This window comes from Xenopus tropicalis, chromosome 7, assembly GCF_000004195.4.
Source record: "Xenopus tropicalis strain Nigerian chromosome 7, UCB_Xtro_10.0, whole genome shotgun sequence".
In the NCBI taxonomy this organism is placed as follows: domain Eukaryota; kingdom Metazoa; phylum Chordata; class Amphibia; order Anura; family Pipidae; genus Xenopus; species Xenopus tropicalis.
The window spans coordinates 110,629,610-110,773,788 of NC_030683.2; the positions used below are offsets into that span (position 1 = coordinate 110,629,610).

General features: G+C 42.2%; 3 protein-coding genes across 4 annotated transcripts in view; 1 reads left to right on the forward strand and 2 right to left on the reverse strand.

The window, feature by feature from the left end:
• The first annotated feature begins 19,531 nt into the window (after positions 1–19,531).
• prr12 (proline rich 12) lies at positions 19,532–81,748 on the forward strand. 2 transcript variants are annotated; one of them, XM_018095841.2, is made up of 15 exons: positions 19,532–20,082; positions 60,598–60,710; positions 61,210–61,371; positions 62,255–65,895; positions 66,267–66,462; positions 66,688–66,792; positions 67,243–67,559; positions 68,098–68,214; positions 68,656–68,789; positions 69,111–70,699; positions 71,128–71,253; positions 72,890–72,987; positions 74,724–74,852; positions 76,712–76,807; positions 78,950–81,748. In XM_018095841.2, exons 1-15 carry the CDS (start codon positions 19,997–19,999, stop codon positions 79,088–79,090), a joined length of 7,050 nt encoding a protein of 2,349 aa, XP_017951330.1. In that variant the 5' UTR covers positions 19,532–19,996; the 3' UTR covers positions 79,091–81,748. The 2 variants fall into 2 exon arrangements, with proteins under 2 accessions (XP_017951330.1, XP_017951329.1); XM_018095840.2 differs by having other exon boundaries at positions 66,267–66,792.
• Positions 81,749–94,986: 13,238 nt separating this feature from the next.
• Positions 94,987–122,424, reverse strand: rras (RAS related). Its single transcript, NM_001114248.1, has 6 exons — positions 122,280–122,424; positions 103,638–103,725; positions 100,834–100,936; positions 100,059–100,167; positions 98,181–98,299; positions 94,987–95,473 (listed from the first exon to the last, which is right to left on the reverse strand). The coding sequence occupies exons 1-6, from the start codon at positions 122,382–122,384 to the stop codon at positions 95,386–95,388; spliced, it is 612 nt and encodes a 203-aa protein (NP_001107720.1). The 5' UTR covers positions 122,385–122,424; the 3' UTR covers positions 94,987–95,385.
• A 17,676-nt stretch (positions 122,425–140,100) lies between these two features.
• Positions 140,101–144,179, reverse strand: part of kcnj11 (potassium inwardly rectifying channel subfamily J member 11) — a 4,995-nt gene continuing 916 nt past the window's right edge. The window contains exon 2 of the mRNA XM_004916278.4: positions 140,101–141,962. Within this exon, the coding sequence (XP_004916335.1) occupies positions 140,726–141,910 (1,185 nt within the window). The 5' untranslated portion in view covers positions 141,911–141,962 and the 3' untranslated portion in view covers positions 140,101–140,725. The remainder of the gene's footprint in view (positions 141,963–144,179) is intronic.

Consider the following 144,179-nt stretch of genomic DNA (forward strand, 5'->3'; position numbering starts at 1 on the left):
CTCTTTCCAATTTGCAAGTAAAAACGTGCTATATGATTGTTGGGGGGGGTCACTGACCCCAGCAAACAAAAAAACTTTTACCCCATGTGGCTACAGTTTTGCTGTTCCAGTGGCCATAGACCGATTCAGCAGCTTATATGCCTGCATATGGGGCCCTCCAACAGGCTTTCCCCACCTATATCTGGGCAAAATCCGCCAGATGTCGAACCGACAGGCTTAATTTTTCTGTTGGATCGAGGGCCACATCGGCTTATCCCCTTCACTGTAAAGTGGTCGTTTGTCCCTAGAGCACAATAACGCCCACCAAGGTGGCCATGTTTGGCAAGTCATTTGGCAACTTTGCCAAACAAGCAAATCATACCGTGTATGGCCAACTTTACTGTTACTTTGTATGACATCTTTTTCTATTTGGGCCCTCTTCTATACGGACTCCAATCTGTCATCAAAACCACTGCTGTTACTAAGTTAAATAGGACCCTATCAACCACAGAACTGCTGTAATGCCAAACCGTAATGGTTTTGTGTTGAATTTGGTCTGAGGATGAAGACAGATAGAGCTCTCTACGTATGTTTTAGCAGAGGCAATTCTCAGTATTGTCTATGGCAGGGGATTTTCTGATGTTTAGTAGCCATGACAAGTAGCTGCCAGGGGAAGCCTTCCCTGAGTATAAGGGCAGGTGTATCTCTCTGATAGGAATCATTCGGTTTTCTCAGTTGGACGCAGGTGCCAACATGCTGCAATCTGCTTTGGCTGCTTCCCAGAATCCGTATTTTCCTACAGAAGGAGAAGCTGCCATTAGAGCTGGGAGTGCTTGAAGGTTCCACTTCTCCTTGGCACGTTCTGTGCAGTGATGGGGAAAGAACAGCGTCTCCACTCCCAGCACTCCCTGCTGCCTCAGCCTGCTCTCACTGCTCCTCGTCTGCCAAGCGCAGTAGGGCTGCAGTTTGGATGGGAGGGTTTTTTCCCCAGTCTGACTCTGTCTGCATCTTTATTTTTCTGGTTCATTTCTCTGGGTGGTGTGATTTCTTTGAGGTTTTGTCTGACAAGCAAAACATTTATTTTACGGCTGCTGGAAGTCCAAAATTTCTAAGAAATAATAACTGAAATATACTGGTTGGGAGAGGAAGTAGCTTGGTGCTTAAAGGGAACTCCACCAAAAAACAGTTTTTGCCTAATGGAAAAACAAATGTAATTCTAAGCAACTTTCCAGTATACCTTCATTACAAATGTCCAGCGCCTTTAAAGTAATTTAAAAAAAATAATTCCTGTCTGTTCTCTGGTTCTGACTTTTGAAACAAGGTAGCAGAAGCAGCCGATTTTGCGTTGCTTTGAAAAAGTTGCTTAGAATTACATTTTCTTATGCAATAGAGTTTGTTTGGTGGAGACCCCCTTTAAAGGGCAAATAAGACTTTCCATGCAAATTTTTAATAACAGTGTGCGTTTTGTTTTATCATGTTTTCAGAAGATGCAGAAGGGTCTGGGGCAAAACACCATATGTGCAGTCCAATTATTTAAACTACAACTCCACAAACGCTACAAAATCCTCTGCCAGTGGGTGCTTGAAGCTGTAGTTTAACTGTATCTGCAGCTTGTACAGCCCTGATATATATCTTCAGTCTGTAACAGAGTTTATTTACGTTCCACCTAATGCAGGGGACAGGATTATTATCCGAATGTCCCCCAAAATGCAATGTTTGCCATTGGCCTAGTAGCCCATAGCAGCAAATTCCTTGTTTGATTTTAAAAAGGTGACCAGTTAATTATACCCACTGATTGGTTGGCGTGGGTAATAAGCCGTAGTGCCAGGTCCTGGTTGATTTGGGCTTTCTCTGTGCACCAATGTAAACTCCATTTAGGGTTGTCACCTTTGCTGGTGGCTAACCCCAACCAAAGGGGACGGGGATGATGCTGGGGGGCAGGGTCGGACTGGGCCGCCAGGACACCGGGAAAATACTTGGTGGGCCCCAGTGGCCCAGACCCGACCCTATTGCTACTTCCTCTGGCCTCCAATGTCCTACCCTGACGCATTTCACATACACGCGTTCAGGGGAGGATGTTGGACAGGGGCCCCTGCAGGGGGGGGGGGGTTAAGGGATGCTCGGCGGCAGAGGCCCCTGCGGGGAATGTGGCTGGAGGAGGCATGTTGGGGGTTGCGGGTCCCCTGGGGTGGCAGCCTTGGTGGGCCCTACACCCCCCAGTCCAACCCTGGCTGGGGGTGCACATAATGACACTGGTGGGCAGGAATGATGATGTTAGTTGGCGTTATGACACCAGAATAGGGTTATTGCATCACTTAGATGCAATTGGCTGGAATTCTATCCTGTTTTATCAATGTTTCAAACCAGACAGCCCTTTGAAAAACTGGGATGTCCAGTTCAAAACCAGTCGGATAGCAACCCTATCTCTATCTATTTTCTGCCTCATTAGTAACTCCAGTCCTTTAATTAAAGGTATGGGATATATTATACAGAAACCTGTTATCCAGGAAGCTCTGAAATTTAGAAAAAAAACCCAGTTCCTTATTGTTAACTGATTTTTTTTCTTCCTGTAAAAATAAGTAATTGTCTATACTTGATACTAAGCTCATATTAATATACTAATGTTATTATAAAAAAAATCATGGTATGTTTAAATGTTTTTCATTTATTGATCAGATTCTTGTTGGGTTTCACAAAGCCTAAAAACATACAGACAGCTGAGACCCAAACAGCCATAAATAAAACCCTAAATCCATTCTATGTTCTGCTTATAATTACTCCTGTGCAAGAATAATAGTAATAAAATAGTGCAAATATATCATGTTAAGTTCAAAGGGACCATGAATTCCTTATGGGTAATGAAGGATGATGAATAATAAGGTTGCAGTTCCATAGAATCCTAAATTATGTGCCCAAATGAATCTAAACATGGTAGTTGGGGTAGCTTCCTCCACAGAGGCTAAGGGGCATATTTATTACAGTATTCACCGGTCATGTTGCCCATAGCAATTAATCAGATTTTTGCTATTGTTTTCTAACATGTAGGTGACCGTTAAATTATAATTGCTGATTGGTTGCTATGGACAACATCACCGGTGATGCTGGCTTACACACTATAATAAATATGCCACTTAGTACAGAAATACATTTGAGTTACACTGCCATCTAATGATCACCACTAGTATTGCATGCCCAGGAATTCAGGACTCTGGTCAAATGAGGAGCATTGTTGTAGGCTGGTACAGAAAAATCTTATGCTGGTGGATGTTGGTTCTTTCATATTCCAGTCTTATCTGCTGCCTGACACATGCTGAATATAGATGTCCCATGGACATTCATCTAACATTGTTATTATTTCGTACCTTTACTGTACAAGCCTTTACTTCAAATTGGCTATAAGGGGTTTATATATTGACAGACGGGCAGGAATATCCTACTGACAAAGAAAAGCATAAGGCCATGAATGCTGGGAATTGTATTTCAACAAGAAAGGGTCTCTCAGACGCTCTTTTTTAACTCTTGCTGGCTCCTGTAATATCTTCCATTTCATAGGGTTTTCTGGAATTTTTGTGTTAAAAGCATTTATTTACATATAAGGGCCCCCTGTTCATGTGGCGCACTGCGTAGCTGCAGAAGGTGCCCACCCCAGCCTGGTCTAAACAAATCACCAGAAATCTAATTATTTACACATGACATATGCAAGGGTATAATCATTCATTAGTAGTTTCACTAAATCCATGTTTTGTGAATGTGAATTAAGAGTGAAACGTTTTCATTTATAGTCAGGTGATGCAATTTTTTTTTCAATTTTGAAAAATGCAAATCAGGATTTTGGCTCAGGTCAGAAGTGCCCACATCCATATAGTATCATCCTATTATACCAAGATTCCTAAATCAAAAGTTTTATGGCTACGACCCCTAATCCTTTCTTGCCTGGTTCATTTATGCCCAGAGACTCCCTTGATCCTGCCTTTTCCCTGCTCAGTGGAATCAGGTCATTTTGGTGGTTCAGCCTTTGGCGTGACGCACTCCTCCTCAAGCACCGTGCCCTGTTCCCAGGGTTACATGATTGAGAGATGTGCTGCAGCATGTATATAAATCCTTATCTGCCAGCATGATACTGCCACCCTCTGCCCTTGCGTGGTATAGAGACATTTGTCTTTCATCCGTGCAGAATCTCATGGCTTTGTACATCTGATGGAGAGGGACCTAGCCTTCATTTTTACTAGAAGGTCACTGTTTATGTTGATAATGTAAAACACAACCCTGGTGCTTTAGAAATCATTGTAATGCAAACCTGAAACAGAACAACATTTTTTTCTTTAAGCTAACAGTGATGACATTAGCCAATCCTGTCTGTTATACACTGATTTATTATACAGGACACAAGTGAGCTTGTTACATACAAAGACTCAGGTCAGTGTCAAGGTAAGGTGACCTAGGGCAAGTAACTTGGCATCTTCATGTCCAAGCATACCAAATAGTTCCAGAGATGATGCTGGTGAGTTGCTAAAGCTGGCCATACATTAACAGATTCCCTCATGTGGCAAAATAGGCAAACAAGTGGATCTTTCCCTCATCTGTCCACCTAGAGGTGGAACAACGGAGGTACAGGTATGGGATCCCTTATCCAGAAACCCGTTATCCAGAAAGCTCCCAATTACAGAAAGGCCGTCTCCCATAGACTCAATTTTAATAAAATAATTGAGAATTTTAAAACAGATTTTCTTTTTCTCTGTAGTAATAAAACAGTATCTTGTAATTGATCCCAACTAAGATATAAATATTCCTTATTGGATGCAAAACAATCATATTGGGTTTAATTAATGTTTTATTGATTTTTTTAGTAGACTTAAGGTATAGAGATCCAAATTACAGAAAGACCCCTTATCCGGAATACCCTTGGCCCCGAGCATTCTGGATAACGGGTCCTATACCTGTATAGACGATCCAGGCGAGAAATGCATAAACTAGCCAATGTGGTCATCACACCAATAAGATTTTTAAACCTGTCTAATCGATATCTGGCTGACATTAAGCTGCTGACTCAGACTAAAGGAGCTAAAATCTGTCGGTGTATGGCCACCTTAAAATTTAGAACCCTCATTGATCATCTGCCACATAGGAGAAAAATCCTGTAAGCATCCCCAAACCCTAGCTGAGTGGGGTCTGGGAGAGGTCTCAGCTTTACTGAAATGAAATAAATAGAAACCTGTTTATTAGTCCCTTTCCCAATAGCAGTTTTTGCTCACCACTACCACCAAATTCTCATGGTATTCCCACTATATATATAGATTGTAAGCTCTACGGGGCAGGGACCTCCTTCATCTTGTGTTCTGACTCTTATTGCAACTGTACCTTGTATTTATTTGTATTTATTGTTGTACTTTGTATTTATCCATTATATTTAACCCCCCCTGTCTGTATTAATGAATCCTACTGTACAGCGCTGCGTACATAAGTAGCGCTTTATAAATAAATATATACATACATACATACATACTATTAGACAGTGTTGTACTATATCCTGGCTGCCTCGAGACAGGCCGCTGTAGGGAGGCTTGCAGCAGTGCCAGGAGTATCCAGGCATAGTGCAATCAGCTACAACTATGTTGTATACATGGAAACACAAACAGATGTGTGGGAATGCAGAAAGTCTAATGAAAGCCAATGTAAGCAACTTACATTTAAGATCAAGGGGAAAACGTGTAAAATGGCAATCTGTCAAATTATCGTAATGTTAGTGGGCACCAAACAATCACACATCTATAGACATCCCACATCGCTCAGAAAATCAATTGAGCAGGTTTGAGAATTTTTGTTGTTAGCAATATAATTTGCCCAATTGTTTGCAAGACCAAGCATGTAGTTTTCCCAGCTTCAACTAGGCGATATCACTTACCTACGATAACTAAAAGATCTTTTAAAAATCTTAACGTGTATGGCCAGCTTTAGTCTCTCTATGTCTTGGCCTTTAAAAGTGCTACAAGCCTCAGAGATGTTACACAGAACATGTGTAAGAGGACAACAAATCTGGTTTTAGGAATTCCTGTCTAGTGACCTTTCTTATTGCCTTTAGCCTACTATGAAGCTGTGCTGTCAGCAGCTCCAAGGGACATGCCCTCACTAAGCCTTTATCAGCTGCAGACAAATAGCTGGCATTTCTACCTCCCTGTGACTTCAGATGGGGGTGGGGATGGGATACTCTATTGTCTGAGCCAAAGTGACATTAATAAAATATATATTTATCATTCTAAAGTTATTGTAGCGTATTTTGATGGGCAATACCCCTTGTTGCTAGGTAAGATTACCCATTTTTACACAAATGACTGACTTCTTGTTTTAAATGCAGCGATCCTATAGAAACCCTGTGAAAATCTGTTTTTTGGCATCTTTTTTAATGCAGAATTGGGTTGCCACCTGGCCCGTATTTTTCCGACCTAGCTGGTAAAACACCTGGCAAGGCTGAGGCCAATATTACAAATTTAGCAGCAATGTAGTTGCTTGTAAATTTCTAATAACCTTAATTTATTTTATATGGCTCCCATTTTCTCTCAAATTAAATTTAAACTCTTAAACAGTGACACTCAAGGCACTAAAATCTCAGCTCTCCGAAGTAAACAAACTCCTCCATAATTCAACGTGATATCACACCGACATGACAAATAAAACCGAACCTTCTGATTATGATGTTTAAGAAATCCAAAAGTGCTACACTTATTGAAGTTCTGCAAAGTAGTAGAACACAGTTCCATCATAGAGTACAGAACTCAACAGTGTTGGACTGGGGCATTCAGGGCCCACCAGGGCTGCCACCTTAGGGGCCCCCCACCCCAGTTGTGAACTTTTCCACCAGCCTCCACCCCCTCAGCTTGCACCTTCTACTTCCTTCTTGTGACCTCAAATAGGGGTGCAGTGGAGAGCTCAAAGTTTCTGGTGGGGAGCAGCCAGGGTTGGAACTAGGGGGTCAGCGGGGCCCACCAGGTTTTTTCCTGGTTTTCCACCAGCCCAGTCCATCACTGGATGTCAAAGTTGGAACAAGGAGCTTTGACACCCAAGGCAAGGGTAGCAATCCCTGTACCCCCCTCCCCTGTGGTTGCAGTGGAATGTGGCAGCTAATCACAGCTCCACTCTCACACAGAGAAAAATGAACTGCAGTTTTTGGGGTTCTATTATAACAATACAAAATTCAACTTTTAAAGGCACGCATTTCAGTTTTTAGTGGCAATAGTGCCATGGCAAATACTTGCTATATATATCCCCTTATGTTCCTGAACATAAAGCCTAGGCAATTTCTGGGTCACAGAGCTTAGTCCACTTCTATATTGTAGTATTCTGCCCAGTTCTTAAATATTTCCAAACACTGTCAGTGCCATGTCATCCCTATGACTTTTAACTAGAATATTTGTTTCATGACTTTGACCTGTGCATCCTAGAAAGCACTCTGCTTTCCTTGTATCTCTGTATGATATGATAATGGTATCAGTTACTAAGAGAGGTTGGAGGGTAGAGGATTCTCATGACTGTAACTATTTGTATCAGGCTATTTTTAATCTGCAATTATGTTGCCAAAACTGTTGCGCTTCTGTTTTTTGTGTTTTCTATGTTTGCTATAACCAAATGCAAGGGTGGGTATTTGGTTCCATTAATGCCCTCCCCATAACAGTCATATATTGCCATACATAGACACAATGGCATCAGTTGATAGGAACAACCAATATATGTATCTAAATAGAATATACTAAAGGGGGGGTTGTAACACCGTATCTGCATATAAATGAGTCATTGGTACTTTAAACCAGGGCTGCCAATGCAATGTGGCCCTCCAAAGGATTTTCATAGCCCCCAGTCTGCTTAAGGGCTCCAAAGACTTTATGAGTAATAATTGCCCCGCTGCATATAATCAGCTGGACAGCACTGCTCTAAACGATATGCCTAATCCCACAGCCAGCATATAATACATCCAAAATAGTGCCGTGAGCATTATAATTTAGCAGCAAAGCCCACAGAAGATATTGCTTTGAACATTATATGTGACTGGAATTAATAGGTACCTGAGAGGCAATCCAAAATAGCTCTCTCTATCCCCCTCACTGTAGATAAAAAAAAAGTCAGGCACTATCAGTAGCATAACCAGGGGACAGGGGGACCTGGACAACAGGGTCTGCATCTTTATAGATTTAAGAAATTCCCCTTCCCCAGCTGCTCTTTTATCTACCCTGATGTGAGTGACCGGGGAGTTAGGGATGTAAGTGGAAGGCAGGTGACGAGAGGGTTAGAAAGGGGCTACTGTGTGAGCTGGGCACCTCCAAAACAGCTTTTTTTACTGGGGTGCCCAGCATGCTGTTGTTACACCACTGGGCATTATATAGCCCAGTAATACATTAAATAGAATACATACTGTTATGGAGCATAAGCAACTACTCAGACTACAAATGTAACCTGTACAATTTAAAGAAATGTGTACAGATACATTATTTAAGTATTCACACAGTTGTTTTATGGTTACAGCCTGCCCAGTCACCCCCAGTGATATCCTCTATTTATGCCAGCTATCCTGAATTCCCTTATTTCCAGTTAGGTTATTTCTACTTAGACTGCCCTACATAATGTTAAACTACTGTTTCCAGTAAATCTCAATCCAGACATGTACCTTATTAGTAGATTAGCTCTATTGGGCAGGGCTCTTTTCACCTCTTGTATCACTTATTGATTGCTTTATATGTTACTCTATATGTCCAATTTATGAAACCCACTTATTGTACAGCCCTACGGAATATGTTGGTGCTTTATAAATAAATGTTAATAATTATAATAGTGGAAATCAAAACCAGCCCCAAACCCCCCAACCCAACAAAAAGTAGTATCATTTTTTGAGCCCATGAGTAAAGAGAGCTCACTGAGGGATGGAGTTGCCATTAAATAGTTTGTGGGACACAATAACTCTTTGTTGTATTTCTACTGGAGTCCTGTGTCATGTGCTGGCAACAATTTGCCTTCTCACTGAGGTTCTGCTAGTGGCTAATTATTCAGGCTACCTAATGGCCACACCACCCCTGGCTACAAATGACCTGGCCCTTCCAGTTGCTAAAACATGTGCACAAATCATGAAGCTGAAAGGGAAGCACATATAGGCACGTACCATACAGGTTGCTTAGTTGCTATGAAAAATGTTCTATGAAAAGAAAGCTAAATTTAGTGAAGGGGGGCATTTTTTACAGGACAGTCCAATACGTGCTCTAACTGACCCATAATCTGTTAGGCCTGGCTACACACCCAATATCTGCCCACTTACATCATCATCCCTATCCCCTATGTCACAGCCAATATCCAGGCTTTTTTCGGAATGTGACAACTACAGGGCCCCCTATAGCTTATGCCCCCCCCCCAGCCACCAATCATATCATTTACATACAAACATAATTTGCCTTTTCTTCCCTTTCCCTGACATGTGTTGGCAATAAGGATCAATAAAAATTTTCTTTAAAAAAAAATTGTCACTAACCCCCAACTCAGGAAATTATTAATTCTGCAGTACAGAAAGAAATTAAAGAAATATATATATATATATATATACCAAATCAAACACAACCAGCACCAAGGGTCTTGTGGTTCAAACAAATATTAGTGTATTATAATTGCATGTACAACCAACGTTTCGGTCCCTTTTGGGAAAAAGGTCCGAAAACGTTGGTTGTACATGCAATTATAATACACTAATATTTGTTTGAACCACAAGACCCTTGGTGCTGGTTGTGTTTGATTTGGTATCTATTTGGTATTCCGTGCACAGGGGCAGCTACATTGTAGCAACTTTCGGAGTGTGGTGCTGTCGTGTGGACTTTTATATATATATATATATATTTGATTTCTTGCGTTTAAGCTGCATTGCCTCGGGAATGTATATAAGGGCCTGTTCTGCTTGCATAGCTTTCCCCCACACTGGGACAGGCCAGAGCAGGCACTTACTAAGGCCACAGGCTGTGCATGGTCTCTCCCAAAGCCACAGGGGTCAGCGCTAATCCTCCTGAAAATGGAATGAGGGCGTAGCCGAGAGGGGGCCAAAATGCAGCTTTTCTAACATCTCTGTGCTTCCCAATTCCCAGCCAAATGTTAGGGGTTTTAGCAGCCTTCCTTTTTAGTAGAGTAAGACTGTAAATCTTGAAAACCTGTAGCAAATGTACTACTTTAAAACAATACTCATGTCAGAAAAAAATGTATTACCCATGAAAACAAGAAGAAAAATGAATAATGTAATAATTCTAAATTGATTGGATTCACATTTTGGTTTTGCACTCTCAGAATGTCTTTTTTGCCAGTAAAACATAAGCCCTGTTTTGATTTATGGCAGATTTTAGATATTGATGTGTCCTGAAAGACAAGCTTTTTAGGAGACACATTATTCCCACTGCTACTATAGGCACCATCTCTCCCTACTATACCTGCTATCCCACAGCCACAGTCCCTTCCCAGAGGCTATTATCCCTGCACTGCTACTATAGGCACCATCTCTCCCTACTATACCTGCTATCCCACAGCCACAGTCCCTTCCCAGAGGCTATTATCCCCCCACTGCTACTATAGGCACCATCTCTCCCTACTATACCTGCTATCCCACAGCCACAGTCCCTTCCCAGAGGCTATTATCCCTGCACTGCTACTATAGGCACCATCTCTTCCTACTATACCTGCTATCCCACAGCCCCAGTCCCTTCCCAGAGGCTATTATCCCCCCACTGCTACTATAGGCACCATCTCTCCCTACTATACCTGCTATCCCACAGCCACAGTCCCTTCCCAGAGGCTATTATCCCACTGCTACTATAGGCACCATCTCTCCCTACTATACCTGCTATCCCACAGCCACAGTCCCTTCCCAGAGACTATTATCCCACTGCTACTATAGGCACCATCTCTCCCTACTATACCTGCTATCCCACAGCCCCAGTCCCTTCCCAGAGGCTATTATCCCACTGCTACTATAGGCACCATCTCTCCCTACTGTACCTGCTATCCCACAGCCACAGTCCCTTCCAAGAGGCTATTATCCCACTGCTACTATAGGCACCATCTCTCCCTACTATACCTGCTATCCCACAGCCACAGTCCCTTCCCAGAGGCTATTATCCCCACTGCTACTATAGGCACCATCTCTCCCTACTATACCTGCTATCCCACAGCCACAGTCCCTTCCCAGAGGCTATTATCCCACTGCTACTATAGGCACCATCTCTCCCTACTATACCTGCTATCCCACAGCCCCAGTCCCTTCCCAGAGGCTATTATCCCCCACTGTTACTATAGGCACCATCTCTCCCTACTATACCTGCTATCCCACAGCCACAGTCCCTTCCCAGAGGCTATTATCCCACTGCTACTATAGGCACCATCTCTCCCTACTATACCTGCTATCCCACAGTCACAGACCAAGAGATCATACTGCTTTCAGTCACATGATCCGGGTCTTTGAGGGTTGGATAAAAGGATTGTAGGAATAAGTCTCTGCCCTTTGCCACAATGGCCCCAGAAGCTCTTCTCAGAGGTTGAATAAGGTTATTGGGGGAAAGGAAGTTAATCCATTAATGGTTTTAACTCACATAATAATAAATTGCTTGGAGATAAGAATTGTTGTACTGAGCCTCTTAGTCTGTAACAGGACCTTTTCAGGACACCTGCCAGTGTGTGAGAGTAGTCAACATGAATGCAGTTGTTTGTATCTACAAACCAAGAGACAAGGCAAAGCTGCCCCAATTAACTGCAGAATTCCCATGATTCCTATGTTACCTAGAATTTTTGAAGACTGAATGTGTCAGAAATGCAACCATCAGTGAGACTAACCACAGACACATGGCCTACTGGAAAAACAGGCAAAAAACTGCATTTGAGAACTTTTATTCTCATAGAATTTACTAAGAGGCTGTCAATTATTCATTTTTTTTGTATCCCCTACTGTAAATTATAAGGATATTGAAGGTTCCCAAGGGGTTTGATGACTTTTAGTATAATACAAAGTATGGGTACCATGTTTATTTATTTAATGACTTGCCCTGGGTGGTACGCCCTGCCAACAGAATGGGGCCCCAATGAAACAAAAATTTCAGATGCTACTCCCCACCCCATTTGTGAGTAGTTAGTAATATGTTCATAACGTATACTGTATAGAGCAATGTAGCTTAGCAACACTTTCAGTGCAAATACAGATACTATTAAACCAATTGATATATATGTATATATTTTAGGGGGGAATATACCGGTATGTGTGTTCATATACTGTATATATATATATATATATCTCCCCTTCCAAGCAACTCTCTTCCTGTGCCAGAGCCATAGCTTGTTTCTGTTTGCCAGGCCTGGCTGTGACAGATAAGATCTAAAGCAGATAATTGACTGACACCAGTTCTTTCCCGTCCTCTCTCGTCTGAGCGACACCGAACTGCCTTTCCGCAGGCTCCGTGCATTGCAAAGTGAATTTCACTCATCCCAGATCCAGATAGGTTTCCATTACAATTGCCACTTAAAGGAGAAGGAAAGGCATTTTGGTATTTTATTGGCAATAGATAAGTCACAACAGTGCAAGCTAGAATGCTATATTTATTCTGCAGAATGCTTTACAATACCTGAGTAAACAGCCCTAAAGGCACCCCCTGTTTGTTTAAGATAGCAGCTGCCATTTTAGATTGGTCTGACTTCACTTTCCTGCCTGCACACTGCTCCTGGAACAACACCAAGCTCAAATTACACAGCAGATAAGGGAGGGGAAGAGAGATGGTTGAATGTGAGGTGGAGAAGGGAGGGGGAGAGAGGAGCAAACTGAGCAGACTCGTGCCGTGCCCTGAAGGATTTTTCTGACAGGAGAAAGTCTGACACAGAAGATCATGTATACAGAATAAAAGGTAAGAAATGTGTTTTTTTTTCCTCTGAGGAATCAGAGCAACAGTTCTGTGAGTGTTTATGGCTATATTTAAATAGAACTTTCTGATAAAGCTTACTTAGTTTTTACCTTTCCTTCTCCTTTAAAGGTGAAATATCAGTATGAGTAAGAGCTGCTGTATTGTAAAACTGTTCTCCGTGAACGTCAATAAAGCAGCATCATCTAGTGGAAGTAAACAGAATATTTGGCACTTTTATAATCTAGAGAAAATGGGGCTCATTTATTAGCATACAGGTACTAAACGGCTCTAGCACGAATGCCCAACACCACTATTGGATCTTTGCCTCTTGATTCCCTAATATTTTGTAGATAATTGGTTGCTATAGGTATCCTCATTCAATTTACCACCTAGGTTAATTAATGAATACTAATGTTCCTTTTAAGGTGGGCACTATGGTAGCATCATTTAGTAGCCTCACCATGCAGACACTATAGACCAAGCTTAAGGTCTATGGCACACAGGGTGCCTTTTAACTTAAAGGTGTCAGTCTTTAATACATGTTTAAAAAGGAGGTGGGCAGTGTATGTTGTACTCCCAGAAAGACCAACAATTAATTTAGTGCAAATAATGGGCATAATAACACAGTACAGGCAGTGATACAGTACAAACTCTAAGCCAAGGAACTGAATGCAGGAGGTAGGTGGGTGCATATTCTCCTCACACAGACCAGCAATTCATACAGTGAGGGAAATGGAACGTGTCCTTATCAACATCAATCATCAGCAATACAATTCAAGAAATGGTCTCTGTGCATATTAACCCCCAAACTATATTTCCTGCTCTGCCTGGGGGCAAATATTTAACATAAAGCTATGTATATGTTTTGTTAAAGCTAATGTCACACCAGCCATTGTGATCCCTGGGGGGGAAGCAAGGCACAAACACGCTTATGGCTGAGTATCACAAGATAATATGGGAAGGGGCTGCTGGCAGTTCCAGGCTCTTTCATCACCATGGTTTTCTCAGGGAGAGGGCTGGGGGAGATCAAAACACCTACTGTGATAACACCCAGAGTGTGGGGAGCTGTGGAACATTGTCTGTATGATGCTTATTGCATTTTTTTGTGCTTTTTTTGGCCCAAATAAAAATAAGCATAATGTGAAATGCAGACAAAGGTCCATCATATATCAATATGAGACAGCATTCCTTGCCTGTGTATAAAAGGCAGCGCACAGGAGAGCTTGGGCTAGCTTGGGACTTATCAAAGAACACATTGTGTGTGTCTGTGCCTGTGGTGGGGTGCAGGGTGGGTTTTGGATATTTTAATGGTTACTGACGGAAATGAAAGATTCAGGAATCTTATCTGATGGAATTATTAAGCTCTAAACCCATGTGGGGGTCTGGGGATTGTGGAATCCTTTCCAGCAGTGAGGTGTGCAGCCAAATGGAACCTGCTGTCTGTTAGCTGCCATGGTTCCTTAGCTATGTATCATGGCCATCTCTGTAGCTTCCAATAGTAATCTAAATATTAAAGGTGAGGTTCACACTTATTGTTTTCAAACTGTACTTCATAAATGCATATTTTTCACTCACTTTCTATTTTTTTTTTATATATAATTTTTTAAAAATTTCCAGTTTAAAATTAAATTGGTTTTGTTCAACCCCACAAGCCTGGTATTCTGATGCTGGGCGTCTAAAGGTGGCTATACACAGGCCAATTTTGGCTCCTTTAGACCTTGTTGGCAACGTATTTCCCTAGGAGTGGGGCCCTCCCATGGGCCTGCCCAACTGATATTTGGCCCCAAATCGATGATATTTGGCCCTTGTGTGCCCTGCCGACCCAGTCCCACTCCCCTCTCGCTCTCTGACCCAGGTGCTCCTCCCTCATCCCCCCATTGTGGCCGCAAATAAGAGCAATGCAGTGCGCAGGGGCAAGCAGGGTGGAGGTTTGCGACACTTCATTCTGACCCTGGGCTGACTGCAAACAGGGCTGAGCACTGAGCATATTGTACACAGTGGTATAACTATAAAGAAAGCATAATCTGTGATCACAGGGGGGTGGGGGGTCCTGAGGACAGGGGAGGTCTGGACCACAGGATCTGCTTACTTTTTAGTCTTTTTTTTTTACATCCCCCTCCCAAACCACTCTCACCCAGGCATGAGTGGCCAGGGAGCAGGGGACGCAAGTGGGCAGGCGAGTGGGGTTGGAGCTGCTGTGCACAAAGGAAGGGGGGGGGGCACAGTGTGCTGTTGTTACAACACTTATTGTACATATATTGTACACATTGCTCCACAGGGCACAGGAAGGGTTGGCTTGGCCCAATCCGTTTAAAACTTTGCTGAGGTGACTGTTTATCATGGGTACATGAACAAGATCAGATTGGCCTACCAATTTCTCTAAGCTCCAGAGGGCCCACCCCTATTTCCTCTGTATTCCTACTTGTAGCAATACCTATGTCCAATAGCTGTGAGTTTGGGCCCAGGTTTACAGGTTCTTTGGTGGGCCCCTAGGGACCCACTCTGACACTGTACATGAGGCAGGCCTGTCTATCTGAAAGGATACATATCATAACCACATATTTTCAGGGGCACAAGGCTGTGACATATTGTGCATAAGGGTATATTTCACTGTAGTTTCACTGTAGTTTCCTGCAAGAACTACCCAACGTTCTGTTTTAGTGCTTCTGTCGTTCTAAATACATTCCCACAAACCGCTCAAATCACTGTATTGAGGCCTGGACACTTGTGCCTATTAATGATCCCAGGCACACAAACCAGTGGGAAGATGCTCTCATCTCCCCGGGTCTCAGACCAGTGATACAACATGCAGAACTGTGTTGTGATTCTATTGATTAATCCTAATCGTATTCCTCGCCGAATGCCAGATTTAGTCATTACATGCATGCAGTGTCTGGTTACGAGCTATATGCAGACATTAAATAATGTATTTGTGTTCTAGCACAGACATGGCTAGACATCCACATAAATACCACGTTTCCCTCGCCCAGACACAACTGGGATCTCCGACTCCCTCTGCTCCCCAAGCCCAATTCTCTCCTATTCTCCCTGAGGTTATTAACACTGTGTGTGCAAGGTGCAGACTTTAATATTAGTAACACGCTGGCCTGTTCTATGTATTTGTGTATATACACATGTATGCACAATCACTATTTGCTAACAAATCCTTAGCTATTAGATTTATGTTACTAGAGATAATTCCAATTTTTTCAGCAAATTAATCTACACCATGTAATTCAGCTTAGGGTACCTGAAGAAGGGTCTAAATGTTGGGCATATAACTGCCTCCAGCAGTACTGGTGTTTGTACTGTTATCTTATGCACAGGCCACTTAACAGTTTTGTAATAGGAGAACCCCTGCATAATGTACCTCCTGTATATATTACACACATTTATCTCCTGTATACAGTGGTATAACCATGGGGATCTGGGCTCCCCCATGAAAACTTCCCCTACAGATATCACCCACAGTTTTATGTGTGCACAGGTCACCCTTTTCCCCCTACCCCACCAGGCCTGTACTCCCCTGCATAACACATGGGGTTCTTTTACAAAGTGGCATAACTATATGCAGCTAGGCCCCCCCACAAAAAATGTGCTTTCTCCTACCTGGGCAGCTGGTGGAGTTTCTTTCACAAGGAGAAAACCCCGTAGTCCAGGCCCCCCTAACAATCATGGGGCTGCTTCCTCTACCACTGCCTGTATAAATATATCCAACATATCTTGTACAGTATATGGTACATAAATATTTCTATCCTGTATATATTACACACACAATAACATATTTATTACACACACACATTTATCCTGTAAACAGGTATATATCCTGGGGCATAACTATAGAGGAAGCAGGGAGGCCCATGAGTTCAGAGGGTCCAGTGAGGCCCTAATTAATGAGCAATCTCAATATATTGTAGTAGAAAAAGTCAGCTTTCCAATATTTTCCAATTAAATTTGCTGTGGGGCCCAGTAACATCTAGTTACACCACACACATTATATATATATATATATATATATATATATATATATATATATATATATATATATATATATATATATATATATATATATATATATATATATACTGCTTGTATTTTGGGCTCCTCAATTCCAGGCCCCATAGGCTGCTCACAAGCAGTGAGTTTAGGGATTTTCCTGCCACAGTACAAGTGATTAAATGGCCAGTCAGGGAATTCATAAGCCAGGTGCACTGTGCAAATATTTCTCCAGACCAGTAACCCATAGCAACCAGTCAGAATTTGGCTTTCATTAAAATGACTGAAGTTGGCCAACTGGAGCTCCTTGCTGATTGGTTGCTATGGGATACTATAAAGATGTAAAATCACATGAATGTTTCTGAACTGCCCTTTTAGTTACATGAATGGCCAGGCTCTCAAATATTTTACTTTTATTATTTATAGTGCCCCGCCCCCACTGAAAAAATAAAAGGCCAGACTACACATCTAATGTTGGACAATGCTTTCCTGACAGTAAACATCATTTCAATGATTGTGAGACTCACCAGCTTATTATTCTGCACTTGTTTGGCAGATCTTTCCTGGTAAGTTTGAGAAATAAATATAGTAATTTGGTTACTGTGCACACAGCAAGCAGATACAGCAAGCAGTATGGCAGCACTGGTATACATTCATAAAAACAATGTGCAAATAAATACAAGGGCCATTTACAAACTGGAAGGCAGGTTGCAAAGTGTCTCCTACACGTCACTGAGACTCTTTGGCCCCAACCTTTTGAGCTAATTAAAAACCACAGTACACATGGAACATATGGAGAGTAAAATATACTCACACAGCACAACAGCATCAAAAGTTCCTAGCCTAGAAAGGGTTAAACCTCAAATCACTTGACCTTTCCCCATGCTGTATCAAGTTTACCTATATTATTTTCAAAATAAAAAAAGAAAATGTGTTATGAGGCAGGCATCCTTGCCCACACATTGCAGCATCTGTATTGATGGGCTCCTGGGGAGGGGGGAAGCGTGGAATGTAAGGAGCCTGGGGGGTTTCTGTCTGATATATGGGGATAAATACATTTTCTCCCCAGATGTTTTGGAAAAGGTGTCTCTAAATGGATTTTGGTGTGGGGGCATATGAGCTTCAAGCTAGATGGCTAATAACTCTAGGGCTGGAAGCAATGGAGCAACTATAGAGGAAGCAGACCCGTAGGGTCATAGGGGGGCCTGAATCACAGGGTTTTCTTTCTCTATGGCCACTGAAAGATAGTGTGCCCTGTGCAGGCAGACATGGTCACGCACTCACTTGCGGCAAATCATTACACCACTGGACAAAGGGGTAGGCCAAGTAGGCACATACCTAGGGTGCAACAGTGGGGGGAGGGGGGGTTAGCCCTGTGCATTTGCAAGCAGGTGGGTTTGTTGCTGAAGTTTTTAAACTGGGGGGCATTATTTGGGGTTGGTTAGATAATGAGTGTGGGGGGGGGACTTGCTTTGGGCACACTTATGTATTGGACCAGCACTGCATAACTCTATGCAAAACCCATTCACAGACTCAAATAAAACAGTGCCCCCTGTTGCAGTGACGGATGTGCCATTACTGGTGCAGATGCATAAGGTACAGGTTTTAAGCTAATGGCACACAGGGTGCTTTGTCCCCTTTTGCCATCTGGCACAAACCAATGATGGTCAGAGATGTACAACACACCCATGTTCACCTTTAATGGAAAGTGCCCCAGCTAATGCCAACATGCCACCTGTTACCTGTCAGCCAGGGCACTCTCTATGAAACAAATTAGGAGCAGTGACAAGTGGACAGGGACATTTTGACTGCTGCTGGTCGTCAAAATGCTCCATGTGTAGTAGGCCTTAGAGTCCAGCTGAGATTCTAAAGTGTATTCCAAAAAACCAACATATTTCTGCCCTGTGTTCTTCCAGCCCTGAAGCTCAGGGGTGTTGGGAGTCCAAATACAACTTAAATGCTTTGTGTTGGACAATACAGAAATAAAGTATTACTGTCACCATCATGCCCTACTGCTGCCATCTTGTTCTGCCCACTATCAGGCCCAGACTGGCAATTTGTGGGCTGCTGTAAGGTGCCATAGACTGTCACTATTTATTAGGTTGGTGGGGGCTGTTTAGGCATCTGTGTACTTAAAATCCCAGGGCCTATATTGACTTCCAGTCCAGGCCTGCCCATTCTCCCCATTCCTACTGGACAGCCCATGCTCTCCCCCCAAGTGTCTGCCAGTCTGACCTTGCCAGCCATGAATTAGGAATACCACCTGGCTGCTAATTTAACATCAAAATTAAAACTTGATGCCAATGTTATTAATAAGAAACAAAGCTAAAAGTACGGCGAATTTAAAAAAAAAAAAAAAGTACCCCTCCCTTTTCTAAGTGTGTGGCCCTAAATTGGCACCCTCTGTACATATAATCTGGAGACAACACATGGCTATAAATTAAAGAATAATATACATATAGTGTATACAGTGAAAAGCATGATGCTGGCGTAGTCCTGTAGTGCAATGCTGAGCAGCAGGGCAGCACATGTGTGTGTTAGTGTGTGTCTAGGTTTGCAGCCTGTGTGTGTGTGTATGTGTAGCTTTTGAGCCTGTGTCTGTTCCTGGTGAGAATGTATGTGGTGGTTCAGATGTAGTGTAATTTTAGCCTGTCTCAGCCCCCTCCTCCTCCTCCTCTTCCTCCTCCTCTGTGTGGTAGCAGGAGGGGAGTCTCTGCCTCTGTCTGCCTTTCTCTCTTTCTCTCTCTCCTGCCTTCCTCCCCTCCCCCTTTGTACAGTTCACTGAAATGTATGCTGGGAAGCTGAAATAGACACATAGAGAGGGTTGCAAAAATGGCTGCACCATGAAAAAAAAACCAAAATACATTTGCAATCCGGAGAAAGAAGGGCTTCTCACCGAGCCTTCCAGGAGCCTGAGCAGCTAGTCGACGGGGTCTGCAAGAGGGGGGGCCCTTAGGAACCGTATTCGACTTTATTTTCCCTTTTTATTTCATTATTTTATTATTTTTTTCTACTGCTGGGTCAGAGGAGAAAGAGGAGAGGAAGAGAAAAGGGAGCAGGGGCAATTAGCCTGGCACTGGGGAGACGCAGCGGAGGGATACAAATCCACAGAAAGAACAAAGAAATTAATGGATAGAAATTATCCGACCGCTGGTTTTGGAGATCCACTGGGGGCTGGCACAGGATGGAGCTACGAAAGGTCGGCAAAGGCAAGGTAAGCCGTGCAGCCAACCTGACGGGATAGTGTGTATCGGAGTGGGGCCATGTAGCGCTGCGCCGGAGTGTTGCAATGTATCACAGGGCGCTAGCAGTACTGGGGCTGGGGGCAGCTTTGTGCTACTGCTTCATGTTGCATGCATGGCTTGCACTCTGCACAGATTTGGCCCTGGCTCCCATGGAAGGGGGAAGCAGGAGGGAATGAGCTAGGAGAAGGCTAATTACTCTGCCTTGCACCCCTTTACTGCTTTCTATTGGCATGTGTTGGGGTGCACCATATCCCCCCCACCACCACCCCCAGACATTCCAGGCTCAAACAAGAAGCGCCCTCCCGCATCAAATTCCTTGATGGTTGCAAGAGGAGAGGGAGGGAAGAAAAAAAAAAAAAAGAATGAATCCAGCCCTGTCTGCTCCAGGCCTGCAGTCTGCAGCAGGGAGCACGTTGCAAGCTGAAGGGATTTCCTTCCATTTTGCTTTCTTCTTCCAGCTTCTGGGGGAAAGGCAAGGGCTTGGCTCCTAATGACATTTCTGGGGTGCAGGGTGCTTGATATTTTAATTTCCATAAAGTGCAGTGTATTCTGCTACTGATAATTAGCCCCTATTGTTTCTTATTAATCCTACATTTCTTTTTAAGACTGATATGGAAGATACCATGAAGAGGGGGGCATTTTAGGGGACTGCTGCTGCTTTGGGCACTGCCAGAGTGATAACTTGGGTTAGTGATTTGCACCAGTCAGGTTTGTTTATTTTTGCATATTCAGTGCAAAAGGCCTGGTGCTGAGGGGGTGGAACCCAGTGACCATGCCCCCTTTTTGCCATAACTAAATATTTCATTCCATTCAGAACACCATGTGTTTTATTTACTTTTTTTTTTTAATCCATTATTCTGTATTCATTAGCAAGCAGTCCATCTTGGATCTAACAGGCAAAACCTGCCCATGTTCCGGCTGCTGGGGGCTGGTTGGATGCTGTTCTGCAGGAGGGAGAAAGATGGGAGGCAGCAATAGGGGAAAAAAAAAAAAGATTGCAGTAGAGGCATTAGCAGTATTATATTGTAACTATAAAACCACAGTATCCAAGCCTGGGGTGTTTATTGTATTTAGATTGTTATGGAAGGGGAGGAATTGAATTTTCTAAAATTATCAATGAATAGGAAATCTCCGTGCTTGTGGCTGGGTGAAGAACTCACTTTCTTGCTCATTACCCAGCTGCGGGGTTATAGCGGCCTAATCTGCACGGGGGCAATCAACAAGCAGGGAGCACCGAGCTACTGAATATGCAGAGGCTGAACTGCTGTTCCTGAAGTGGATCTGTGGAATATTAAATGATTGCACGATGTTTCCCTAATGCAATTTCATCTGATTGGGGGGGGGTTCTTTGACATGTCTTGGGTTTTATGCAAACTCTCATTTAGTATTCAAATATTATAATGCTGGGTTCACTTTGATTACAGGGCTGTTTGGTGTAGAGGTATTTATATAGCAAGTTAATAGCCCTCTTATTCACTGCACTTGGATTAATGCATTTGAACATCGGCCCAATTCAATTCCTATAGCATAAATCCCACCGGCAACCCTTCGGCTCTTGTTGCCAACATTACCCATTGTACCATGCCGCTGTTGCACAATACTGGGAGTTGTAGTTTGATTGCCCATATTTACACCTTAAATCCTTGTGCTGCATGGCTAATTAGCAATTTAGATGCATGCTGCAGACTGGGCTAATTTTAATGTAGCCATGCTATGTGCATAATGAACAGATAGTTAGGGAATTATTTGGGAAAATTTTGTGTGGCTAATTTTGTTTGGGAATTTAGGTATGCGTTGCATGCTGCCCAGAAATCAGAATAGTCTGCAGCATGCATATTAATTATTTGCTAATTAATTATTCCAATTTTTTTTTTGTAAACTGGTGAAGAGTCCACACTATAATGGTTATGTTGTACATAGGGCCATACAGCAATGCTTTTAAATCTTAAACATACTAATGCTGACCCCCTCGCCCTATTAAAGCTGTAGACAAAAAAAATGCAAATGGGAAATGGCCAATTAGCAACTCATTTATTTGTGTACTGATAGACCTCACAGAAAGCATTGCAGCCTGCAGCATGCATGCCAATGAACTACTAATTAGCCATGTAGGATGTGGATTTGAGTTTTGTGTGCTCTGTGAGGTGGGGGGACATGTGCAGTTGCTTCTGGTACCCATGAACTGGAGGTTATTTGTTATATGGAGGACAGAAGAGATATTGTTGCGGGGCAGAAAGGTGATAGGGCTCTGCAGCTAAGCCAATGCGCTCCTGTGTGTGTGGAGAACATAGTGGGTCTGCATAGCTCAGCAGCTGAATAAATCAGGTGTCCCACCTGTGTCCCCCACTAGGTGATGCTGAGCTACAACCTCCAGAAATTCCCAACAGCCTTGTCATGTCAGTGGGTGCCGGGGGGCTGCAGTTGGGACACGTCTAAGACATTAATAAGAATTAAACTGAGTAACTCATCAATGGCAGTTTTTAGCCAGAGAGGATCATATGATCATGGGAACCTACAGAGCCCTAAAACCAATCCTAGCCACTAAGCAAATAGTAAACATTCAGGCTTAATGTAAAGAACTGGAAGAACAAAATCACTTGTCCTTTAATCTGTGGGAGGGCCTAGGCCTGATATCACAGCCTCTATCAAGATAAGGAAATTTTAATGGAGTGCCTGTCCCTTACAGTGCAGTGACGTGGGTGATTGGCCCACAAAAGTACAAAATGTTACAAAAGACAAAACACTTGTAATAAACTGAAAGCAACAAAATTACCTGATTTGCTCTGTGTGCCAATTGCCTTAAAAAGATATGCACTTTCCTGTTACATCAACCCTAGGGCACAGGAATTGGTTTCCATGCTAAAAATGTGCATAATCAGCAGCCATTGGTGCCTACAAGTATTGCATGTAGATGGGAGTATTGGGGCAAAAGGGCACCAGTTCTTTTTCAGGTGGGAGTCCCCCATGCCTAGGCTGTCCTCTTCACCGGAGACCCACAGGAAGAAATGGAAGACTTCTTTGTAGGTGACTTCTCACCTCCTTCCAGGTTCCCTAGGCTGTACATTTATACCAAAATCAAGTAAAGCCCTTACAATATTATGCTATTATGTACATAACCAATGTTTGGTTCCTTGTGTACATCAGCTAAACGTAGGATCTTGCTACCCACTGCTACCTGCTGGAGATTGGTATCTCCTCATCTAAGCCCAAGGCCAAACACTTCCTACAACTTTGGTTCCTGCTTGTGGCTAGTGGAATATGAACAGGCAGTTATAGTACAGGTATGGGATCCCTTATCCGGGAAACCCATTATCTAGAAAGCTCTGAATTACGGAAATCCCTTCTCCCATAGACTCCATTTTAATCAAATAATTCAGAGATTTGCTTTTTCTCTGTAGTAATAAAACTGTACCTTGTATTTGACCCCAACTAAGATATAAATAATCCTTATTGGATGCAAAACAATCCTATTGGGTTTAATTTCATATTTTATTGATTTTTTTTTTAGTAGACTTAAGGTATGGAGATCCAAATTACAGAGACCCCTTTTCCGGAATGCCCTTGGTCCAGAGCATTTTGGATAAAGGGTCCTATACCTGTTCAGATACCTGACACATAGCTAGGGTGAGTAGTGGGATTGGCAGCCTTGCATTTAGTCTTCATAAAGAAGTAGCATCAAGAAGTCTCCATCTCTGTGCCATGGAGAGAGTTATGCAAGGGATTTATTAATTTAGTAAAGTACATTAAAACTATAAGGGCAAGTCATATCCATAGATTCACCCTCTGACTTCTGCCCCCCTGTTTTTGTGACAGTCTCCCCTAATGGCCTATTTGAATGAACCTATGGGCCTTGTTCTCCCAAGAGGCAGCACTGCTGAGAGCCGCATTTATAGAGAGATCATATCCAGCGCGGTTATTACAGGATTTAGTTGATAATCATTTTATCTCTTGCTGAGATTTGGCTTCAACCTTCAGTTCACCCAGAGAGACAACCTCACTGGGCTTTAGTTTTGTTTTGGCCAGCCTTGCCCAGTTTATGACGAGCTTTTTTTAAAACTGACCAACTGCACAGAAGTGTTTCTGTGATTTTTATTATCAGAATACATTTATGCACTGTAGCCTACCTAATTGAGTGATTATGGTATGTATGCCAGTTAAACATGTTATACATGGAAGGTGTATGGTGCAAAGACCCAGCGCAAGCGGCCCTTATTTTCATCTATGGGAGTTGTAGTTCAGCTATAACTGGAGGGCCTTTATAATAGCAACATCTCTAAGTATGTGTGCCTGTGCATTCTGCTCAGCTGCCCCTACTTTCATTTCCGCCCTCAGCCTAGAGAGAGAGGAAGAAGAGGTGTTTTGGCAGAAGTGCAGTTTGGGCGGTTCACCCTAGAGGCGAGGGGGTGAGATTTATAACCATGCCAAACCTACAGCAGTCATCCACTTGTGAGCAAGTGTGTGCAGCGAGCTAGTGAGGCCCTTCCTGCTTCCCAGAGGAAGAGGCTTGCCTTGTGCTTCTGCATAGACGTTTAGTAAGGTCAGGAAGGGCTCAGAGCAATCACACTGGGGAGGCCTGACTTGCTCCTGCCCACACCTCGCTCTCTCTCTCCCACTGCGCTCTTAATAATCACCATTGCCATATGTTCTACACAGATTACAGCAGGATATTGTGTAAATGCATTTTCCCATTTCTCTCCTAGAACTTGTGCATACCCCTAAAGCTGTCCTGTACTGTGCTTCTTAAAGGGCATATAAACCCCAAAAGTTTTTAATATACATTTATTGCTACTTTTTCCAACAGTTTTAAATTAATTTGTAAAAGTAATGGCAACTGAAAGCTGTATATCTGTCTGTCCCTAGTTATTCTTTGCCCTGCTGGTTCTGATATTTCACACAATGTGCCAGAAGCCAGCTGATTAAGAGGAAACTTCGGGCGACTGCGGAAGATCTCAGCGACGTGTATGCCATCCCACCGGTGATTTACATTCTAGCCGGTGGGATGGCATTGCGGGGAAATTAGTCGCCTGCAACAATGGAGATTTGTTGCGGCGCGACTAATCTCCCCGTGTGTCACTGCCCTTAAGGGTCAAGACACACAGAGCTACTAGTAGCAGCTACTTTTTCATGGCTACTAAATGCCAGAAAATACCCTGCCATAGACAATACTGAGAATTGCCTCTCCTAAAACACACGTAGAGACAATTTTCAGTAAATGATCAGCATTGTCTACTTTAGTAGCCATAACAAGTAGCTGCTAGTAGCTCTGTGTGTCTTTACCGTAATAATGATATTTACTTTAAACCCATTGAAAATGTGTAATGAATGTACCTTGAAAAGTTGCTTAGAATTAAATTTTCATATTCTATTTGGGGGTTTACGTCCACTTAAAAATGTAATGCTTTATAAAGGAACCGTGGATTTAAAGCTTGAAGTTTGGGGTAACCTAATACTCTATACATGATGGGAGTAGTAGTTCTCAATGGGGGTGTCAGCTCCTGACTTTTGCTATTGTTGGCTACATTTGGACAAACCCAGACAGCGAAGCAGCTAAAGGAATGTCGCAGGTTAATATCAGGGAGAAAAGACTCATTAATATGCCTGGCCATTGGCAAGCTGGGCCACCATCAGAAAGCAGAAACTCGTTTCTTCCCATTGTAAACTAAGGGGATAAGCCTTGCTTCTGATTGGTTGTTGTCATCCAGATTGTAGGAATCAAACCAGAAAGGCTAAACCGTTTGTAAATGTTTATCTGTCTAGCACTAGGGCATGCTATAGTTTATATATACTCAGTTTGAGTGACAAAATCTTGTGTGATAAGATTAAAATGGGCACCACTGGTGGGTGAAGGGCTAGGTAACCTTCTCATGTATTCCTGTTAATTCTTATGTATTTCAGTAGGACAGTACATTAGAAGGGTGTATACATCAAACATATGGATTGAATACAAATACCGACCAATACAGAAGGGAAAAGGCGCCTGCTCAATAGAGCTTACAATCTAAAAAGTAGAAATGCAATATATTATATTTGCTTTGTCTCTTTAAATATGGCCATCATTATATTTAGAAGGAATCACTAATGCCCCTCCGCTGAGCAGGTCACGTCCTTACGAGTTCTCCTGTCTCTGCTGCACCAGAGCCCCAGCTTGCTTGCCAACTAGAGAATAGCAGCGCGGTTCCGATTACCAGCTGTTGCCTTTCTGATTGGTTCAGAGTGCTGGCAGTCGCAGCAAAACCCCTCCAAGCTGGACATGGGCAGAATCCTGAGCAGCCTGCGGCTCGGCAATGACAGATATGCTGGCTCTGCATCCTGAGCAACAATAATAGTCCTGTTGGGGGGCGGCTGGTGTAGGCAGGTGCAGTCACCCCAGGGTCCAGTCTCTGCAGTGGTGCGCTACATTGGGGAGTAAAGAAACTCAGTTGCCCCCTGAGATTAATCTGTCTTAGAAATAGATAACAGCTATAAGAAACTGTGAGATAATGTGTATAGTGAGACAAGTGTATGTTGCAAAAACTACAACTCCCAGCATCCACTGACAGCCAGAATTCTGGGTGGGATTGGGTAACAACAGTTAAGGCTGCCCCATATTGGATAGTCCTGCTTCATATACATAACGGCCCTCAGAGAAGCCCCCACCATTACCAATGATAACGCTGATAGTGCTTATGTATGAATGAGCCAGGGAATCCTCTTGGAGGAGAAGTGGAACGTTCCTTGATTTATAAATCTATATATTGACAAAGAAAGCGCAGGAGCGAAACATACAGAATGTCTGTATTAAAGGTTACGCACATGTTACCCATAATTCATTTTGCTGGGAGGTTACTGACACCGCATTCATCACTGCAAAGGCAATTTTAAAACAGCTTGTGAGCGAGCACTGTGCCAGCAGCTTGTTGCCTTCAGACACACACACATAGATACACACATAGATACACACTGGGGTTGCCACCTTTCCTCATGAGCTTTACCAGCCTGCGGTCCAGGGAGGCTGGCAGTGACATCACAGAGGAGGGATATGGGCGGAGTGTGGGCGGACCGGGGGTGTGGTGTGGGCGGAGCATTGCCAGGAGAGGGGCTGCTTACAGAAGTTCTCAGCACAAATAGTAAGAATTTTAGGGGGTGGGGGTAAACGAGGAAGATAACAAATTTACCGGCAATTAAATTGGCAGTAATTTTATAATACTGGCCCTAGCTGGTAATTTGCCTACATTGGGGAAATACCGGCCAGGGTGCAACCCTAATACACACACACACATATAAACTTCAGTAAATGGACATACAGCATTGCTTTCCTGCAGAGCCCTGTGCCTCCGGGTAACACATAATTAGGCATTTAATAAGGCATTAAAGGGAAAGTTTACCTTAAATTGAACTTGAAGGGCTATGGCATATTGTGAGACATTTTGCCCTGTATTTGTGTTTTCAGCTGGGGCAAAAGTGGCGGCCCCAACACCGGCAAATCATCTTGCCTGCAATATCACTAGGGGCTGATTAATCGACCTGTGAATAAACATGCAAGGCATTGTGGGGAAACGGAATCTTGGCTTGCTGGTTTTAGCCACATTGTTTCAAAATTCAGAACCAGCAGTGCAGAAAATAACAAGGGTCAGACAGATACTTTGTAATGAATGTATATTGGAGAGTTTTTTAAAGTTAGCTTGGGAACAAGTCAGACTTAAAGGAAGATTCAAAACTTAAGAATAAAGACCAGCTACAAAGATGCTGGAAATGCACAGAAGATTTTTGCTTAATTGGTTACATGTCTGTATGGGAAAGTAAATCAGGGCTACAGGGTACAGCACCCAGAGCTCTTGGCTGTTGGGGAACTATGGGAGTTGTAGTTTGGTAGCTGGTTGCTCATCTGCGGACAATGGGACATCCTATAAATGGGCTTATTGTTATGTGCAGAGAAGAAATGTCATCTCATCCGTTCCAAGAGCTAAACAGTCATTCATAGCAATGAACTCAGCGGATAGAGGCAAGAATGTAGAACTAACGTGTGTCAGGGCCTTTCTACCCCATCAGATGTTAGCCATATGTTGTAATGGTTTATCCCTTCCAGATCCTTTCTCCATGCCCTTGCTATCAGTGCCGCCTCTCGGTTAGTTGGCATGGCTCGGAGCTAGGCCTCTTGCCATGCCTGTGCCTTTAAGCATGTGCTTTCAATCAGGGGTGGGCACCTTGTGGCTCTTTAAATGTGGCAGAACAATTGACTTAACCCTGTCTTAACCTGCAATACTTAATGCAGAGAATGAGTGCCTTGCCATCCTCTCTTTTACTAACATGTCTGTATGGTCCCTGGTGCCCCTTGGAATGGGTAATTGGTAAATAACAGAAACTCAGAAACAACGGGCAATCTGTTCACTAAACATTTGATAGGCTGCCACAGGTTACGAAACTTGCTACAAACCTTTAGACTTTTAATACATGATTGTTCCTACTAGGGCAAATTAAAGCCTTAAAAAGCTGAATTTCACAGACAAGAGTATTACAAAATGTAGAGCCCTATTGTAGGAAATCAATAGTGTTTCTCTACTTGATGTTCTGCTGAACAGTCCCCCTCAAGGCTGATGCAGAATTGGAGTGGGCTAGGGAAACAGATTTTCTGGTGGGCTATTAGGAAATTATATATCATCCCCCATCAGTCCCTGTCCCAGTAGAGCTTACAATCTAAGGACCGTATCACATTCACACACATTAGGGTCAGTTTTATCAAGAGCTAATTAAAATTAATTTTTAATTAGCTAGTAATGTGGGGGGTTCTGTAATATAGATGGAGATTACTTCTAGTTTTAATAAGTGAGGCCTGCATATAGGTCTCATTCTTAATGAGAAATAAAAGAAAAGGGAAACTTGTCCCCGCAAGCAGAACTGAGCGCTCTGTAATTGAAACTGACTGTATTTATTGTAGTAGAAGGGAAGCTTCTGTGTGAGTTCAAGTGGGAGGATTTACTGTGTTAATGGGAATTGTTAAACTATTTCCCATGTCGTCTTTATAAGCAGTTTTTTCCCTTTCATTATATTTATCCCTCCCCAGTGCGTGAGTACAGTACAGAATATATGAAGAACTGGGGGCATGTATAACGAATGCAGGTTACTGGGCTGCTCTGCCTGCTGTCTGCATTCTCTAGAAGCTCTCCCACTTGATCTGGTAATCCCACTCCACAGTATTTCCCTATGCTTATAGGCTGGACCAAAGGCAGCTGTGATTGGGGGGTGGCTAAGGGCCCTGCTTGCAAGCGTACTGCTTAGTTAGAAGGGCCCTCCTGCCCAGCTGTTAGTTCACCCCACTCACCTGGACTCACTGGGAATGGGCCCTGCCCAAATTTGAATGGGCTCCTGATTGGCCCATGCACCAAACTATTAACTATTTGGGAATCAGCCTGGGTGTGGCTAGCTTTAGTAGTGAATAGGTGCGGCAGCTCTGCGTTAAATCAGTGTCTGCATCTCGGCTGCTGAAACAAGAGCATGAAACGGTTAAATATTTGGAAAGGCTGAATAATGCAGAACACTGGCAGATTAACCTGTCAGATACATCTCTTGCATTGCCCCAGGCTGTCCAATGAAGAAGCGGAGCACTGGATAACTCATATATAAAACCACATATTTATTTCCATCAGTTAAAAACAGAGCAGAGCATCCTCACCTCATGGCTTAACGCGTTTCGTGGTCAAAACACCACTTCATCAGAAGCCCCTTCTGATGAAGTGGTGTTTTGACCACGAAACGCGTTAAGCCATGAGGTGAGGATGCTCTGCTCTGTTTTTAACTGATGGAAATAAATATGTGGTTTTATATATGAGTTATCCAGTGCTCCGCTTCTTCATTGATTTGCTTTGGATATTTTGGCCTTATCGGGGGCGGCACGAAGCGTGGCAGCACGGAAAAGTACTTACAGTTGGCTATCCTGGTGAGTGCTCCCCCCCCTTTTACTTATCTGCATTGCCCCAGGCTGTGATTGGCTGTTCCACCTGTCATTCAGTGTGTGGACTGGAGCTGTATCCCTTACTGATGAAAACATGGTAAAATCTAGTTGTTTTATGTTTTAAAGGGGTTGTTCACCCTTGAGTTAACTTTTAGGGGCTGATTTACTAACCCACGAATCCGACCCGAATTGGAAAAGTTCCGACTTGAAAACGAATATTTTGCGACTTTTTCGTATGTTTTGCGATTTTTTCGGATTCTGTACGAATTTTTCGGATCCAATACGATTTTTGCGTAAAAACGCGAGTTTTTCGTATCCATTACGAAAGTTGCGTAAAAAGTTGCGCATTTTGCGTAGCGTTAAAACTTACGTGAAAAATGCGCAACTTTTCGCGTAAGTTTTAACGCTACGCAAAATGCGCAACTTTTTACGCAACTTTCGTAATGGATAGGAAAACTCGCGTTTTTACGCAAAAATCGTATTGGATCCGAAAAATTCGTAAAGAATCCGAAAAAATCGCAAAACATACGAAAAAATCGCAAAGTACCGATCATTACGAAAAAAACGCAATCGGACTCCATTCGACCCGTTCGTGGGTAAGTAAATCAGCCCCTTAGTGTGATGTAGAGAGTAATATTCTGAGACAATTTGCAATTGGTCTTCATTTTTTTTATTTGTAGTTTTTTAGTTTTCAGTTCATGAGCTCTCCAGTTTGGGATTTCAGCAGGTATTTGGTTGCTAGGGTCCTTTACCTTAGCATCCAGAGAGTGGTTTGGGTGAGAGAATGGTATATGAATAGTAGAGGGCCTGAATAGAAAAGAATAAAACTGAAGCCTCACAGAGCTGTAGTTTTTTTGTTTTCTGGGGTCAGTGACCCCTATTTAAAAACTGCAAAGAGTTTCAAGAAGAAGGCAAACCATTCAAAAACTATAACAAATAAATAAAGGAGACCAAATGAAAAGTTGCTTAGAATAGGTCAGTCTATAACAAACTAAAAGGTAGTTTAAGGGCTCTGGCACACGGGGGAGATTAGTCGCCCGCGATTAACTCCCTGTTCGCGGGCGACTAATCTCCCCCGTGTGCCAGAGCCCTAAAGGTGAACCACCCCTTTAACACGATGATGCTAATTCTTTCCATTTGTTTTAACGTTATTTGTAAATGTCGGTTCCTCCCAGCTGGTTCTGAACGTTGAAAGAAAATAGCAGACGTTATCTCTCCCGCAATCCAAAATTTTTTTTTTTATTCGAATCCCTATTTGTTCAGTAGACTGTCTCCTTAACAGATGACAGATGAGATAACCATCTATTCTTCTGAAGAGTTATTTCCACAGGAAGCGAAGGCACCTCCGTTAAGGTGGAAGCCGTTAAGTCTTTGGATGTTGTGCAGAATGGTACTCTCATCTGTTGTCAGCTTGTTTGTTGTCAGTTTATTTACTTGGGTGGGTTGTTAGTGTGCAGTCTTACTGCCCCGGAGTTGCTTTCATTGTATAATGCTTTCATAATACACAGAAAAGCAGAAAGTTAAAATGGCATTGGACCTTAAATTTTGATCTTCTGTATGGGTCAGTCACACAGACACACTGAACGTTTACTTATTCTCATTTTATTTCCCTAGCTGGCTAAAATAATCTACTGTTTGTCTCCCATTTACCTCCTGTTTTGTTCTAATCTTATTCAGGGCCGTTGGACAAAAAAATGGACAAAAGGGGCATTTGCCCAGGGCCCACCAGGATTGGGGGGTCCACCACCAAATCTTTCAACTGCTGTAACTTGCCTGAAGCATCCCTTATTAAAATGAGGGGTCTGACAGGTATGGGAACTATTATCCAGAATGCTCGGGACCTGGGGTTTTCCGGATAAAGAATCTTTCCATAATTTGGATCTCCATAACTTAAGTCTGCTAAAAATCATTTAAATATTAATTAAACCCAATAGGATTGTTTTGCTTCCAATAAGGATTAATTATATCTTAGTTGGGATCAAGTACAAGGTACTGTTTTATTATTACAGGGAAAAAGGAAATCATTTTTAAAAATTAGCATTATTTGCTTATAATGGAGTCTATGGGAGATGGCCTTTCCAGAATTCGGAACTTTCTGGATAACGGGTTTCCGGATAAGGGGTCCCATACCTGTAGTTGGAATAGTTCGACATAATCTTCTATTAGAGTAAATGTTCCTTAAGGATTTTTTTTTTTTTTAAATAAAATGCTGATATTTATACATTAACCATTTGCAAAACTCTTGGTCCAGGGCAGCGTGCTACTTCACTAACTATAGGCTATTTGTTTATATCCTGCCTTAATAGATTCCAGTTCTACTGCTTGAGGGTAGTCCTTTCACTAATGTCTTGAGACACCTATGGGGGCCCGCCAATGAGATCAGCATAGGGATTTCCCTGTACTAAGTGTGATTTAGCAGATACTGTCCCCCAAGGTGCTCATAGTCTGTACAGATAAAGATACTGTAAATGTGTGCCAGCATTGGTATCCCCTGTATTGAGCACAATGCTGGGAAATCTGAGCGTTTTCTTACTCACGGCTGCAGCCTTGGTCGCTATCAGGATCAATATTAAGTAAAATATATTTTTAAACCAGCAATTATTTTTAACATACATATAATTTTGTGCATTGCAGTTACACCATGCCTTTTTATTGGGTCTTTTGGGTCTTGCTTCACTGCCTGCACCTGCCTAAAACACCCTAATTATGCATGTAGTGCCTGGTAAAGCCTGTTTTCTCTAAACCAGGTATCCGTAAGCTTCATCCCTTCAGATATTAAGAGCTGCCACTTCTAGCAGCCACTGGCTGTAAAACTAACTGCTTTATTGTGTTAGTGGGTGCTGCCATGCTGTTTGTGAGCAGTAGAAATGTTGTCCTTGAGCCCTAATGCACCAGAGCCCCTCTAAAGGCAAAGTAAAAAATACTGTTGTATTAAAGCTAACTGTGGGTTGTCAAATCATTTTTAGCCTAAATTCAAATCCAATTTCATATGTTTTTTGTTGGCTGTATAATGAGGGTGGTTTTAAAAGACATTGGGAGTTATGTAATAAAAGGTACAAAGTTTGCTCAGGAGCAGTAACCCATTGCAGCCAATCAGAAGATAGAATTTGCTGGTCATCTGTTTAAAAGCTAACTTAGTGCCTCTTATTACATATGGGGGATTGTATATCCCCATTAAAGGTATAATTGGGAAGCCAATATAGTGAGACAAGCAGTGGAGTGCCACCTTCAGATACCCCAGAGACCTACAATTCCCAGCAGGCCTGGCCTGGCAATCTTTGGACTCGGGCTGCTGTAAGATGCCATAGACAGTCACTATTTTTTGGGCTGGTGGGGGGCTGTTTGGGCTTCTGTGTACTCGACATACCAGGGCCTTTTTTGAACCCCAGTCCAGGCTTTTTTCCAGAACCCCATTTTCTCTGTTGCCGTGTTTTCAATTGACTGACCCCAGCCTGGTTGTGGGCTCTATTCATATACACAGGTTGCATGGCTAAAACTCCATAGGCTCCTTGCTGAGCCATAGCATTTAGTGCAGCAGGTGAAGGCACTGTGGACAGACGCTGGCCATGAATCATCCTGACTTCTGGGCACAGGAGACTTCACCCTAAATGATCTGTGATGCAGAGAGTAGCGCAGTGTGTCTGTATACGAGGGGCTGGAGGAGATTTATGTAGGTTGGAGCCCCTTCCAAGCGCAGTGTGCATGAATAAAGGGAGAATCCAACAAATGCACAGAGAAGCTACAGGGGATATGTCTTGTTTCTTTCTGCTTTGCTCTATAATTAGTCTCCCTGGTTATTTATACAATGCTGCATGCATGGCCAAAACTGTGTTGTAATCCTTAGATTGCTAGATAAGAATTCTGTTTTTGTCAAGATTTTGTTTAATGGAAATGTGTATATCATTAAATATTTGTGTTCCTTTGCATATTGTATAAAAAGGGGTCTTAGACTTTATAAATTTTCATTTTCAAATGGTATATATTATTGATTTCTTCCTGTTTTTTTTTATTTACCGTTTTTCTAAAATTTGGGTTTTAAAAATAGTAATTGGTTTCCTTTTCCTTTCTAAACAGTGAAATTGCTACATTAGTCGATGCATTTCTTAGTATCAGCGTCGGCAAAGTCCCCTCAAGTCATGTATGAAAGAGTAACAGTTAGTAGAGCGCTGGGAGCATGCTCAGTAGGGCCTGGAGCTGCTGGTGTGGAGCAGTGGATCAGATTGGGACAGTTGCTTTACTGTGTTATTACTGGGAAGAAAAGCCGGGGGGGGGGTGGAATGAATATAAATTTACTTTAATTTATGGAACAGCTTTGACACAGAATAGTCTTACTTTTTAAGAGATGAGACATTAAATGAAGGTTTTTTTTATTTTCCCATAGATATTAACAACACATATGACCCTATATTTTTCCATCACATATTAAACATTTCTTATAAAAAAAAAAGGTGCAGTTGGTTTATCTTTCATCAATTGTTTTTGTTTTAATCCCTAAGCTACATATAATACATATGCCATAGGACTGTTGTACAAGCCTGCAGGTACACCAGCCCTGTGGAATAGAATAAGCAACCCAGTCAATATAATGTTGTATGTATATACATATGTTGACTGAATTCCTCTTTGCATTGCTGCTTTGTTAGTTGTTAGAATCAAATTTTTGTTACTTGGAAAAATGTGGCCCTAAGTTTCATCGGGGCCTAGCACCTGACCAAGGCTGGGCCTTCCGTTATTACACTGTCCTCTCTAAAAGACTACATTGTGCGGAAAGTAAGGGGATGAGGAGCAAATAATAGAAAATGAAGAAGAAAGAATAACACCTATAGCTGGAAAGAAATGGGGGGGGGAGGGGGGAGAGTATATATAATTAAAGAATTTGGAAATAGATAAGGGAAGTGAAGAAGAAAGGAAATAATGGAAGGGAAGAATTAGAGGATGGAGAAAGGGGATCAAAGGGAGAGTGAGAGGGATACAGTTTGCATAAGGGCGGTTGGAAGGTTTTGGGTAGTTTTACCTTATGGTATTCTAAGGCAAGGGATTACCCTGGCATTACTGAATGGGTTAAACAAATCCATAATTGGTGAGCATAATGTTATTTTAATATTTTAACAGTAGGTTCCTTTGTAAGCCAAGGAAAGTATGAAACAGCCATGTAATGCAGTATTTTACTTGGTGGGTATCATTTCCCTTGCTGAATTGGTTCTGATTATTTATTAACAGTGCTGTTTAAGTGGTGGCACAATGGTACATGTCTGACTCGCAGTGCTCGAGTCTTGGGTTCATTTCTGGCCAGGGAGCTCCATGTATGGAGTTTGTATGTTTTTGGTATGTTTCTAGGCTACTGAGTAAATAGATACTAGAGTGTGTATATAGCAAACTAAACTAGGGCATTGGTCATGGGACTTGTTAAACACTCTCTGTAAAGTGCCATGTAATATGTCAGTGCTCTATAAATAAGGGATAATAAGTGGCTTTCTGTGTGTGAGAACCCCAGGGCCATGTCAGGAAATGCTGGGCAGAAGGGCAAGAGTTCATTGGCACTATTTGTGTGTCTGGCCGGACACAATATGATGTAATTCGGTTGGCCCAAATATGGAAGCCGACTGTACTGATATGATAAGTAGCCAGACGGGTGTAGAGGCCCAGGGATAAAGAGCCATCATTTTGCCAAGTCTGCTCCATTGGAAGTGAAGATAACTGCTGATAACTGAGTGCAATAAACCACTTCTGGATGTAGATATATGTTGGTTTTATTCCTGTGCTTGCCAATATCCATAGAGAAATCTTCAGTGTGGCCCTATTGTCCTGACTTCAAGTCGATATAGTAACTGACTTCAGTCTGCATTCAGTGCCTTTATATTATCAGACACAACACAGTGTGACTGGCAAATACGGATAAAGTTAAATCCAACACTTGGGACTGACGTGACTTTGCCACTGGGTCCAAGAAACACAGTATAGCCCTTACCTAACTTTGTAGTGTGTGTCAGCAATTCCACGGTTTGGTATCGGCCATCACCAGATACAAGCCACACGCTTACCTGCAATTCATGTCCCCAGAGCGATTTCAGATTTGGAAAATTTTTGTTTGTTCTGTTTGAGGCTGGAATATAGTTTGTTTTCCAGTTCTGATGCTTTTTCAGCAGTTTGTTGATGAAATCTGCTATAGAAGAAATCAAAACCATGTCTGCTCCAAGCTCTGTACACACACTGACATTGAAGCCCTGCCAGGCTCCCTGGCATGTGGGTGAGGACATGTAGGTTGTGCAAAGGAACTCTTTACACAAATAAGCTTGTGTGTTTGTTTGTTTGTTTGCTTGTGTGTATGTGTGCCTGTTTGTGTGGCCAATAGGTGTGTGCAAAATAATTTGCAATTTACAAGGGACAGACAGATACTGCCTTCAGTAGCAGTAACATTCACAAATTTTAACTGTAATGCCAAACCTTGGGCATAGGGGAATTCTTGTATGGAGTCACTCAGATGTGTGTGTGTACCAAGCACAAAGCCACAGGGAAAGCAGAAGGTCGGTTGTCCATTTGTGGCATACATTGCTGGAAATGGAAACACCAATGGTCTTCACCAGTGTCCAAGTTGGTGGAGTTTGGGCTGAAAATGCACACTTGAGTGTTTTTGGGGTAAGTACACCCAATGTGCACACTGACATTTGGTTGCCATTGATGATGGTGCTTTAAGACAGGGTAATTAAGATCACAAAGTGGTGTGTGGATTTATAGACAGTGGGGAAATGCGCCTGCTCTAGGAATGCTTGGCACTTCTTTCCAAAGCTCCCCTAAAAAATTAGCTTTATAAATACAACATTTACTGCACACTGACTTTGACACCATTTATGGACATAAAATACTTTATACAGCTATATTGTGGGTTTCTTTTTTGTGTAAGAGAATGCTCTTTGCTAAATATTCTGCATAATAGAGCTGTGCAATGGGCAGGATGTGGCCCTCAGGTATGTTTATGGCCTCCTGGCTATGGGATGCATAGAGTGCTGTGCTTGACGCACGCACGCACACACACACACACATATATATAATATATATATATATATATATATATAAACTGTCCCTGATGAAAGTTCCAGATAGGAACTGAAACGTCGGACTGAATAAAGCCTCACATTTATTTATCTAAACCTCTGTGATTCTTCTTGAAAAACATCCTGCGTGTGCTGTCATTCCAACCCTGTGTATCTACGCTTTCAGCACTGGCACCCAGGTATTATCTTGCTCTTATGGTGTGCAGCTTTCCAGCAACTCGTTTCTATATATAAATATATAATATATATAAATATATAATATATATGTGTGTGTGTGTGTATATGTATAGGACCCGTTATCCAGAATGCTCGGGACCAAGGGTATTCCGGATAAGGGGTCTTTCCGTAATTTGGATCGCCATACCTTAAGTCTACTAAAAAAAATCAATAAAACATTATTAAAAACCAATAGGATTGTTTTGCCTCCAATAAGGATTAATTATATCTTAGTTGGGATCAATTACAAGGTACTGTTTTATTATTACAGAGAAAAAGGAAATCAGTTTTAATATTCTGAATTATTTGATTAAAATGGAGTTTATGGGTTTCCGGATAAGGGATCCTATACCTGTATGTATGTATATGTGTATGTTATATATGTATATATATATATGTATAATTTTTTTTTTATATATATAATGTTCCCCATTAACATGTAGTATGTCAGCCAAATGAGCCACTACATAGGCCAAGATGGTTGCTATAATATTATATATTAATGTTGCTTATCCAGTAACCCTTCACCTAGTGATGATAGACCTACGACCAACAATGACCCATTTTAGATATATTCAGACTATTACAATATAGCAGAGTCCAGCTGACCTACAATGATGAAGTATACAAGGTATTGTGGGAAACTGAGTTTTGGCTGAAGAAGAATGGATTTCTGATGTATGTTTCATCAGTCAGAACCAGCAGTGATTGCAATAAATAGGGAGTGACAGACATGTACTGCATTCAACAACCACCATGGCATTTTCAATGTGACTGCCTGCTGAACAACAACTTCCAGAATCCCTTAATTGGGATGGTGTTGGGGGCTGAAGTCAAGCAACATCTGGAGAACACAGTTTTTTGTGGCCAGGTGAAATAACAAGGCAATACATTTTAAACCTATTTTGCATTTCATTTTCTGTCTGTCACTACCCCCACCCAACCCCTCCTCTCTCCCTGTCCAGCCTCCCAGTGCACTCTGGGCCTGGCCATCAGCCTGCTCTGGAGCAAAGGAAATAATACAAAACCCCATTGACAAGGAAAGGAATTTGATCCCTGGATAATTTAAAGAGGAAGGCCAGCAACTTGTCCTGTGTTCTAATGAGAGAGGCCAGACAAGCCTGCCTGTAATCATCAGAATGCAAGTGAATTTCTCTGGAAAGCCCACCCCCCCTGGCATATGCATAGTGCACTCTCCCAGGCAGAGAAGCCTGTTGGACTGGACCCTCCCATTTAGCTGAAGGGGAAATGCTTGGTCCAAAACCAGCAACACTGGGCTTTTATTGTCAGACAGATTGTTCTTTGTGCGCCATAAACTGGTCGTGGGATTAGGGCAAGACTAAAGGGAAGACACCTTTGTACATTGGAGCTGGTGTTGCTTCTTTAATTAGGGAATGGTCCAGGATTTGGCACAAAAGCCAATTCTACCACCTGCTTCAGATGCTGAACTGCAACTTCTTGGTTGTTTTGTTCTGGAGAGTTTCATGACAACCAATATGGCAGCTTCATATTTCATTTATCTGTTGCAAGAGGAATCTCTTCTTTCCGTTTCTGAGAGGCGAGTCCCAATTTAGCATGGAAGGGCCCCATATTGTTCATCCTTGGCTTAAAGGAGCGTTCACAATTTCCTAGTCTGATACATTAGTTCAGCTGCAGCTTCAGTCCCTACTGAGCATGCTCCCCACACTAAAGCAACTGCTGCAATTTGATACCTTAGTTGCTGGCATGTCTCTGCTGCTGCTACTGCTGATTAATGTAGCAATGAATGAGTCAGATCTTTGCTGGTTCAGAAATCCCTGACCTGGATCACCCAGTGTTTAAAAAAAGGAAAGAAAACAAAACTGACATTGTTAAAACCTAAATGAGAATAAAAAGTAAAAAAAAAAAAAAAAAAAAAAAGAAAGGAAATAGAAATTAGCTAATAAAACAACCAGAAGACTGTAATAAATGCGGCAGAATTTGCCTAGGTCTAGACCACTAGCAATCGGATGTTCTTTAATAGCTTACAAGGAAATGCTATCTGTTGGTTTCTAGACCAGTAGTACCTTTTATTAACCCCCCCAAGTCTAACTGCTCCAAACTAAATAAAGGTGATAATTTGCTTCAGATTACAAACATGCACCCTGATACTGTGTAACATCAAGACAAAAGGTTACAGCCCTGCAGCACCAGATGCACCACCGAAGGAGCCTTTTCTTTCTTCTCAGGGACTTGTCTGTGGGCCAGATACAGGTTGGGGCTGCGAGGGGGGCTCCTTAGTCCTGCTCAAGCAGAGAAGATGGATGGAGTTGCTTAATGAAAATTCCTTGCAGTGCCATATATCTCTATCCACAAATCTCTGCTTATGCATCTGGCCTAGGGCAAAAGGGCACTCCATTCCTCTGCAGATATTTGTGCCCCAGATCATTTGTTCTGCTGATAGCCGTGCAGCTAGCCACGTACAAGTCACCCATTCTTCTTCTGGTTAATGGAGGTGCTGCGGTTATTGTTCTTTGTTGTTGTTGCTCAGTGGAGAAATGACCGCTGCATCCCCTGTGAGTATCCTACGACTGGTGGTCACATACAGGAATAACCTCTCTTCAGATTTAGTTGGTAACTGCTATGTTGCATTCTTCCTACCTCCTCCTGCTGCTCAGTGAACCCTATTATTATTATTAACATTTATTTATAAAGTGCCAACATATTCCGCAGCTCTGTGGGTTTCATACATTGGACATACAGAGTAATATATAAAGCAATCAATAACTGATACGAAAGGTGAAGAGAGCCCTGCCCAAAAGAGCTTACAATCTACCCTAAGTACCTGCAGGGCCCACAGATGATTGTAGGATGGTTCTGGGCCTGACTTTCCTGCTAGAACTGCAGTTTGTATGTGCATTCCATGAGTTAGCAACAACACTTGCCTGCTGCCAGAGCACTGGGCTGCTCCCAATTATCCCTTCTGACGGGGCGATGAGAGATCCTTAATACACTTTCCCCAGGAACATATGGCTGCAATGCCCAATTATGCATGTGTGTCTTCCCCCAACAATATGCCTAGTGTTCCCTCCCTGCCCTTCTGCTAGACACATCGATCCCGCTTTAGGGAAAATGGCTGAGGCTTGAACTGGGAAAGGTCAGCAGATCTCCTGAGCCTGCATCGCTGTGTAAATATGGATTAAATCATTAGGAGAGATGATATCCAACTTCAGGTTTCACACAGGAGCAGCAATGTGCTAATGCATGAAAGGGGAGTCTGATTCAGGCTTGTTCTGAGGGGGGTGCACCCAACAGTTAATTCATATTGTGTGCAGGTATAGGATCCCTTATCTGGAAACCTGTTATCCAGAAAGTTCTGAATTACCGAATTTCCCATAGACTCCATGATAAGCAAATAATTCTAATTTTTAAAAATGATTTCCTTTTCCTCTGTAATAATAAAACAGTACTTTGTACTTGATCCCAACTAAGATATAATTACCCCTTATTGGGGGCAGAACAGCCCTATTGGGTTTATTTAATGATTCCTTTTTCTCTGTAATAATAAAACAGTACCTGTACTTGATCCCAACTAAGATATAATTACCCCTTAGGGCTCTGGCACACGGGGAGATTAGTCGCCCGCGGCAAAACTCCCTGTTCGCGGGCGACTAATCTCCCCGAGTTGCCTAAGATATAATTCATCCTTATAGGAGACAAAACAATCCTATTGGGTTTATTCAATATTTAAATGATTTTTAGCAGACTTATGGTATGGAGATCCAAATAACGGAAAGATCCCTTATCCAGAAAAACCCAGGTCCTGAGCATTCTGGATAACAGGTCCCATACCTGTACTTCATTCCATTAGGCAGAAGAGCTGGCAATTAGCATGGGGCTGCATTGGCATGAGCATGTTGAAGCAGCTTTTCTGCCAGCTGTGTCCCTTTAGGTGATTTCTTTAAACAATTAAACCAATAATGAATGTCTTTAAATTCTTGCCAATTAGGCTTGTGGCTGAATTAGGGATGCACCAAATCCACTATTTTAGGATTTGGTCGAATCCTTCATGAAAGATTTGGCCCAATACTGAACCAAATCTGAATTCTAATTTGCACATGCAAATAATGGTTAAAGAGAACCACGTGCAAAACTTCCCTGTTTATGTGACAAAAAGGATTCAGATTCAGTTTGGCCAGACACATAGATTTGGCCGAATCCAAATCCTGCAGAAAAAGGTAGAATCTTGGTGAATCACAACCCAAATCCTGGATTCGGTGTATCCCTAAGCTGAATATCCATATTTAATATCATTGTACGGTACCGCTGCACTTACAAGGTCAGTGCCACAAGCTACAGAGAAAGAGGGAACCCCCGGCTGGGGTATGTTTGCCACGTGGGGGTGAGACAGAGGGGGGAGTGGATACCCGTATGTCTGTAGAACAGATTCACTATTTAAATACTAACCATTACCCTCTACAACGATGATGATCCTATAAAGGATATCTGTGTGCCCTTATCCATCCTTACATAACTGCTGATCCTTTGCTTTAGTGCACCAGCTGCCATCATATTGGTGCCTTTTTTCTACATGAGAGGTATAGGTTATTTGTATGTAGAAGGGTCCATTGTCACTTATTCATGACTGTAGTCCCTAGATACAAAGTACATGTGTATATATAAAAAATATATTCCATATAATATTAATTCTTATAAAAGCATACTGTTTGTTCTGACCTTGCAACCATTTTATTGTGGCTAATGGCATGTCATAACATTTATCTATTTACTGGTTCCCGCTGAAAAACATAGACGTGTGTGTATGTGTGCCTATTGGTAATACCAAGCAAGCAGTTCTGATAATGCCCACGTTTCACTGCCATATGCAGAGCCAGTGTTGGACTGGCCCACCAGGGTAGCCCTCCTTATCCAATCTTAATCATGCCAATTTCTTATTTTTTCTAGCAATGATAATAAATAGAGAGGGGTACAGACAATATAAAGGGAATGTAGCTGAATGAATAGCCCCTATGGGCTAATGCTTTCTGGTGATCCCCGGGCACCTCGGTCCGATTCTGGGCAGAACTTTTTATTGGATGAAAGTGACTGGTGCTTTATCGTCAATGGTTCTCCTTTGACGTTGGGGCTGGGAAGTGTAGGGAGGGGTAGGAGGGGCCTGGTCACGCCGGGACCCCTTGGAAGTTTTTTCAGCATGGGGGCCCGGCGCAGTTAAGCCGCTGGAGCAGGGACTGATGTGAATGATGTATAAGCAAGGCGGCTACATATTTAACGTTTGAACTTGATAAATGTACATGAATATTATTAATAATGACATTGGTACAACTGCTCCTCACTTGTTCTGCATGGATTCTAGTGATGGTGCAGAGAACGTTCCCTGCCTGTATTTCCCTGTGCTGAATTACAGAGAGGAAGGATGCGTCGCACTGCTCTGGGCCTATATATTTACATAAACAACATGCTCTTATCCCCCCTCCTGTTATATCACAGAATGTGGCAGACTGTGAAATGCTCCTGATTATGAGAGGTGGCTGCGAGGTGGAAGGATTCCGCACAATAATCCCTGATTATTTCTGTAAATAAGTACATCTAAAAATAAAAAAGCCTGCAGCAATGTGGGTGAAAGTTGTGGGAGTCGTCGGGATATTGCTTTTCTAACCATGTGCCAGACGCTTGCTTACTCACAGCCATTGTGCTGTTCTGCTTCCGTGCCTTACATCTATGCTAAAGGATCAGTCATCAAGCAAAGAAACTCCCAGTTACCCGCTGACTTCCAGATGTTGCTGGACTACAACCCCCATCAACCCCTTACTGCTTGTGGCCAGTCTTCACATAATGTACTCCACTGTCACTACTACCACTTCATTTTGCCCAGACTGCTGGGTGTTGTGGTGCACAACAGGTGCATAATTGGGATTTTTGCCTCTAGAAATATCACTGATAACATAGATCAGTGCTGCCCAACTTCTGTGGTATTGAGGGCTGGAATTTTTCTGACGTACATGGTGGAGGGCCGATAATGGCCGATCTTATTTGCCCTATGTACAGTGGCTTAACATTAGGCAGCCAACCCACCACATAGGGGCAGGAGAGCCCCACACACCACCAAAACCCCTAATATAATATAACTGTCACTGTGGTCTGTTCCTTCATAAACTATGAATAAATACCATTTTTATATATTGAAATCCAGCTGCAAAAACAGTTCTCTTTCTGCATCATTTGAAATCCTGGCAGGGGAGGAGAGACTAAAACACTGATGTTACAAATTGTAACAACTTCTCCAAAATTTACAGACAGCATGTAGGAACTACATAACCCACAATGCATTGCACTGTGATGTTCCCTTCCTTTTTGACATGTGTCGTGTGTGTGGGAATTGTGGGTTTGGAGGATACAGGCTTAGGGAGCTGTTCCAAACTATATTATTACATTAAAAATCACAAAAAGGCTGAATATGTTTTAATTGATGTATATTGCATAGTTGATTGAAATTATATTTTCTTTTCAAAAAGCTTAAGATGCATTTGGGTGGAGTTCATCTTTAAATACAACATTTTCTAAATGTAATATATATTTTTTTAGAAAAAAATTATCTATATTATATTGCTGCCCTCCTGCACTGCCTGCTATATACACTTCTGCACCAGGCTTACAGTGGGGAGGTCAGATTGAAATCACAGGGACCCGTGGTTCAGGATCCCTTGATTTGTTCTCTCTGTATTTACCTGCAGGGATAACATAACTTATAGCAGGCAAGACTCTCTGTGTTTGTTTTATATAAATCATTCACCTAAAGGCTGCCTGCTCCATTCCGACTCCATCTCTTACACTGGCACCACTGGGGAACAGAGCGGGCAGCCTTTAGGTGAATGATTTATATAAAACAAACACAGAGAGTCTTTCCTGCTATAAGTTATGTTATCCCTGCAGGAAAACACATAGTTAAGGGTTGCTTAAGCAGTGTTCTTGGGAAGAGGAATGTTTTACACTGCTCCATGTGCATCGGGGCACTTTTCAGTAAGTAAAATTACTAGCATTAACAGGCGGAAGGGGCATTTGTCTGCCATTAACCAATGCAATTTTTTGGTAGTTCAACTTTAAGTAAACTTTTAGAATGTTATCGAATGTCCTATTCATAGCAATTTTGCAATTAGCCTTTATTATTTATAGTATTTGAATTATTTTGCCTTCCTCTTCTACATCTTTTTAGCTTTCAAATTGGTAGATCCCAGCAGGCCAAAAATCATTGTCCTGTGAGCTTTATTTTATTATTGTTACTTTTGTTATTTATCTACCAATTCAGTCCCTCTACAATACTTTGTCCAGTCTCTTAGTTAAGCCACTGCCTGGTTGCTTGGGAAAATAAGACCCTAACAACCAGGTGCTGAAATACCATACTGGAGAGCTGCTAAATCCTCTTTAAAGGAGATAGCTCATTTCTTAATGTTTGTATTTGTGACTCGATCATCAGGTTAAGGCCAATGCCTTGGCTTTCTAAGCTTCACTGGGGCAGGGACTGATGTGCATGTATAGTCTCTGTGCTGCAGCATATCTCAGCACTATATAAATAATGAATGATAATCCCTCTGGAACAGGGGGTCACCGACCACTTCTTTGCTACTCTAATGTTGGGTTTTCTTGACTCATCTTGATTTGGTGCCACCCAAATCAGCAGCAGAGTAGTGACGAGGTGGTCAGTGGCCCCCATGATCTAGAGCAGTGGTCCCCAACTTTTTGCACCACGGACTGGTTTGCCGAATTCTTTATATGTGCGGCACGTTGAATCATGCTTTTAAATGCGCGGCGCATTGATTTGCGCCTTCATATGTGCGACGCCTCGTGTAACCGCATGTTCACAGTGCCCGGGAAACGAGGCGGCCGGCTTGAAAGCAGCCCACGGGCCGGCACTGGGCCGTGGCCTGGCAGTTGGGGATCCCTGATCTAGAGGAGAGGGGTTCCTAGGGTCCACCACAGAACCTGGCATTAAGAGCCCACTGTCACAGCAATTAGATGTGGGCATGGATTCCTGTAAAAGGCATCATATACACCTAACGTGTAAATAAGAAAGGGCTATGGGAATTGTTCTTGGCTTGGGCCTACCAGGAGATATCTGGTACTCTGCCAGGCCAATCCAACACTGGGAATGTGTGGGGGCATATTAGGTTACTAGAGAGAGGTCACTGGGCAACATCACCTGCATTAGTTCTGTTCACCCATAACCGCTCGCTGATCTGTACACAGTCATTCTATTCTATAGCTTTGCTTCACTTAAAGGTACATGGATTATACACCTCAGATTGCACTATAATATTTTTGGCAGACTATAGGCTTTCCAAAGGCTGCTGAAGAGCAGCACTGACAATATCATATACACTGTGTATATATCTCTTTCAGTCACATACATTAACTTTAATGGAACCTTGAGTTTAGGTATGAAGCAGCAGTGTGTGCAGCATATACCCCTGCTGCTTGTGCCATGGTGTAGATAGAAGCGCATAAAGTTGAAAAAACAAAATGAAAATATAGTGCAGATCAATAAAAGAATCAAAACCAAAAAGGAACGTGTATATTAAATCAAACACCAATGCTAGGTAAGGTGACCCCAAATTAGATGTTAAATCTGCTCACCAGATCAACTTAGTAAGAAGCATATAGGTAAGTCCGAGCCTTACCTATATGCTTCTTACTAAGTTGATCTGGTGAGCAGATATAACATCTAATTTGGGGTCACCTTACCTAGCATTGGTGTTTGATTTAATATACACGTTCCTTTTTGGTTTTGATTCTTTTATTTTATTGATCTGCACTATATTTTCATTTTGTTTTTTCAACTTTATGCGCTTCTATCTACACCATGGCACATATATTTTGAGGCTCATCTAAAGGGGAGCTGACATCAGGAGGAAGCCGCACGCTATTTTCACCATTTTGAAGATTTTATATACACGGATTTGGACATTAAGAAGCGCTGGGTTTAGGAGTGATCACTCCTTAAATACTATACTCCTGCTTCTTGTTTGTATTTATCTGGGGGTAACCCCGAATGGAAGTGCTGGTAGGCCAGTTATTAATAGGATGCCAGCAGAAATGTTTGTTTCTGGATGTAAACAATGTTATATTGGATAAAAGCAGTGACAGTCTGATCCCAGGATATTTACTTTGGAGGATAGGAAGGTGCCACTTGTGCTTTTATGGGTGAGCGTATTTCCCACTATTGGCATCGATGTGACGGCCTCTCCTACCTTAATGACACCAAAGGGACAGGAGTTGTTATGCTGTGTCGCAGCAGTTGCAGACTTATGACTGGCAACTATAGCGCCCTTTGCTCAGAGGGATATGTAATAATAAAATCAGACTTTGTATTTTTAGAATTTATCTTTTACTTTCATTTGCTTTGTGGGTTTCCCATTGTCACATTATTACCCTTTAGTGGGTGCTGAACCCTCACTTAGGACCCAATTCAATAGAAATGGGGGATCCACATTGAAGTAGGGATGCGTTTATTTTAAGCCTTCTTGTTTTCCCTGGACACTTGGGACCAGGCAAGGCTGGTTTTCTGAGCTCGTTTGGCAGTCCAGTAGGATGGCGAGAAGAGTTGTGTGTTCCGACTGGTTTTGGCACTTTACAAGAAATGTGTAGGGTGAGCGTGTGGAAGGGCAAAGCGGACATAAGGATAGAGCTACTAGTTGCATTAGTAAATAGTTTAGACTCAGCATGGCTCCTAGAGCAGACTATAAAACACAGTCATGATTTTTATGGTGTACTTTTTATTTCTAAATTACACTGTTTAATTAGCAAATAACTTCTACCATTTAAAATTTTATTCTTGAACCAACAAATGTATTTTATAGCTGTAGTATTGGTGTGTAGGCGCCATCTCAGTGCATTGTGTCTGAGTCTGAGCTTTCAGAAGGAGCCAGCGCTACACATTAGAACTGCTTTCAGGTAACTGAGCACAGCACAGCCAAGTCACATGGCTGTGGTACCCTGGGAAATGAAGAATATGGCTAGCCCCATGTGAAATTTCAAAATTACATATAAAAATACTGTTTGTGCTTTTAAAAAAACAGATTTCAATGCAGGATTCTGCATTTAAAAAACAAAACAAAAAAATACACATATTTTCCTATGACAGTATTCCTTTAAAAGCAGTGACTGTTTTAGTTTGCAAATATCAACTGATTAAATCATACCTTGGCCTTGTGCAGCCCTATGGTGAGACGTGGTACGCACAGTGTGCTTGGCTGTTAATTATGAGGGGGTCACTAACACCTCTGAGGTGTCTGTAATATCCTCTAGCTAATTACTATAGTGCAAGTTGCACCTCTTGATAAATATGTTCATAATTGGATTCCTGTGATGAATATATTGATAATTGAGCTTGTGATTCCTTGCTGGCCGACAGAGAATGGCCTCCCTGTATTTATCTCTATTTTCAGTCAATAGTTGGAATCCTCGCCTAGCAACTTCCTTTGTTTCATGCTTTTATAGTTTAACCGCTTATGGGGCCAAGCAGTGGGAAATGGAACCTCAGCCTGGTCAAGGGCAGAATGTAATTATTATTTATAATAAATAACTAGCCTTTATTTATATAGTGCTGATGCATTTATGTAGAGCCAATTAACCTGCCTATATGTGCGTGAGAGGAGACCCAGGTACTGGTTATATACATACAAATACCTTGTAGATAGTGTTGGGATTGATTTGAACCTAGGGCTGCTGCAACTTGAGGCTGCTTTGCAGTGCTGGGGTTCTAAGTTCAATTCCTACCATGGCTCTATTTGCTTGTAGTTTATATATTCTCCACGTCTATGTGGGTTTCTTCCGGATACTCTGAAATTGCCCATGTCTGTGCTACTATCCATTCACTTGAATTGCAAGCACCATCCATATGGCACTAGTACAGGTATAGGACCCGTTATCCAGAATGCTCGGGACCAAGGGTATTCCGGATAAGGGGTCTTTCTGTAATTTGGAACTCCATACCTTAAGCCTACTAAAAAATCAATAAAACATTAATTTAACCCAATAGGATTGTTTTGCATCCAATAAGGATTATTTATATCTTAGTTGGGATCAATTACAAGGTACTGTTTTATTTCTTCAGAGAAAAAGGAAATCAATTTTAAAATTCTGAATTATTTGATTAAAATGGAGTCTATGGGAGACAGGCTTTCCGTAATTCCAAGCTTTCTGGATAACGGGTTTCCGGATAAGGGATCCCATACCTGTACTGTCACTCAGTTGGGTATTGTGCAGGACTATGGAAGGTGGCCTGGTTTGTATAGGTGGCAAAGTAGAATTTGATCAACTGCACACTTTCTAATGGCAAGGATTTGTGTCATTTCCACTAGTAGGCCATTGCAATATCATAGGAAACTGCTTGGGGAGAGATATAGCCACACTTGCAAGGTGCAACCTGTTGGCCCTGCAGATGTTGAATTACAATCCTGTGAGTTGTAGTTTAGGCACTTTATATGCTTCAGACTCCCAAACCCTGATGTAAATAAAGGAATAAACAAAGGTATTAGAAGAGTGTATATAAAACATTCCCATTTTGCTTCTCTTGATATGGAAGATCAAATGATCTGCCCTGAATCGGTTCTCCCTGGGGTAATCCATTAATGCGTAGTTTCTCTGAGGCTACGATACCAGCCACAGAGAACAGCCATTCAGACGCCATAAATCAGGGGCATGGTTCCCAGGTCTGCATTGTTTCAGTTGGCTTTTAGGCTGGCTTTCACCAGTCCTTTGTATGAAGCCCTTTTGTTCTGTACGACAGAGCACAGTGCCACCCCATAATACAGCTGAAAAACTGGGGGTGTCTCTGCCAGCCATTGCTGTGACAAGCTGGGCTCACTAGGGACTCATAGTGGGTTGTCATGCAGTTTTTTTTAAAGTGCTACTCCTCTATTCAAGCTTTAAAAGTTGTTTGTAAATAATTGCACAGTTAAGGTGGCCATACAAGGGCAGATTTAAGCTTTACTACCCATGTATGGGACCCCCCATATCCCTACCTGACCAATAGCTGGCTGAAAATTGGGCAGATTTGATTTTTTTCGGGGACCACATTGGATCGGACCACACTCCTATCTCCGTCAACTCTTCGGCAAGTGGAAAAACGCTTGGCGAAAATTCAGCCCTATGCCTGCTACTTGTGCCTGCACCCGAATGAATGGAATACGCTTGGGTGCAGGCACATGTAGCCCATATACGCATGAAAACGCAAGACTTTACATTCTCTCCCGTTTTCATGCGTATATCGGCTACATGTGCCATCTCCCATAGACTCCATTATATGCAAATAATTCTAATTTTTAAAAAGGATTTCCCTTTTCTCTGTAATAATTAGGGATGCACCGAAACCCGGATTCGGGCCGAATCCAGCCTTTTTTTGATGGATTCTGTTTCGGCCGAATCCACGTCCCCGGGCTGAACCGGGTCCTAATTAGCATAAATTAGCATATGCTAATTAGCGTTTGGACAGGGTTAAAATTTAGGGGGAAAATTTCTTTAGCCTAGCGCTGCACGCACAACAACTTTTAACCCTTCCTGATCCTGCTAATTAGGGTTCGGATTTGGTTCGAGATTCAGCAGAACCCATCAGGGGGGGTTCGGCAGAACCCAAAAAAGTGGGTTCGGTGCATCCCTAGTAATAATAAAACAGTACCTGTACTTGATCCCAACTAAGATATAATTAATCCTTATTGGGGGCAGAACAGTCCTATTGGGTTTATTCCATATTTAAATGGTTTTAAGCAGACGTAAATTGTGGAGATCCAAATTACAGAGATCCCTTATCCGGAAACCCCAGGTCCTGAGTATTCTGGATAACAGGTTCCATACCTTTATTGGAAAGGTGCTTAGAATGGCATTATCACTTTGGGTGGGTGCTCCGTATAATATGGAAAGAGCAGGGGGCTGGAGAAGAACCTTTTTAAAAGCAATTCTTTCAAACCCAGCTCACCTGCTATGGGTTCTAAAATGGAATTTAGGCCACACTGTTTGCTATTGGCAGATACAGAGGTGTGTCAGTCTGACTGGCGGCACATACATCTGTCACGAATGTCTGTGCCCTGTACCCCCATCAGACGCAACAGAGTGAGGAGTGAAGGCGTGATAGTGATAGAACTATAATTAGACTGAAGGAGCAGGTGATTATTATAAATCTATGAAGGCAACGAGGATGCAGCGTGTGTGCTATCGCGACCCAGTGATGTTCCTCCTGCTATAAATAATTCTCTTTTTTTCCCCCTTACTTTTGTTTCTGGTGTTGGCTTTGTAGCGTGGCAGACAGACGGCTGAGTCCCAGCACAGCAGCGCTCTCCCTAGAATACATTACATTAGCCCTGGGGAGATGTTATGTGCTCGTTATCAAATTAAATCTGCTCCGTAATGCTCGCATATATAGTGTGCAACGTAGCATTGCATGGGAAGAGCCGCATCTCAGCCAAACACGTGGAAATAGAATAAGAATTCTTCTGCTGTGTCAGAATGTATCTTCATTTTCTATTCTGTATTTAAAAGGGAGCTGTCATCGTTCTTATAATGCACGAATAAAAGCGATTAAACAGGTTTATTTATTCTTACAACCCATACTGCTTAGTAGGGAAGCCTGTCTCTTTAGGGTTAGTAGCTGACTGCCCAACCGGGGTCCTCTAAGTGGTCAGCTACTAAGTATAAATTAAAAAAGAAATAGCTAGTTATATGCTGGGCACATCAGAGACATGGATTAAATGGGTGGATATTAGTGAATGTGAAGAAAACACGGAGAATTTGTTTTGGCCATGAGAACATAAAATAGTTTCTATGGCCAAAAAGCAAAATAGTTTGGACGTCAAAGAGATTCTGTCATGATTTCTGGTGTAGTTTTTATTACTATATTACACTGTTCACATTGCAAATAATTGATTCTATCATTTCAATTTTTTATTATTGAACAAACAAATATATTTGTAGCTGTAATATTGGTGTGTAGGCGCCATCTCAGTGCATTGTGCCTGAGTCTGAGCTTTCAGAAGGAGCCAGTGATACTAAATCCATCAATCTATGCATATAAATAACTACATGGTTATTTAAAGCAGAAGTTAATATCATTAAGGGAATAGAGATATCATTCCGACGCTCCTGACAAAGGGGCACACCCCAGAAACATTGTGTGATTGTGCGTATGTGTAGCTCCTCCTCAATATTGGGCAGATGCTACATCCAGGGGGCGGATTTATAAGCCGGGCTCCCCGAGGACGCCCCCTGTCCGTTGCCCTCAGCGCCCCCCCCGCGACCGCGCATGCGTGGGTCTTTTCAATCGCATAAGGAGCAGTGGGGGAGAGGTCCCCATTGCTTCATATATGAGAAAAAACTTTAATATTTTGGTGCGGCGGGGCGGCATGCCGCCCTCCAATTTTCTGCTGCCCTAGGCCTTTCCACAAATCCGGCCTGGCTACATCCACCAAATGCTCTGCACGGAGAGACAGTTGTGTTTGATGGTATGATGCATGGAAATCTTTGGATTTGGCCAAATACCGAACTAAATCATAACCGTTAATCCGCATAGTCAGTTGCCCAGAATGCAAATAGTTACAAAATTATAAAAGGTAAATAAATAATGAAGACCAACTGAAAAGTTGCTGGAAATAGGACTTTTCTATAACATGGTCAATTCTGACTTAATGCTGAACCACCCCTTTAAGGGCATTTACAGAGATGGTTTCCCTTGCGCTCAGTTTGCACTGTGTTTTGACAGATGAATAGCAAGGACCCAAGCCTGGCACAGCCCAATAGAACAAAATATTTATAACCATGTCAGATTGGGGTTGCCACCTTTTTTTTTATTTGGAATACCGGAATTTGAGTTTTGGAGGGTGGGCAGTGATGTCACTTGGGGGTGGGCAGAGCAGGGAAATGGGCAGGGCAGTGGGCGGGGCAGATGCTGTCATTGTTTAAAAGGCGCTGATTGGTCATGGAGAGAGTTAAGGAAGGTAAGATTGCTATACAGGTATATTGCCAATACATTTAACACAAATGGCCCTAACTGGTGATTTGCCATCTAAGCTGGTCAAATAACAGCTGGGTAGCAACCCAGTGTCAGGTAGCCATATTTATCCTGCAGTAGCTCTGTGCTCACTAGTTTAGGTACAGGCCCTCCGTCCATGCATCAGTGAGTCAATATGTGGTCAGATCAAATTTCCCCCTATTCCTGTGCATGGAGAATCGCATGACAACACTGGGGTGGGCAAATATCCAGCAAGCCTCCCCCCCCCCATGAAAATGGCACAGAAACCTCACATGCTGGTAGATGAGGAGATCTGAGCCCATGTCAGGCAGACGTTCAGTTATCCCTATGGGATCAGAGGCTGCTATTAAATTAGGAGGGAAAAAGTGATACCTGCACAGGATCTGCTACAATTACTGCACCTCTGTAAATAAACTGATCCCAACAGTGCCCAAGCAGTCAGTGCCAATTAAAAGCCCGGAGAGGTGTGTTTTGGAGCCAAGTTGGAACCAAAGAGGGTGCCAGTATTGTCCCTTAGGTGCAGGAAACCTTACCTGCCCTGCTGGGCCCAAGTGCCCCCTTGCACTCCCACTGGGCTTGTTAGTATGTACACGTGTATAATTACACCATGGCACTCCTTTCACTGTGTCATCCATTTACACTTTCCAAGCTTGGCACGCTGGCTGGCATGGATCAACCCGCTCATTCCTAGATACAGGGGGATAACTTGCTTTCATTCATGGGGGCTCCCTTCTCCTGGCTTTTACTTTCCAACCAAATGCACCATGTTCTGGAGACATCAGGGCTCTGGTAAGTTGCTATATCCATAACTCAAGCCTTTTTTTGCTGAGGATGATGGGAATTGTAGTTTAATAACATTTTCATTTTGCAATCAACAATGTAAATCATGTAACTGTAGCATTTAAAGGCTTTCTGGGTAGTGGTACATGGAGTGCTTTGATTTCATGGGGTGCTTTACATTTTACATTAAATAATATTGGGAGCAGCGAGGAATTGACAGTGGGTTTTGGCAGTCAGAACTTTTTGTCATTGCAGTTTAGCCTGGAAGGGCTATGAATAGGGTTGCCAGTTGGGAACAGGGTGGTTATGTAAAGGGGGGGCATGGCTGAGAAGACAAGGGGAAGGGGGCTTTGAATGGGGTGGGGATGTGGATCAACAGGGGGGGATGGGGTGTAACCTGGCATTTTGGGGGTACCAGCCGTTGGTTATATGGGAGCTAAATGGCTGGGGGGGGGGGGGTAATATATTTTATGTACATAAATGCCCTGCGTTGGGAAGAGAATACACCCTGTGTGCCATAGCCCTGAAGCAGAATTTATCCAAGTGCTATGCACATTGTTTTCATGTTGTCACTTAGAATTACAAGTGGCACAAGCATGGCTAATTGGTAAATGCATGAAGAACCTTTATTGTTTGGTAACCCTTTGCTTGCCGCAATGTTGCCCTGTCCCACCTGCCTGATGCTGTGGTTTTCAGGCCGCCAAATGCACATCTTCTAAAGATTCCATATTCATTGCTCTGGAGTCCCCATGTGAGGGATCTGTGTGATCGATGAGGGGCTTTTGCACATTCATATTATATTTCCATTGTGTGTATATAGAGTAATATTACTACAGCACTGCTGTAAGATTGGTTCAACAGTGAACACCTTGTATGCTCAGGTTTAAAGGCAATATGTTCTGGGCCCTACATTGTCTCCTCCCTTAACAATACACCCTGTTTTGTACACGCTCTGTCTCCAGTTCCTATATAGGGAATACAGTATAACTATAAAAAAAAAATATATAGGCCATATTGCACATTAATGAATAGTTCCCTGACCCTGAAAAGGGACTTGATTGCAGACTGTAAAGGTCACAAATGATATCATTAAGCCCCAGCTCTAACTTATGACATCAGAATAAGCGTAAGGATAATACCTGGCTATTATTGGACATTACTTGTTGCTCTGCAAGCAATATGGCCACTGATAAACCGATAAACCCTAATAATAATATGGTATTTTGCCTTTAATCCTTGGCTAATGACCGGCTAATTCCCTTAGGTTCCAAATCTCCTGATCCTTTCAGTGGTTTTGGTCACTTTCACTTGCTAATCTGCCTGCTCATTAGTTCTGGATCCCCTTTGTATCAAATGAAAGTAGATATTTAAGCTTAAAGCGTCCCAGTGATTATCAGAAACATGGCACTGGTCATTTCACTTTCACACGTTCCTGTCAGTTCGCGTCTATGTCAGAGCAGATACAAGCTAATAATATCTCTTGGCAGATTTATCTGGTTGGCATCAAGCCCCTCCCACTGCGAGTGGGCGAGCTTCTGCAGTGTTAAAATGTTTGGGCAAAGGCAGCTATTTTAGTAAATCACTTAGCCATAGTTTCCACGCTGTGGGTAGGGTTACGGTCTTGCCAATCATGAAACTGATGCAGGCCCGTGGTTTTACCCTTGAATGCTGTGGGATCTCCAACTACATATACGGCTGCAGTGCGAGGCTTCCGGCTGTGTGGTAGGGTGGCACTGTGAAACAGGGGATGTGGTTTTAGATAAGGTAGGGTTCTGCTGATTAAACACTCTATCATTTTTGGCTGTCTAGAAAAAAATAGTGTTAAAACCTAGGTCTCTCTGTTCTAGATCAGGGCAACCCACTCTAGTGGATGCTGTATGGCAACAAATCAAGTTATGGTTATACATAAAGCTATGCATTGTATAGGATCACTGCCAATGTCTCAACTCCTTCCAATTATTCCATGTCCCTAAAATATGTTAGTGCAATTACGTATCATAAAGTAATTAAGCATAAACACTATAATTCTCTACCTTTAAAGAACCCTGTATGTATGTGTATGTGAGTGCGGTAGGCAGCTGAGGGGAGGGCATGGGCAATATTGTAGAAAGTGAAAAAAGATGGGTGGGGGGGTCAGGGGGTAATATTTTAGTACACAGGGCTGCTGTGCAGATCATTGTAAACAGCAGCCCAATGCACTGTTCTGCACCCCTGCTCCTGAATCACTTGGGGATTTGTTGCAATTTTAAGGGCTGTGACACATGGGGAGATTAATCTCCCAGCAATGCCATCCCACCAAACTAGAATGTAAATCGCCGGTGGGATGGCATTCGCGGCCCTGCGATTTGCCTAAGCCACCTGAAGTTTCCTCTTAAGGCAAATTTTTTCCCCCCCAGGCTCGTCTTTTATTTATATGTAGTGACATCACTTCCCATGCGTAATGATGTCACTTCCAGGTTTCGTGGCCTGCAGGCTAGACACCAAAAGGGGCCCAATTGAGGTTGGTGGGTCCAAGTCCCGTTCTGGGCTGCCTAACCGTACTTGCATAGGCGTCTAACCCAACCATATTAATGTAAATGTCACTGCCAGAACAATATATAGAGGCACTACCGTTAATAGATGTTTATACGAAAGGGGATGTGGTTGATGTAATAACAGGTGCAAAATTTGCACCCCATATTAACTGCTTAATAGTTTAAGTTGGGTATATAAGGGGGGTTTGTTGTATGTTTGTGGCTGTACGTACCTACCCCTTTACTATTTTCCTAGCATTGGAGCAAACTTTGCACCTGTTGATACATTGCTTCTAAAGACCTGCAACCCTACTCAGGCCATGTCTTTGGGCCCTTCCCAGTAAATCCAGGCCTGGGCTATAAGCGATAGATTACCAGGGAACCAGCAGACGACGTGCCCATAGGATTTTCCACTGGCCAATTCAGGGAAATAAATAAATAGAGTATCTGAAGTGGGAAGGGTGGGGGAATGAGCGGGTTGGATGGTGCCGTTGCTGTGCAGTCAGTGGGATTCAGGCGTGGCGCTGACAGGGGAGTTTGCCTTGTGGAGCTGAGAGGGGTGGGGATGCTTGGCCCCTTCCCAGCTGCACAGCCCACACACTTGGATTCCTGTCTATATTAAGAAGACACTTTGGGGCACAGTATTTATTCGGAGTTGGCAAATCCCTTTAGGAGACAGTATTTGTTTGGCGGAACAGGTTTCCCCTGTGATCCTTTGTTTTTACAGAGCAGATATCTAAGGGAGAGGCCAGGTTATGTGCACACATGAATATAAGGGTTGGCCAGGGTGCATATAACTTGCTTTTTGGCTCAGTGCGTCATGTTATGGACATGGTGCCCCTCCATACCTGATATGCTCAGTGGGCATCCTATAAGGGCATGTTTTATGGACTTAGCCTTTGCCAGTCCCTGGCATTAAAAGAGAACCATTAGATGCATTAGATCAATTCTCTGGTAAATAGGGCTGTTGTGCTGCACCCCTAGACCAGCAGCCACATATAATATGTTATTTTATTTCCCTTTCCTGATCACCCTTATGCTTATATTCAGGGTCCTGATTACCTTGCGATGAAATAGGCATAATATCTGTTAAAGTGGTAGTTCACCTTTAGTATGTTACAGAACAACCAATTCTTAGCAACTTTTCACTTGGTTTTCAATTTTTTTGTATAGTATTTCTTTCAAATGGGGGTCACTGACCCCAGCAGCCAGAAAGTATTGTTCTTTGTGGCTATTATATCATTGAAATTGTTATCTTTTATTTTTCTTTATGTTTAGGCTCTCTACTATTTATATCCCAGTATGTCATTTACACCACTGCCTGGTTGCTATGGTAATTTAGACCCTAGCAACCAAATAGGTACTGAATTTCTGAGATCAGAAAGCTTAGCAAGGGAAAAGGAAACACAACCACAGCATGTCATGGACACAAGTGCAAGTAAGATGTTTCAAAATGCAGGAGAAATCTTTTCTAGAAAGGGAAATTCTGGGATGATGATATTTCTTTAACAACCTCTTGTATTGCTTGTTTCTTAGAGGAGGAAGCAGCCAGGGAGACAGCGCAGTTTCATTATGTAACTCGGTGACACCAGATTTTTTTCTTTTTTTCTTTCTCTATTTGACGTGTCACATTTGGCAGCGTTGAACTCTAGGATGTGCACACAGACTCAGGAAGAAGAGCTTGGGTGTAACGCTGGGGAGCAGGGCGAGAACAATAAGCGTGCAATGCTCGACTCCCAGCTGCTCACCCCGCAAGTGATTTTACATTATATATATATCTATATATATATATATCTATTTTCATAGATTGGAGAGAGGTCTGAGTGCGGACTTCACCTTGAACATATATAAATATAATCTCTGCAGGGTCACAAGGGAAAGTGCACCAAGCGTGCGTGCATCCTTTCACCTACATCTGCTCACTATTGTGCATGGAGCTGGGTGGAGCATGAAGACAAGGATTTCCTTAGTGTTGGGGTGAGGTTGATCCCAGGGGCAGGGAATGAGCTGGGCAGGCAGGTGGAGCCAATGGTTGGATCAGCCAGAGGCTCCCCCTAAGATGCTTCTATAGTCCTGGGTCTGTGACACAAGCAGCTGTAAGGTGCAGGCCTAGCAGTGAGTGCTTAAAGCCCTGCTCCCTGCACTGGTGGGTTTGCCTCCAGGAAATACATTATGCAATATGCACTGGCCATAGGGTTGCCCCTCACCCCTTTTAATACCAGCCACATATTGCCACAGCCACATATTGAACCCACACTATGCATGGCTACTTAGCAATTAATTTAGATGCATGCTGCAGACTTATGTGCATCTAAATGAATGGCATGCAGTATGTAGATGCGGTATGTGACCAGGTATTAAATGGGCGAGGTGACAGTGCTAATTGGCAGCCTTCTAGGCAGATAGATATAGAAAAAAAAAGAGGGTGTTGTATTAGTTGGGTGGGGGCAATAGTTAACCTTCATTATTAATTCCTTGCAGGCTTTGCTTCCTGTACTGGGGATACAATGCAATGCAGGGGTATAATATAGGGCAGTGATCGCCAACCAGTGGCTCGGGGGCAACATGTTACTCACCAACCCCTTGGATGCTGCTCCCAGTAACCTCAAAGCAGGTGCTTATTTCTGTATTCCTGACTTAGGGGCAAGTTTTGGTTGCATAAAAACAAGGTGTGCTGCCAATCAGAACTTTCTGTAGGCTGCCAATCAATATAGGGGCTACCAGATAACCAATCACAGCCCTTTGGGTATCTCAGGTACATTTTTCATGCTTGTGTTGCTTCCCAACTCTTTTTACATTTGAATGTGACTCACGGGTAAAAAAAAGTTTGGGGCCCCTCGCTATTATGTATGAGCTGGGGTTGTGACTGCGCCGGGCAGGGACCTGTGGGGGCGACCAGTGACCATGCAGGATTAGATCATTCACCACAAAGGAAACATTATATCATGACGCAGCCAACACAGAATCACAGAATGTGACTGCAACTGAGATCCGTATCAGGGGCTGTTTATATATTCTGCCCTGCTGCTGGTAACTCCTGAAACAATGTAGCAGAAGCCGGCTGTTAGGTGCTACACAGTCAATCCACATAGTGATTTGGACATTGTTTTCCCTTTAATGTGTGTGTATTTGCCAGCTTTTTGGGCACCAGTATGTCTCATAGGAGTGTGCTCTGGTGGTTTGGGCCTGTCTCCACTAGCTGAGGAAAAGCCCCATATGCCAGAGCCTGGGTGCCCCATGCTTGAGGGGAGCTTGTCACCCCTACTTACAGATATTGCTGTAGAACATATCCTTTCTAAATTAAACCAAATAGCTTTTACCCTGGTTATAATTCATATCACAAGGATGTACTTAACCCCCCTGCCCTGTCTCTTATCAGCAACTGAACCTCTTCCATCTTCTTACAACGAGGAGCCTTAATATTCAACCCTGGGCTCAGTGTGATACCTGTTTCTCTCCCCCCGATGCAGGGCATGAAGGCTCCGGCTCTCCCAATGATTGTTTTAATCCTTCAATATTCAAAGTAATCCCACCATGCAGCACAGGTCTATGTTCCTCACTGTTCAGCCGCTGGGCATTTTCTACATCATTTACTTATTTTCCTAAAATTCTCTGGGTGCTCAAAATAACCACAGTCATGTCACAGTACATGCATGTTTTGCATTAACGGAACAGATGCGCAGCATTCACGCGGCCGAAGGAGTTAAACACAGCCCCAATCTCTGATCTGCTCTGGCATGAAGCTGGCAAGCATTTTTTCATTTATGGATAACTTTCCCTTTGAAAAAAAATATATTTTTAAATCAAGATGAAATGAACCAGGTGGTCTCTATGCGTGTATATATTATTTGTGTGTGTATGTATGCACACATGCTCTTTTTTCAGCTCCTACAATCCAGGCTGGTTCCATAAATAGCTTGGCTGCTAATCTTCTTATGATTTTGTCTAACCCGGCCCTAAAGCTATAGTTTCACATTAATCCAAGTTTATATGAGAATCCCTCTGTAAATGTAATTGGGCTGCCCCTTGAGGGGGGGGCATATGTAATGTCTATACTTTTACTGTATGCAGGAGGAATGCCACTGGGCCCCAGGTTGTCACTTTTCTGGAAAAACTACACAACTTCAAATATTTGTATCATTGTATCTTTACTATTAATATATCGGCATGAATAATAATTTTTATTGGCCAGGTGGCAACACTAATTATACCCCACATTTTAATCTATTAATCTATTAATAGAAAATCTCTTGCTAGAAACTATATACTGGTTTACTTGACCCATATCTGTTTGTGGTTTGCACCCAGCCTGTAGCTGACCAGCCGAAATAGCAGCTTATTCTCTTTACATGTATTGCTAGCTTAACTGTCTTATTTCTGGACCTGCTCGTCCATCCAGTACTGGCATTCGGCAGATGAAATGTACAGTCTGGACAGAGTGATGTTAATCCAATAGGAATCACATAAACTCTACAATTACAATTTTATAGGGATAATGGTTAACTGCTGCAAGTTGAACAACCCAACCAACCCTAAGACAAGTCCTTTGGGTGATTCCAGATCTACGATAGATCTTTGTAACATTGTTTAATATAATCAAGCAGCCAACCCAAGTATGGATGACAGTTTATTTAAGGTGTTTAAACCACTGCATTCACCAGAATAACCTCTGCTATGCCCTGAATTAATTATTTAAGAACATTGTCTGCCTGTACGCTCATGATCGTCCTCTCTCCTTTGTGTCTTTAGCAACATTTTCATAACTTGATTTGGTGCTAGTGCTTTCTAGTTGTGCTTCATAGGGGCCAATAGAAGAGCATGCTGATTAGGTTGGGCAGTCTGACCCTTGGCTCTTCACCTGTTGCAAAACTACTACACTGAGAGGCCTCAAGTTGGGCGAGGGTTCATAATAGCTGGGCAACAAAGGGTTTGAACTCTTTACTTTAATGTCTAATTGTGGGCAAAGATACTAATGCTTTCCTTTCTCTTTCGTTTGTTTTTAGTTTGGTGTACGGAAGTTCAAGAGGCTCCCACCCAGAGACAGACATCCTACACAGACAGGCGTACGCAACCCCTCACCCATTACAGGGCTATGCTACCAATCACCATCCTGCAGGTACAAACATTCTGTGCCCACTGTGTGAAATACTCCATGCTTCCTCAGAACTCTTATCTTATTGACTTCTCTAGTCAGAACATGGGCCTCCACCCATCACTGATATAAACCATAGTAACCAAAGCTTTTTAAAAGGGTAACTAAATGAAATATTGACCCCTGAGTATTTACATAGTTTCAGAATGTGCTTGGGGGATCTATGGATCTTCCGCCATTCTCAGAGCACTTTCTGAATATCTGTCTTAAGGTATTTGCAGATTCAATAGTAAAATTAAAATACATTTTCAAGTGGTATTCCAAGCACTCGTACCGTGTATTTATATTTTTGTTTCTAAATATATTATTTGTAGCAGCTTATAGTGCCTTGCCCTCATTTAACCTTCCATTATGAAGCTTAGTTTACTTAAAAAAAAGAATTAAAGTTCTATAAACCAGGGTTGTTTGTAGCGAAACACAACACATCCACCAGTTCAACCTTTACTTCTTCTTTTTTTCCCAGGACTGTCTGGGTTGTTTGAGACTGGCCTCCATCATGCCAGCAGTGCCACTCCAGATGCTTCCGTCATGAACCTCATCTCTGCCCTTGAGTCTCGAGCCCCTCAGCCCGGACCATCGGCCTCCTCCTTGCTTTCCCAATTCCGCACACCCTCATGGCAAACAGGTACTAAAACATATCGGAGCCGTATTAAGTTTAAAATATATGAACTGATTGGTTTTTCTTCTAAAACCATTTTCAACTAATCTTAAATTTATTTGGATTGGTTTACTGCAAGGTAGAAATTGAATAGAAAGATGTGATGTTCTTTAGATGTATGTTAGAGATGCACTCAGGGGTGAGTCTAGGGGCTAGGGATGCACCGAATCCAGGATTCGGTTCGGGATTCTGACTTTTTTTGTCAGGTTTCGGATTCAGCCGAATCTACGCTCCTGGCCGAACCGAATCTGAAAAATCATGTGACTTTTTATCATGTAAACACAGAAGTTGACATCTTTTTTTCACCGTGCGTTGCGACATTTAACCCTTCCAAAAACTCATTACCGAACCAAATGCTAATTAGGAATTGGTTCGGTATTCAGCCAAATCCTTTACAAAGGATTCAGGGGTTTCGGCTGAATCCGAAATAGTGGATTCGGTGCATGCCTACTTTACTGAAATTTCACTGCATCATTTTTGGTTTTGGCTAAATAATGATTTCCCCCACCCCCTAAAAAATGTTGCCAGCTATTTAAGCTGATTCCCAGCCCTAATTTGAACAGTCAAAATGAAGAAAATAATAAAGTTGTGCTCTCTGTGATCAAAACATTGTTGTGTTTAATTATCAAGAGCTTTAAAATCACAGGAATGCAGTTGTTTTATCAAACTGAACCAGAACCCAAAAGATTTGTTGCATTTCTAACTGTAGCATTGAAATCATTTTTTTGTAATTGGGTGAAGTTATTTTAAAAAGGAAGCCCTATAGCCCTAGCATATAAAGTGCCTAATGCATTTAAAAACGATGATGGCCGTGATATCTGATTTATATCTTCTCCCTCTTGTTTTCTAGCCATGCACACGCCGGCTCCGGCAGAACTCTTTATATCAGGAGCCATTCCAGGATCCGGTACATTTCCCTCATCCTCTGCTCTTTCTGCATACCAACACCCAGCATCATTCAGTGGTAGAAGCTTTCCTGTAACCTCTTCCTTGACACTTCAAGATGCAACCTTCAGCCCCACATCAAATGGACTCCTTTCTCCTCATGACCCTCTCTTGCATATAAAGTCATCCCAGTCCTCCGTTCCTTCTTCCCTCAGTTTTGATCGCCTTGGCAGCACTGTTTTAGGTACTGGATTACCTTCCCAGAGCTCTGCCTATCGCAGTGCCCAAGAATCAGCCTCACGTCACCTTCCTTCTCAGTTCAACCTGTTATCCTCCTCCTTGGGCCCCTCAGAACAAACATCCCAGCTCTATAATGCTTCAGTGTTTTCAAGCTCTCCTGCCTCATCAATTGAAAGGGCCATGCCCCGACAAGACAGTGTCATTAAGCACTACCAGCGACCTTCCAGTGCCCAGTCTCAGCTACCTTCGGCTGCAGCAGCTGCACACTCACTTCAGCACTATCTCAGCTGTGGAGGGAGCTACCAGCAGATGCAACATCGTTCCACTTTGTCATGCAGCCCTCTGGGGGACCAGTCACCTGTTAGCAGCGAGGGATCACAGCAAAAAAATTCACAGGCACGGCAAGAACAGTCTCAGAGCTACAGACCCATAATTCAGTCCCCTGGGTATACCACCTCATCATCTTCCAATAAGTCGAAAAGCTATTCTGCTTCTAGGCAAACTCCCAGATCCACAGCCACTCCAAAGTGCCAAAGCATTGCCACCACCGGGCAGACACACAATTACTCTTCCTCCACTCCAAAGCCCAGCTCTGTTATATCAAGCCAGTCTCAGGCTTACTCCCCAGGGCAGCCCCAAAATCTTCTTTCCATGTCTCAGTCCCAAAACTATGCTGTCACTCAGTCCCAAAACCTCTCTGCTGTGACTCAGTCGCAAGGCTTTACATCCAGCCAAGCCCAAGATCTGACTAGTGGGAGCAAGTCACAAAGCTACACTACTAGCCAGTCACAAGGTTTGCAGACCTGTGTGAGTCAAAATCAAACATACTCCCCAGAGCAGTTGCAGGGGTTGTCATCTGTGGGTCAAATCCCAAGTTACAGTGTGCAGACTGAATCTCATGTGTCTGTCAGTCAAGCTCCAAGTTATGTCCCTGCTCATTCACAAGGTTTACCAACTGCTAGCCCTTCCCTTAGCTACAGCACCTGCCATTCCCCAGCAATGTCTAGCCACTCACAGTCTATTGGTTATTCTTCCGTCAGCCACGCCCAAAATCTATCTGATTCAAGCCCCTCTCAGATAATCCGACCCTTGCAGTCTCCAACATCAAACCGTTCTCAAAGTGTGGCTTCCCCTGGACAGTCACAGAAGTATTTAACATCAGTCCTTTCACCTTCCTTCATGCAAGCTTCTCATTCACAAAGTTATCAGAACTCCCAGCCACCCTTAGAAAGAACATCTTCCTACAGCAAACCAAAATCCGACTCAGACCTTCTCTCCACAGAACGGACTGATGATGAAGACTTTCTTATACAGCACCTGCTACAGTCACAAAGCCCTCCACGTGTGTCCTCTGAAAGTCTGGTGGAGTGCGAGGAAAGATCAAATAAAAATTTAGGTTATGAGATGAGTAAGACTGAGGAAAGGTATCACCTACAAAGTGTTATAAGGACTAATTCAAACATAGATAACCAAGGGTTGGAGATGTCTCTTCAAAGCTTAAAAGACAAGAAAAAAAGTGACCGTCATAAGGAATATGCTAATGCAAGGTCAACTCCTGAAACCTTGGGGACATCTGTTGTCCATTACAGCCATCAGACAGGTCCTATGGATTCCTACGCTCAGGACATCAAAAAGTCAGTGGAACATCTTCCACACATGGACAACTCAACTAAAGACTTGAATTCGGCTCATTCATATCTTCAAAAAACACCTGAGCATGCATCACAGGCCCACAGAATGGTAGCTGAGAGTCAGTCGATGGAGACCCATAGCATGCTTCAAAGCCAACAAGGCACCCCATTGATGATGGATAACTCTCCTGATCTGCCTCTTTCTCTAACCCACCAGCCCACCACCCAACAGTCACAACTCCTGCAATCTGTTCTAACCCACACACAGAGTCAGCTGCAGGCACATCAGAGGAAAGTACAGACACCCATGGATGTGCGTCTTTTGGAGTCACAAAGGATCCAAGCTGAAGCACAATCTCCCCAGCTACAGATGCAACTGCAGTCACATCCTTTGGAGGCTCATTTACAGTCACAGCAAATGCAAGCTCATGTTCGCTCACAGTCTATGGAGGTACATTCACGTTCTCAGTCAATGGAGGCACAGTTAATGGATTCACATCAGATCCAAACAGACCAGCAATCACCGCAACTTCAGGCACAGTTGCAGTCAGAGCGCATGCAAGCAGAAATGCAGCCAGAGAGGATGCAAGCAGCACTTCAGTCTGAGGGCATGGAGGGACTTCCACAGAATGATGGCATGCAAGCTTTATCAAGACCTCAAGAAATCCAGGATTTCCTGGAACCTGACCTAAATTTAGAGACCCATTTGGGCCAGACAAGCTCTGTGTCATCTCAGCAGCACCTCATGCCTGATAATGGAGAGGGTTTGCGCTTAGATGGAGACTCTTCCCAGCAGGTTCCCCAACCTCAAATGGAACCTAAGGATCAGTTTGACAGCCCAAGTCCTCAAGGATCCAAGCAACGCTTTGTTCCTTTGACATCCATCTGCTTTCCTGATTCTCTTTTGCAAGATGAAGAAAGGAGCTTTTTCCCTGGAATGGAAGATATGTTCTGCCCTCCTCCATGTGGAAATGATGAGTTTCCTAAGTCAAGTTGTGGGGATGATGGTTCTCAGAACATGGACAGAAATGAGGCAATGAAGAACAGCTATGAAATGATGCAGTCTAATCAGAGTTATTCAGGTTACTGCACATCTGAAAATAATGACAATCAACAAAATGTCCACTTAGGTCTAGATTCTGTATCTGTGAAACATGAGTTGCCATCCACTGTAAATACAGAACAACTAGGTCTGATTCAGTCAAGTCATACTCAGCAATCTTCAGAAGTGAAACCTGGCTTGACCTCACCCATCTTTTGCTCTTCCAAACCCAAAAAACTTCTAAAGACGTCATCCTTTCACCTGCTGAAAAAAAGGGAACCCTCTTTCCAGCCTCCTAAAAAGAACTATGCCCAGGAGTACGAGTTTGAAGATGATGAAGATAAGGAAGATGTTCCTGCAGACATCCGATTAAACAGCCGTAGGCTACCTGATCTTCTCCCAGATCTTATCTCTAGCTGTCGTACTCGGCCAAACATTAGCCCCATGGGAGATATTGACTTTTGTCCACCCCATATTGATGGACCAAAGAGAAGAGGCCGAAAACCCACCAAACCAAAAAGAGAGGGTCCCCCACGGCCCAGAGGTAGACCAAGAATTAGACCACTGGTTGAATCTCACCCAGTGGGGCATGATGGTATTAGAAGACCTCGTGGCAGAGGAAGAGGGAGAGGCAGAAGAATGGTAGATGATGGAAGAGAATGTATGGCTATGGAACCTTTAAAACCACTAAAGGTATATCACTTTTATCTGGTTTATGTTAGTTCCGCACAAAATTAAATTAACAATTAGACTAAAACCAATATGATAAATGTTGTCATGTAAATGTCATTAGTATGAAAGTTGCTGCTTTTTTAGGCACACCAACCTACTCACAGTTGCCAGGTATGTACATCCATTTTAACACTTGATCTATTGGTCCCATATTTCCCAAAAATCTACAGGCTGAGAGATATTGCCAAAATTATTTATTTTTGGTTTTGGATTAAAAAAAAAAAAAATCAAAATACAATATGTTTTTATATATAAAAATTTTACTCAGGAGATGTTTATTTTCTGACCAGGGTTTTGCCATCTCCATTTTGTTTTTCTCTCTCTTCTGCCAGATCAAACTACAGGTGCCAAAAGAGAATGATACTTTGCAGATGGAACAAGCTGAGATGCTCCCTCCTCCCCAGGAAAATGCATTGGACAACAGCCAGACTCGGGAGAAGATCAAGCAGAAGATCAAGGAGGTTGAAGAAAAGCAGCCAGAAATAAAATCAGGCTTCATGGCCTCATTCCTGGATTTTCTCAAATCAGGCAAGAGGCAGCAGCTGCCCACCGCCAATACAAGTCCCTCAAAGAACCGGCCACCATCTGCACAACAAGCCTCTCAGGCTTCGTTTGGAATGGCCTCTCAAATGCTATCTGGTACTCTAGACTCAGCAGAGAGCGATAGCCTGGTGATGAGTTGCACCAGCCCCTGCAAAAGGCTGGATGATGAGTTGAAGCGAAATTTGGAAACTCTACCTTCTTTTTCTTCAGATGAGGAGGATTCAGTCAGCAAAAACCAAGATCTGCAAAAGAGCATCTCGTCGGCCATCTCTGCTCTCTATGACCCGACTGACCGCAAGGAAGTAGAGAACACAGGTTAGTAGGCAGCAGATTTAAGTAATGGTGGAGCATGGGGAAGCCGACTTCCAGGGCATTGTTTTTTGTGTAAACTTTAAGCTGTGGTTGAAGTCAATTAGCAGCGCCCTTTAGTTCTTCTAGTTGCACATCAATAACAAATTAAGAGTAATATGTGGGTAAAATTGATTGACTCTCTTCATTTTGCATACTGTGCCTGCTATCATTCACTCTTCCTTCTAACAACTGCTGACTGACTTCTTCTGTTTCCATCTTTACCATTTTTCTACCTTCCGTCTGCTCGCTGAGACTCCATTATGTGCAGGTCCTAGGAAAGTCACCACTATTTCTACTCCTGCCCATGCTAACATGTTCATTCAAAAATATTTCTGTTTGGTGAAGCAAAATGTCCAAAAGTGCAGGATTTTCTCTCCAACTTGACTGACTTTGTGCCTTGTCTTGCTTTTTAAGCACCCCCAGTGGTCGAGGAAAAAGTGTCCATCCCCGTGCCATCAGAACCTTCACCCCAGGAGGAGACAGAAGCTCCGGAATCTCCACCATCGCCTCAAGAAACGCCTGCTCCACCCCCACCTGAGGAACCCCCTGCCCAAGCATCTCCAGAGCAGGAAGAACCTGAAGACTCCAGACCTCTTCACCTTGCCAAGAAACAGGAGAGTGCAGCCATCTGTGGAGAGACAGATGAAGAGGATGTCGAGAGCGGTGGTGAGGGCATCTTCCGAGAAAGGGATGAGTTTGTGATCCGGGTTGAAGATATCCAGGCTCTCAAGGTATGGCTCATAAAGTAAACTTGGGTTACGTCACAAGGGGTTGCTTGCCTGTGGTTTGTTATTCTATAATCCAGCAACAGTCCTGTTTGCCTGTGCTGAAATATCTGACAAACTTTTGATTATTTGTTCTGTAGTAATGAATGAATTTTTTATTTAGCAGCAGGTAAAATATCTTAAAATAAAATAAAACTCTCAGGGATCTTTATAATTACTGAATTATGAGTACTTTGTGATTATGACTTCTTTAAAGCCCCTTCCATAACATTCATAAGTTTTTCTGCTTACTAAGCCAGAAAAGTTTCCTTTAGTGCAACTCAGATGCAGGAACAATTGAGGTCTCTCTCCCTCTTCCTCTCCCTAGTATAGAGTTATATAGAGTTAAAGTCATAGTCTACTCTATTGCTTGGTTTTATCGGTGTCCTTGAACCAAGGTAAGTGCTAGAGGTTTGCCAAATGTTGAACAAACTAACATCTGCTGTCATGACACACAAGCATTCGCCCTCAGGAATGACTTAAATTTCTCTGCTGTCCTTTCCAGCTGGCACTACACACCGGAAGGGAGCCACCTCCTATCTGGAGAGTCCAGAAAGCCTTGTTGCAAAAATTTACTCCTGAGATCAAAGATGGTCAGCGACAGTTCTGTGCCACAAGCAACGTAAGTTTATCTAGGAGAGAAAATATATGGGTTGGTCTCACAAATAAAATGCCAGTCCTATGAACAAAACATTTTTATGTTTTTGTTCTAATATAACAAAGTTTTAGGGGACTATATAACGTCTTTGAATAAATCCAATAAGCAGGAATTATGTGTTAATTGTACAACATTGACTCCAATGACTCTTTCACCTTAATCAGGAGTTAATTCAATGCTACTAAAGCTTTCTGCCCTACTTGGGATAAGAAGAAGGCCTTCATTATAGAGTGTTTTTGGCCTGGGCCACATGCAAAGTAACAAGCAATTTTCCTACTACTGTAATGACTGCTTGCCTTGATCTGACCAGTAGCTGTATACTTAGTTTAGATCCATAAATGCTGACCAATAATATATTAACTCAAGGATCAAACCTTTCTTTGTTGTTTTGTCTTTATTATATAGTATCTAGGATATTTTGGCGATGCCAAGAACAGGTACCAGCGCCTGTATGTCAAATTCCTGGAGAATGTCAACAAGAAGGACTATGTCCGGGTGTGTTCAAAGAAGCCTTGGCACCGCCCTCTGCAAACCATGAGGTAATCTGAAATCAGTGTATTATGGTTCCCCTGCAGTTTCTTTCCCTTTAATATCTCGTTGGAGAGTTCTAAGAAGTATCTGTATGCATTGTGGGATTTAAGGGAAAGTATTTCAAATTGTATTAGCATAGCCACATTCATGGCAATGTGTGTTTTGTGTATGTGTCTCTGTTGTCAAGTCTGTTAAATGCCACATTTACTTTCACAGTCATACACTGTTTGTTAAGTCACTCTCTAAAAGTGCAGATACTGGTTACTCTTCACCCACCCCCCTATCCCATATTTAATAGTAAAAAAAATGTACCTTTCTTTCTCATGCAGGAGGCAAAGTCAAACAAAGGCACCTGGAGGTAAAAGTCCTGTGGTGATTCCCAAGCTAGAAAAAATGGAGAAACCGGAACGCTTGCCAAAGATGGAGACATTGAGCAGGCCAGAAAGGCCAGAAGCTTTAGAGAAGGCAGAAAGAGTTGACAGACCAGAAAAATTAGAAAGAGAGGAGACTTCTGAGAAATTGGAGGATATTCCTAAACTAGAAAAGATTGTTTCTGAGGAAGAACAAGAACAAGCACCGGGGATAAATTCAGTGGAGGATGTACCTCTAGGAGATATAGAGAAAGTAGGGGCCATAAAGAAGATAGAAAAGGCTGAGCCAGTGGCAAAGATGGAGAAATTAGAACCTGTTCAGAAGAGTGAGACAGAAGATACAGGGGCAAAAACAGCGAACAGTGAACCTTTGTTGAAGGAAAAAAATGGACAAAATGCAAAGCAGGAGAAGACAGAACCCGCAGTTTCAAAAGGAAAGATTGAGCCAATAACCAAGGCAGAAAAGGTTGATCAAACTGTAAAGCCTGAAAAAGCAGAAACTGCAATAAAGGCAGATAAACCTGACAATACTGTAAAACCAGAGAAAGGTACATTTTCTGTAAGGCAGGAAAAGCAAGAGCCTATTGTAAAGGCTGAGAAAAACACCCCTGGTGGTAAACAGGAGAAATCTGAACCTGTCACCAAGCTAGAGAATTCAGAAATGAGAAAGGCACCAAAGGCGGAGTGTGTTGGAAAGTTATCATTGCCGGTTGAGAAGCCTGAAAATGTAGAGGCAATGGATACGCTAGAGCATGAGTTAGAGGAAAAGCCTGCAGTATCGGAGCAAATTAGCCAAACGGAGCAAGCGGAACCAAGCAATACAACAGAGAAAAGTGAACCAACTGAACAGTCTGAGAAGGTGGAGGCAGCAAAGAGGGTGGGGCAAGAGGAACAACAGGAAAAGGGCACGAGAACTGATAAATTAGAAAAACCCAATAAGTTGGAGAGGATAGACAAAGTTTCCAAGGTAGACCGCTTAGAAAAGACTGGCAAGGTGGACCGGCTGGAGAAAGCTTCAAAAGGGGATCGACCAGACAAAGCCTTAAAGGTTGATCGTTGTGAAAAACGTGCAAAAGCTGATCGTACAGAGAAACCAACAAAGGTAGATAAAAATGAGAAAACAGTACGAGTAGAAAAAACAGAAAAGCCAACCAAAATGGAAAAAACTGAGAAAGCCACCAGGGCAGAGAGGTCTTCTAAAATGGTCAGAACAGAAAGGCCTTCAAAGATGGATAAACCAGAAAGACCTGAAAAAATGCCCAGGTTGGAAAAGATTGAAAAGTCACCAAAGCTTGAAAAAGCGTCCAAGAATGATAAAATAGAAAAGCCAGAAAGATCGCCACGAGCAGAGAAAGAAAAAATGGAAAGACACGTCCGAATAGAGAAAGTAGAAAAGGTAGAGCCACCACCAAAAGCTGCTTTGAAGCCAAAGCACAAACAGGTAAAAGTGAAGGCAGAGCCGCCACCCAAAAAGAGGAAAAAATGGCTTAAGGAGGTTGCATCGTCCTCTGATTCAGACTCTTCTCCTGACCAGCAGAGTGAAGAAGGTAAGTGGAAACCCGCAAACCTTGAGATGTTATTTACTGCTGGCATTCAAACATGGCCTTAATGGCTGAATAGTATCTCTGATCAAGACTATGCTCACAACTCTAATTATTGAACCATTTTGTTACATTATGTTTCAAATCTAGTAAACAGATTCTCTTTTCCACCTATAGGGCAGTTTTAAGACATTTCAGTAGGTTGTCAACATCAGTTGCAATAGGTTTTTTTTTTTTACAAGTCTGTGCAATAGGCTTTGAAGTGAACTGCTCCTTTATGTAGTCTAGGTTATTAGTATATTCAAAAGACTTGACCAATGTGTAGCCAGTCAGAGCATTACCAACTAACTAATATAGCAGAAATATCAACTAATGTTCTTCAGTATAAAAAGCCTTTAGCACTGATTTGTATTCTTGTGTTTGTCTCCCTTAAGAACGTGTTCCTGTAGGCCGTGTATTAAACACGCGAGCTATGAAAGAGATGTTCCGGAGTTACATTGAAATGCTAGTCAGCACAGCTTTGGACCCAGACATGATCCAAGCATTAGAAGACACTAGTGGTGAGTAGACCTTTAAATAAAGCCCACTGTATCATGAAAGTCGTATATGTAATTGACATATACAACAAAGAAATGTCATGTGGTTTAGGTAAATGACAGTTAGTCAACCTGGGAAAACACCAAAGCCACAAGACTGAAAATATAATGTCGTTATGGGAAATTATGCCAACTGCTGAAGTAAAGTATCAGTAGTAAGCCAATCTCCCCAAACCCTACCTCCCTGCAATAAGCACAGCCTACAAGAATGCCCTTAAAATATAGCTACCCCATTAAAAAGCACATTAAACAGGAACTATGTATTACAAAATACAATCTAGCTAGGCACTGGAACTTGCCTTCTATTATGAATCCTGACTGATCCTAGGTTTTGGGGTTTTTTTTCAGTTATGGAAACCAATGCCTATTTAGCCTAGTTTACATGAAGGCAAGATCTGAGAGCACAGCCCTTGCAATGAGATAGCAGTAGAAACTCCAAGTCTTAGAGTTGCAGAACAAAATAAATATTTATAAAAACACAAAAAAAATGAAATAAATTACAACTAATGACAAACTGTCCTTCCCCCTTCAATCCATGGAATATGTTGGTACTAAAGGAATACATTACAATTCAATGTTTACCCTTCTAATGCTGTGCATGAATTATTTCTAAATACAGTGAATGTACAGGGGGCAGCACTGAGGCAGGCAGTGACCAGTGCCATTTTGTCACTGTAGGGCTTCCTTGTGTCTGCAGAAGCAGCACCAATGTACACATCATTTTTATGAGTGATCCAGTTAAATTTATCATATAATTGTAAGATGTCTGATTTCTCCCAATGCCATACTGTTTGCTTCGGTAATTTTTTTGCTTACCCCATTACACTGTTGCCAACTTTCTGTTGCAAAGTTGCTATCCGGTATATTGTAGTTTCCCTGTGAACCTGCACATCAAAATTACTGTTATTTCTCCTAAATTGAATTTGTTTTAAAAACTGCAGTGACATGTATGTCAGAAATAGGATTTTATTACATTGATGCAGAGCTAAGGAGAACCACGACAAAGCAGAAAAAGGAGTCATGCTTGTGCCCATAGCACTCCTCATCCAGCAGCTGTTGCCATAGTCTGCAGCAATGCAGCTGTTGCTACAGTATAAATCCCGCTGGCTGAATGGAATTTATCATTGCTAGATTCTCCGGTAGGCTGTAGTTCAGGAATCCCTTCACTATTTGCAAACCAAATGAAACTGTAGAGATAATTGTTTTATAAACGTTCATCTGGAATGAGCTGGCACCTATTTGTGAGAAAGGCTCGGTTCACAAGGTGATGTCTCGAACAAAAGAAGGTTCCCAAAAAATAAAAGCTGCCTTCCTAGTTGGGATCCTTTGTATGACTGGTAGGGTTAGGGCATTCCTGGTGCCCTTACATGGCCTTCTGTTGGCTTCAGCACAAACAACTGAATCTTTTCATTTGTTCACTTTCTCTAGTGGCTTTATACTTCTTTAATCCTAACCAAGGGTTCCCATGTGCACCTACAAAGCCGACACAATATGACCCAAGTCTATGCCTTTCCCATGTGATAGGACAGAGTACCAAGGTTAACTTGTAACCACTCTCGTCATTTCTTTATCTTTCATTCCCTCCCGCCTTCCTGCACAGACGAACTGTACCTTCCACCCATGAGAAAAATTGACGGCATTGTAAATGAGCACAAGAAGAAAGTGCTAAAGAAGATCTCTCTCGGCTCATCATTTCAGGTGGGGAGACCAATGCCACAGATATGGAATTTTGTTTTATGTTGTCTGCTCGCTTTGTATTTCCTTGAAAATGTATTGTTACACTGCAAAGCAAAGGATGTGGTTTATTTTATCTTAATTTGAATCAGCAGTTGACTGTGGTGGGTCTTGCAGACAATTATAAATAATGCCCATTAATTTACTTCTTGAAATGCCAGGCAGCACAGTAACGCCTAAAGTAGCAGTGTGGATAATTAAACATCTGGCGTGTATTAAGAGTTGCGATAATATCTTGTGGGAAGGTACTGTGGCTGTGGGATAGCAGGTGTAGTAGGAGGAGATGGTGCCTATAGTAGCAGTGGGGATAATAGCCTCTGGGAAGGGACTGTGGCTGTGGGATAGCAGGTATAGTAGGAAGAGATGGTGCCTATAGTAGCAGTGGGGGGATAATAGCCTCTGGGAAGGGACTGTGGCTGAGGGATAGCAGGTATAGTAGGGAGAGATGGTGCCTATAGTAGTAGTGGGATAATAGCCTCTGGGAAGGGACTGTGGCTGTGGGATAGCAGGTATAGTAGGAAGAGATGGTGCCTATAGTAGCAGTGGGGGGATAATAGCCTCTGGGAAGGGACTGTGGCTGTGGGATAGCAGGTATAGTAGGGAGAGATGGTGCCTATAGTAGTAGTGGGATAATAGCCTCTGGGAAGGGACTGTGGCTTTGGGATAGCAGGTATAGTAGGGAGAGATGGTGCCTATAGTAGCAGTGGGATAATAGCCTCTGGGAAGGGACTGTGGCATAGCAGGTATAGTAGGGAGAGATGGTGCCTATAGTAGCAGTGGGGGGATAATAGCCTCTGGGAAGGGACTGTGGCTGAGGGATAGCAGGTATAGTAGGGAGAGATGGTGCCTATAGTAGCAGTGGGGGGATAATAGCCTCTGGGAAGGGACTGTGGCTGTGGCATAGCAGGTATAGTAGGGAGAGATGGTGCCTATAGTAGCAGTGGGGGGATAATAGCCTCTGGGAAGGGACTGTGGCTGTGGGATAGCAGGTATAGTAGGGAGAGATGGTGCCTATAGTAGCAGTGGGGGGATAATAGCCTCTGGGAAGGGACTGTGGCTGTGGGATAGCAGGTATAGTAGGGAGAGATGGTGCCTATAGTAGCAGTGGGGGGATAATAGCCTCTGGGAAGGGACTGTGGCTGTGGCATAGCAGGTATAGTAGAGAGAGATGGTGCCTATAGTAGCAGTGGGGGGATAATAGCCTCTGGGAAGGCACTGTGGCTGAGGGATAGCAGGTATAGTAGGGAGAGATGGTGCCTATAGTAGCAGTGGGGGGATAATAGCCTCTGGGAAGGGACTGTGGCTGTGGGATAGCAGGTATAGTAGGGAGAGATGGTGCCTATAGTAGCAGTGGGGGGATAATAGCCTCTGGGAAGGGACTGGGGCTGTGGGATAGCAGGTATAGTATGGAGAGATGGTGCCTATAGTAGCAGTGGGGGGATAATAACCTCTGGGAAGGGACTGTGGACTGTAATAGGATTCAGCATACAGGTTCTGGATGAGCAGTAGGAATATCACAGTTGGGGGGTGTATACCTGTACCAAAACACATACTACTTGACTAGGACTGAACAGAAAATAGGTGTAAAACCTCTTTATAGACAACACTGTACTGGATAAAAGGACCAAGCTGATGCTAATGTGCTATTTGATGACTTTAAAAATTGCTTTTAAGCTCTGATTTTTTCCCCCTTCCTTTAGGAGGCAATACACACGTTCCCTCAGCTTAACAATGAGCCAGGAGAACCTACAACCAGAATGAAACCCGGGGGAGAACCTTATAACCGCAAAACACTCAACAAATTAAAAAAGAATGTAGCTAAACCACAGGTACCTTTCAGTATAACTAACTGGTATTGATATGGTCAGAAGGTTTCATTGCTGATACAGCTACAAAGTAGATGGAATGTTGCTGGATATTTGCCAGTTGGTTGAGCTCAGCATTCCTTCATGCTCCTACTTGTTCTGACTTTGGGCTTGACTGGCATTTGCTCGAGTTTCTCATTCACTTAAGATGTTATGTTCTAAAACAGGTAGAACCAGCATCTAAGTCTTGAGCAGCTGCTGACCCAGAGCTTCCAGGGCTGTGCAAGATGTGTGTCCAACTTTTGTAGGAAGACATGTTGGCTGTAAAAAAAAAAAAAAAACAGGTAGCAAGCATGCTGCATGATTTCTGGCAGCATTAAAGGGACAGTAACTCCAAAATATGAAAGTGTATAAAAGTAATTACAGTGTAATACACTGTTGTTCTTACAATGGTAAAACGGGTGTGTTTGCCCTAGAAAGACTACTATTGTTTAAACTATTGTATAAACAAAGCTGCTGTGTAGCCACGGGGGCAGCCAGATAGCAGATAACAGATGAAGCCCCATTATATTCTACAGAGCTTATCTGTTATCTGCTATGTAACCTGTGCATTTTCTCCTTTAAATGGCTTGCCCCATTGCTACACAGCAGCTTAGTTATATAACTATCATAGTGTTTCTGTAGCAGACATGTTGTTTTACCATTGCAGGGCTTGTTCCTTTAATACTGCAGAGGTATTTTTGTATTTATTATCCAGAAACTCATTACCCAGAAAGCTTCAGATTACAGGAAGTCCATCTCTCATAGGCTTAATTGTAATCAAATAATCAGAGTTTTAAAAATGATTTCCTTTTCCTCTGTAGTATTAAAACAGTACCTTGTACTTTATTCTAACTAGGATATAATTATTTCTTATTGGAAGCAGAACAAACCTATTGGGTTTAATTAATGGTTAAATTATTTTCTAGTAGACTTAAGGTATGGAGATCTAAATTACGAAATGATGGTACATCTCTGTTCCTTATCCATCTCTGGCTTCATTCACATGACCATGCAGCTGTGTGTATTAGGCCAGCCGCCTTGGCTGTGAGGCTATTCCCACATTTTGGGTTAATGTAATAAAGGACTTCCACACAGGCTGCAGGGTATTTGGAGCAGATAATATGACAAAGGAAAATGGAACAGTAGAAGAAGTAGAATTACCCCCCCCCCCCCCCCTTATATCTTGCCACAGTTATATCATTTTCATCACTTAACTATCCCTCAGAGAGATGTTCAGGGAAAAATATAAAGGAAGGCCAAACATTTCTTGTTTTGCCCTCTTACATGCAAATCAGATATTTCTCATAATTTGAGTGAATTTTGTCCAACCTTTTATACTCTTATGTTACTTGACCTAAAGATACAGTTGGAGCAATTTATATATATTTAGCTGATAATGAGCTCAAGCACTGCCCATTTTTGGATATCTGTGGCATTTACTCATTTCTGCACCCCAAGCCATTTTAAATTTGCTTTAGGGAGAAGACACACAGAGCTACTAATAGCAGCTACTTGTCATGGCTACTAAAATAGACAATACTGATCTTCACCGATAATTGTCTCTACGTGTGTTTTACCAGAGGCAATTCTCAGTATTGTCTATGGCAGGGTATTTTCTGCCGTTCAGTAGCCGTGACAAGTAGCTGCTACTAAGTAGTTCCATGTGCCTTCACCCATAGAGTTATGGAACCTATCTCCTCCATAATACTTTTTTTCTTGCCCAAGATGATACTCCACTATCACAGCTATATTTATAGGTAACGTATATGGATAATGTATATAGATAAATAACTATCTATAGAAACTATAGCATTTTAAATCTTTTATTTGCATCCCTTTAGGAGTTTAAGGTGGATGCCGAGAAGTCACTTTTTTACACTCTGTACCATTCCCTCCATCACTACAAGTATCACACCTTCCTCCGTTGCAAACAAGAGGTAAGTAAGAGGCTCCAGTAGGTGCAATGAGTAACAATCCTGCTTTGGGATCATCTTCATAGGCCTAAGGGCTCTGGCACACGGGGAAGATTAGTCGCCCGCGATTAACTCCCTGTTCGCGGGCGACTAATCTCCCCGAGTTGCCTAGCCCTGCCATCCCACCGGCGAACATGTAAGTCGCCGGCGGGATGGCAGACGCGGCGGCGCGATTTCGCGCAAATCGCCGAAAAAGACTCGCGAGTCTTTTTCAGCGACTTCCGGAAATCGCCCCGCCGCGTCTGCCATCCCGCCGGCGACTTACATGTTCGCCGGTGGGATGGCAGGGCTAGGCAACTCGGGGAGATTAGTCGCCCGCGAACAGGGAGTTAATCGCGGGCGACTAATCTTCCCCGTGTGCCAGAGCCCTAAAGCTCCTTTGTACAGAAGCAGGTCTCACGCTGTTAGAATGAAGACACACAGAGCTACTAGTAGCAGCTACTTATAATGGCTACAAAAATAGACAATGCTGATCATTTACTGATAACTGTCTCTATGTGTGTTTTAACAATTCCCAGTTAAACACAATTCCCAGTATTGTCTATGACAGGGTATTTTTTTAGCATTTAGTAGCTGTGACAAGTAGCATTCATTGTGGCTGAAATAAATGGGAAGTCTACACAAGCACAAACAAACAACAAGCACAAACAAACAAGGGACCCACAACTGGACAATATACCAACAATACACTCCCCTCCCATGCCCAGTGTAGATTTCCATCTCTCTTCTGTTTGGTTGGATATCATTATGGGTAACACTCTCCTGGTTTATGTAGGTACAGTATAAAGCCAGGAACCAGGTGTTATATAGCCATTGTTTTCATTTAATTATTGCTTTTCAACATCTAATGGATTAGCCTATGGTTTCTTAACAATTCTTTAGTGGCCTCGCCACTCTGCCTTTACATTTTATTTTTCCTATAGATTAGTATTATAGGGAAACTTTAAAAGTTGAAATTATATTTATTTCCATTTCCTTTATTTTCCCATTGCTCTATTAAGGTACTACAGGCTCACCTTTCGGTTTTATTCTTGCTTAGCCTCCCATTGTCTCACTGACAGGCTGGCCGCAAGCACCTTATCATTCAACACAAGGTTAATATTGTGTTTATAATCCCACTGCAGGATGGGATATCCAAAAAAGGCCATATATGCCACTATCGATAGCAGAGTATGGGATTCTTGTAACTGAAAAAAATAAGAATTGAAGATTATATTGTTCTCCTACAGAACACTGAGTTTAACATCCCCCTTCCCAAATTAGAGCTTGTGAAACAAAATACAGTGATTGTATCTGCAGAATAATGGACAGGTATCTCCTTTCACATGTTAGATCAGTGGTTTTGTGTCAGGTCCTCCACTGAGTTTCAGTATTTGGTCAGGTCCCCCTTAGCTCATGCTAATAAGGTGACAAAATAATTATGTCCTGGCCTGTGTCAGCCGTACAGCTATTATCCTAAGAATATCCAAGGGGGTACAAAATAGTATTCACCCCAATCCCTCCTTAACTGACCCTCAAGCCCAGGCTCCCCTTGGGGCCAGCCCACAGTTTATGAATTTCTGTGTTACATTAACACATCAAAAAAACACTAGGGATGCACCAAATCCAGGATTTGGTTTGGGATTCAGCCAGGATTCTGCCTTTTTCAGCAGGGTTTGTATTCGGACGAATCCAAGTAAATGGCCGGACCAAATCCAAATCGTTAAAATCGCATGACTTTTCATTACATGACCTCGGAAGTAGAAATGATATTGTCTTTTAACCCCTTAGTACCCTAATTTACATAGAGAGATTAGTTGCTTTTTTATGATTTTTGAATAGCGAGTTCCAGCGACAGTCATTCGTTTTGTCTCTAAATAAAGAACAATATGAATCTCCACTCCCTAAACCGATGATACTACTTCAAATTGCATATTGCTCCTAATCACTAAGAGACTTATCTCCCCGTGGGACATTAGCCTTAGGATTCGGCCAAATCTTTCATGCAGGATTCAGGGTTCAGCTGAAATAGTGGATTCGGTGCATCTCTATAAAACACCAGAACTTAATGTGCCATGGCCGCCATTATTACCTGTGGCTCAGACATTTTCTCCTTCCCTCCTCCAGACCAATGCAATAGAAGAACAGAATGACGACTTGGGACAGGAGGAGGTGGTGCAGCAATGCATGAGGAACCAGCCATGGCTCGAAAAACTCTTCGATTCCTTCATCGACCTACTCACGCAAGCACAGAACAAGTGCGCGTGAACTAGTAGCTGAAAATAATAGACCAGAATAAAAATGACAGTGGGAATTCAGATTGTAAAAGTAAAAAAACAACTGACTAAAAACAAAAAAGAAAGATGAGCGAGTGAGAGACATGCCAGGCAGAAAATGCAAAGCCCTTTATCCTGGACTGACTTTATTGCCATGGCAACTGGCTGAGGCAGTGATTAGGGGACTGGATGACGTAAGTTTTGCAGGCCTCAGCTTGACTTTGCAGGCCGTGGAATAGTGAAGATTCTTTGAATCAAGGGGGTTCTTTTATTCTATTGACTTCTGTCTTCTTCCTCTGTTCTCTACCCATCTCTCCAAAACAAAACAAAAAACAGGGGGAGACTTCACTAGTTGTATGTGGTCATTTTATTTGCCCCAGTTTTTCTCCACTCTCCGTCCCATCCCGTCACGCCGTAAGAAGGATCTCGTGACTCGGCAGATCCGCTTCCAGTGACTGACGTATTCTGACAGGAGCAGGCGGGGAGCGGGGGACTATGGCCTCTCATTATTTATTGGGAAGCATGTGTGTAAATGTGTTAGTGTATGTGTGTCTGTATGGATGGAAGATCCAGAATCCCTATTACTTTGCTATTTTTACGTATCATTGTTTTGGATTAACAAACCTTTTCACAGAGAGCAAAAGTGGCCTAAAAGGCAGGTGTCTGATTTGCATCTGAAGCTCGCTCACCCTTAGAAATATAGGTGACCCAAGGTCTGGGCTGGGAGTCAAAATAGGCCCTGGCATTTAACTTACACAGAGGCCCACAGCCCAATAAATAGTGACTGTCTATGGCATCTTACAGCAGCCCCTCTGGCATTTGCCAGAACCCACTGATTGCCAGTCCGGGCCTGGGTGACCTCCATGTATATAATGGTTTTCCTTTATTTCCTTCATTTAAAATGGCTGCTAGAAGGGATCTAACAACCTTGTATTAAATCAGAGCTACATTTGGAAAACATGGATCCTGAATGGCCAAGGCACATGTTGACACTTGGGTCAAGGTGCCATTTTGAAGTCATGTTGGCTGCAAAAGAGCAGTGTAGGTATCCTGCAACTGCAGCAGTGCTACAAGATTGCCCTGTAGGGTTGGGTGCCGTAAAGGAATAGTGACACCAAAAAATGAAAGGTAATTAAAATATAATGTAATGATTCGCTGCACTGGTAAAACTGTTTGCTTCAGGAAAACTACTATAGTTTATATAAATACCCCGCTGTGTAGCAATGGGGGCAGCCATTTAAGCTGGAGAAAAGGCACACGTTACACAGTAGATGACTGATAAAACTCCATTGTATTCTACAGAGTTTATCTGTTATCTGCTATGTAACCTGTACCTTTTCTTCTTTTTTCCAGCTTAAATGGCTGCCCACATGGCTACACAGCAACTTATTTATATAAACTACAGTAGTCTTTCTGAAGCACCCAACTTGTACAACTGCAGGGCAGCAGTACATTATAATTTAATTACTTTTGATTTTCATTTTTTTGATGTTACTGTTCCTTTAAGTCTTCTGAATGCACCTTTCCCCTCCACTCTTCGTTGCCAGTCGGAATATTTATTCAGATGAATACAACACAAAGCTGCTTAGTAGCTCACCAGCGAAGCTCATAAAGCTTTGTTAATCCAATATCAGACTATTTTTTTTAAACATTTTTATGAGTATTATGTACTACACCCCTCAACATTAAAATAGCAAAGTGCTATTACGTGCTGTTAGTATGTAGAAGATGGCATATACTGGCCTCGTCTGTACGCTGCATGCTGTATATGAGGGGCGCCTACCTGTGGCCCCCTGTTGTTCTACAGCTCCCAGCGCAAGTGGGTCAGAGTATTGCTAGAGGGGGGGTGCCAGAGAACGGGATCCTTTCTTTATATCCTTGATGCCATTTTAGAGTGCAAGCTGATTTTTATTTTTTCAGTAGCGGCGAGTTTTTATTCTATATCATTTTTCTCTCTTTCACCATCACTGATTCCGTTTTCATTGGAAAAAAAAAAACCCAGAGAGATGCAGCTTTTCATCTTCTCCATCAAAAATGTGTTAAAGTTCCGTGTTCAGTCATTCAGTCCGAATTAGTCGTGTATTCTTCCTCAGTGGGCAGGAAAGGGGTGGTAAGACTGCTACCTAAATAAAAAAATAATTAAAAAATGTAAAAAAAAAAAAAAGAAAAAAATGTTTGCGGAGAAAGAAGACGAAGAAAAAAAGCTAGTTATTTTTTTAAAAAATCATCTTTCGAACATTATTTAAGCATTATGGCATAAAAATGTGTATCCCTTTTTTTGTTATACTTGGCTTAGATGAAATTTGAGACCGTATTTTCCCAAGTATGTTGCAAGGAAGAATTTATCGGGGGGAAATGAACAGTGTGAGTGTTTTTGTTTCTTTTTTTTGCTTTTTTTTAATGACTGTATATATTGTATAGGAGAAAAAAAAAAAATCTATGTACAATATTGTATTTGACTATATCTAATTGATAATGATGATACTGTTGCCTAGATGTGAAGTGTTCAGTTTAACTGAACTTGGATTAGTATTTTGCTCAGAAAAACAAAAAAACCACGATTAAAAAAAAAAAATGTTAAAAAAAAAAAAAAAAACAAACAAATTTGAGGCATGAGACGAGGACTTCTTTTCTCTCCTCTTTCCCACAACTTTCATTGTTTTTTTGTTTTTGTTTTTTATTCCTTGAAAAATAACAAACCAAGCTAGAAACAAGTGTAACCTACTATCATGCGTGCATGGGTTTCCCTTTACTTGCTTCTCACCTGAGCTTTTTGCGTTTCGGCAGTGTAACGTAGCTTCCTTCGCAGGAGATGAAGGGGGTTTCTTTTATGCACTCTGATTAAATGAAACATTTGTGTTACCAAAATGGGGAAAATATTTTCTCTTTCTATCTCCAAAACATCATTTGATTTCATTCATGTTGGGATAACCCGTATCCAGGTTACCAAGCAGGTCATTTCCTATGCTTTATATTTCTCCATCTCTTCTGTACCCAGCAGTGGCCCCTGCAGCATCCAAAATGTTTGTGTGGTGTCATTTTTTATTATTTTTCAGTTATTAAGTACCATTTCCTTGCAAAATATGACAGTATCTTGGTACAAAACCAGCGTACGTCAGCCACACTTGGATACCAGGAAAAGGGAGTGAGCAAAGCTGTTTGCAGTAGGCAGTCAGTGTGTACTTGGCACTTACACAGCACTGAACCTTGAAGTAAATAATCGCATAATCCTCGTATCGTTGTGGTTCCTTGACTTTAGCTACCTCTCCTGGTCACATGCTGCTGCTATGGAAAGTTGTTATAAATCAGGATTATCCAACCCATGGTTGTTTTCTGTCAGAGAGATGCTTGATAATATGTAAACGCTCTGCAGCTTCTGCTTTCATTTAGAATTATTGTTTGGCTTTTTTACTTAGGGTTTAGCATAGCAACTGGGTGGTTCTCTGCTTTTGTATGCAGTGTTGGACTGGCCCACCAGGATACCAGGAAAACTCCTCCGGTGTAAGTGGGCCCTCCTGTCCTGACCATATAGCCTGTTTCATGGTCATTCCCTATTTCTGAATGGGAACAAAGAGGAGAAAACGATGGAAGAATAGATGCTAGCATGTAAATAAGAGACTAGGTTGGCGAGCAAAGGAGGAAAAATAGTTTGGAAAGCGGGCCTAGGGCCTAAGGTTTTATTTTGGGTCCGACACTGTTTGTACGTTGTTCATTTTCTGTTTAATATCACATTCAGGTGATGCAGTCCTAATTGAGAATGGTGAATATTCACCTACAAGCAAAAGGTAGACTCCATAAAGGCCTACCTATAGCCCGTCAGGTTTCTGTTTTACAAAAGCTTGATAACTAAAGACTAGAAAGATAATAATGGTGACCATTATAGTTCTCCTAAAAAGGCCTACCATAGACCAGAAAGACCTGTAATGGCAAACAGTGACATAAAGTCAAAGGTGCGCCCCATAAAGGGGCCTAGCTTTTGCTTGCATGTCAGTGTACACCATTATTGGCCTTTCTAGTCTTCAGTTATTTAGCGTTTGTAAAACTTGTTGGATCCTAATGATAAGTTTGGAAAAATTGGACTAATGTTTTTTTTTTTTTAAAAGGGAATAGTCTTCAAATATCCTATTTTTTTTATAATTACACAAAGCTTATGACTGCTGTTTCTGTGACATATAGAGAACTACAGAAATAAGTTTTGCAAAGGCCTCATACCTGAAGACTAGAAAGACCAATAATGGTGAACATTTACATGCAATCACAAGGTAGACCCCTTTATTCCCCTAAAATCTTTCATAATTATTACACTGTGATTTCATTCATGTAGGACCTTGTAAGTATAAAGTAATCTTAAAGACAGCATTTAGTCATTTTCTTAACTTTTGGATTCCTAACTACAAAAAAATAGGTTTGATAAAGGGACACCTTTGCTAAAATACAAGCTGCTCCTTTGTGAAAGAGGATATTGAATATAAAAGTATAAATAAACAGACGTTTGTACATTGTACTTTTATGTGGGAAGGAATAAAGCAGTATTCGGATAGACACGTATTCCTTTGCATTCAGTACCAGGGCTGTTGATAAAACAAGAGTTGGAACTGGTTGGATGGAATGCACATTTATGGAGAATCTTACAGATATCTTTCTGCAACGGTTTTGCTGTTTGTTGTGTAGCTGTTTTGGTATCCAAAAATATCAGTTTCTTTCAGTGAAGGACTTCCTTGCGTAGGAAAGGTGAGTTGTATATTTGCCTGGGAGATCCTGTTGCTGCTGTTTGGAACCAATAAAACGATGTGGTCAGTGATATATTTTTTTAAGCAGGATGCTGTTAATGTTGATCCACACACTTTATCCAGCTTTTTGGGTTCCATTTATTTAATATTGTAGTTGTGTTGCATAGATATCGATTTGCTTTGCCTTTATTGATTTGTTTACTTTGTATGACTATAGCACTGAAATAGAATGATCAGTGAGTGCCCAGAGCATGTTTGTAATGGATCAGGGCTTTTTTTTTTTTTAGAAACCATACCTAAAATGCATTTTAAGTCTTTAGTCTGAATTATGGAGGTTGCTTGACTCAAGGAATCACAAATATGTATTTATGGGTTATGTAAAAGGAGGCAGAAGTTTTACCCCATGCAGTAACCTATAGCAACCGTTCAGCAGTTAGCTGCTTGTATTTAAAGCTGATTGGTTGCTACAGGTCTCTCTTTTCAATGGGTACACTTTAGCCAAGGATATTGATCCTCTGTTGCCCAGTAGCCCATTGTGCCTATTGCTTTAAACATGTCCATGTGTTATGGCTTTTGGTCGACTATTTGTACAGAAGGAGCAGATTGAATCCATGCATCTAATACCCACGCACATTATTCTCAGATGTTTCAGTGAAGCGTGCTCCATCTGTAGATCTCCACTTTAAATCTCAAAGGCTGAGAAATCCAGACAGCATTGTGTCCATTTTCACAATACTAGTGACTGTATCTAGGTGCCATTTGTTGTGTCTGGTGCTTCATACAAACACAGCAGGAGCGTGTAAATAGATAACCAAAGGGGCAAAGTAATGTGTAACTACATATACATAGGTAATTGAGCACAGATAGACGTAACTATGCTGAGTAGTCATAGCAATAATTGTTACTTAAATATTTTTACCCTTTTTAATGCTCAGTTATTTTATTTTTTTTTAATTTTAAATTAGAAGCAGGTTGCCATCAAATATATTCTGGATGTAGTTCTGTGTTGTATCTGCTTGATCGTAGGGTGCTTCTTCTAAGCTTGGTATCATAATGAACTTACTTGCTTTATGTTGAGTAAAATTCATGCAAAATAAAATATAACTGCTGGGTATGGAACATTGGTTACAAAACTCAACCATTTCTATTGGCTTCCAATATGCTATGGGCTGGCTAAGCACCAGATTCTTGCTTAAGTATACATTGCACAAGAAATTCACTGTAGACGGAGTCCACACGTGCATCTTCTCCTAGGATGCTTCTCAGAAGATGTATCTGAACTCATGGGTATTTTTGCATTTGTAAATAGTAAGTGGAAGTTACAAAGGGTTGTTCGTTCAGGTGGTCCCTTGGCAGACGTTTGCTGTGCTTCTTGTTATTTTTCATTTCCTAAGTCAGTATTGGGAAGCACAGAACAATGCCACAGTTTGGGTTCTAGGCTACACAATTCCAACAAAACAAGCCCCGTGATGCAGAAATGTATATCATAGTGTAAAGCCGAAGCCGCGGGGTGAAGGCCAAGCTTTCCTGCTTCTGGACTTGTAGATGCTATTAGGAATACTGATCGCCGTATTGTATCCGATACATTTTTTGGTCTCTCTTTAATAAACTGATCTCGAACTGACTCTGTAATTAGTTGAAAAAAAAAAATGGGTGTATAAAGTATTTAAATAAATAAAATAATAAAAAAAAACAGGTTAGCCAAATCTTGATGGAAAAAAAGTTCTAACCCTCTATCTCTATTCTTTAATGGGGGGGGCTTTTTATTTTTAATTCCTTAGCTTGGTTGGAAAAAAAAATGGATATCTAGATGAAATAACGAAAACTATTTCTCTGTCCATGTTACCAAATGTATTTCTCAACTAAAACCATAACGAACCCCCTTCTCCTCGCCTCCCTCGTCCCCTCCCCCCCTCCACCTTCTCCTTTTTATGTGTCCTAATCTAGAACTTTTTTACAATGTGTACTGCGTGTGACTTGTTCTTGCCTCAAAGGTATTGTTACAATATTTGAATTTGTGTTCCTGTATGGATGTTATTATATATTTTTATCGTTAATTAGTGTCTGACGTTTTTCTCTCAATATGTACAACTCACATTGTATAATGTGTACACAAAAGAAAAAAAAACACTTTTCTTTGCATTCAGTGTCTGGGTAATTTTTTTTTCTTTTGTTTGGTGGTTGGTTGTTCAAATGCAGTGAATCCGAGGAATGAAGGACACGTTTGATTAGTGATGAGCTCAACACTGACCACTAAAATTGTGCTGATCAATGTGTGTGGCCCCTCATACAATATCTCTTAGTTCACACCATGGGCCAATCAGTTGGATTCATACAAGGTGGGGCTGTGTATGGTCATCTTTAGGCCAACTCAGTAAAGTTCCAAACCACCTCAAACACTGTCCACTTTCAGGTAAGCCTGAGAAAATTTGGAATCTCGACTGCTGTTAATAATAAATGGGTAAGATGAAAGCCATTGCTGTAAGAACAGGGGTCCCCAACCTTTTTTTAACCAGTGAGCCACATTCAAATAAAAAGAGTTGGGGAGCAACACAAACATAAAAAATGTTCCTGGGGGCACCAAATAAAGGCTATGAATGGTTATTTGGTAGCTCCTATGTGAACTGACAGCCTACAGCTAGGGATCACTGCTGTTAGAAGTTGGCAAATTGCACAGGTACTTAATAAGAATATAAATCCCATCATAAAGAGTGCTTTATGGGGTAGCTATGTGCCATGGCCCACACCAAGAGCTCTATGCCAGTTGGATCAGAGTTTCCAAAGTAGCTTCACCGAAGTTCTAGGTTTCCATCATTGTCACCCCTCTTCTCTATTGGGGGGGCACTGCAGGGGGCAGGATCAGGATTTTTGCTGCAGATGAGAATATTTAATTATTTTCAGTTCTAGCAAAGCCTCAAAGCCTACAATATATTTTTGCCACAAGCATGCCATATATATTGGGGTCTGTTTAGTCAATAGACCTGCCTCTATGTTTTGGGTCTGTGGGTGAAAACTTACATGGAAGAGCATACAATCTCCCAGGTGGGAGCAGGGTGTGTTTGGATCTCCTCTACCTATTTGCATTTATGGATGAGAGGCTTTAGCCGTAATACTATGCCTGGCTGTGGGGTACATTTCAGTAGAACACTTAATTCAATGACAAATCAGTCTGGCAGAGCCTCCTGGCACTCTCACAGTTACAAGTAGACAGAGCTGTAGATGTTAAAAGGAGGGGCTGATGGAAATAATGTCTCCATGCTTGGGGCCATTAGGGCCTAGAATTTTTCTGCTACTCTGGCAGACCAGCCCAATGTAGGTATGGAATTAGGACAAAAAAAAAGAATATTATTAGCTGGCAATAATCTACAGTCTCAAATGGTGCTATGTACTTTATTTTTTTTGCATCCAGTAAGTGTCTTCTGTATTTTATTATAACTTTGAATGTGCCCACATATGCAGCAGGCTTGTTGCATTCCATTTACTTTGAGTCTGCCTATGATTGGTGCTAAAATGATGGATTTCTCAGAAGTCTGTAATATTCTGCTCTTCTATTCCCATCATTCCTGGCAATCTCAAGGCAGCCGTTTGCTCACACTATATATAACAAGCTTTTTCCATTCTATGTGTCTCATTACATGGTCAACACAAGATAATTAGCAAATAGGGACACTTCTAGTTCACTTACCGTGATGTTTTCCATGTGAGCTTCCTTCCTGGCAACAAGCAGAAGTTCTTTCTTGCTTTATATCCAGATACTGGATGTACCCCCGGGATCAAAGCAACTGTCACACAAAGCAATGTTATGCTGACTAAGCAAAAGCAGTGGATCAATCTGACTTTCCACTTGGGCAGACATAACATAATGCTGAACTTGCAGATAGAAATGAAATGTTTTCTTACATGAAGCTCAGAATTGTCAGCCATTCCCAAGTGGTGGTATACTTCCAGCAAAACTGTCAATCAGGTTAGGAGTGAGTGTGTTATTCTCAGAAGCAGCACAACCCTTTATGGATGAGATTTCTAATGAGCAGCAGTATCTACACCTAATGATCTGTATGAGATGCTGGAGTGCAGCTGCCATACTTCCGTAGTGCCAGAAGGATATAGGATTTATCTCTCTTAACCCTATGAGGATGTGCCTGTCCATCCACTGACTGCAGCCTTAGGTATATACTCTATCCTACCCCTACCCTTAACCCTACCCCTACCAGGGAGTGCTTGTCCACTCAGAGATCAACGACTGAGAGATATAGGCTCTTGGGGGCAATGGCACTCAAGATTGTCACCTGCCATCTGGGCTACTGTGGGCAGGCTTGGACTGGCAATCTGTGGCTTCTGGCAAATGCCAGAGGGGCTGCTGTAAGATGCCACACACAGTCACTATCTATTCCCACTGGCATTAAAGGGAATCGCTGGTGGGAAAGCATACACGGTGCTTTGTTTTCTGAAAGCACCTGCGCAGGTGAGGTGGCTATAGATGATAAGATTGTGTTCCACAGGGAACCAGTTGTACAATACAGCAATGCACACAAAATGACTGAATATAAAGATTAGAATGTGACATTTCCCATTCTCAACAGGAAGGCCACACCATTTATTTTCTGTACCAATTTGTGTGCATATACAATCCCTGGGGATATACTAGCAATACTGAGAATGCAGTTTAAAGAAAAAAAATAGTCAAATACCCTTATGTGATGTTTTATAAGTATCTCCTTGCACACACTAAAGTTGTTATTCATTTCTAGGTTGTTGTACTCTTTGTCCCCACTAGGTGTCTATGCTATGCTTTCACCCATCACCTGTTACATGGCAGTCTCCTCTATGGTTTTGCAAAATGATGTCCAGCTCCTTATAGATTTCATTCCTTGGTGCGGATTTTAATACTTGCATTGGTTCAAAGAGCCAGAAGACAGAACCTGGACAGGTACTGCTGGCAGCAGCGATCTGCAAATGATTTTAAAACCCACCAAAAATGACTGACGTGTATGCAGGAGAGTTGCTCCCCATTGTGGCTGAATGTGGTCTATACACGAATGAATTCATAGATCTGATAATTTGCATGCGTGTGGCGCTGAATTACTGGGTGCAAGGGCACAATCCAAGGTGATTAGCACTTTTCCAGGCAGTTTTCAAAGGATATATTAAACTAAATGCCAATTATGTGTGGTGGGACTTGCCCCATGAAATCACACTGAGGAAACTATCTCAGGCACATACCCTTATACATAACAGACCAAGCTAAAACTGCCTACTGATTCATGCACATAAAGCAAACATTTTATGTAAGTATAGGTACACCTTAAAAGAACAATGTCAAATTGCTCAGGGTGCTCTTCTAAGCACTTTAGCAATTTACATTATTTATTTTTTCAGTTTCAGAGCTATTTAAGTTTTTATCAGCTGGTAATATCATGAATTTTTGTAACAGTGCCACCTGCTGGTCAGTTCATATAACTATACAGTCAGAGCTCTCTCTCTCTCTCTCTCTCTCTCTCGTCTTTGCGACTTAAATAACGCAAACAGCATCACGTCTAAATTAACGCAAATATCCTTTTAGTGAATCGTGCGTTAAAATGCGAAAAATAAGACGCAATAAAATTTTTAACATGCTATAAATAGCGCTCTTTTTAACACACCTTAGTGAATCAGCCCTATAGAATAAGTGAAAAGTCTCCTAATATTGTAGGCAAAATGAATAAAATATGTGTCAGCTTTCACTCCGGCCTAAAAATGATCGTTAACATTAAAAATGGCTCCTCATAGATCCGAACAATCAGTTATAACAGGTACTTAGGAGTAAGACATTCAAACGATTAGGACTACTGCCCTAGGCCCTGAGTAAAGAATATAGTAATACAAGTAGTAGGCAGTATCACACATTAAATGTTTATAATGTTTTATTATAATAAAAACGTTTATAATTGTTTTGTGCACCAAATACTGCCTACCAGTTCATTACCTTCCCCAACCATAGATCTGCTATGGTCCCTGTTTCAAATCAGGGGTGGTGTGTCCTAATGGTTTCCCAGAAGCATGGAAAACGGAATAGCCAATCACTGCTCCCCAGAAGCATAGAAGGGGAATAGCCAATCACAGCCGTGCAGTCACACAAGCAAAGACAGACTTTAGTTCCCTATCATGTCAGACTAGCAGCTGATTGGCTTTCCCAGGCTGGCCCCTCAGCACAACCTGGGAAAGGAGTGGGCATTGGCAAACATGGGTGGGGCTAGTGGATTTTTTTTTAAATTTTTTTAAACTAATATTATTTTTGCGTAATCTGGTGCCAGGCCAGCATTAAACAACAGGAGTTCCTGACAATGCAGGCAAACTGGGGTCCCCTTCTGAGGGGTAATAATATACTAACTAGTGGTCTAGCCCAGGGGTCTGCCACATGCGGCTCTTTAGTTCCATACATAAATATTATTTATTTTATAAAAAAAAAACATTTAAAAATCGTTCTGAATTGATTAACGAGGATTAGGCACCGACTCTATCTCTCAGCCACTTGTACTCGCTTTTCACCCTCCCCCGTGACACGCGTCGTCACTGTCGTCAGTCCATCGGAAGATTCGTAGCTTCCGACGCCGTTGGCTGGCCAATTTAAGGGAGCACTCAGGCTCTGCGCACGGAATGCAAGTGAGGGGGTGGGCGTTGGTACGGACCATGCACAGTTGGTAGTGGCGGCGCGGTATTAGGAGCGCTGATTTGTGAGTAAGCGCCTCTATAGTAATAATGCACACTTGATGTATGGTATATACTTGATGTTAAGAGTGCCGCTGAGGACGCTGTGACCAGATCGCTACACGTAACCCTAGATTTACCTTGCTAAAATGATTAATTGATTTTGCCTGGTTTGCAATATTATCTGGCAGAGAACACAGGATAATTTGAGAGCTTAAGTCAGTGTATTTATCATAAATAATACACAGGGCATCCACACTAAGGAATTTGATTCCCATGAATGACCGAATAAAGGTGATAGTTGGATTATTGATGTATGGTCATTAATAGTCCTTGTTCCCCTGATTGCTGTTCTCTCTCCTTCCCCCTCTCTCCCCTCTACATGTCCACCAATTTTACTATTTTTTACGCTGTCTCTTTGAATTGAGACATGTGTAATGATTGGTTCCACTATGCCCGTGTGTGGACAAGTGGTTTTTAAGTAATATATTGATCATTGATCAAGAAAAAATTTTGTGGCTCTTTCTTCCGACCCAAAAGGTTGCAGACCCCTGGTCTAGCCTATAATCCACGCACCAGTGCTTCAACAGTGTTAGGGCCGCAGGTAACACACTATAAAGCACCTGACAATCCTGATTTATAGTAAATCATAGCTGCCCTTTGTTTTCTTAAGCTACAATCTTCCCCAAGGTTCCCTACTGGTGTTGGGGCCACAATGCCCCTTCTGCCCAATTGTAAATAGTGACCTGACCACATGACTGTGCCACAAATGTTCCCCGAAAGCAAAACCAAGGTCAGCGCAGAGATGCAAAACCATTTTTCTTTTATTTCTTACAATTGTGCAGTGATTTTCACTTGAATGATAATAGATGTGAGCATAGTACCATAAGCAAATAGTTTTTCTAACAATACAAAAAAACAAAAACATTTCATATAGAAAATCCTCCAAATGATGGCATTACCTGCTTTACATAAAACCAGAAACTGCAGCTTAAAGGGGAAGTTCACCTTTGAATAAACCTTTTTTAATTAAGCTATAGATGCACCTATTCTAAGCAACTTTTCAATTAGTCTTTATTATTTAGTTTGCATGGTCCCTAACATAATAGCCTTCCTATCCACCTATTTCCAGCCTGCAACTAAAAAAGCTAAATTGGTGTCAAGGTCAGAAACAAACAAATTAAATGTGAAGTTTCAGTTTTATTGCATATCGTTCTATTGAACTTCAAGTCACCTACTGCCAGGTTGCTGGGGTAATTACCCTTAGTAACCAGTCGGCAGTTGAAATTCTAAGCTTAAAGTCTGTAGAACAGACTTACATCATGCCAAAAAGTTAATTTTAAGGTGAACTGCTCCTTTAAATAAAAAATGGCGCCTTATAGAAACATGGAAAGATACTTTGATTCTAGAGAATATAAGGCACATTCATATTTTTTTTTTCTTTTTTTGTAGAATCCTATTTACATTAGGGCCCTTATACACAGGCATTATTATTTTTGTGTGTTTGACATGTAGTTTTAAGAGCACCTGAACGGGCAAATCAGTCAAATCTGCAGTCGCGTCATTGCATTTTTTCATATGCAACAAGTTGCGTTCTTAAACATTTGATGCCAGCTTATAAAAGAGAGAAATGCACTTACTTGCATTAAAAAAAAGGGTATATAAGCACAATATGTGCTCTGCGTGCAGGTGAATTGATGATGTGTGTAAGAGCCCTTTTAGTGTTTAATGTCAGTTTACAAATAATTATAACACAGTAGGGGGACTATGGGTGCATATTAGTCCAACTGACCTGGACCATTTACACTGGGCATATCTGTGCCAGGGACACAATACTGAAAGTAAATCTGACTGGATGCTGTAGGGGGCACTGCACTGCACAACATTTGCCAGCTTTAGGAAATGACATCAACAGCAGTAAAAACGGTAAAAGCAGTTCAACAGATGTGATGAAAATTGTTTTTGTTTCTGCTTTCAAAGGGCCACAGTAATTGTAGCTGTCTGTAGTGGCTCTACTGTAGGTGCAAATGTCTGCTAAGCACATACATGCACCATGCTAGATAGGACGCTGCGTCTGGGCCTCCTTGTATGGCTACTGTAATAAGCAGAAAAGCAATGGGCACTTAAAGTATGGCACAGATGGTATATCTTACAAGAGGCACGGAGCGTGGCCAACACAACAGTTTACGTGCAACCTGGCCGAAGTTTTGCTTTGTGCTGTATGAAGAAATACATATAGATCTCCTTCTCAAAACATTACAGCATTCAGGAAGAAATACATCATATAAACAAGCTATGGCTGCCTTTGAACACTGGTGCTCGAATCAGTAAAGTACTGAAGTTGCCAAGGAACTAGATGGCAAGAACATAAACACACCGTTAGTGCCACTTGGTAACTTCTACCAGTGTATAAACAGGACACACTGCAGGAAACAGCTGCCCTGCCTTTCATTTAAGCCAACTTATAAGCACAGTCAATGTCGTATCCTTTATAGGGGATAACAACATTCCCATGATGTACATTATAAACATAAGTGGAGAAGGACAAGGCACATGTTCAAATAGAATTCTCTTGCTTTTGGCCACAGGGTGCCCTACAAAGGGCAAACACAAGGCTGCAGATTATAGTTCAGAAAGAACTGAATCCATATATCAGTACATGGTAGAACCTGATGGTGTTACTTGGGCAGAAAGTGTAATCTCTGAATGACAACAGTGCTGCTGCTCTCACTCTCAGCTTTATAGAGGCCTCAGCAGACTCCATATTTAATACAGGTATCGGACCCCTTATCCGGAAACCCATTATCCCGAAAGATCCGAATTACAGAAAGGCCATCTCCCATAGACTCCATTTTGATAAAATAATTCACATCTTTAAAAATGATTTCCTTTTTCTCTGTAATAGTAAAACAGAACCTTGTACTTGATCCCAACTAAGATATAATTACCCCTTATTGGGGGCAGAACAGCCCTATTGGGTTTATTTAATGGTTAAATTATTCCCTTTTCTCTGTAATAATAAAACAGTACCTGTACTTGATCCCAACTAAGATATAATTACCCCTTATTGGGGGCAGAACAGCCCTATTGGGTTTATTTAATGGTTAAATTATTCCCTTTTCTCTGTAATAATAAAACAGTACCTGTACTTGATCCCAACTAAGATATAATTAATCCTTATTGGGGGCAGAACAATGCTTTTGGGTTTAATTACTGTTTAAATACTTTTTTTAGTAGACTTAAGGTAGTAGATCTGAATTACGGAAAGACCCCTTATCCAGCATTCTGGATAATGGGTCCCATACCTGTAGTAAAATAGCCACTGTGTTCTATAAGGACTTGTTTTCTATCTCTATGCATATATACTTCAGACATGGCTGCCATACAGACAGTTCTGCTGATGTATTCTCCACAGACTGCATCTCATTCTGCCCAGAGAGTGCTGTTGAACAAAAGGCTACATACTGTATGTACTGGGGTAATAAGCAACAAGCGCTCAGTTTTAGCTCTGGTACAGTGACTATAGTCACCACAGTAAATACAAATATTTTTATGTTACAATTATTTACTTTTAAACATGTTTTCCATGTTTTTGTGTTATTCTTTTCAGAGTTCTAAGAAAATATCATAATATAGTAACTTTATCAATTTACTGTCTGTTCATGAGCATATAAAAATATATTTGTGTAAGTGTGGGAAGCAGCCATACTTCTCTGGTGCAAAATGTACCAACCACAGGCCTAGTAGAAAAAAAAACAAACAGATGAGGCATAAATTAACGCTAATTTTTTAGCCCGATAAACAGAATAGTGTTATTTTAGGTCAGAAAATGTCCTGACCAGAGGGTTAATTCTAGTTAAGTTCCTGACACAAACAAATGACAGTGCAGGGATCAGTGACATAAGGTTACAAGATGTCTGGCAGAGGTTCCCATGATGCACTGCTGCAGCAGAATGTTACCGTGACAACAGAACCTTCCTGTTTATGTAGTCTGGTGGAAATGGGTGCTCAAGGCCCTGCCACATAGATAGTTAAAGGTGATTTAAAGTTCATTTGTGTGTTGCTGGTTTAGTCGTAATCAAAACCTGTCAGTCAGTGGGGTCTTTAGGGGTCCAAAAGCTGTGCATGTTGTGGGGCCCAGCACAGTATCAGTTGTTAGGTAGGAGCAGTAGGGCAAGGGGGTGACAGTAACGCTTTACCCCAGTGTTGCCCACCATACAGCCCTTGACTTGTGCCTCAGTCCTGCTATAGGTCCCACCAACACTAAAGACAGCCCTGCCTTCAGTTGCTGTAAACTAAACACTCGCAGTGTTCATACCCAGATGCATTCTGGGAACTGTAGTGAACAACAGCTGTTTGGCAACATCCCTAAGCTTAAAAAACAAATGAGTCCCAACATAAGACTCTCAGATCCGCACCGTCCTGCTTACAATCAGCTCAGAGTACTAAAATAAGAGAACATAAAATATATATATAAAATATATATACAGAATATATATTTACATGCAGATCCCAGTATAGAGAAACATAAAAGCATCAGCACAACGGAAGGGAGTGTGTGCAAACTGCCTCTTCTCTTTAGTAGCGCATAGAGCTCCACCCCTTGATACACATGGGGGAGGGGCTGTTCAGTCCTCAGGAGGCGCCCATCAGCTCCATTGGCTGGGCCAGCAGGTGTGACTGCTGCGTGATGGCGAGAATAAAGAAGTTGCCACTTTGATGTAGACTCTGGGTTTGCCGTGATGCGTTGGCTGAAGTGGACCGCTGATGTAGAGCTTGGCTGCAGGAGCAATGCCTTGTATTCCTTGAGTTGTCCAGACCCCCTCCCCTGGTATTCCTGTGCCGACCCTCAGCATTTCCCCTCAATGTGGAGTTACAGGATGACACAAGGGCAGCTTTTGGATTCCTTTTTCTTCGGGTTGACTGCTGGGGTGGGAGGGCACTCCAGCTCTTGAAATTTCCTAATAAAGCAAAATTAGGAGTTGTTAAAGGCATCCTGTACGGATATTACAGCTAGTTATAATCCAGTGTTCATAAAAAATGAAAGTTTAATAAATGTAATGCTTACTAGTAGCATTAAATGTAGCAATAGTTGTACAGGATTAGGACCTAATTTTTAAAATGCTCGGGACTTGGGATTCTGGATAAGGGATATTAATATAATCTGTAATTTGGATCACCAGGCTTTAAATCTGCTAAAAATCATTCAAACATTAAATAAACCCAATAAGATTTTTTTGCCACCAATATGGATTTATGCAGCTTAGTAACCATCATGTACGTGCTACTGTTTTATTTTTACAGGGGAAAAAGAAATCACTTTTAAAAAAAAATGATTTGCTTATAATCAGGGCCAGACTAGGGTTAGCCAGGAGAGGCACGTGCCTATGGTGAAATGGTGATGGTGGTGGGGGGGGGGGGCGGGGGAGCACGTACCTCTTTGCCCACCTGTCCCGGGCAGTCTGATGTCCTAATTCTGCATGAGAAGCCGGGATTTGGTGTGTGCCTTTTCTGATTAGAGGTTATAAATGGGCAGATGTGGGGGCACTTTCCATGGGCGCTCCCAAACCTAGGCTTAGGGTTGCTTATTATGGAGTCTATGGGAGATAGTCATCCCATAATTCAAACTTTCTACATAATGAGTATCCAGATAACAGATCATTTACCTGTATTAGGAGCAGTGACAGCTGGACAAAGGCTATTCTCTACCACATAGCAGAGGTGGTTAAAATGCCCTGTGTGCCACTACCCTTAAAGCTGGCCATACACGCACAGATAGCATCGGGCAAAACCTTGTTTCGTATGATATTCGGTGCGTGTATGGAGGATCAACGAGGCGACCAATGTCGCAAAGGATATTGGTCATCTCATCAATCGGGCGGGTTAAAAGATTTTGAGCAAAATCTACGTTAAGGGATGAATCGGCAGATGGAAATAGAATTCCTATTGTTTCTCCTTCAATATGTGACGATTCAGCCCTGAACGGCAGTGGGGGAAATGACCAATGGTTGCAGGAGCAAAACGTAATTGCTATGTGTATGGCCGCTTTAAGAGAAATAGCGTGGAAATCTCTAACTTTTAAACATGCCTTGTGCCACAGGCAGATCCAAAAGAATTGACTGTAAATACAACACCTGAAGGAAATTCTGTATTAAAGGGAATACATGGAAAAACGTATATGACTGAGTGCAGACACTCCTTAATCCCATAGGGCCACAGGAATCAGTGACTGAAGGCCAGACGCTTCATAAGTGCCACGTCTTAAAAGTAGAGTCTTTTAATTGGCTGCAGGTATGATTCATCCCTGTGTGAGGTCACTGCTATGTCTAGGAATCATCTTGAAATAGACATTATTCCTATGGTTTGGAGAGCAGAATGAATTCAACATATGTTACAGTAACCCTTTCTAAAAGTAGGTGCTGTGTGGATAAATACAAAAATGTTTTTTTCCTTCTTTACAGATTTCTTTCATTGAAGCTTTTTCCATAGCCAGCTATATTAGCATCTTTAGTCCCATTTGACAAAACCACACCTGAAAAGCATAAAGGTGGCCATACACGTAACAATCCGCTCGCCTGGTGAGGTCGCCGAGCGAGCGGATCTTCTCCCGATATCCCCACCTACGGGTGGGCGATATCAGGGAATTTAGGCTAATTCGGTCGTTTGTCCCCAGAATATCTGTATATCCATATCTGTATTAGAAACATTTTATATAGTAAATGTTACAATCGCTGTGAAGAATCAGCCCTATGTTATGGCTCCCAATCCCCCACTTCCCAGTGCTGCTGTTTACGATTAAAGATGTGTCACCGTCTGCACTTCGGCTGAGGCTTCACACTGTTAACTCCTTCAGTGCAAACTGCCCCAGCTTGAAGCCTCTTTCACAATATTGGGGTCGAAAGCCGACACCTTACACAAACAGTGGACATTTTCCACATAATGTGTGGTTTTGACACAAGGAATGTACAAATTGCTTTGGCTTAGAATGTAGCAGTGAAAATGGCAACAGAGACCCATTTTTTTTTTTAGACAGGGCAGAGAGGGACTCATATTTGTGCTAAAGTGATACAGAGCTAAGCTGGAATTCTGGAGCCATTAGATGGCCTTTCATACTCGCAAGAAGGGAAACGTTTTGAAGCAAGACAATACAGGTATGGGTTCCCTTATCTGGAAACCCGTTATCCAGAAAGTTCCGAATTACGGAAAGGCCATCTCCCATAGACTGACTCCATTATAAGCAAATAATTTGAATTTTTAAAAATGATTTTCCCTGTAATAATAAAACAAAAAATAAAATCTTGTACTTGATCCCAACTAAGATATAATGAATCATTATTGGAGGCAGAACAATCCTATTGGGTTTATTCAATATTTACATGATTTTTTACAGATTTAAGTTATGGTGATCCAAATTACGGAAATATTCCTTATCCAAAAAAATCCCAGGTCCCAAGCATTCTGGATAATAGGTCCCATACCTGTACAATCAATCCAGAGATAATGCATTGAAAATGAATTAAAACTGATGATGCATTAACACTAGTATGATTTAAAGCACAAGAAGTATTCTGGATGTTAATGATCCCAGCACATGGGTCTGATACAGAGCCGCAAATTACCTCTAGTACAGAGGCTTCTACAAAACACCGGAAAAAAAGGAAATATTACCTGATCGCTCTGACTAGTTCATGGAAAGACTCATCCACATTTAGTCGAATTTTAGCAGAAGCCTCCATATAGGGAATGTGATTTTCCCGTGCAAAGCTAAGAGCTTCCTCTTTGGTCACCTATGAAAGGCAAAAAACAGAAATTAAGCAACAGAGAGATCCCATAGACCTGTTGTTCAGTATGTAGCAGGAACATAACTGGATCATTTGTAGTTACCAAAATGTCTTCTTACAGACACCAAGCTTCTTTCAAAAATATACTGGGGTTGCGAGCTGGAGTTCAAAATACATGTGTAATGTAAGTTATTTATTAGAATATATTTTATAAGAAGCAGGAAAAGTATAATCACTGAGGGGAGCCAAAATATTAGGCACCCCCAGTCATTATAACCACTTACCGGAGTCCCTGGGCAGGTACTGCTGTTAATTGCAAATTAGGGATGCACCAAACTCACTTTTTTTGGATTCAGCTTAACCCAGAATCCTTTGTTATTATTCCCATATATTACAAGGCTCTCTGTGCAGAATTGCCTAGGCACATATACTTATCTGCACAGGTATTAGAAGTTGAAGTGAAAATAAAACCTGCTTATAAATAGGGTTAATTTTTCAAACAAAAGAATGACTCAAAATATACGTTTTTCCCACCCGATGGTTCTCTTTTATGGGTTCTGAACAGGGAACTAACAACTAGAATTGAGAAGTGACATAAGAAGATTCCTCAAATAAGTACAGTATTCCGGCTTGACCTGACCACATCATCAAACAATGTCCACATTAACTGCTTAAAATACTTTATGATGATGTGTTATTTTTAGTCACATTAGTAGATTTGGATGTTATGTATTTATGCATTCCAAAAATTCAGTGGTCTGGAATGTTCTGCTTCGGCCTTGGACAATGGTGATGTGTAGATTAGTCCAAAATTTGCAGGTCAGGTTGCGGGCCAAAAATCTACCCATTGCCCAACCTACCTGCAATGTCAATGCCCAGGTTCGGAGAGGATGGGTTATGGTCAGACGCATCACTATTGGACAACCCGTAAGTATTCAATGGGCTGTTTGTAGCGATACTGTACAACCAGCTATACACAATGATGAAATGCTATTCCAATCATTAAAGGAAAACTATAACCCTGAACAATGTAGGTCTCTATAAAAATATATAACATGAAAACATCTCATATGTAAAAGCCTGCTTCATCTAAATAATCAATTTTTATAAAATATACTTTTCTACTAGTATGTGCTATTGGGTAATCCCAAATAGAAAATTGCCATTTTAAGAATTAAGAGCCGCCCCCTGAGATCATAGGATTCACAGTGCACACAAACAAGCCAAGGCACACATACATGCTAGGCCCCATCAGCCAATTAATGGACAGAGGTATGTCTTTTACTCCCACACTACTTCCTGTTACAGTTAGAGCTGCATTATTTCCTGTCAGCTGATCTCTGAGGGAGCACACAGCCCATCAAAAAATGGTCGCTCGAGGCAAAGGATGTAAAAGGGCAATATTTACTGAGAATATATATATATTGGATTCTTTACTAGGTCACTTATATAAATTATTTGTTGGTTAGGTATTAATTCTGGGGGTATAATTTTCCTTTAAAAGGATCAGTGGCGGCTCCTCTTTACTTGCTCAACTGCAGATGCACCATGCCCTCACCAACAAGGTACCTTAGCAGAAGAGATTTTCAGCTTAGGGCCATGGTACGCTGTGCATGTTGCTGCCTGCATTAATTTGCAAGAAATCGTGTGGTCAGCAAAACGTGCAGTGCGCTATGGTCCTTAGGCTTACTAATAAATGCTTTCATATAAGAACATCCCACACGCTGTATAAATTCTTCCTTATCCTCGTATGTAAGCGTCTCACCTGCCTCTGCAGATCCAGATCTGCTTTATTGCCAACCAGAATCATGGGAAACTCGTCTCTGTCCTTGACGCGAAGAATCTGCGTGTGAAACTTGCTCATTTCATTAAAGCTGAGAGAGGAAAAGAGAAAAAGTTTAGAAATCATATTAAGTGCCACAGAAGCAGTATTACATATATTTTAAGGGGAAGCAATTTAGCAATTTGGGGTGTCAATGCTGACACCTCAAATCTCCCAACACTGGTTGGACAACATAATAACTAAGGCTAATTGGGCACTGGCATTTACTCTGCCAAGTGTTTCTCTACATTGTGCACCAGAAGGCAGCAGCCCATGATGGTGAGCAATGTCTGATTGGGAAATACACCACTCTGTGGCTCAGGGGTGCTGTAAATGGGAAAAGTACACCAATCTACCGGTAGAACTACACCTTCAACACCACAGTACAAAAGCAGGTCACAGGACCCTGTACAGGAGCATTTAGCAGCTAGAGTGGTAATAATAAAAGTAATGATCAGTGTGGAACAAACTGCACAACATTATTGAGTCCATTCTAGCGCTTTCAATCATAATGGGCCCTCAGATATTTCCAGAGTGCAGATTTCTTTACACATGCACTACCAACAGGAGCCAGCAGGGGCAGCAGTAATCCCAAAGCTTACTTACAGTGAAACTTTAATTAAACATACCCCAATTTTATATTTTCTCTCATTTTACAATGTGTTTGTGGTCCCATACATCTAATTTTACATACTGCCGGTTTATAGCCTCAGCTTACCTTCCTCTGTCATTGATTGCGAAGATCAAAAGGAAACCCTCTCCTGTTCGCATGTACTGTTCCCTCATTGCCCCAAACTCTTCTTGGCCTGCTGTGTCCAAAACTGTTGATGAAAACAATAGTGTGTTAATATCTTGCCTCGCTACATGGGACCCTACCAATCACATTTTGGCAGCAGGACATGCAGCTCCAATGCTACTTGCAGTCAGTGGAGCAGTGGTAGGATTAGCACGGGACAGATGTAATGGGTTTAGTAGCCATTTCCGTTACAAATAACTTGTTTACTGAATGTATATTGCGGAAGCGCTCAGAATTATTTTTTTCTGTTATCAGGCAAAATCTTTGACCACAACTTGTCAAACAGCATCCCCACATCACCTATAAATACAACCTTGTTGGTTGATAATACACACGGGAAATGCAAAAAGTCAGCTTCCTGTTTGTGAGGAAACTTTTTAGAAAAGCAAAGCGATTGCATCCAATCTCTCAGAGTGACTGTGAGTGAAGTTAAACACTGGGCCTTGGCATTTATCACTGTCATTGCAGGTCCCCCACAATGCTACCCACCTCTGAGAGAAAAGTCAGTGTTAGTCTGAGAAAATTGTGCTGTGGGTGGGGGAAAGCACCCTATTTTATGTGAGGCCTTTCCCGCCAGAGCTGATGCAGAAAGAGAAGAATTGTTTTGCAGCTGGATTTCAGCATATAAAAATGGTATTTATTCATACTTTTGGAAGGAACAGATTACAGTGATGTGTATATTAGGGGTTCCCTTGTTGTGTGGGGCTCTTAATTTTTGGTCCGGAAGTCATAGTTACCCTTTAAGGGCCAAAGTCTCCCAGAACTGAAATGCACTAGGCCAGTGCTGTCCAACTGGCGGCCCGCGGGCCGCATGTGGCCCGCGACCCCCCTCTGTGTGGCCCCCCACCTGTCTGGCTGCTTTGATGGCTTACCTTTGAGTAAGCTTTAAATGGTATCAGTACTGAGATTAACTGGCCCCCTGCATGGTTCTCACCTCAGATTCAGGCTGTAATCCCTCTGTATTGTTTAAAAATGTAATCCCCTGTGTTTTTCACACCTTTTAATACCTGCATAGTTCACCCCCTGCATTGTTCACACCTCAGGCTCAGGCTGTAATCACCCACATTGTTCACTTCTTCACACCTCAGACATAGGTACTGTAGGCAGAGTATGGCACATACAGCCAGCATAGGGCAGGGAGGGTATGGCACACACAGGCAGGGTAGGGCAGGCAGAGCATGGCAAACAGAGGCAGCATAGGGAAGGCAGAGCATGGCACACAGAGGCAGCATAGGGAAGGCTTGCCCTATGCTGCTTGTGGGAGGTGAACCTGGCAGGGGTTTGTTGTGGGAGTTTGTTAGCAGTTGGAAATAGCCAATAAATGGTCCCAAAGGTGTGTAATTATGTACTGGGGGTTGCTCTGCTATCCACCATGTATGCTAGAGAAATTCCGGCCCTCGGCACCGTAGAAGTTGGACAGCACTGCACTAGGCCATTCAAGTGGGAGGTGATGGCTGGTGCTTGTTAGCCAGCTGTAATACTCAGGCTGGAACAAATCAGCGAGGGGGGTCCTCTAATCCAACTTTACAATGTTTTCCGATTCCTTCCTGCCAGCAGGTGGCGTATGTGCCAATGCCGGCTGGGGGCTGTGGCGTCCCTACTACAAGATATAAGTTCCCATGCATGCTCCACTTGGAATGCCAAATATGCAGCATATTCAGCAGAAAAAACAACTATCCAGTGTATACAGAGCGGCCGGATGAGGAATGGCTCATGGCTCGTGGCTCACAGGGTAGTGGCTGAGGTAATGTAACAGAAAGACAAATACCCTCAGTTACACTCATTCTCTTGAATTCTGTGGCCCCAATTTCTAAGGTGACTTCAAGCACTCAGCGTTGGGGGGGTGTACTGTATCTGCTTTCTTTGGCAAAGGAGATCATTGTGTCACATTCCAGGCATTCCGAATATTTCCCCCCTGGGCTCTGCCCCTGCACTGAAACCCAAGCACAAGACCTCACCTCCACTCCCAGGAATGTTATCTCTGTTCCTTGCCCAGGATGGAAATTCTAGAGCATCTCACCTCTGCACAGCTCAGTTCCTTACCGTAATACACCTAATCTGCACAATGGCATGTGTTAATTGACTATTTTATTCTGGGAGTCAGGTTGGTGACCCATGATTTATTTAAAATTAATATATTACTACTGTCTACAAAATAAATATATTGTGGTTATTAAAATATAAACTATGTCATGTCAAAGGTGCTACAACTTCCAGCACTTTATAATCTTCAGTTGCTGAGGGAACTGGGAGTAACACTCCTGCTATCAACTATATTGGAAAGTTACAACTGGGGATTACAGAAAGATTTTTACAAGCTCTCATTTTCCCATTTATCATCAACATTTTCCTAACAGTCAGGGAAATGTTAATGCTTTGTGTAGTCAAATGTATTCATTTGTAGTGGGGTGTCAAGAGCTGCTGCTCAGCTACGTTGAGCACAACACATATGGAATTCAGGCAATAATTTTTGTTTATGTTTACTAATTGTTTAATAGGAAGACATCATTATATTTATTTTCGGTACATCTGTAGCACTCACAAAAAATAACACAATATATTGGCCCATTTGTGTCCGATTAGTGCCTTACCACCCAAGGTGTTCCTAAGGTAAACTACCAGTATGCACTACTACTACTAGTCTCATCCCTAAAATTATACACCTTTAAGAAATATAAATAGTTGAGCTGAAATAACTGCGTGAAGAATGCAGATTAAATACTTACTGTCGAGCCTTGTTTGCTTTCCATCGATGGAACAAATTTTTGTATAAGAATCTTCAATGGTTGGGTCATAATCCGAAACAAAATAAGACTGTGAGAGAGAGCATACAAGGCATTAGTAGAATGTTACAATAAATGTTCAAGAGCAATAATAATGGACTAGATCCATATATAGGGGAAAGCTATGAGTGCTTATTATATATATGCATTTATACAGTGCTGGCATGTTGTTCTTTCAGTCCCTTCCCCATTGGTTCTTATAATCCCTATCAGGCAAGCACGCAAAGAATGGCCAATTTTATCAGAAGCCATTTATACTGCTTGTATAACTTGTGTCAAATATACTTGGGCTCTTTCTCCCTAGATGTTACACCACCAAAGATCACTTACTCCACTGAGGAGCAATTAATAGCTATGATAGGAAGGCAGACCAGCTCTAAGCACATAGATACTCAAATAACTCAATGATCTGAAGTTGAACGCCAACCCACCAACAAAACTAACCGAGGTGGCACAGCAACAAGCGATGGCTCTTGCTGCTGTACCACTCCCCAAAGGGGCTATTGCACAGATCAGCTCTTATAAAAGGCAATCACTTTTAGGCAATCTAACCGTTAAGCCTGTGGGCCAAAGAGATGGATATTTGGCTGTGCACTCCGCCAATGTATTACTAAACCTTGTCTCAATTCAGCTTTTGCCAATTGGGCAGGGCTCTCTTCACCTCTTGTATTGGTTATTGATTGCTTTATATGTTACTCTGTACGTCCAATGTATTAAACCCACTTATTGTACAGCGCTGCGGAATATATTGGCACTTTATAAATAGATATTAATAATACCCCATCAATGCGACAAGAGGGCAGGAACTGTAAAATAATTTTTTCAGTTTGACAGTCAGAGTGCAACACTGACTGGGGAAGGGCAGATTTGTCAGACAGGGCGACAAAGTGCCACCCATGCCCATATGATCGGGCAACCGTCTGACCAAATCAAGGATGTCTTTAAATTAGCCAATAAGGATAATTATACTCATGACTGTCCACTTAAAGCAGCCAGAATTTTTGGCTGGGAACTGTTATTTCAGCTGTTGATTCCCACATTGAAGATCCGTGTAATCATTCTAAAATACTGCGAGAGATCTCTGATAACAGGAGACTGTACCCATGAACCCTCCCCTTAACAGGAAAATATATGTTGGACAGGAAGGAACACGTTCCCTAGGACATTAATTCACCCTCTTTCTTGGGCTGCCAAACTAGAATAGACAAGCTCATAGTAGCTATAGATAAGGAAGGTTTGCGTTGCCTTAGGGCGTTAACTGGGTATATTATAATTTTAAGTTTATAAAAATTAATACAGCACTTTAATTAAAGGAGTCACGTCAATTGGGGGCCCTAAATAATTGCCATTTAGTCACTCTACACCAGTGAATTCAGACTCTTTTTCAAGTCAGTCACCACCAGTCAAGACCCCATTACTTTATAATAAGGTTACAGCTCCACCAATCAGAATGCACTTTGGTCATGTACGCGTGCGACCATTCTGCACTCACTGACAGATCAAATACGATGTAAGCATTTGTCACTCAGCCCCCCCCATTCTCTATAACTTTAAAATACGAGGTGGTACAAAGCTGCATGTATTTCTAAAAACCAAGGACCATGAATATCCTGAAAAATATTTCCTTATAAATAGTTGTTAGTGATGTCATCAGTTAAAATTTGTGCTTAGTGATGTCATTTGTGACTTGAGAATATTAAACAAACAAACAAAAAAAAAAACAACATGTTACAACTATTGTAAATTATAAGGAAATTAGAACTCACCTTGGAGTTCCATGACCTGTATAAAAGCATTGGCCATTGGCTCTGTGCCTTTATATAGTCATGGAACTCCTTAGTATCTTATAATAGCTTTATAATTTACAACAGATATGTATTATAATACACTAATATACCCTAAAGCCCTGAATATTTCTGTCACATGACTCACTCAAATTTGTGTATTATAGTAAATAACGTACCACCTTTTGTAATTTGAGTATACAGGTATAGGACCCATTATCCAGAATGCTCGGGACCAAGGGCATTCTGGATAAGGGGTCTTTCCATAATTTGGATCTCAATACCTTTAGTCTACTAAAAAAATCAATAAAACATTAATTAAACCCAATAGGATTGTTTTGCATCCAATAAGGATTATTTGTATCTTAGTTGGGATCAATTACAAGGTACTGTTTTATTTCTACATAGAAAAAGGAAATCAGTTTTAAAATTCTGAATTATTTGATTAAAATGGAGTCTATGGGAGACAGGCTTTCCGTAATTCGGAGCTTTCTGGATAACGGGTTTCCGGATAAGGGGTCCGATACCTGTATTATACATCACCTTGGAGTTCTGTGCTTTTATATGATCATTAAACTCCCTGGTGACTTATACCCCCTATTCTAAAATATAAGGATGTTATATTAATATACATTATCCACAGCACCATCATGAAGGATTGTGGGTTTCTTCTGTTTTGATTTGGTTTGTCTGGTCTTACCCTCAGCTTTCCAGGCCACAATAGTGTCTGGATTGATATACCATGCCTGAAGCAGGGACCCAAGTAGTCCTAAGCTTACATTTTAAAATTAATATTAGATTATAACACAATAGAAGGGGATAAAACAGAAAATCACATTTGCTTCTTAATAGTTCCATTAAGCAAATAAAACAAAAAACCTAAATATTCAAAAACATTTTTAAAACCTAACTTTCCCTAAAGCAGCCAATAAAGTTTAATATTAATTTCCCCAGTCATTTTATTATATATATATACACACACATACACACACACACACGTACTGAGTAGAATGTTTGTGCAAGTGAAACACAGATATGTACAAGACAAGAGAAAGTTCCATTTCAGTGTGAGGTTTCCTTTCACACACACAGTCCTGCAGGCACAAGGTTAATGATTTGCAGAAACAGGTCAGCCACAAAGCGCAACACGTTTCGTTTCACTTCATGGAACAGCACAGGAGGGGATTCATAGCTGCTTTACAATGCCTGGCTAAACACACACCATGCACGGATATTGCCCAGGGCTTCTGAGGACAAAATCAAATGGCAATACTTTTAAGCATGAGTAAAAGAAGGGTGGTAATAGGCCACTTGCCCATAAACCTACTGATCATGGTCTGTCCAAATGCACTGTACTGTTTATTCAGCAAAACCCATATGGTAGAAAAGGGGAAAGTGCAATAGCCCCCTTAAATCCCTATCTTTCAGTGCCCTATCCACCCACCAAGGATGGCAGCAGCAGATGAAATCAGTCCTGTAAGGCAAACGGCAGTCCAATAGGATAAGATGATGGATAGTACCTGCTCAAAATCATTATGTAAAAAGGACAACCACTTTTAAATTAAATTAACATGTTATCAATTGACCTTTTCTAAGGCAGTTACCTATTCTGGTATTAGCCTTTTTCTTTGCATGCATCCAGAACCACTGAATGGGCCCGGCTGTAAGCACACGTGGCCAATAGCTGCAAAGAAACAGGAGACTTTAAATTTCACAGCCGATATTCACCGTGTGTGCCCACACTCAGGCCGATTCAGTGGTTCTGGGGGCAAGCAAAGAAGAAGGATAATGCCAGTATTGGGGCTAATTTTCAGCCTGAGTTTATCTGCAGCCTGAGAATAAGCCCTGTGTTACATCAGCCTAAAGTTGGCCATACATACACCAATATAATCACGTGAAACATAGTTTCTTACGATTTTCGGACAGTGGATGGACTCTGAAGTACCTTCCCGATAATTTTCATATCATGGCGATTGGTCGTTTAAAAGATCAGACAGGTCAAAAAATTTCGGTCAGATTACGATACAATCTGTGCATTTCCAGGAAGTCACTTTTGTAGGAATGTTTAGTTTTAGATTGTTGCATTTAAACGTACCATATGAAAACTTTTGTCGGAAGAAGGTTGAAATCTGAACATGTATGGCCACCTTAAAAGGAGAAGGAAAGGCTAAGTCACTTGGGGGTGCCAAAATGTTAGGCACCCCCAAGTGACTTAGATCGCTTACCTTTTACCCCAGGCTGGTGCCCCTGTACGGAGAGAACAGCACCAGCCCGGGTTGGAAGGAAGCGATTCCTACTTCCTATTCGCTTGTGCGCGCATGCGCAGTAGAGTGAATAGTGGAACTTAAACAAGAAAGTCGTCTTTTCACTCTACTGCACATGCGCCGGTCCACGGATTTCGCCGGAAAAAGAAAAAGGAAGAAGGAATCTCTCACTACAGCTACCCCGGGCTGGTGCTTTTTTCTCCTAACAGGGGCACCAGCCCGGGGTACAAGGTAAGCGATCTAAGTCACTTGGGGGTGCCTAACATTTTGACACCCCCAAGTGACTTAGCCTTTCCATCTCCTTTAAGAAAGCTTTAAATTACTACATGGCTGCTGGGTAATTAAGTCCTAACAATCAAATAGACGATAATATTCCAAGCCTGATAGTTGCAAACAAAAAAAACCAAAAAACTCAAACAAAAAATTAAAATGAAGGCTAATCACACATTGCCTTAAAATACCACTGACCTACAGCATACTTGAAGTTCATTTTTACTGTTAAGTATATTGCCCTTTCAATTGTGTACAGGTATAGGACCAGTTATCCAGAATGCTCGGGACCAAGGGTATTCCGGATAAGGGTTCTTTCCGTAATTTGGATCTCCATACCTTAAGTCTACTAAAAAAATCAATAAACCATTAATCAATGGTCCCTAATAACTTAATTATATCTTAGTTGGGATACTGTTTTATTATTACAGAGAAAAGGGAATCATTTAGCTATTAAATAAACCCAATAGGGCTGTTCTGCCCCCAATAAGGGGTAATTATATCTTAGTTGGGATCAAGTACAGGTGCTGTTTTATTATTACAGAGAAAAGGGAATCATTTAACCATTAAATAAACCCAATAGGGCTGTTCTGCCCCCAATAAGGGGTAATTATATCTTAGTTGGGATCAAGTACAGGTACTGTTTTATTAGGGCTCTGGTACACGGGGAGATTAGTCGCCCGCGGCAAAACTCCCTGTTCGCGGGCGACTAATCTCCCCGAGTTGCCTTCCCCCCGCCATCCCACCGGCGAACATGTAAGTTGCCGGCGGGATGGCAGACGCGGCGGGGCGATTTCAGGAAATCGCCGAAAAAGCCTCGCGAGTCTTTTTCGGCGATTTGCGAGAAATCGCGCTGCCGCTTCTGCCATCCCGCCCGCAACTTACATGTTCGGGGGAAGGCAACTCGGGGAGATTAGTCGCCCGCGAGCAGGGAGTTTTGCCACGGGCGACTAATCTCCCCGTGTACCAGAGCCCTTATTACAGAGAAAAGGGAATCATTTAACCATTAAATAAACCCAATAGGATTGTTCTGCCCCCAATAAGGGGCAATTATATCTTAGTTGGGATCAAGTACAGGTACTGTTTTATTATTACAGAGAAAAGGGAATCATTTAACCATGAAATAAACCCAATAGGGCTGTTCTGCCCCCAATAAGGGGTAATTATATCTTAGTTGGGATCAAGTACAGGTACTGTTTTATTATTATAGAGAAAAAGGAAATCAATCTTAAAAATCTGAATTATTTGATTAAAATGGAGTCTATGGGAGATGGCCTTTCCGTAATTCGGAGCTTTCTGGATAATGAGTTTCCGGATAAGGGATCCCATATCTTGTACTATCTTATTGCCTTAAAGGGCATGTATTATCAAAATTAGGTTTTAAATGCATGTAAATATTAGGTATGGTTACCCAGCACTGGTGCATTTTGCATAATCGTTACTATGCTGGCCACGAGGCAGCTACTTGTGATAAAATTGGGCTACAGGGCTAAAGGGCACAGATTAACAGTTGCTGTGGAAGTACAGCTCTGGAATTGCAATGACTGACTGTTTAATTTGTCATTTATTGGACAGACCAGAAGCTGACACAATATAACAAGACTATAGGATAATGCACTTTAATCTTGGGCAAATAAATAAGGCTTGGGCATTAACCTGCACACCTGAGCAAAATGTCTGTGGTTCCACAGAAGCCGATATCTCTGTCTCTTATCCAACACAAACATCCTGCTATTTGCACAGCCCATAAATCTTAGTTGCCAGAAATAGCAGGCCTTGGACCTTGGAATACCAAGGAGTGTGTCATATTTCCGGCTACACACAACCCCGAGTCATCTCACTTTACTCACAGTGACCAAACGGGCAGGGAAGCAGGGCCACCCACGGAAATAGAATCTCATCTAGTCAGCATTCGGATGTCCCTGCCCTCATTGTCCCCTACTGTAAGCGCCCTGGGAAATGGGCTTGTATAAACACACAACAATAGGCATGCCACACACACAATGGCACGGCAAAAGGGAGGATTAATACTTGTAGCCATTAAACATAGCTAGGAGCTAGCATGCCAAAACCTGATGTACCAGTGTTCTACCCAGCAGCCATGTTGGTAAATTGGCACTTGGGTAGCAAAGAGCTGCTGATTGCAGGAGATAGAACAGTAGTCCTGTGCAATCTATTAAATGTAATTTCTAGCTGCACTACAGCACATTTTTAATGCTAGACCAGGATGCAGGGTGACTGGGGGGCTATTTCTTTGTGGGACATGGGCAGTGAAAGTACTGTAGATATGGGACATGGGAGATTCTGGAGCCAAATGACCTAAGTTGTGCTTGTGTCACACAGGTACCATGGTTCTATGCTCCTGCGTCCTAATTGTCTAATTAAAAGGATTGGCACCTATTATCCAATCATCAGCCAATAGGGTTGCCACCTGTTTTGACCCAAACAGTTTGCTTTTTCTTAGGGTTGTTTAGGTCTCAGTTGTATGTACAGGTTTCAGCCTTGTGAAACCTAAACGAGGTGTAGGGCGGATATTTTCGACAAGCGGAAAAACGCTTGCCGAAAATTCCACCCTACGCCTCCTACTTGTGCCTGCACCCGAATGAATAGAATACGCTAGGGTGCAGGCACATGTAGCGGAAATACACATAAAAACGAGAGTGTTTTAAAGTCTCGCATTTTTATGCTTATTTCAGCTACATGTGCCTGCACCCAAGCATATTCCATTCATTCAGGTGCAGGCACATGTAGGAGGCGTAGGGTGGTATTTTCTGCAATTGCTTTTCCGTTTGCCAAAAATATCCAAACTACGCCTCGTCTGGCATTCGCCTAAACAATATTCTGGCAAATAGCCACCTCTGATGTCATGGCCCTGCCCACCAAGACACAACCCCTGAATGTCATCACCCTACCCTCATATGTCACTGCTCCGCCCCTGATGTCATTATCCCACCCGATGTTCGGTTTTTGCCGAAGTCAAAAGGTGGCAACCCTACCAGACAAGACCTTTTACCAAAAGCCATAACTTGATGATGTGGGTCCCAAGAAAAACCATGTCAAAACTTTACGCTCCCATCAGCATGTAAATTAAAAGGTTTTTAGTGGAGAATATATATATTTTTTAAGCCAGTTAACATTATACAGTGAATCCAGGTACAAGAAAAGAGTTTTCCCTTTAAAAGAAGGAGACAGGTGGACCAATTTAGAACATTCCAGTTACTATTTCTATTTGCCTTCAGCAGTACCAGCCAGTGGAAAAGCCAAAAACCATTCTGGAATTAGTAATTTCCATACACACCTCTGCAATGATCATGAAGCTCTTGGTTCCTCTAGCAGCGCCACCTTGTTACAGGGGGACATGGTGGGCTGTACACACAGACTGTTCACTACCTCTATAGAAAACTTTCTGGCCACATCGTTCTTAGTCCAAGCCTGTGGCCCGGAGAAACAAAAATAGCAGAGGAAACAATATACTGGGCTGGCGAATTCAAAGGGACTGGGAGCAGTACGTTCCTTGTGGCTGGAAACATATCCAGGATGAAGAAATAAGGATAAAAAAAAGTCATGTGGCAGAAGAATTCTTTTATCCCTATGTAATGGTAGAGATATTAGTTTAGAACCTTTAGTTTTAGAACAGACATTTAAGTAGTACAGGCATGGGATCCCTTATCCATAAAGCTCCAAATTAACAAGGAGGAAAGGCTATCTCCTATAGAGCCTGTTTAAAGGAAATAATTCTAATTTTAAAAAAATATATCTGTAATTCTCTGTAATAATAAAACAGTGCCTTGTATTTGAATTAAGGTATGGAGATCCAAATTACAGATTATGCAGAAAACCCCAGGTCTTTTTCCATTGATTTTAATGGCAGATGGCATTGAAGCCATCATTTGGAGCCCACACACCGTTCGAAAATCATATTACAGTTCTAATACATTGCACAGAATTCTTTTAATATATTTTCAACAGGTATAGGATCTGTTAATCAAACCCATTATCCAGAAAGCTCTGAATTACAGGAATGCCATCTCCCATAGACTCTATTTTAATGAAATTAAGATATAATTAATCCTTACTGGAGGCAAAACAAGCCTATTGGGTTTATTCAATGTTTAAATTATTTTTTGATCGATTTAAAGCATGAAGAGCCATATAACAGAAAGATCCCTTATCCAGAAAGCTCCAGGTCCCAAGCATTCTAGATAACAGGTCCATATCCATATTAATATCTGAGTGTTTTTACTGCTCTGAAAAGAATAATGCCTAATATCACACATAGTAAAAATATTATTAATTTTCTGTTCTTTAAAAATTAGCTGTTAAGTGATTGTTTATGACCTAAGGTTTTCTGGATAAGGGGTCTTTCTGTAATATGGATATCATATCTTAAAGAGATACTGTCATGATTTTATTTTATACAGGTATGGGACCTCTCATCGAGAACGCTCGGGACCTGGGGTCTGCTTAAAATCATTTAAATCTTAAATAAACCCAATAGGATGGTTTTGCATCCAATAAGGATTAATTATATCTTAGTTGAGATCAAGTACAGGTACTGTTTTATTATTACAGAGAAAAGGGAATCATTTAACCATGAAATAAACCCAATAGGGCTGTTCTGCCCCCAATAAGGGGTAATTATATCTTAGTTGGGATCAAGTACAGGTACTGTTTTATTATTACAGAGAAAAGGGAATCATTTAACCATGAAATAAACCCAATAGGGCTGTTCTGCCCCCAATAAGGGGTAATTATATCTTAGTTGGGATCAAGTACAGGTACTGTTTTCTAATTACAGAGAAAAAGGAAATTTTTAAAAATGATTTGCTTGTAATGGAGTCTATGGCAGATGGCCGTTCCGTAAATGTGGAACTTTCTGGATAACGGGTTTTCGGATAATGGATCCCATATCTGTACTTTTTATTTATTACATAGCAAATAATTCACTCTCCCATTTAAAATGTTATTCTTGAACCAACAAATGTATTTTTTTAGTTGTAATACAGGAATAGGATCTGTTAAAAAGAATGCTCGGGACCTGGGGTTTTCCAGATAAGGGATCTTTCCATAATTTGGATCTCCATAATTTAAGTCTGCTAAAAATAATTTAAATATTAAATAGACCCAATAGGTTAGTTCTCCCTACAATAAGGATTAAATACATCTTAGTTGGGATCAAGTACAAGGAAAAAGAGAAAAAAGAAATCATTTTTAAAAATTACAATTATTAGCTTATAATGGAGTCTATGGCAGATGGCCTTCCCATAATTCGTAACTTTCTGGATTACGGGTTTCCAGATAAGGGATCCCATACCTGTATTGGTGTGTAGGCGCCATTTCAGTGCATTGTGCCTGAGTCTGAGCTTTCAGAAGGAGCCAGCACCACACATTAGAACTGCTTTCAGGTAACCTATTGTTTCTCCTACTCCCTTGTAACTGGAGGAGTCCCAAGCCAGACTTGGATTTCTTATTGAGTGCTATTCTGATACCTACTGGGAGCTGCTATCTTGCTCCCTTCCCATTGTTCTGCTGATCGGCTGCTGGGGGGGCGTTAGTAGTAAAGTGTGACTGAAGTTTATCAGAGCACAGGTCACATGGCTGTGGAACCCTGGGAAATGCAGGGCATGGCTAGCCCCATGTAAAATTGCAAAATTAAAAATAAATACGGATTTCAATGCAGGATTCTGCTGGAGAAGCTCTATTAACTGATTTGTTTTGAAAAAAACATGTTTTCCCATGACATTATTCCTTTCAGTCTACTAAAAAAAAAAAAAAATTAAACATGAAATAAACGCAATAGGATTGTATTGCTTGGAATAAAGTACAAGGTTCTGGGATAAAGTACAAGGTTCTGTTTTATTATTACAGAGAATAAAAAAAATCATTTAGAATTATTGGATTCAAATGGAATCTATGGGAAGTGTCCTTCCTGTAATTCAGATTTTTCTGGATAACAGGTCCCATACCTATACCATGATCAGGGTTCCGTTATTGGGGGGGGGGGGGGGGGGGGGGGGGTAGGGGAACGAGCGATTATCAGCTGACCTGTGGGCACACTGGCAGAGTTAGAGCAATGACTATAGCCCTTAGTTAGGCTGCAGTCACCTATTTTATTTAGCCCAGAGCAAGGAGTGTGGCCTGGCATATAATACCCAGGAGGTACTATAAGCTATTTAGTGGTTCGGGAAAGCATTACTTAAACTTCCATTTTTTTCTTATGCTGAAGACAAGAGGAAGAGGCACTATAACAAACTGCACTTATAACTGAATTTTTTAATGATTGGACACAGTATAAAAATAGGAAACAGAGAAACTGCAGGCTATACGTCCAGTAACCAATTCTTTTCTTATTCTGTCACACAAATATATTGGGGTTACTTCCGCTTTGCATTACGCAAGTGATCTATTTTTTAACTGACTGATTTGCTTTAGCCGACTTTGTTTCCCCTTTACACTAATGAAAGCCTTCCCAGCCGCAGAAAAGTAAATAGCAGCAATCCTGAGTCTTTGCCATAGAGGTTCATTGATGTTGCTGTGGTTTTTCTGTGACTCATATTGATGTATGTCATGGCAGTTAGGCGAGAGCTTTAGGTCCTTGTACATGGGAGGCAGATGGTGCCTAGAAAACAAACCCTAAACGTGTGCCAATCACTTTTGAGGGAGACACTTTTAGTGTTCTTTTCTTTTTTTTTTTTTTAACATTTTGTGCAGCTGTCAAGCCTGGAAATGTAACTGCTATCTAGTTGCTAGGGCTTAATTACCCTAGCAACCAGGCAGGAGATTGGAAATCAAAAAGAAACAGGAATAGCAGACAGCCAGAACTGAAAGATAAGCAATAAGAATAACCATAACATTTACAGTAAACACAAAAAAATGAAAGCGTTTCAAAGTTATTAAAATATAAAGTACTGGTGAGTTTGCTTCAGAAACAATACTATAGTTTATATAAATGAGCTGCTGTGTAGCCTTGGGGGCAGCCAATTAAAGAAGAAAAGGCTCAGTTTACACAGAAGCTAAGCTAGGTAGAATACAATGGTGTTCTACAGAGCATCAGCTATTTAACCTGTGCCATTTAGCCCTATTTTAATTGCTTCTATCGCTACACAGCAACTTGTTTATAAAAAACTACAGCAGTCTTTCAATGAAGGGCAACAGTACATTATATTTACATTTCTTTAAAAAAATGGAACTTTCATTTTTTGGTATTACTGTTCCTTTAAGCTACAGTCATTCACTCTGTTTTTTGGTGGCTGGGGCCACTGTCTGACAGGCAGCACAATGTAAATAATTCAGGAAAAAAATTAGAGACCAGTTTGAAATGGTCCATCAATAAAATACAGAATGTTTACTTAAAAGCGAACTTACCCTTTAAAAGCAGTCATGTAATTCTGGAGCCGGTGACTTACACGTGGGCATTTTATGGTGCATTTTGTTACACATCGAAATGTATTTATGTTACATTTACATGAGAGGAGGCAACTTTGGAAAGCTGAAGCAGCACGTTTTCCTACTGGTGATTTACATTGCCGGTAGGAAAAGCATTTGAGGAGATTAGTCGCCATCGCTTGAGGAGTTTTATCGTGGGGCGGCTGATTTCTTTGTGTGTCATAAAGAGCCCATATTCAAGGTAGCTGCAAATGTGCAATAACCAGGGAGCTGCAGACTCTCTCACGGCGATTTACATTCTAGCCAGCGGGATGGCATGTCTGTCACAGCCCTAAAGGTGGACACACATGCACTGATATTAACGTACAAAACAAAGTTTTGGACAATGGTTGCAGGAAAGACCATAATTGTATTGTGTATGGCCACTATGACATTAACACGGGTCTGAGGAAACAGCCACTGACCCGGAAGACAAGACATTTATCTCCCTGTGGCTCAGAGTCCCATGTAGATTTCCCAAGTATGGTCATAGTCCAAATTGCACTCACTTTCTGCTAAATTTCCAGCTGTCACAAGCAACTGCAGCCAAAGCCAGTGAGTCAGCTTCACTAAATTTTTTTTTTTTAAAAAAAGCTTGTAAAGTGCAACCAACTATTTGCAGTTCCTATTCAAATAATGCACAGTAATAAAGCCAGTAAAGGGCAGAATTTCAGGTCTACACTAAGCATTCTTCTACCAGAGCCATCCATGGCTTTACCAAAAAAATCAGAAATACGGTCTCATTCACTAAGCCCGAGGCACGGAGCTGTGACCCTGGGTCACTATGCCCATACTGGGAGAGGAAGACAAATAATTTTATAGCTGTGCAAACAGCACTACTGCTACATTCCTCCATGCAACATGCACATATCTGTTCACTGGGTCCTAAGGAGGATTTATTTTTCTTAAAACTTATTCAAACTGAAAAAGACTTCTACCAGGTTTTTGAAACCTATACATAATCAGCTTTCAGTTTGTACCCCCCAGGGCCTTGTGCAGGCCAGCACTGCAAATTAACTGAGCCCCAGACTTAAAAAGAGGTGGGTCATAGCAGTGAAATCAGCAAGTGAGCTGGAGTTGAAGGGTTAAGAAGTATATCAGAAGAATATGGCTACGCTACCAAGTCACTCGCCCAAATGTTTGATCTTGTATATGATGTAGGGCAGGGGTCCTCAAACTACGGCCCGGATATGGCCCCCCAAGGTAATTTACCCGGCACCACTGGCTACTACCTGTCTGCCTCAGCGTTGTTCCAGAGTCATAAGCTTCGGCCGGTGTGATGCGGTGACGTGACGCGCTGGGGCCAAGAACCACGCTGAGGCAGAAAGGCAGTGGGGCCGGGAGCCGGGCCGTATTTTGAGGACTAACTATAGTCCAGCCTCCCCAGAGTCTGAGGGACCGTGAACTGGCCCCCTGTTTAAAAAGTTTGAGGACCCCTGATGTAGGGTGTTCACTTGCTGGGTAAACAGGTCCCAAGGCTAAATCCAGTAACTTAAAAGTGAATGCTTTGTAAAGCCATGCATGAATTCTACCATCTGTGTGTTAATATGGGCACAGGGTGCAGTGATGGCACCCTGGCAATTAAAGCAGTATGGCATGAAACCACATTTAAAGCAAAACAATTTGCATTTTAAATGTACTTCTTTGAGGAGGAAGCCCTCTGAATTCTTCAAAGATGTTTGATGTAAAATAATTAGTAGGCTGGATAAATAAAAAAAATGTGTTTTCTCAACTAGGAACAACAAAACAGGGATTATGTCTGCTTGCAATTCAGTTCCCATAAGCCAGTCCCAGAGACTTTCCATCCCAGCATCCCTGAAAAAATGTCATTGCCATTATTTCCATATGGGCACCTGGCCAAACTCAGAGGAATCTCCGAATGTGTCCAGTGGATTATGGAAACCAGTCAGATATCTATCAGAAAATAATAAGTGGTTGGTCAAGTAAGGCACAGAACCAGTTACTTGGTGACACCTAACAAGTGGATATTTTGGATGCTATAAAACCAGTGACAAATAACTGTTCTCAATGTATTCGAACAGTTGTGAAGGACTCTGCACAATCCGTATCGCAGCTAAGCCATGCATAATAATTCTCCAAATAAAACTACTCCCCCACCACAATGCATATTTAGATGGTGCGGTCGCAGTCTCACAAAAATTCTGGGTAGCGCCACCCACTCTTTTGGGATTGCAGTGCACTATACGCGCTATACTGCCAAGATATTCTGTACTATTTTTTGTTCTAATATCCTATTTTAGTAACACTATAAAACTGCTATAGTTTTTGTTTCTTTCTCCCTTGCTTTTGCTTACTTTCATTGTGGTTGAATCCCCAAAGCGCTCCTGCTATGTATGGAACTTAGCTGTAGTCAAATAAGAGAGTGTCAGAGTCCCCTCACCGGCGACTGCTACCGATGTTATCTCAGAAACGTCACTTCCGAGTCATTTAACAATGCCCTTTTACTTCTACTGGGAATCTAATTTATACCTAGTGACATAGCCCATTACTCGGAGTCTTCTCACAACAGAATGCTCTTGTCCAAAGACAACAAAATGCCCCACGTGCCATTGCCTTAAGGGTTCAGTAATGCTGTTAACACAAATGTTAAAATCTCAGCCATAAAGCAGGACAGGACTGCTTCTTAAAGGAGAACTATACCCCTGGGTGCAAAAATCCCCCTTAACTATCCAACCGATGGTCGCACGAAAGATCATACAATCAGCCACAAACCGTTCAGGGCTGAAATGGCAGATAAGGAGGTAGAAACAATAGGATTTCTACCTCCTTCTGCCGATTCAGCGCTGCAGGCAGATTTTGGTCAGGCGCCTTCTATGGCGCCCGATCAAAATCTTTTAAGTGGGCTGATCGGTGAGTCGACCGATATCAGCAGAGATTTCGTACAATATTATCGGTGCGTGTATGGCCAGCTTAAGTGCACCTCGCTTAACAAGGTTTCTAAACCTACCCAACCGACATCTGGACGATTCTCAGCAGGTCCATCTGAGGGCCCCATACATGGGTCGATATATTGTCAGCTCAGTTTGTTGCCAACATTTAGCAGCCCATTTATGGTCACATTTAGACAGATTCTAACTGAAACCTACTGAAAGCAGCACTTTTGACCTGTTACGTCTCCACCATGCACTTTGAGGCACCCTCCAGACAGGAGTATAAAAACAGGTCACTCCCAAAATATCCAATTGGCCTGGAAGTGCCATCAGCATTTTTTTTTTTTAACAGATGGTATGTTAGGACATGAATACCACTCACTCCCAAGGTGCTATACATGCCCAGACGGTAAGGCATAGCTACTGAACTGCCTGGCCAAATCTGGGCATGTACAGCCGCTTTAAATATATTTGAAACCAATGACCAAGTTATATGATCTGCAACCATAAAGCAGACAATGACTGTTGATTTTCGTGGGTTTCAGATCGGACCTGTGAACTTTAAGACCGAATGCTCTGGTTTAAAATATAGCTAGAATGTCCACAGCAAAGCCAAACAGAACTGCTGTTACAGAGCCACTGGAAATGCACAAAAGTCACTGATTAACTAAAAGTTTATAATCCCTTTCCCAGCAGATTTTTTCAGCTTTATCAAATGTAGAGATCGGTGCATAAAAAATGTACCCAGCCATTCATGTAACCAGCCTGTTTTCTGTTCTTTTTCAAAAATTCCTGAACATAAACTAAAAACAAACATTAAATCTCCTGTGTCTGTATATACTTAAGTTTTGTAATTCAGTGCCACAAGGCCTTGAGCAGTCTGGGAGAGCAACGCAGTCACACAAAGTTTCATTCTTCTGTTCAAAGGACACGCAGCCTGAGGTAAGGGATCTGCCCTGGGTGGGGCACCTCAGATAAGAACAGTTCAGACTTCCAGCTGGTTTATAATCTTTCCTCAGTTATTGGAAAACAAAGCCCGGGCTGGAGAGTCTACTAAAATCCATCCCCCAGGCTGGGTCTGGAATGCAGGCCCTCAAAGCATCTTGTGTGTGTGTGTGTACATTGTGCAGGGACCAACTAGGTACAACTGCGGCTGAGCTACAAATCTGAGGGAAGCACTTCACGCTGTCGGGGGATTCTGGGAAGTATGTGAGACAGAAACCTGATCACAAAGAAGTGCAAGTTTGGGTGAAATGATTGATAGGGCCTCAGTCAAGAGAAGGCAAAATAACCGAAACTTCACAGATACTGGATCGCCCTCTGGCAATACACAGTGCTGAGAGCTAACAATACAGCCCCTAGAACTATTCGGGCTGAAATGCATGTGAGGCTAGGACAACTAAAAAAAATGATTTTGTTTTAGCGTTGGCATTCACTTAATTCCCAGAATTCCAGGTGCTTCTCTTGGAGACCAATGGAGTAACTCATATTAGGGATACAAATGACGCACAGAAGCACGTTACAACTTGCACAAATACACAGTTCTGATACTGGAAACGTAAAGCCCGCCAACACCAAAAACTACCAACAACTTTTGTCAGTCAAGAGGCTGGTAAGGGTACTGGGAGTTCTGCAATAGCAAAGAGTAAAAAATAGATTACATATGTATACAAACATTCAAATAATATAAGGTGATGGCAAAGAGGTGCTTTTAAAATCTTCAGAAGCATGCCTGTTCCCTTGTATTACTTACCTGCATTTATGGACCCTTGTGATCGGAACTATTTTCCAGCACCATATATACTATTTGCACTTGCAGTACAGACCTCTCACTCCCTACTATACCTGCTATCCCACAGCCACAGTCCCTTCCCAGAGACCATTATCCCCCCACTGCTACTATAGGCACCATCTCTCCCTACTATACCTGCTATCCCACAGCCCCAGTCCCTTCCCAGAGGCTATTATCCCCCACTGCTACTATAGGAACCATCTCTCCCTACTATACCTGCTATCCCACAGCCCCAGTCCCTACCCAGAGGCTATTATCCCACTGCTACTATAGGCACCATCTCTCCCTACTATACCTGCTATCCCACAGCCCCAGTCCCTTCCCAGAGGCTATTATCCCATTGCTACTATAGGCACCATCTCTTCCTACTATACCTGCTATCCCACAGCCACAGTCCCTTCCCAGAGGCTATTATCCCCCCACTGCTACTATAGGCACCATCTCTCCCTACTATACATGCTATCCCACAGCCACAGTCCCTTCCCAGAGGCTATTATCCCCCCCATTACTACTATAGGTACCATCTCTCCCTACTATACCTGCTATCCCACAGCCACAGTCCCTTCCCAGAGGCTATTATCCCCATTACTACTATAGGCACCATCTCTCCCTACTATACCTGCTATCCCACAGCCACAGTCCCTTCCCAGAGGCTATTATCCCCATTACTACTATAGGCACCATCTCTCCCCACTATACCTGCTATCCCACAGCCACAGTCCCTTCTCAGAGGCTATTATCCCCCACTGCTACTATAGGCACCATCTCTCCCTACTATACCTGCTATCCCACAGCCACAGTCCCTTCCCAGAGATGATTTTTGCTCACTGCTAATACAGGCGTTGCTTCACTGCATGAAGTTAGGGTAACCAGATTTGGGACACTTTGGCCCACATAGAAACTTGACATCAATGACCCCCTTCACCTAACACAACCCAGCCGACAAAAATCCACCTTCATTCCATTAATCTCTGTGGATGGGATGCAAGGCCCTGCCAGTCTCCAATGCTACCCACCCACACTGCGAACAAAAAGTCAATTAGTATGAGATTTGTCTGCCCTGGATATTCTTAGAACAATAGCTGAATATTTTCATATATACGTAACCTCAAAACAAAATGCTGATTGGCTTCCATGGGTATACAGACCAGGACAAAGTCTGTTAATACATAAACCCCACCTTTGCTCCAAGCTTTGCATTTTATTTAAACTGAAGCCATAAAAGCACATTTCATGTCCCAAACACAGTAGTTGGGGAGCAGGGGCAAGGACTCAAGAACAACCCTATCTGGGAATAATATTACTACTATTACTTAAACTGTAAGATATCCACCCCAGGAATAGCAAGCCTGATCAAGCTCTGTGCAGAATATCAGCTTCTAGGACAAGTCCCCCAATATTTGGCTGTTGATATTATGTTGTAAGCTCTTTGGGCCAGATGATTTCTGCTTATCTGATGCACCACAGCCAAAGTGACATTAGAATTCCTATTTAATTATATACAGAACGTTACATTTTAACTCACTGATTTAGCAGTTAAAGGGTTAACAAGAATGCTTGCCTAGGGTGGGGTGCAGCCTTCACATACAGTAAAGCAATACATCGTCCGCTGAGCAGAAATGTTACATGAAATCAAGTTGCAGGAAAGTGATGTGGAACTGGCGAACCCCAAATGTTGCTGAACCACACACATCCATCATCGGGATCCTGGGAGTTGTAGTTGAACAACATTAGTGGAACGCTGGCTCTTTTAGAACTATGCCAAGCTGTGTTCCCATCTTTAGAGGACCAACCACATTTAAAGGGACAGTAACTATTATTACTAGTAGCAGAAGTAGCAGAAGAATTAAATGCACTAATCAATAACTTTGAAAGTATGTCCAATATATATATATAAAGAGCTGGAAACATTATTTTTTTAAATAAATCTGATATCAATAGAATAGATCCCGCTGTAGTTCGTGTAACTTGCCCTTTAAATCCTTCTTTCCCAAAACTTTCCTAACACAGTTGGAGAAGTTTGCGCCTGGGGATGGGCCCGATGTGTGGCTAAGCAGGACCCCACCCTACAGTATAATACCCAGGAGCCCCATGCTAATTGCCCCTGGGGAGGGCAAGGGGGGCTCAGAGCAATGGGGCACAGCAATCAGACCCCTTACCTGGATGAACTGGATAGTCAGGGCACTTTTGCCCACACCCCCTCCTCCAACCACCACCAGCTTGTACTTCTCCACCGGGGCGGATGCGGGCTCCTTGGAACTCATTGCGCTCGGTGCTACAGACTCACACAGCGAAGTAAACTGCAAACTTTCCAGGGAGTCAGTCGCTGCTAATATGGCTGCTAATATGGCTGCTGCTGTGCCTTCCCCTGGGCTCCTCCCGGGGCGTTACTAATAGCTCATGAATACTAATAGCTGGGGGAATCACCAGCCTGCACTTCCCTATATGGCGAGGGGCTGCTAAGGCTGAGGGCTGGGCCCCTACTGCTCCCCAGGGTCCTAATGCCCTCCGGCACACGCCTTAGTCACTAGGGAACCGATGTACTACAGGCAAGAAGTGTCTATTGTGGGGGGTTAAATGGCTCATACTTTCTGGGGTCCAGCAGAGCAGTAAAATCTCAAGTCCAAACTTGAGATGATTGACCCTCACTGCATTAATTGGAGGGAGGGCTGCTGCTGGCCAAATGGGTGCCCTAAGCAGAAATTTACTTTTGTGCCCCCTCCCCCAAATATTACGGAAGTAAAAATAAAATAATAAAAAAAAACACCTACTATAGGGGCCCCCCACACACAATGCCCCCAATATCCCCCATAGACAATGCCCCCATAGTAAGTGCCCCCAATTGCCCCCATAGACAGTAGCCCCCATAGTAAGTGCCCCCAATAGCTCCCATAGACAATGCCCCCATAGACAATGCCCCCCTAGTAAGTGCCCAAAATAGCCCCCATAGACAATGCCCCCATAGTAAGTGCCCCCAATAGCCCCCATAGACAATGCCCCCCTAGTAAGTGCCCCCAATAGCCCCCATAGACAATGCCCCCATAGTAAGTGCCCCCAATAGCCGCCATAGACAATGCCCCCATAGTAAGTGCCCCCAATAGCCCCCATAGACAATGCCCCCATAGTAAGTGCCCCCAATAGCCCCCATAGACAATGCCCCCATAGTAAGTGCCCCCAATAGCCCCCATAGACAATGCCCCCATAGTAAGTGCCCCCAATAGCCGCCATAGACAATGCCCCCATAGTAAGTGCCCCCAATAGCCCCCATAGACAGTAGCCCCCATAGTAAGTGCCCCCAATAGCCCCCATAGACAATGCCCCCATAGTAAGTGCCCCCAATAGCCCCCATAGACAATGCCCCCATAGTAAGTGCCCCCAATAGCCCCCATAGACAATGCCCCCATAGTAAGTGCCCCCAATAGCCCCCATAGACAATGCCCCCATAGTAAGTGCCCCCAATAGCCCCCATAGACAATGCCCCCATAGTAAGTGCCCCCAATAGCCCCCATAGACAATGCCCCCATAGAAAGTGCCCCCATAGACAATGCCCCCATATTAAGTGCCCCCAAAATAAGTGCCCTCAATTGCCCCCATAGATTGATTGAACTATCCGGGACAGCGGGATGCTCTATAAAAACCGGCAGGACAGTGTTGGGGGGTATGTTATAATATATAAAAAATGATTTTTTTTTGAGCAGCTGGGATGGTGCCCCCCTGGGAGTTGGTGCCCTATGCAGACTGCGTACTCTGCTTATAGGGAGCGGCGGCTCTGATTGGAGGCAGATTACAAAGCCTAGGCTGTCTAGGGACTGCAGTTTAGACACTGCTGCAAAGATACACGTTTGAGGTCCACCAACTGGCAAATTAGACTGTAAGCTCTTCAACTCAGGGACAACTTTCCCTATGGTCCCTAGTAACTATTGTGCCCCAACTGTTATCATTCATGTATTTTTGTTGGCATCCTGTATACCCAAGATGTCCAGCTCGCAGCCCCAAGGCTATTGCGGACTACAACTCCCAGCATACATTGTCATTAAATTTTTGGTTCTTGAAGTTGCAGTTTGGAAGCATTTGAGACCTGAGGAGAAAAGTTTGGATGTTTTTAGCATGTTAGTCCTAAATATGTAATAAACTTGTTATGCAGAAATCCCCAGGTCCCAATCATTCTGGATAATGACCCTATAGCTCAGTGGTTCTCAACCTTCCTAATGCCACGACCCTTTAATACAGTTCCTCATGTTTTGGTGACCCCCAATCATAAAATGATTCCTAAGACCATCGGGAATATGTGTTTTCTGTTGGTCTTAGACGACCCCCAAAGGGGTCCCGACCCACAGGTTGAGAACCGCTGCTCTACCTAAATACAACACATACCAAATCATTAGTTTGACTAAACTGCATATTTATCAAAAAGGGAAAAGCAGCTTTCACTCTGCGTATTCATGTATGTGCATGTTCCCTTGTGTTCAGTAACTGCTGAATGTGTACCACTTATCAACACTAATTCTATGGGGATCAGGAATACTTTGCCTTTGTAGGATAGAGATATGTAATGGCTGTTTTCTAAATAACCTTTGCCTGTATGTTTCACTGAAAATGTATAATAAAAACAAAGACATTTATTTATGAATTGTGTTTAAAAATGAGCCATATTTCCCCTTTTTGCATTTTGTGTTGTTTTTTTTTTGTTAAAGCCATACTGCACCTCAAACATAAGCAGAACTGGCCATGCACATATGTACGGAGGGAACACTAAACTTATTGTAAGAGAGTTGTTGGGGAAGCTCACAATCTGGTTGGCTGACAAGCTCCATGTTACCAATCAGCCAGCAGCACGGGATTCAGCTCTTTTGCTATCTGTCCAGTCTGCAGTTCCAGCCCAGGGGCTAAGTATGGGCCCTTTCAAGGCCAGCTTATTAGGATAAACACTGCAAAGTCTTACCTTGGCAATAGAAGTGCTGTAAAGTCTATCTAACAAGCTGCTCAGACTCCCTTTCTGTCACTCTGTGTAACAGGTGGTTGCAGTAAAACAATAGAGTACTTCCCCAACTGCATTCCCCTGAGAATCCAACAAAGAATGTGCCCAATGAATGCAGCCTGATATGGTCGTGACAACAGATTCCTTGGACCAGATGTCCCCAAACTAAAGAGGAGACCCTCCACCCCGCACCCAAATGAGCTCAAAGTAGCCCATAGGCAGGTCAAGCCTCATTGTGGCGGAGGGGGGGGGGGTAGATTTAGAGTGAATAATAATTGGTTACTCTGAATACCAGTGTCCATGGTTTAACTGGATTTGTTATTTGCCAGAAGTCAGGCAGGCCATTAAAGGAACAGTAACACTAAAAAATGAAAGAGCTTTTAAGTAATAAAAATATAATGCACTGTTGCCCTGCACTGGTAAAACTGGTGTGTTTGCTACACTAACACTACTATAAATTATATAATAAGCTGCTGTGTAGCCACGGGGGCAGCCATTCAAACTGGAAAAAAGGAGAAAAGGCACAGGTTACATAGCAGATAACAGATAAGTTTTGTAGAATACAATAGTGTTTTATCTGTTATCTGCTATGTGCCTGTGCCTTTTCTCCTTTGAATGGCTGCCTCCATGGCTACATAGCAGCTTATTTATATAAATTATAGTAGACTTTCTGAAGTAAACACACAACTTTTACCAGTGCAGGGCAGCAGCACATTATATTTTAGTTACTTTTATACACTTTCATTTTTTGGTGTTACTGTTCCTTTAAGAAGGCCCCATAAGAAGGATAAGTAAACAGGTTTTATTGGCCAGTGTATGGCCAGCAAAAGGTGGCTATGAATTTCACAGGGAAGCTGCTAAAAAGCACAAATCAGGTCTAAGTTTTCATTTTCTAACTTGTTTTAGACTTTTTAATTCTCATTGCTGATTGGTTGCTATTGTAGTATAAATAATACTAAACTAGTTTTTTGGACCTTACAACCGTGCACCCTTACAATCCCATTTGTGGAGCCCCTCTACTCTGTTTTATATATAGTGCTAGTGTGGGGGGTGGAAGGAGTTTAGCCTGTAGATGTAGGTGGTGGGGTCCCTATGGGTCCCAAGTTAAACTACTTGAAGTGTTGTAATCATTTGGGTAAGAACATGATGAGGGTACAAAGTTGAGCCAATGAATGAATGTATGTCTCAAAACAAGTTCTCCAGCTGTTGCAGACAACTGTCTGTGGGGAATGGTGGGAGTTGTAGTTGGCCGACAGCTGGGAGGCCACAGGTAGGAAATGGCTGAGCCAAAATGAAAATGACTTCCTTCAGGCTGTTATTAAGCAAAGTATGAATCATCCTAAATTAGTCAAAGAGCTTTATACACATGTTCCTGTAATTGTTACAACGTGCCCTTTATATCGGAGCAACTCTGATGGCTGGTGTCTCTTTAAAGCACCACCACTCTCTGCTTTGTTGATGTTTGAGTCATTTGTTCCATGTGTGGCTGCCATAGAAGGCAGAGGTAACATTATCTGGGGCAAGTTACTATATCAACTCCAGAGATGTTTGTTTGGGAAGTCCCGCATTCCGACTGGGTGGCATTGGCTGATTCACGGTGTCTGACTGCATTGCCCAGAACCCATGGTACAATCACAACCCCATGACTGGAAAGCTAATACAGGTTAATGGCACGGCCTGCACACATCAGCTGCCAGGGAAGTGCTGGGGTTTAGTGCAGGTTATGTTTCTGTATGTGAGGGCTCATTAATGAAAATCAGTGTACTGTTAGAACTACAACTCCCATCGTCCCACTGGCAGCCAAAGGCTGGGTGCTGTGGGTTGTAGCTTGCTAACATCTTTAATATACAACCTGCTCTTTCCATATCTGTCTATGGATTATGCCTCTGCCAAGGTGCTACACAAATAAGGGGACCAGCAACCTCCATACTGACAAGGCCTTATGTATGCTTGTGAAAAATTCTTTGGACTGGGCCCAAGCCCGAATGCAGCACCCAGTTAATCACTATGCAGATATGTGGCCACTTTCCCAGTATGATACATATACACAGGTCTACGCCCTGTTCCTTAGGAATAATCTTGCTAAAAAAATCTGTTTTCAAACACATTCTTTGTGTTTGAAGCAATCATACAATTTAGAGACCCAGCTGAAATGTTGGTATCAGAACATGTGGACATGTTTTAACCATTGTGTGAGTGGTGGCCAATGCAGCTTTCTTTGTCCGACCATAATATTAACAAAAACATGAAGATATGTAGGTGTCTACCCCATTTGGTGTGACTCCTCCCCACCCATCACTTCCAAATAGTTCTCCTAGTCCAGCAAGCCAGGTGCAGGCGATGGGTTGCCTGTGCTGCTTGCATTGTTGGCATACCAGTCAGTCAGTATCTGGAGACTCTCATTTGTTTTCTATTAGAATGGTAAATCTGTGGAAGTTGGTCTCACTCCTGTGCCTACAGAGCTTCCTTAGCTCTGATATGTTAATAACATAGTAACATAGTAAGTTAGGTTGAAAAAACACTCATGTCCAAGTTCAACCTTAATGCCTATATATAACCTGCCTAACTGCTACCTTGGGTGGAGATCTGGAGCAGTGCTTCAGGTGGGAAGTTATAATGTCACAAGGATATCTGCATAAATATTAATGATAAGTGGAAACGGAAATAGTAATTGCAGTAATAAAATAATAGGAATATGTAGTGGCGCATGCCATGGGTGTTAGGTGCAGTTAATCTGATTAATTGTCTCGTGGCAGGATTGCTATGGGCCTATACTGCTTCATTCCTGGGCTGATGGTGGTCTTCCTACTTGTTTTTACTAGTTATTTGTGGACTCCACACACAGAGCCATATGACATACCAACTGGTCAAAAAATGACTGCAGCATAAATGATTGGTGTGTGTGTTCCAAAATGGGATTCAAAATAGGTCCTGGTATTTTAAAGGAGAAGGAAAGGTAAAAACTAATTAAGCTTTAACAAAAAGGTCTATGTAAATACAGCCATAAGCACTTACAGAAAAGCTGCACTGAGTCCTCTATCAAAAGAAACACAGGATTTCTTGTCCCTTTTTTTGTAAACATGTTGTTCGGGTGTCTGACTTCCTCTCTCAGAAAAATCCTTATTTCCCTTGGCCAGAGTCTGCCCAGCTCTCTCCCCTCTCCTGCTCCCCCCTCCCATAAGAATGCTAATAACTCCCTCCCATGTGTCTTAAGCAAACTGACAAAGCTTCTAGGGCTCTTTACTCAGGTATGGCAAAGCTTTCTGCAGACTAAATATATTGTTCTAGGTGGCACTAATGTGGCAATAAAATGCCAAAGTGACTTTTCTTCTCCTTTAAGTAGGCAGAGCCCCAAACAGCCCAATAAATAGTGACTGTCTATGGCACCTTACAGCAGCGTTTCTACCCCTGAGCCACCTAAGATGTGTCCTCTGATGCCGCCCCCCCCAGTCCCCCCACACTTACCTATACAGTGCAGGAGGGTGTCCATCACTCATGTAGAGAGCGCCTTTTGAAAACCAGAAATTTGGCTGTCAAAGTTACCATTTGCCATTCCCTGGTACCTTTGGGGGCGATGCCGCCTGAGGCAAGTTTCTTACCTCACCTTTTGGCAGTGGCGCCCCTACTGGCAATACATATTAAGATTTTTAAAAAGATCTTTTCGTTATCATAGGACCAAGTTTATCCTGAAATGATCTTTTCAAAGTACAATTTGCCCATCAACGAAAACGACCATTTCAAGTGATATCATCTAGTTGAGCCTGCTTGGTCCTGCAAACTGTTGGACAATGGGCAAAATTCATTGCTAATGATGAAAATTTTCAAAAGTGCCTGATTTTCTGACCAATGTTGTTTGAAAAATTGCCAGATTTGAGATCGTTTGGTGTCCACTAACCTTATGATAATTTGACAGATTTGTTAGATTGCACTAAAATTGGTCATTATGGAGATAAAAACCTAAAGTGTATAGCCACCTTTACTGCCTAAAAACAGTAAATCTAGAGAAATATTAAAGCAACATAAATGTGTAACATTTTGGCTGTCTGTGGTATTCTGGAAGGTGTAGTTATGCATCAACAGCACTTATATTCAGGGTCAGACTGGGCCGCCGGGACACCAGGAAAAAACCTGGAGGCCCAGACCTGACCCTTGCTGGCGCTCCCCTGGCCGACTGTTCCTCCCCTGATGCGTGAAACTTATGTGCGCTCAGGGGAGGATGTCGGGTGGGGAACCCTGTGAGGGGTTAGGGAGGCTCAATGGGGGCCCCTGTGAGGGGTTAGGGAGGCTCAGTGGGGAACCCTGTGAGGGGTTAGGGAGGCTCAGTGGGGAACCCTGTGAGGGGTTAGGGAGGCTCAGTGGGGAACCCTGTGAGGGGTTAGGGAGGCTCAGTGGGGGCCCCTGTGAGGGGTTAGGGAGGCTCAGTGGGGGCCCCTGTGAGGGGTTAGGGAGGCTCAGTGGGGAACCCTGTGAGGGGTTAGGGAGGCTCAGTGGGGAACCCTGTGAGGGGTTAGGGAGGCTCAGTGGGGGCCCCTGTGAGGGGTTACGGAGGGGTGCAGGGGATGCGGCGGCGGGGGCACCTGCAGTCCCCCCAGTCCGACCCTGCTTATATTGCAGTAACACCCACTGTAACCTACAGCACTTATATTCTCCTATTTGTGTCAGTAAGTTACCCTCCCATATAGATTGTAAGCTCTATGGGACCTCTATTCTCTTGTCTCTTTGACTCTTAACTTATTGCAACTGTATCTTGTATTTATTTGTATTTATTGTTATACTTTGTATTTATCTATTATTATTTTAATAACCCCCTGTTATATTAATCTATTATACTGTTCAGCACTGTGTACATAAGTAGTGCTTTATAAATAAAAATATACATACATACATACACACATAGTACAGGGCTATCAGCTGCCAATGTCTCCTTTATACACACACAGTATTCTGGAGCCATACATGACAAGGTAATACAGAATGATGAGGAAAAAAAGAAAGGCATTAGCCTAAAGCCATAATCATTCACAGAGAATTTATGGCACTTTTCATTTTCTCTTTTAAAAAAACCCAAAAAACGCAACACTTGGCATTTCCTAAAAATTCTTCCCTATTGCCTGTTCCTGCCTCTCCTTCCCTCTGTTAATACAGGCAGGGCATGGTGCGGACCCCTGCAGCCATACCACTACTCCCAGAGGGGGCTGTTACCATGACATCACGCATTCTTTCTAAATGCTGTGCTGAGGAAGTGAGTCATGTCTTGCCAAGCCCCCTTAACCCATTTCCAACTAGAGGGGTGTGTATTTATTTTAATACTTTCCTGGCCTCTCTTTATGGAGCGTTAGCCTATCATCTCTTTCCTGTAAGCCGCCCACATACAAGAATTGTGTAATTGAACCAGACAGATAGGGATTTTGCCCTGAGTAACCTCTCGGACAGAGGGGCGGATTTCTACAGACGGGAAATCACTTCTCTGGAAAACCTTAGCAACCCCAGGTTTATGGGCTACCTGTAAAGCAGGGATAGTAATGCTCAATATTCAGTCTGCTATGGTGCAAAGCAATGTTACTTTTGCATCGTAAACACACCCTGGTGTGCAGAAAACCAACCCCCTGGGCATTTCTCCAATTGATTTTTGACTTTGAGAAAGAGCTGAAAAAGATCAGTTTTCTATAAAAACTACAGCATAGGTTATAAAGGACACTTCAAAAAAAAACCACCAGAAGGTGCTAATTGGCCAGGTACACCCCATCAGGCCTGGGCTAGCAATCTGAGAATTCTGGCAAATGCCAGAGGGGCTGCTGTAAGGTGCCATAGACAGTCACTATTTATTGGGCTGGTGGGGGGCTATTTGGGCGTCTGTGTACTTGAAATAACAAAGCTTAATGAATCCCATTCCCTAATGAGCCAAATCGCTAAACTTCTTGACTGAGCCAGTGCACCCCTTCCTTAGAAAAAAGCATTGGCCCAGGGTACTTAGCTTAATAGTGCCGCCGTGATTCATTGTCTTTATAGGGTTGCCACTTGGCCATATTTTATCGGCCTAGCCAATAAAGATAGTAAATAAGGGACTCTATCTGGGGGAAATCGTTTCAGGGGCTCAGTTTTAGTTGAGGTCCTAGAAAACAATAAAAGTATACATACATACATACATGATGGTTAAGGCTAATGCCAGACTAGGCGTAGGAGGGATATTTCCGGCAAGCGGAAAAGTGCCTGCACCCGAATAAATGAGATACACTCGGGTGCAGGCACATGTAGCCTGAAATACGCATAAAAACGCGAGACTTTCTGAAGTGTCTGATTATAATGGGGCACACCTGGAGCAGACTGAGGGCCTGGTCTATTTAGACAATATTTTTTTTAAAAAAAACTGGGCTCCCGTTTGAGGTCATATAAGAAAAAGACCCAGTCCCCTACAGGCCCTGTCTATTGCAGCCTATAGAAACCCCCTGAATGTGAATACCAGCACAGGAGGGCTATTAGAATTTGGATAGCCCTGTACTGTGCTTACAGAGGATACTCCAAAAGATTCTAGTGGGAGGCTTTGATTGGAGGAGATTCCTACACAGTAGAAGCAATAATACCAGTAAAATAAATTTGTGGGCCAAAAAGACACAAGTGTTTGGCATTCCTCTCTACCACTACTATCAGATAAAATAATCTCTTAACCTCAAACAAGATAAACATTGCTCTCAGAGCACTGAAACGGATTGTTGGTCTCAAAGATAACCAGGCGTTTTTTTGTTTTTTTAAAGCTTTTGGGGATATTACAGTATTTCTACGTTGCTTTCCTCCTATTACAAAAAGAGGTTTATGTGAGGTCCTTATATATAGAGAGAGCTCAATATATCTTCTTTTTTGTGGCATATAATTGCTTTATTAGTATTATATTATATATTATATCATTGCTTTATTATAAGTATGAAATTATATTGGGCTTCAGTTACAAAGTGAGAAGATCTAAAAGATCTAATTTTTGGCATGGTTTCTTACCCACAATGCAGCATGTTTTCCCCCAGAATTCCAGTGGAATCCACAGCTTGTGTGTAAGGTACCAATACATACACAAAGCAGCAGTAAGTAAATTGCACACAACTTTTGCTCACCTTAGGGCTCTAGTGCTAGCATCTAGGGTCTTCCTAAATGACCCTTCAGATTTGCCTACTGCACCCTGCCTGCTTTATGCAATGCTGCCTGCGTTTTATGTTGCACATTCCCTATATTACCCCTAGCATGTGCGTCATTCAGCAAGCACACAAGCTGGGGGCACAGGGAGCAGCACGGCAGAATCATGAGTCACATGGACGGAAATGAGTGCAAGAGTAATGACAATGCACAGATCAACTCTTAACCCCTTTGCTTCCATAGAATCTAAGCTATACAGTGGTAGGGCTGCTGGCTGTGTATAAAGTTAGGGCATATAAAACTGGCACAGACCAGATTACTAAGTGCCAAACCCTTAACAGATTTGAGTGGAAGCTGTTTGCCAAGACATTGATTCACTTGTGTTCCCTGTTCAGGTGGCCATACATGTAAAGATCCGCTCACCTGGCGAGGTCACCAAGCGAGCAGATCTTCTCCCCATATCCCCACCTACGGGTGGGCGATATTGGGGGAATTTAGGCCAAACAACGAAATTATAACTGGAATAGGCACCGTCGGTTCGGGGACCAAATCAACGAGCCGGTGCAGTCCCCGATCCGACTGAATTTTTTAACCTGCCAGATATCGGTTGGGCAGGTCAGTCGTTGTTTCCCCTACACGGGCCGATAAGTTGTCGAATCGGTCCAAGGGACTGATATCAGCAGCTACAATCGGCCCGTGTATGGGCACCTTTAGGAGACAGTGAAACAATGAGCCACAGAGCTGTCAACCTACTCTACATTTTTGTAGGGGGACCATGTGGCACACACTAAAACGCTGCAATGGCACGCATGGCACGCACGCTTTCGGAAGTGACATCACGTGCATGTGAAAAACTTACTGTGCATGAGCGCTGGAGTTCACCGCTGGACTTCGGGAGATTTCATAAAAATTGGGGAATGATATAGAGGGACGAGGGAGAGCCAACAGAATTGGTAACTCCCATAATATTAGGGGGGGGGGTAGTAACAACTCTGTGAGCCGTATTCAAAGATCTAGAGTGTGGGTACAAGGGTTACTTTTGCTGCCTTGCACCATTAGGGTTCTGATTTCAGTTATGACTAGTGATAAGCAAATCTGTCTCATTTTGCTTTGTGGAAAAATTAGTGAAACTGGGGAAACATTTGGATTTTTTTACGCAACACGCCCTTTTTGTGGCAAAATTTTGCAGAAGTTTCGCAAGACAATTTACCAATGGAAATTCACTGAAAATTCATGCCTGACGGAAAAAAGTTGTTCATCACCAATTATGAACGTGATTATTATAAAGTATAATAATATGTATATGTATATAGTTTGTATATAGTTTGTGTGTTATACACATCTGTATAGCCTTCTGACTGTTGCTTTCCACACTCCAAACATAGGCAAGTTAATTGGCTTGTGATCAAATAGGATTTGTCTTAGGCCTGAACTGGGAGTCAAAATAGGCCCTGGCATTTCGAGTAAACAGAGGCCCAAACAGCCCCCCAGAGGCACAATAAATAGTGACTGCCTATGGCATATATATATATATATTTTTATAAAGCACATTAATACAAGTATACAGTCTTGTTCTAAAATTAGTAAATTGTGTAAGAAAGCATGCCCCCCACACCACCCCGCTGTCCCCATCTGAAGTTTCTATATGTTCCCTGGTGTTTATGTAAAACAATAGCCTGCAGAACTTCTTGTGCCTTAACATTAGCACAGTAATGACCGGCAAGTCAAACAAAAAAGTAAAAAAATGGTGTGTTAAAAGAAAGTTGTTTTCATTTAATCATAGGGGAACCATTCAGCTGGGTTGCACAGGAAAAAATCCTAAATAAAGGAGAAATTTTGTACTGCTTGTATTGTAAACCTAGGCCAGACTATACTAGGCACACTAGTATGTGACTACATAACATCGCCCTCTAGAGGAAATGTGTTAACAACCTGAAATAAGGTTTGAAAAAGACCTGGAGTGGATCATTGAATCATAACATGGGGTGGTTGATAGCATATCTTTTCCTGATCTTGTCCAATATGCCCACTGAAGGTGGCTAATTTGGGCTAATTCGATTGTTTGGACCTAGGGCCAAATGCTTGAATTAAAATGGCAGATATATGGGATGTTGAACCGAGGACCACATCAATGCAGTCCCCAATCAAACAGGAAAATTAAACCTGCCTGATTAAGATCTGCTCAATTTTAGGCCAGATTCCGGTCGGATAGGTCGGTTGAGGGCCCATATTTAATAATCAGGGCACCAAATGTTGCACCATAAAATTTGGAGAGCATTTGTTTGTGCATGTCAATTTCTCACCACTTTCTGCCACTTTTGTAGACAATTTCACCCATTTACAAATTTAGCACAGCGCTAAAATATTCCCACAGAGAACAAATTAGCCCTGTGCATGTTAATTTTATCTAAAAAGCCCGGCAAGAGTAATATATTTTATTCACACTGCAATTGTCCTTAAGAGCTTTTTAAATACGGCACAATCACAACTTGCATATATTTATGCACACATTCTGCGTACGAGTTACACCACAACTTTGGTGTCAGAGAAAACTGTACACAAAATTGCCATCAATGTTATATTCACATGCAGTGACCACGCATTCATCTCATTTGCAAATATTTGTCTAATTGAAATTTGCAAAAAAGGAAAGACAGGCAATATTTAAGCAATTAGGGGAAAATATGTGCAACCATGTGCAAATAAACATGCCCTGCACAAAGTTAATAAATGGCCCCAATTGAGAAGTTTTTTACTTTCTGTCACACCCTTGGTCACACCTTTAGCTTGCTGCCTATATCTGAAGTGATTCCAGTAGGGTTTTAGGCCTAATCCTGAGTTTTACCTGTATCTTGCTTGCTTTCAATGGTTTCAAATTTAGTGGAGAGCACAAATTTCCTTTGTTTGCTATAGTTTATACAGAATAAATGGCCAGCTCCATGTTGTAGCTCACACCCCTCCCAGCTACAGTCATATGATCCCATTGGAGCCAATAAAAGGACAAGCATTTGGGGGGGTCTAACCTTGAGGGTGAAGACACACAGAGCTACTTAGTAGCAAGCTGGATTTCTAATGAAGACACCCAGGGGTTGCACCCATTCCCTGGTGCGACTGGACGGCATGCAGCTCCTAAATTTGTGCCGCCCTAGGCCCGGGCCTTTGTGGCCTCCCCACAAATCCAGGCCTGCTAAGTAGCAGCTACTTGTCATGGCTACTAAATGCCCCTTTGTTAATTGTACATTGAAGCAGTGGAATTCTTAGTGAATCAGATAAATGTGATTGACTGTGACGTAGGTGGCCAGCTTCAAGTATTTTGCTAACAGTGATTGTTTATACAACAGTTTTCTAGGGGCCATTTCTTATGCCAGATCAATAGCCATTTTGATAAATATGGCAGATTTTTGCAGCAGTGTGAGGTGACTGCTGTGTTTTGACACAGCTTGCTAAATAGGCTCCTAGCTGTTTCCCTTTAAGCTTCCCTTAATGCACCGGCTTTTTAAAATAGCTTCCAGGTCCTGTCTGTATGTGAGAAGTAGCTACACTCCTATACACTGAAATGTTATTCTACCACTTCCAGGCACGCAGGGCGTACGTATGCAAGAGGGTCACATGCCCAGCATGCCAAATCACTTGAGCATGGATTCCTAAGCTGCTAGCCAGGGAGCGTGCCATAAGTATTCCCTGGGTAGATGACCTACTTGGCATGCACCTTATTCCTATAGTGCAAGGTCAGGTACTCCCCCAACCTATACAAGAACTCTATGTCATATTTTGTTTTCTAAAGGACACTTTGGAAGGCTGGTAATTTATGTAAAGGTATTTAGATACTGCTATGCATGTGTGTAATACAGTAAAAATAGGAAAGTGTCCGACCCCTGGCTGTGTAACCCTCAAAGCAATGTCCCTATAAGCCAAAAGTGGACTCCATATGCTGTGTGCCCAAAGTTCTTTTAACCAAAACCTTTGCAGACAAGCCACCATAAGTAATCATGGGAACCTATAGTATAGCCCTAATTATTAGCCTACCAGTCACCTGGGCCCCCAGGCTGTGCCAACAAGTAGAGTGGATCCACAGTGAGAAATAAATAATTGCTCCATGCATAGCCAGAGCTCCTGATCCCCTCCAATCATGCCTTATGACAGTAAACCCCATCCATGATCTGACAAAACCCCTTTGAAAGATTGACAAATCACATCTTTTTCTCACTTGGGGACCCAGGGCCACAGACTGGAGTACCCCTGTATTCCCCTAATTGTGGCCCTGTCTGCAGGTATTCCAAGGATGTCCAGCCTGATACTGGACTCTAAACTGCAGCATAACAATGATAATCGGTCCAGAACATGAAAACAGTGGCACGCCAGTGATTTATCTGGGGAAATCTGGAATTACATAAGTAGATACAGTACTTACCAAATTGAATCTGGCCCTTTTTGTTAAATAAGAATATGACAAAAACTCTTGTTTCGGATTTAAAAAAACAGTTTTATTAATGGGAAAAGCAAGTGAAATACTAATAAAAATAAACTAGAAATCCACTTATTTATAAGCAGCTCTCAGACACTCTTGCATCATGGTTTGTAAATAATCCTTCCCCCCTCAACGCAAAGCAGTGGTCCGGCCTAGAAATCAAAGACAGCGTGTATTTTTCTGTGATTCATTTCTGAAACAGAACTGGTTTTCTTTTTAGTTCTATTCCAGGTCTGTTTCTTAACTGGCTTCTGCTACTACAATGAGTAGTTAGGGTTGCCACCTGGCTGCCATTTTACCACAATGGCCTAGTAAAAATTATGTTAAATGACAAGGTGGCGACCCCACGCGCATTGTAGAGAATACAAACAGCCAGAGAGATTCTGTTTTCAATAGCAATTACATTTACAAATAACTTTTAAACCATTTATTTTTTTAATTAATATATAAGGGAACGTTGCTTAGAATTACATTTTCATTTATTATGGAAAAAAGAAATAATTTTTGGTGGAATTTTACTTTAAGTAAAGGAAGTTACAAAGACAAGGAGCACAAGTGGTAGAATTGCTGGCAGGGTCGGACTGGGCCAGTGGGACACAGGGAAAAACCCAGACCCAATCCCAGCCTGCCCTCCCTCCCCCTGATCACAGCAAAAGTAAATGTAAAGTGCATGCTCGGGGGGGGGGAAGACTCGCTTTGGGTGAGCAGGCGGTGGGGCCCCAGAGGGGCTGTGGGGGTCCCTGGGATGCAACCCTGATCCCTGGAGGGGGGTAAACCTGCTAGTTTGTGTCAGCTCCCCCCAGCAGGGCAACAAGGAGGAGAGAAGGCAGGAATGGGTGAATTTCACTTGAGGTAGGCAATTATGGAGATACAAACTTGCCTCCACTGGGGCAACCAACTGGATACTCAGATTATATAAAAATATAATATAAACCATGGGGAGTCCATTACTGACTGTGCAGTTGTACAATAGCATACCATAATAATCTACCATAATCTCACATTTGCTAGTTGTCTGAGGGTGCTGGAAGGGCTCAAGGGTACTATAACTGCTGGAAGGGCAAGGTTTCTATATGCTGGAGGGGCAAGGTTTCTATAACTGCTGGAGGGGCAAGGTTTCTATATGCTGGGGGGCAAGGTTTCTGTAACTACTGAAGGGGCAAGGTTTCTATATGCTGGGGGGCAAGGTTTCTATATGCTGGGGGGCAAGGTTTCTGTATGCTGGGGGGCAAGGTTTCTATAACTGCTGAAGGGGTAAGGTTTCTATGACTGCTGGAGGGGCAAAGGTTTCTATATGCTGGGGGGCAAGGTTTCTGTAACTACTGAAGGGGTAAGGTTTCTATGACTGCTGGAGGGGCAAGGTTTCTATATGCTGGGGGGCAAGGTTTCTGTAACTACTGAAGGGGTAAGGTTTCTATGACTGCTGGAGGGGCAAGGTTTCTATATGCTGGGGGGCAAGGTTTCTGTAACTACTGAAGGGGCAAGGTTTCTATATGCTGGCGGGCAAGGTTTCTATATGCTGGGGGGCAAGGTTTCTATATGCTGGGGGGCAAGGTTTCTGTAACTACTGAAGGGGTAAGGTTTCTATGACTGCTGGAATGGCAAGGTTTCTATATGCTGGGGGGCAAGGTTTCTATAACTGCTGGAGGGGCAAGGTTTCTATATGCTGAGGGGCAAGGTTTCTGTAACTACTGAAGGGGCAAGGTTTCTATATGCTGGGGGGCAAGGTTTCTGTAACTACTGAAGGGGCAAGGTTTCTATATGCTGGGGGGCAAGGTTTCTGTAACTACTGAAGGGGCAAGGTTTCTATATGCTGGGGGGCAAGGTTTCTATATGCTGGGGGGCAAGGTTTCTGTATGCTGGGGGGCAAGGTTTCTATAACTGCTGGAGGGGCAAGGTTTCTATATGCTGGGGGGCAAGGTTTCTATATGCTGGGGGGCAAGGTTTCTGTAACTACTGAAGGGGTAAGGTTTCTATGACTGCTGGAGGGGCAAGGTTTCTATATGCTGGGGGGCAAGGTTTCTGTAACTACTGAAGGGGTAAGGTTTCTATGACTGCTGGAGGGGCAAGGTTTCTATATGCTGGGGGGCAAGGTTTCTGTAACTACTGAAGGGGTAAGGTTTCTATGACTGCTGGAGGGGCAAGGTTTCTATATGCTGGGGGGCAAGGTTTCTGTAACTACTGAAGGGGTAAGGTTTCTATGACTGCTGGAGGGGCAAGGTTTCTATATGCTGGGGGGCAAGGTTTCTGTAACTACTGAAGGGGCAAGGTTTCTATATGCTGGCGGGCAAGGTTTCTATAACTGCTTGAGGGGCAAGGTTTCTATATGCTGGGGGGCAAGGTTTCTGTAACTACTGAAGGGGTAAGGTTTCTATGACTGCTGGAAGGGCAAGGTTTCTATATGCTGGGGGGCAAGGTTTCTATAACTGCTGGAGGGGCAAGGTTTCTATGACTGCTGGAAGAGCAAGGTTTCTATAACTGCTGGAGGGGCAAGGTTTCTATATGCTGGGGGGCAAGGTTTCTATAACTACTGAAGGGGCAAGGGTACTATAACTGCTGGAAGAGCAAGGTTTCTATAACTGCTGGAAGGGCAAGGTTTCTGTATGCTGGGGGGCAAGGTTTCTATATGCTGGGGGGCAAGGTTTCTGTAACTACTGAAGGGGCAAGGTTTCTATAACTACTGAAGGGGCAAGGTTTCTATAACTGCTGGAGGGGCAAGGTTTCTATAACTACTGAAGTGGCAAGGTTTCTATAACTGCTGGAGGGACAAGGTTTCTATATGCTGGGGGGCAAGGTTTCTATAACTACTGAAGGGGCAAGGTTTCTATAACTACTGAAGGGGCAAGGTTTCTATAACTGCTAGAAGGGCAAGGTTTCTATAACTACTGAAGGGGTAAGGTTTCTATAACTACTAGAAGGGCAAGGTTTCTATATGCTGGGGGGCAAGGTTTCTATAACTGTTGGAGGGGCAAGGTTTATACTGGAGGGGCAAGGTTTCTATATGCTGGAGGGAATGGTTTCTATAACTGCTGGAAGGGCAAGGTTTCTATATGCTGGAGGGGCAAGGTTTCTATATGCTGGAGGGGCAAGGTTTCTATATGCTGGAGGGGCAAGGTAAAACCTTCTGCATATCAGGCCTTTCAGTTTACACAGATCTTCCCGGAGTCACACAATTTTATACACTGGATACTGGTTTGAAGGTGTAACAGGTGTGTCCAAGGTATATAGCAGGGCATGGCCAAAAACCTGCTGAAAATCACCTCCAGGAGGCTGGCATCTCTGGCATAAATATCTGAAAAAAATCAGCCAGAATGGTTTATACTAAATTGGAGCTCCAGCCTCCTTTTTTCGCCCCAACTCTCCAGTCTTTGCCAAAAACACCACTGCTTCTGTAAGCAAGGATAACAAAATATAGATTTCAAATAATAATTAGTTTATTGATAACCAGTTGCCCTTTTTCTTTGCCTTGTTATAAATGGTTTATTGGTAGGATCTATAACCAACGGCGGCATGGCAAGAACAAAGAGCCCCAGCAGGCAAGGGGTTAAACACTGCACATTGATATGTATTCATTTACGATCTGCAAATATTTGTCTCTGGACACCTTGGACTAAGGTTTACCAGGCAATTAGCACATATAAAATGCCATGTAATGAATAAGTGCTTCCCACTTCCTGTAAGTGTCTTGTGAGTTACGCTCTAGTAAGGCCATACCAATGGTTTCTGTACTCAGGGAGAGACTGAGCACACCTTAGGGAATGCAGTTCATTGCTTTGCTTCAACATCAGTCTTTTACTTGCATGGATGGACAGGCTCCCTATTTAGCTTCTGAAAAAAAGCCTTTAGTAATTGCTTTTGCCATGATAGAGTATGTGAAAATATTTATCTTTTTCATTAAATAACAATGCAGGGCATGTCCATTCTGCAGCCCTCAAGGCCCAGCTCCCAGCATTCTCTGGTAGCAGAAGGCTAAAGGGCCGCAGGCTGGGCATAACAGTGTAATACACTATACATAACAATTAATAAAGCATTAAGTTTCAAGAATCTGAATCAATAAACTGATTTTCTGCAGCAATTTCCCTGCCAGCTTCCCCAGCTCCATGACTTTCACCTCTTCTTTTCTTTGGCTTTGAATGTTGTCCATTTCTAGGCAGTCCACAATATCTACCTTCAGCTAGGTCTTTGGGGCTGCATAGGGGCCCATTCACCTTGACAGTGTTCCCGAACTTGGAATAGTCTACCGAGTACCTGCCTTCTTCTTCTGTGACGATAGGAACAAAACGGTGGCCCCAAAGTATTTCATCTGGTAAGTAGGATGTTCTTGCCTGGGTCGTGATACCCGTTGTCTCCACAACACCTTCCAGAATGGCCACCACCTCCAGATCTTCATTGCAAAGGTCATAAGCTGAAAAGGTATATAGTGGGCTTCTTTCATCAATAGTGTGGCTAACAATAAGTGGGGACACCAAGAAGATGGAATTAGTGCCTACAGGGTTTTCAACTTGGATATCCACCTGGGAAATAGGAACGACTTCTCCTTCTGCTGTTGTGGTCTTCTTCACTATTTGGATTTTGATGGAAGCACTGATAATCATGCTTTTCCGCAAGTCACCCACACGGAACATTAAGCGGTACTTTCCATCACGACAGGCGATGACAGCATGTTTGCTAAAAATCAGTGTTTCTGCCCGCCGGTTGGCTTGAGCTGTTTTCATGAAGATACACCCCAACATGACTGCATTGATGATTAAACCAGATATATTTTGTATAATGAGTACTGTTATGGCCAAAGGGCACTGCTCAGTCACCATTCGACCTCCAAATCCAATAGTAACTTGAACTTCGATTGAGAAGAGGAAGGCTGAAGTAAAAGACTGGATATTAGTAACACAAGGCACAAAAGAGCCACGTTTTGGGCCAAGGTCACCATGGGCAAAAGCTATTAGCCACCAAGCCATGGCAAACAACATCCAACTGCAAATAAATGTCATTGTGAAGATCAGCAAGCTGTGGTGCCACTTAAGATCAACCATGGTGGTGAAGACATCTTGGAGGAATCGGCCTTGCTCACGAATGTTCTTATGGGCCACATTGCAGGCTCCATTTTTCGCCACAAAACGTGCCCTCCTGGTTTTGAGTTTGTACTGGGAATGAGAAGCCCTGTCTTCTGCCAGGCGAGTGATTAGGAACTCATCAGGGAGAAGTCCTTTCCTGGCTAGCATCTTGGTATGAAGGAAATTATTCAGCTGTTCTCACTCAGAAACATCACTTCGCCTGCAGAAATAGAGGCAAAATATCAGAACAGAAATAGCATACTTGTATATATATTATAGGGATGTCAGACTTGTATTATGTCAGGATATAGATACAGATGTAATTGATTATTCTATGCATGGAGCCTTAGTTATCTGCATATTTGATTTATTAAGACTGGTGGGAGCTGCCATGCTACTTCCACTGATGGGAATCAGTGAAGGTGGAATTTCACACTCATTAAAAACAATACATATTAAATCCTAAAAATTGGCTTCTTTGTCAGGGTCAAAAAGTGTACCCTAACCAACACTATCATTTTGGGGCTGAAAATGCAATTATATCTTCACTTTCTGCACAAGTCATTTTGGAGCTGCATTCATCTTTAATGTAGATTTGCTTCCACTGCTGGGGTCTCAATGGCACCTTGGCTTTGGGACCTGAGAGGATCTTTTATTACTGAAAAAAAAATGAAAGGCAGTGGGAAGGAGCCCCTATACAATCTAGGGGCTGACAGATAGAGGTAGATAAAGGGCACAGGATTCAGGCACTGGTGGTAATGAAAGGCATGGGTATTTGGAGGGCAACAAGAAGGAGCAATGGGAGGTACACTGGGTTTTGGTTATGCCATTACCCCTTTACCTGAAAGTAATACCTTACTAGGTATTTGGGGGGCAACAAAATGGGAAGATAGGAGGTCCATTGAGTTTCTCTTATGTCACTACATCTTTAACTGACAGTAATGTTAATACCTAGCCTGTTAAGTCTTTGAGACCAGGGATTGGACATATCACATTTTGGGACATATTTGCTAATATATAAACAATATTTACATTTTTTTAAAAATCACATTTGTCAAAAATGTGTTCCTTTCTTTACTTTTTGAAAGCATTTCATTCTTTATCTTGCTATTCACTATTTTATGCACATGCTTTCTTTTAAACAAGAGTTTTTCACTAGATCTTTGCTTTTGTTTTCTAACTTGTAGGTAAATGTTCAAGTCTAATAGCTAATGGGTTGCTATGGGCAACATCAAATGCATTTTAGGGACAAAGTTTTATTCCTTGATGGCAGAAAAACTTTCAGATGCTGCCTCTGTCCAGCAATTGTGAACTCATGTGAGAGTTATAGTTTTGCAGTGACTGTGCTATTATTTTGGGATCCTTATTCTGGCAGTTGTACAAGGAGTACAGTTTCAGCTAACAACATTTTTTTACTTTGTGCCAGCAATATGCCATGGAGTACTGGTTTTATATTCATTTGTAAGTCAGTTTATCATTTGCCAATAAAGGATGCTTGTTCTATACAAGGATTGTCTGAGTGCTGTGGTCTATTTTTCTTTTTCTTGGTTGAGCTAACCCAGTAGCTCTGTAATTTTGGCTAAATATGGCCATTTGTTGAGTAATGTGTGACTATGGCCACGCTAAAACGTCAAGAGTGCGACACTAATAACTTCTAATCTGTCAAAAGCCCTTAGATGCAGCAGTGTAGACAAGGGACTAATACTGCTTGCAATTCTATTAATGTATATTGAAACATTGATAAAATTTTGATTTATTCATTATGTAAAAAGTTATATTTGGCTTTACAGCCCTGTTCATTTTTTTCCCCATCTCTTTTGCAGAGATAGAACTGGAGAAATAATAGGGCACTTGCATTTCTCTTTATTTACAAATTGATAATATTCCAATGGTTTTGATGTGTTCTAAAGATGCAAATTGCATAAAATGTTCCATAAAAACACAATGGATGTTGTAATTTGGTAAATATGCCCAGAAGTTGCTTCCATTATGTGTCAAGAAGCACGTGCATGTTTCTGAACGGCCACTATGATAAGCAGCCAAGAGGCTTTATAGTGGAACCAGGGGTGGCTGCTAATGACAACAGAGACTCCCAGATTCTCTTTGTTTCCTCTATTCCCACTTACCATTTGTCTCCTCTAATGCCTCTTCATCCCATTCTCTATAACAGAAGGGAATGAAGGGAATATACCCTATCTGCAACACCCTGCCCTGCTATAAATATTTTAGATTTCAATTACAAATCGAGAAATTGGAGGCAACTGTCCCAGACCCATGTGAATTAAAAAGTAATTGGTACAGCGTTCGAAACTAGTTGATGTCTTAGTACAAACACAACAACCACAGGCAATGATTGATTCTAAACCTATAACATAAATAATCCATTTATAGTAATATTAATGAATGATTTGGAGTTAAATACAATCATCTGTTTTTG

What these genes read in the sequence shown, in the direction of transcription:
- prr12 (XM_018095840.2), top strand. Translation starts at nt 19,997, where the DNA reads ATGGATAGAAATTATCCGACCGCTGGTTTTGGAGATCCACTGGGGGCT. An exon ending in CACACCCTCATGGCAAACAG is followed by an intron (nt 61,372 to 62,254) that starts GTACTAAAACAT and finishes CTTGTTTTCTAG; the next exon opens with CCATGCACACGCCGGCTCCG. An exon ending in TGACCAGCAGAGTGAAGAAG is followed by an intron (nt 70,700 to 71,127) that starts GTAAGTGGAAAC and finishes GTCTCCCTTAAG; the next exon opens with AACGTGTTCCTGTAGGCCGT.
- rras (NM_001114248.1), bottom strand. Translation starts at nt 122,384, where the DNA reads ATGAGTTCCAAGGAGCCCGCATCCGCCCCGGTGGAGAAGTACAAGCTG. An exon ending in AAAGCAAACAAGGCTCGACA is followed by an intron (nt 100,937 to 103,637) that starts GTAAGTATTTAA and finishes TTTCATCAACAG; the next exon opens with TTTTGGACACAGCAGGCCAA. An exon ending in GAACTAGTCAGAGCGATCAG is followed by an intron (nt 95,474 to 98,180) that starts GTAATATTTCCT and finishes TTGCTTTATTAG; the next exon opens with GAAATTTCAAGAGCTGGAGT.